General features: G+C 44.4%; 1 protein-coding gene across 1 annotated transcript; it reads right to left on the reverse strand.

Annotated features, from left to right (window-relative positions):
• Nucleotides 1-3,421: 3,421 nt before the first annotated feature.
• Nucleotides 3,422-84,583, reverse strand: LOC136621778 (tenascin-N-like). Its single transcript, XM_066597496.1, has 15 exons — nt 84,470-84,583; nt 77,853-78,222; nt 65,572-66,039; nt 60,742-61,116; nt 58,136-58,399; nt 55,712-55,897; nt 47,449-47,538; nt 37,843-38,106; nt 34,508-34,638; nt 33,116-33,248; nt 31,577-31,728; nt 31,386-31,482; nt 30,270-30,434; nt 29,894-30,057; nt 3,422-5,789 (listed from the first exon to the last, which is right to left on the reverse strand). The coding sequence occupies exons 2-15, from the start codon at nt 78,199-78,201 to the stop codon at nt 5,703-5,705; spliced, it is 2,925 nt and encodes a 974-aa protein (XP_066453593.1). The 5' UTR covers nt 78,202-78,222; nt 84,470-84,583; the 3' UTR covers nt 3,422-5,702.
• Between the last annotated feature and the right edge of the window lie 59,596 nt (nt 84,584-144,179).

The following is a 144,179-nucleotide window of genomic DNA, read 5'->3' on the forward strand; positions in this document are numbered from 1 at the left end:
GGACACTTGCCCCTCTGGGACATTCAGAGTTTCTGTGCAATGTAATTAACTTTTTAATAGAAGATTGCCCTCTGTCAACGCAACAACTTGTGCCGTCTGATACCGCGGTTTTCAATAATGTACAGTCCCATAGGCCTATGTCCTCTACTCCATCATCTAGTATAGGCGGTTGTGTACAGTTACAAGTGAACCAGTTAAATATAATCCGCTGAGGGATTCAACACCACCACCCCTCGCTCCATCAAGAATCGTTCTACCTCATTGGTGGGTTTTTTTTTTCCTTCTTCTGGATCAACAGTGGAGGTAATAGGCTGAACTGGATGGACACGTGTCTTTTTTCAGCCTAACAGACCCAGAGGTATCCAGCAGTCACTTAATATGATTTATAATATTCATATTTGGCCTCCATTTATGGGGCAGTCAAGAGTAATAGCTGCCACCGAATGATTGTTCATACAGCAGCTATCACATATATATGAGCAGATGAATGAGTAAATCCAGTCCAAATTTCATCATCAATGGTTCTGAAAGTTTTTGTGCTTTTTCTTTCATGGTTTTTCTTCTTTTTTCTAACTTATGTTCTGCATTGTAGATTCATATTCAATGTCACGGTGTAGCTGTCGGTAGGTCGTGGGTCCGGGGGTGATATTGCCATGCCAGCCTCGGCCTGCTTGATTGGCCATGTCTGCATTTGTTCATTTTCTGTCAGTAGAGAGATTCCTTGCTGTTAGGGCTCCCACCCACTGGCGAAATTTTCTCCACTGCGATGCGATTCTAAAGTTAAAGTCTCGCATCGCAGTGCGCGAAAAAAATCGGCATGACGCCGGGATATCGGCATCACACCGACATGTCGCCAGTCCTTTCAATGGGGCCAGCGGCAGCAGCGCTAGCCCCATTAAAAAGAGATGGAGAATGCCGGGGACTTCTGCCACAGCTGTGACAACTCTGACAGCTCTGACCGCGGGGATGAAGAAACTCCTGCCACAGCTGTGACAGCTGTCACAGCTGTGGCAGAAGTCCCCGACATTCTATTCCATTGCTTTCAATGGGATCGGCACTGCTTCCGATCCCATTGAAAGCACTGCTTTCTGCCAAGCCCCGTGGAATGATTATCGGGGAAGGGCTTGAAATATAAGCCCTTCCCCGATAATCAGCAATAAGTGGTGAAAAAATAAAAAAATTTATTACTCACCTCTCCTGCACTCAGACGCGTCCTCCGGCTGGCTCCCCAAAACTGCTATGAAGCTCTTTCAGCAGTCGGGGATTTAAAAATCCCTGCCTCCTGAAAGGGCTGTGCAGATTGGCTGAGGGCTCAGCCAATAGCAGCTACTGCTTAGCTATTGGCTGAGCACTCAGCCAATCACACATAGCCCTTAGCTATTCATTAGCTATTACACCGGCCCCTTTCTTGCGCTGCGCGAGTTTTCTCGTGCTCTCGCAGCGCAAGAAAGAAAATATCGCCAGTGGGTGGGATTTGTACATAAGTGTGTGCTTTTAAGCAGTATTTACTCTCCATATACTAAATATAGTATTTCGCTCCATAAATACGCATAAAGATAGGACAAGACACTATTTTTTTTACGTGAACGAAATGCACTGCAAAAATATGCAAATGTGAATGAACCCTTTGGAATTACTGGATTCTGTCCACGGGTATTAGGCGTGTGAAAAAAAATGGAAAAATATATGGCGTATGTACGCTCGTGTGAGTAAGCCTATGGGGACTTCACATATAGCGGAAATGCTGTAGATTTTCCACATTTGAAAAAAAACTGAGTCAGGACGGTTTCAGAGGAGCGAGGTCGCAACTATGCGTTATTGTGCCTGGACGAGGGGAATTTCTTCTTGGGAAAACGCGGGAAGATAGGTGCCACCTGATCTTTCCTGCACACAGTATGTGCAGGAAAGATAGGGCAAGTCCTATCTTTTCTTGGCCGTACAATTATTGGGTGAGAATCCCGATAGTGAAAGCAAAACCACTGAAATCCATTGAAATCATTGGTTTCATTTTGTCTTGTTATGCGGCCGTGATAATCACGGCCGCATAAGGAGAGAAATACACCGTTGTCTGAATCTGCCCTCCGAATATGGATTTTGACTCGAACAGCTGATTTTGGCCTGCCGCTCCTCTCACCTCGCAATCGGCAGCCCTCACATCCCTCACCCAGCAACTGCTACTAAGTGCCGCGGCCACCAATCAGGTGGGCGCATCACCTGACCGGTTGGCACAGAGCTTAGTAGTGATTGCTGGGTGAGGGATGAGTGGGCAGCTGCATGCACTGCAGTGAGGGTTTGCTGATTTCAAGTCATAACCCGCACCGATTGGTTTTAATGCGAAACTGCTGTGGATTTTGTCACAGAATTTCCGGCTGCGGAAAATCCACAGCACTTCCACTACGGGTGAACGTATCCTTAAGTGGGTAATTGAGTGGCAGAGGTAGTTGGCTGCTCATCTCTCAGATAGTAGTGTTTGGTCATTTAGACCAACTCTTCTGAACAGAAGGTGCTGGTTATACTTTCTGCTTGCAGGCGTTTCTGGTCTTGTCTGCGGCTCCCGGGTTAGAACTATGTCTCTGTTAGGATAAATCTGCTTTTATCCTACTTATATATGGAGATGTTTCCATATCTTTACCCTGTCCTTGGGCTTATATATCTTTTAGAGTCATCTTACATTTGCCTTTAACAAGAACTAATATAATTCCATGCGAGATTCAACTCATCCCACCCCATCAGAAACCAGAAATCAACTTTTTGGACACTACCATAAAATTTTCAAACACATACTTAACGGAAAAAAATGTCTTCAGACAACTATTCGTGCGAATGTCTTTATTTCTCCATTTCAGCACAGACGTAGTTTGCAGTATACAGCTATATACATAGGCCCGGATGACAGTAAGGAGAGTAGTTAGATTGCCATCAAGAGAGACTTTGTAGCAATAGACTATTTACATATCCTGTCTGCTTCTCGGAGTGAAGACTCGGCCACAAGCACTCTCTGGGCTTAGGTAGCTGAAGAATGAACAAGAACATAACGAATATCCTTTAATGAAGTCATGCTGCAAGGATGGTGCATTAAATAAACAGGAAAAACTTGGAATTGGGTTAAATACTAACAATCGTGATGCATAAAATAAAAATACAACAAATATTGGAAGCTCCTGCAGGGTTAACTTGGACTGCTGCGGTCCATGTAACATAAACGGAAAAGTTTTAAGTATTCAAAGATGATCCCGGCACTCGCTTGACATCTGTTGAAATAAACTTTGTTGCATCAAAGGAATATATATATTATATTATATAATATAATATTATTTATATATATATATACACACACACACACACTATATATATATATGACTAGAGATGAGCGAGTATACTCGCTAAGGCACATTACTCGAGAAAGTAGTGCCTTAGCCGAGTATCTCCCCGCTCGTCTCTAAAGATTCGGTGACTGGCGTGGTTGTCAGGTGAGTTGCGGCGGGGAGCAGGGGGGAGAGAGAGAGAGAGAGATCTCCCCTCTCTTCCTCCCCGCTCTCCCCCGCCGCTCCCCGCCCCCCGCCGGCCCCCGAATCTTTAGAGACGAGCGGGGAGATACTCGGCTAAGGCACTACTTGCTCGAGTAATGTGCCTTAGCGAGTATACTCGCTCATCTCTATATATGACTCGTTTCGGCTCATTCAGCCTTTTTCAACGGCGGTGGAAAAAGGCTGAATTAGCCGAAACGCGTCCTCTATGTATATATTGCTTTGATGCGATAAAATCGATTTCAGTAGATGTCATACGAGTACCGGGATCATCTTTGAATACTAATTTGGGTTTATTCTTCTATGTGCACTGCAAGCATGTCAGAGGGCTGGTTACTGTGATTTGTATAAATAGAATAGAAGTAAAGCGGGCAATCAAAATCAATTACCCCCATCCTTGCTGTCAATGAATGGCAACACTTTTTTTTCATGTACAAGCTGCAAACCCATGCTGATGCAAAGCGAATACATGTGTATCCAATCTGGGCAATGCTCTGTGAGCTAAATAGATCATTAGAAGCTGCACAAAGCTCTTAGAAGTTGCTACAATATATCAGCAGTTCAGGGTTAGTTCACAGAGCATTGCCAAGACTGTATACTATTGTATCCACTTCTCAGCTGCTAGTACTGATAAGTCGATAGCTATGTACATGAGTGTTCTGACTCACTGACTGCAAACAACTGTCTAGCAATTGGCGAGGAATTGAAATGGAAAGTATATTAGAAAGTTGTAGAACTTTTCAACTGTATATTGATTAACTAGGTATTTCCAACACGCCTTTTCTAGCATATCCACAGGATATGGAATATATGTGTGATAGGGTGGTTTCACATCTGTGCTTGGGGTTCCGCTTTCCTGCTCCATTCGGGGGGGCAGGATAGGGAAATTCTCCCGTCCGAATGGCTCTATCACAGGATGGAACCAAAGAGCTCTGAGCAGACCCCATCGACTATAAGGTGGTTCGTTCAGTTTCTGCTCAGCTGGCCGGCTTTTGGACACAAGACAAAGTGCTGCATACAGGGCTCTTTCTTCCAGTATTTTGAGCCGGAGGTTCCAATGCAGATATGAAAGCGGCCATAATGCACCTATATGGAGAATGGGGGACTTCTGACTCACCTGCTGAGGTGGAGAATGAACAAAGAGGTGCTTGGTTTTTCAGAGAAGTGAATTAAGAGAGCCACGTGTGGCCACCTCTCCATTCCTCACTATGAGGGTTGAGGGAACCACATTCTCCAGATAGGTGTGGGTCCTAAAGGTAGAACCTGCATCTATCAGACATTTATGGCATACCCTATAGATGTGCTATAAGTGTCAGTGTTGGGAATATCCCTTTAAGCGTTAATTTATATAAAACGAGAAAACTCTTTTAAAGAGACTCTGTCAGCTACATTGAGTCCTATAAGCTAAGCTTATGGGCTCAAAGTAGCTGAGACACTGAGTCCGGGGATGTAAGTTTTATACTTACCTTCCCTGCTGTTACCCCACTGTCAGCTCTTAACCCTTTCCAATCCACTATCTGACATTTTCTACATTCTGATTGAAGCTTGTACAGCTCCATGCCAGAAGACGTCCAACAGGGTATTCTTACTGTCTATCACCAGCCACTCCGCTGTTGGAGCCTCTCTGAAGCGCACACACTGCCTGTAGCCAGCAGATGGCACCATTGTTTAACAGCAAAAAGAGAAAGCCTTTTAGGAAACTCTGAATCCAAAATTGGATTGGAAAGGGTTAAACCCACAGCTACAATGCATTCCGCAGACTACATAGGCGCGCAATAAATAGTCCTTTTATTCTATGGGTTCAATAGGGGGTTTGACAGTTGACACAGAAGGAACAGTGAGGAAGGAAAGTTTAAAATTTCCATCCACTGAATTTGAGTACATAAATTTAACTTATAGGGATCAGTGTAGCTGACAGATTCCCTTTAAAAACATTGTATGAGATTAGAACAACATGTCTGCTACCATCCAGAAAAAACACCACTCTTTTACATTGGCTGTGTAAGATATTGCAGCTCAAGCACTTTCATTCGAATGAAGCTGAGCTGCAATACCAGACACAGCCCATTGTCAAAAGTGGCGCTGTTTATCTAAGAACGCAAACATGTTTTTTCTAATCTTACACAACCTCCTTCGAAGATGGAATTTTGTACTGAATTTCCCTCAAGCTCTTAATCACGCAGCCGGGTCCAGAGGTCTCATCTTCATTTCTATAAATGGAATAGAGAATTCATGACCTTTCCAAGGCTCCCAGTTAACTCCCTGAAAAACAGAAAAGATTATTCAGAAACTTCAGCATGTGTAAAAGCAAGTGTACTGCAAAGTAATAAGTCACTTACAGGAACCTTAAACCAAAAGCATGTCTATTCTGCCAATATCAGATATTTTAGGACTGGAAGAGGTCGACCGCCTTGTTCTTCCATGAGACTGCAGATAAGTCCTGAGCGTGTGCTATTTGGCACATTAGAAAACATCTTTGGTTGAGATGTATTGCAATTCATGATAAAATGAGCACCCATAAACCTCTCCATCGGGCCACTGCAGGTCAACCAGACCAACTGTAGGTATGTAGGCTGAGAGATTCACAATGGCGCAAAGACATTTAGACAAATCTTAGTGGTTCTATCAAAACATGACTCCAGTAGCTTCAAGAAGGTCCATATTCTCAATTGGGAGAGAGACTTAAAGGTCTTATACTCCACGGCACAATGGTCCTGAGCATTTACATAGTAACATAGTATGTTAGGCCGAATGAAGACAATGTCCATCTAGTTCAGCCTGATTCAACCTCCTTGTTTATCCAGAGGAAGGCAAAAAATACGCCAAGAGGCAGAAGCCAATTATCCCTTCCAGGGAAAAAATTCCTTCCCGACTCCCTAATGGCACTCAGACTAATCCCTGGATCAACCCCTAATAGTTCATGGGCTCATAAAGCTACATTATGCGCTAGCCTATTAGAAGTACACTATAAAACTGTAACCAGATGGTATTCTTCACCATTCAAAACCGCCTCCCTTTTCTCAAATGGTACAATAGAGTGCTGGAGCTGCTGTGGGTGCCAAGGCACCCGTCTCCATATTTTTTGGAGTTGTGGCAAACTAAGGGCATTGTAGGTAAAAGTTTTCAAACTCATAAATAAAATGGCAGGGACTAAAATCTTCCCTAACCCTCAACTGGCTATCCTCCTATTGGGTATAGAAAGAGCTTATATCAAGTTGGTTTCTCCCATTCTCCTTTCGGACAAATATCCAATAGCTAAGAACTGGAAGTCGAATGAGCCGCCTTTATATCAAACGCTAACGGAAATGATCTCGCAACACAAAAAATATGAAACAATGTTTGCCCTTAAAAACAAGACATTCCCTGCCTTCATAGAGACTTGGAGACCGTGGTGGGACTGGGACCTATTTACAAAGTAGTCTGAACACAAAGGAAGTTTAATCTTCATACTTTCCTTAAAGCATCCTAACTTTTGCCTGTAAAAGGGATCAGAATTAGAGATGAGTGAGCACCCAAATGCTCGGGTCCCCGTTATTTGAGTCGAGCTTTTCGTAAAATTCGAGAGCTCTACTCGAGTAACGAACACCATTGACTACAATGGGAGACTCGAGCATTTTTGTATGTGGAACGCATGTTCCCAAGCTTTTGTTTAGTTTTTTTTGTGTGTGTCTCTCTCTCTCTCCCTCTCTCCCTCCCTCCCTCTCTCTCTCCCTCTCTCCCTCCCTCTCCCCTTCCCCCTCCCTCTCCCTGCCGGACCAAAAATTTTCAAATGACGCATGCTGCGTCGCAGCAGGGAGGGGCCAAAACAGGCACGTCACAGCAGGGAGGAGCCAAAAGCTGGGGTGGGGTCGCACGCGATTTGATGCTCGTTCGAGTAGCAAGCACCATCAAGTACGCTAATACTCGAGCGAGCATCAAGCTCGCCAGAGTATGTTCGCTCAACTCTAATCAGAATCTATGCATGGAAAAGGAGCAACAAGGAAAGACTATTCCTCGACCTATTTCCCACCCCACCCCAAGTTTCTTTTCCCAAGTTCCCCATTTATATAGAAATAAAAGGAACACGGTGTTATTGTACAGGAAATATTACATGACCAGTTAAAGACTACTATCAAGTTTTAAGTATATGAAAAATATCAAATTCAATGTGAACTTTAAGTGTATTTCAATAGAAATTTATTGGAAAAAAAAACATGACTCCAGTTAAAAACATGCATTTATTTCCATCTTAAAAGGTTAGCATCAGTAGGAAGCTTACACGTTTCAAGCTATGCCAAAACCTTAATCATAGCTGAGTTTATAAACTTAGATATTCACAATATATATGACTCCAGCACCACAAAAAGAGTTCATCTTATTCGCCAACTCGTGTCTTTGAAATGTATTTTGACAACTAGATTTAATATTTACATGTGGTAGCTTAGTTAGAGCACAATGCAGTCAGGATTAACAAACTTAAAGGGGTATTACCAAGATTTTTAGCTATCCCATAGCGATAAGTTATCCCTAATCTCAAAAACAGGCATCCTGTGTCCCTCTCTGCCTGTCATTGCCGGGGTTACTTCTTTTCTCGCAGTGACGTCAGAATGAATGGAGCACCGGCCGAACATGCATTCATTCAATGCCGCTTGGGAATATCGGCAATCCCATTCAAAGTGAACACCGTTCCAAGCACTTGCATGACCGGCGCTCCACATTCAGTCTTCTAATCCCTGCGTGGGGTGCAGTAGCCCCGCAGGGAGGAAGACAAGGGACTGTTACGTGTGCTGCTGCGACATGTTGTACTACTGTGTTTCCAGCAGCAGAGCACTCTCAGGGTTAATTGATTGAGCTGGCTGAGTGTGGTACTTCCTGCTAGCCATTCTCTTGGGTCTGGGCTCACATATAAACCCAGCTCCTGGTCAGTCTGAATCTGGTCTTGTACTGTTTGGATGTATCCGTGACATGTGTCCTGTTACCTGTGCTCTGTTCTGCTGCAGCTTGCTGTGTGATCTGTGCCTTGCGGTTCATGTCAGTTTGTATGTTTATTTTGTGTCAGCTTGATCTGCTGAGTTTGTTTGCTATGTCTTTGTTAGGTTGGCCCCTAGGGCCCTCTAGTAGATGTGTCTTGCTAGTGTAGGGACTGCAAGATACGTGGGGCCTTGCCGGGGCTTGCAGCTTAAGTTCATTGGCCAATGTACAAACTAACATCTCGCATTTATATTCAGCTTATCATCTGGTATTAGTGTTTGCATCCCTGTCATGTGGCATGTGAATGTGTCCTGTTCTGGTGTGTGGCTCCTAGGATCAGCTAGGGCCCAGATCCAAAGACCGCTGGGCTGCCCTTATTGGGACAATGTCCCCGCTTAGGTAGGGCCAGGTCAACCTCCCGGTAGCACAGGGTCAGTTGCTTGAAACCCGTGTGCATACCCTGTCCTCCCTTTGGTCACGATCACAGTGAGGCTAGTGAATGGAGCTCAGGTTATACGAGTGGCTGCTAATAAGTCTTTGGCTTTGTGTTCTTTTTTTGTTTCTATGGTAATGAATGTTACATCACATGAAAGCCTTTTGTGTCTAATATATGTTTTCAAAACTTTGTGTTCATAGCTTATGGCAGCAGTGATCTCGGCACGTGGGAAAACAATATGGCGGAGTCTAAGGCAATATTCACAGCAAATGAGAGCAGAGGAGTGATAAAATTCTTGTTTCTGCAAGGAAAGTCTGTGAAGGATATTCATGGTGATATGTCGCAGACATTGGGGGATCAATGCCCTTCATATTCTACAGTTAAGAACTGGGTGGCCAAATTTAAAAAGGGCCACTAGAGCACCAATGAGGAGGAACGTCCTGGATGACCGAGAGAGGTTGTTGTTCCGGAGATCGTCAATGCTGTGCACAACTTCATACTAGAGAATCGGTGAATTTCAGCTGCAGGAATAGCAGACATCATGGGGATTTCACGTGAAAAAGTTTTTGTCATTATCCATGAACATTTGAACATAAAGAAGCTATCTGCAAAGTGGGTCCCCAAATGTTTGACAACAGATCAGAAAAGCATAAGAGTGAAAACTGCCCGGTCCATTTGTCAGCATTTCCAGACTGATAAGAAGTTCCTGGATCGACTGGTCACTATGGATGAGACCTGGATTTATTTGTATGACTCTAAAACCAGGGAGCAGTCAAAAAAGTGGAGGCACAGTGGTTTTTCTCGCCCAAAGAAGTTCAGGGTGCAAAATTCAGCCACTAGGGTGATGGCATCTGTGTTCTGGGATAAGGATGGCGTGCTGCTAGTGGACTACCTTCAAAATGGTTCCACCATTAATGCAAGGTATTACATTGAACTTTTGGACCAATTGAAGGTGGCTCTGAAGGCCAAAAGGTGCGGCAAGCTGTCCAAAGGAATCTTGTTCCTGCAAGACAACGCCTCCACTCACACTGCACAAGCGACCACGGCAAAACTGGTGGAGCTAGGCTTCCAGCTGGTTGACCACCCACCTTATTCACCAGATCTAGCTCCCTCCGACTATTATCTGTTTCCAAACCTCAAGAAACACCTCAAGTACCAAATTTCACACCATTTCTGATGCCATGGCTGCTACGGACGACTGGTTTGAGGCACAACCGAAATCCTTCTTTTTGCAAGGCTTATAGAACTTGGAATACCGATGTAAGAAGTGTGTTGACATCAGTGGAGAGTATGCGGAATAAATGTAAAGTTTCATCTTTTCTGGGTAAAGCCAAAGACTTATCAGCAGTCCCTCGTATAAAGTCACCCATAAGGGCAAAGCACCCTGAGAAATTCTGAGACAAAGCAACATGAAAAATAAACACAAAAACATTTTAAAAAATTTAAAGTCCTGCCTACTGGTAAAATTCCTCATTATAGTCAAAAAGACCTGACTGAAATAGAGGTGAAAGAAGCAAATTTCCAATTGCACGCTACTAATCAAGTGCATTTCCCACCCTCAAGTAATTTTCAAGTGCCCAGTGAAGATGATTCCGCGTAGATGATTATTTGTTCAGTCGCATCCGACCTTTGGTCACTCTATGGATCAATGTTCCTGTCTTCCACCCCATCTTTCAGTTCGGCGATTGATATGTTCATGGTGGCCTTGATTGTATTTAGCCATCTTGTTCTTTGACGTCCTGATCTTCTCTTTCCACTGACCTTGCCAAGCATCAGTCCTGTTTCCAGTGAATTAGCGCATCACGTGCTCGAAAAGAGAGCCGCTGTTTGATGATTTTGCCTCTAGTGATATTTTCGGTTTGACGCGATCTAACTGTTACCATGCAGGGCGGCGCTGGGTCCCGCGGCCGGCGCGCGCCGCTTCGAGCTCGGCTTCGGCGTCCCGGAGCTGTGCTGTCAGGGATCTCCCGGCGGCGTGGAGCAGCCAGCGTGCAGCAGCGTGGAGCAGCCAGCGTGCTGCGGCGTGGGCGTGTCCGCCCGTAGGGTGCCGCCCGCTCTCATCCACCTCCCTTATGCAACAGGGGGAGAGTCGGCTCCTCCCACTCTCCGCCCCGGGGCGGAGGCTTTTAGTTAAAAGGCTGGCAGTGACCTGAACTCACTGCCAGTTATTGGTTCTGCTAGCCTCTAGTCAGGTCTATTCTAGTCTGTCCTAGTTGCTTGTCAGTTTCCTTTCGTTTGCCTGTGAGCTACACCTCCAGCCTTGTTTCACCGAGTAGTTTTGTTGGTCTGTTTCACCTGCCTCTTCTGTCGGCACTCTGTCCCCTGTTAGTAGTTCCATCCAGGTAGTCGCCAGGTCCCTAGCCAGTGCAGGGACTGCCGCCCAGTTGTCCGCCTGGGGTTAGCCAGGGCCGTGGCAAGTAGGCAGGGACAGTGGGGTGCAGGAGATCAGGGCACCCCAACTGGCGCTCGGGGGGCAGAGTGCCGTAACATAATAACTGGCCCTTTAAAACCGTTTTTGTCATGGAGGCGATCAGTTCCCTCACGAACCAGCTGCAGGCCCTGGTGCCTGTGATCCAGGATTTATCCGCCCGCATGGTGGCCCAGGAGCAGCGGGGGGGTGTCGCAGGAGTCGGACGCCTCAACCAGCCCCGAACCCAAGTGCCCTCTTCCCGAGGTGTTTTCTGGGGAGAGGAACAAGTTTTTTGTTTTCCGACAGGCGTGTCGCCTGTTTTTTTTGCATGCGTCCCCGTTCTTCCGGGTCGGAGGCTCAGAGGGTCGGGCTGATAATGTCCCTGCTGCGGGGCTCGGCACAGACATGGGCTTTCTCCATCCCCGAGGGTTCCTCCTGCCTGCAGTCCGTGGACTCCTTTTTTCAGGAACTCGGGGGTATCTTCGACGAACCGGACCGAGCGGGGTTGGCGGTTTCACGGTTGTTGGCGCTGCGGCAGGGGTTGTCGTGTGTGGAGGATTATTGCTCCAACTTCAGACGCTATGCGGGGGATACGACATGGAACGATAGCGCGCTGAAGGACGTTTTTCTGCAGAGCCTCTCGGACGCAGTTAAAGACCTGTTAATTTCCCATCCCGTTCCCGGGTCCTTAAGGGAGGCTATGGAGCTAGCGGTGAGAGCAGATAGGAGGCTCAGGTCTAGGAAGCAGGACAGGCAGACCCGTAGAGTCAGGGAGGTCAGTGGCCCTGGTACCTCCTCCTCCTTACCAGCCTCTGCGCCCGAGCCGATGGAGGTGGACCCGCTGGACCCCAAAGAGCGACGCCGGATCCGTTTGTTGCATCGTCTCTGCCTCTACTGCGGGAAAGCTGGACATCGGGTGATAACCTGCCCACTGAGGTCTCAAACGCCCGCAGCCGGAACCGGCGGAAAACTCCGAGTCCTAGGCGATTGCAGGGAGGATCGCCTAGGACTTCAGGTACTTCCTAAACTTTTGGTACCGTGTCATGTTAGATTCGGGGATTTTTCCCGATCAGGGCGGGCGTTTATTGATTCCGGAGCAGCCGCTAACTTGATAAGTCTGGGTTTTGTCCGTTCTCTGATGGCGGAATTTGTGGCGTTGAAGACGCCAATTCATTTTACCAGCATTGATGCTACCCCTCTCTCTACAGGCTTGGTACGATGGAGGACCCCAAGATTACAGTTCACGGTGGGGGTCCTCCACTCGGAAGAACTGTCTTTCTTGGTTATGGAAAAAATGTCGGTTGATGTGGTGCTTGGTATGCCCTGGTTGGCACTGCACAACCCCCAATTTGATTGGTCCACCCGGGAATTGACTCATTGGGGGTCATCGTGTCACAATCACCTGTCTACCATAGCTGTGTGCTCCGCAGATACGGTGCTCATTCCGGAGTATTTGTCAGACTTTCAGGATGTATTCTCCAAACGACTGTCTAAGGCCCTGCCCCCCCATAGGGAGTGGGACTGTGGTATCGACCTGATTCCCGACGGTCCCATCCCTAAGGGAGCCATTTTCAATCTGTCAGGTCGTGAGCATGAAGCCCTCAAGTCCTATGTCTCGGAAGCTCTGGCCAACCGACATATCCGGCCGTCCAGGTCCCCGGCCGGGGCAGGTCTCTTCTTTGTAGAGAAGAAGGACGGGACACTAAGGCCTTGTGTGGATTATCGGGCCTTGAATAAAATCACTGTGAAGAACCAGTGCTCCTTGCCCCTAATTCCTGACTTGTTGAATCAGGTGGTAGGGGCTCACTGGTTCTCCAAACTGGACTTAAGGGGGGCTTACAATTTAATTCGCATCAGAGAGGGAGATGAATGGAAGACAGCGTTCAACACCCCGTTAGGACATTTTGAATGTCTGGTCATGCCTTTTGGACTCTGTAATGCCCCCGCTGTGTTTCAGGGTTTTATGAACGCAGTCTTCCACGACTTCCTGGGGGTATTTCTGGTCATTTATCTGGACGACATCCTGGTGTACTCACCTGACTGGGATTCACATGTGCGGCACCTGAGGTTGGTCCTGACCCGTTTGCGCGAGTATCAACTTTTTGTCAAATTAGAGAAATGTACATTTGGCTCTAAACAAGTATCCTTCCTTGGTTATGTAATTTCCCCCACAGAGATTCAGATGGAGTCTGATAAAGTAGCAGCAATCTCCCAATGGGTCAGACCCGACAACCTCAAGGCTCTCCAGCGGTTCTTAGGTTTTGCAAATTTCTACCGCAAATTCATTAGAAATTACTCAGTTATTGCTCAACCTCTGACCGACCTGACTAAGAAGGGGGCTGACTTGGGTAAGTGGTCGCCTGCAGCCCTTGAGGCCTTTAGCCGTCTAAAAAAGGCATTCACGACTGCCCCGGTGCTAATACAGCCGGACGCACTACTACCCTTTTTTATTGAGGTAGACGCGTCGGAAGTGGGGACAGGAGCAGTATTGTCGCAGGAAGTCAGTGGGAGGTCTGGCTATAGCCCATGTGCGTTCTTTTCGCGAAAGTTCAATTCAGCAGAGCGCAACTACGACGTGGGTAACCGGGAATTGTTGGCTATCAAATGGGCTCTGGAAGAGTGGCGACACCATCTTGAGGGTGCCAGACACCCAATTACCGTATATACTGATCACAAGAATCTGGTATATCTCGCCAATGCGAAAAGACTCACTGCTCGTCAAGCCAGGTGGGCGTTGTTCTTCGCCAGGTTTAACTTCGTCGTGACATATATCCCCGGAGAGAAGAACGTGAAGGCGGATGCTCTGTCACGGAGTTTCGGGGTACCAGACAGTGGGACCATGACTCCCGAGAATATCTTAGCCCCCGGCGTGGTGGTGGCAGTGTTAGAGTCTAACTTCGTCCCTCAACTACAGGATGCTCAGCAGGACGCTCCGTCAGGGGTGCCAGAGGGCAGATGGTTTGTGCCAGAGACCCTACGCCCTAGAGTCATGGATGAGTCCCACTCGTCGGCTCTCGCCGGGCATCCAGGGTTCCAGGGGACCCTGGAGCTTTGCTCCCGATACTTCTGGTGGCCAGGCATGTCTCAGGAGATCCGCAACTTTGTGAGGGGTTGCTCGGTCTGTGCTCGCAATAAGAGTCGGCGGCGTCCTCCGGAGGGTCCTCTGAGACCACTACCGGTTCCTTCCAGTCCCTGGTCTCACTTATCAGTAGATTTCATCACTGACCTACCAGAATCCCAGAAATGCACCACTATCGTAGTGGTGGTCGACCGCTTCTCTAAGATGGCACATTTTGTGGCGTTAAAAAAGCTACCCTCGGCAAAAGAATTTGCCACGATTTTTGTAAAGGAAATAATTCGCCTACATGGGGTTCCCCAAAATATTGTATCTGATCGCGGGGTTCAGTTTGTGTCGCAGTTTTGGCGTGCCTTCTGCAGAAACCTGGGAACGTCGCTTTCCTTCTCGTCAGCGTTCCACCCGCAGACTAATGGTCAGACTGAGCGGAAGAACCAAGACTTAGTGCAATATTTACGGTTGTTTGCCAGCGAAAAGGCTTACCAGTGGGCAGAGTTCCTGCCGTTGGCAGAGTTTGCACTAAACAACCGCCTTTGTTCTTCTACTGGGGTGTCTCCATTTTTTAGTGTATACGGTCAGCATCCTCGCTTCCTTACAGCAATCCCTACTCCGTCGCTCTGTCCGGCAGCGGATGACGCCACAGATACGCTTCGGGGAGTATGGAAAGAGGTGCAGAGAAACTTGGAGGCAGCGGGGGCCCGTATGCAGTTGCGCAGTGGGAAGAGTCTGTCTGTGTCTGAACCTTACAGGGTGGGACAGAAGGTATACCTGTCTTCTAAAAATCTCAAATTGCGGGTCCCGTCCTTGAAGCTGGCGCCACGTTACGTGGGGCCGTTTGCCATCACACGTGTGGTGAACCCACTCGCCTACGAGCTGGGGTTGCCAACCACATGGAGGGTTCACAGGGTATTCCATAAGTCGCTGCTGAAACCTTTTGTCCCTTCGGTGATACCCACCTCCGGTCCCCCTCCGCCCACCCTGGTCCGGGATGAAGTCGAATACGAGGTCCAGGAGATACTGGACTCTCGTCGGTGTCGAGGAATCCTACAATACTTGGTGGCCTGGAAGGGTTTCCCACCAGAAGATCATTCCTGGGTGGCCGCATGTGATGTTCATGCTCCCGTGTTGGTACGGCGGTTCCACCGTCGTTTTCCAGATAAGCCTGGTCGAGTTTCCGGGGGCCCGGAGGTCCCCCGTCAGAGGGGGGGTAATGTTACCATGCAGGGCGGCGCTGGGTCCCGCGGCCGGCGCGCGCCGCTTCGAGCTCGGCTTCGGCGTCCCGGAGCTGTGCTGTCAGGGATCTCCCGGCGGCGTGGAGCAGCCAGCGTGCAGCAGCGTGGAGCAGCCAGCGTGCTGCGGCGTGGGCGTGTCCGCCCGTAGGGTGCCGCCCGCTCTCATCCACCTCCCTTATGCAACAGGGGGAGAGTCGGCTCCTCCCACTCTCCGCCCCGGGGCGGAGGCTTTTAGTTAAAAGGCTGGCAGTGACCTGAACTCACTGCCAGTTATTGGTTCTGCTAGCCTCTAGTCAGGTCTATTCTAGTCTGTCCTAGTTGCTTGTCAGTTTCCTTTCGTTTGCCTGTGAGCTACACCTCCAGCCTTGTTTCACCGAGTAGTTTTGTTGGTCTGTTTCACCTGCCTCTTCTGTCGGCACTCTGTCCCCTGTTAGTAGTTCCATCCAGGTAGTCGCCAGGTCCCTAGCCAGTGCAGGGACTGCCGCCCAGTTGTCCGCCTGGGGTTAGCCAGGGCCGTGGCAAGTAGGCAGGGACAGTGGGGTGCAGGAGATCAGGGCACCCCAACTGGCGCTCGGGGGGCAGAGTGCCGTAACACTAACACTACCTTGTTCATTGTCATGGAGGTCCTAGGTATCCGTAGCATTCTCCATAGTTCAAACACATCAATTTTCCTTCTGTCTGTTTTCCTGAGCGTCCCACTTTCGCAACCATACGTCATTATGGGAAAGACGATTGCATTGATCAGTTTGTTAGATCCAGGTCTAAAGCACCATGTATATAATGCACCTGCTCATCTCAATGATCCCAATCCTAACCACTGGAAAGAACAAATCCTACATTTGATCTTACATAAAAGGCCGATAATACGGTGTATATACAGTAAAGTTATTGTTACAATAGCCACAGTAATAAGCTTGTAGAGAGGGGTAACACTGCTTATGGTAAATAAGACTAAGCTAACCTAAGCAACCCCAGCTCCCTAGGAGTTCCAGGCGGTTCTCTTAGTACAGTGAAGAATACATCTAAAGGTCAGTAAAATGGCATAATTATGTATAAATGCAGTATTTGTGTGAATACTTCAGCTTATAGAGAGTACAATATTCTATTATCTCATTTCTCTACAGAAATTCTCGAGCAGCCAGAGATGTGGCACAAAGTGGAAAGCTTCTGAATTCATATGTCTTTAAACTAAAGTATATTATGTTAATGGCTTTGGCAGAGAGCCTGAAATAGCAGTGAAATTATGTAAATGTCTAATTTCCCATCAGTCTTCTCTACAGCAGCCTGAAATCAGCAGAACATCCATTGTCTCCAATGGAGATCAGATCCTACACCAACTGTTTTCAAGGCAGCAGAAGTGACAGCATATCTATTCTGAGCCATTTTCTAGAGTGATATACCATAACAAGGAGCCTCAAGTCTTTCCAGGGATGAATATCTTAAACAATAAGGAATATATTCTAGACAAACCATAAAATATACATGAGGTGGAAATTCTATGACAAAAAAACCCTGTTGGGTGTATAGTTTATTCTATCTGTAAACTCACCTAAATACATATTCAACAAATGCAATACACAACAAACCCAGATATAGGGGGATACTTACTAAGGCTGGCATTTCAGACACCAATTTTAAAAACAGGATGCATCAAATTTATTAAAAACATATCTGTCATGGTGCTTCAGGCACGACCGGTTCAGGGTGCTGGTCCGGTGTGATGCCATGCTGTCAGCGCCAGACCACATAATGCACTGGTCAGCACATGGACATCTTCCTGTTATTTTTGCACTGATTGGATAGCTGTAAAGTTATTTGCCTCAGTCAGCCTATCAGTGACCTTCTGGGGGTTTCTATTCCGGTTTCCTGATAAAGGACTCATACAGTTGTGTTTCTGGTGCTACTCTGTGCTGTATTGTGTTTACCCTATTTCCCAGAGTATTGTTTGCATCAATATTCTGTTGAGGTTCTCAGCTTTGTCTGTTTGCCCTGTTCTCTTAGTACTGTTGTTTTCTTTCTTGTATTATGCCGTTGTCAAGTGTATCGTGCATTCTGTGGGTCTGTCCTATTTGGTCCAGTCTCCCGTTATCCATATAGGGACATACAGGGAAACCCCCAGGTTCTTTTTGTGGGGTCACTTATTTCTGGCCAGATGCCTCATGTTGAAGGCAGGTTTGGCCACTTTAACATCAGGGATTGACCATAGTTCTTCTTTGTCTGTTGTCTAGCATGTCTTGCTCCTCTGTCTCACGTCGCCCAGCCTTTTCCTGTTCTTTGTCGTAATTTCTGTTTCGGCCTGGTCAGACATGACAGCATGTTTGCCCGTCTCTGTGCCAAAATCTAGAAACTGCACTGGCTAACAGCATTATCTAGACACAGGAGCATTTTTAAAATATGTTTTGACTAGAGATGAGCGAGCACCAAAATGCTCGGGTGCTCGTTACTCGGGACGAAATTATCGCGATGCTCGAGGGTTCGTTTCGAGTAACGAACCCCATTGAAGTCAATGGGCGACTCGAGCATTTTTGTATATCGCCGATGCTCGCTAAGGTTTCCATTTGTGAAAATCGGGGCAATTCAAGAAAGTGATGGGAACGACACAGCAACGGATAGGGCAGGCGAGGGGCTACATGTTGGGCTGCATCTCAAGTTCCCAGGTCCCACTATTAAGCCACAATAGCGGCAAGAGTGGCCCCCCCCCCAACAACTTTTACTTCTGAAAAGCCCTCATTAGCAATGCATACCTTAGCTAAACACCACACTACCTCCAACAAAGCACAATCACTGCCTGCATGACACTCCGCTGCCACTTCTCCTGGGTTACATGTTGCCCAACCCCCACCCCCTGCACGACCCAGTGTCCACAGCGCACACCAAATTGTCCCTGCGCAGCCTTCAGCTGCCCTCATGCCACGCCACACTCATGTCTATTTATAAGTGCGTCTGCCATGAGGAGGAACCGCAGGCACACACTGCAGAGGGTTGGCACGGCTAGGCAGCGACCCTCTTTAAAAGGGGCGGGGCGATAGTCCACAATGCTGTACGGAAGCAATGAGAAATATAATCCTGTGCCACCGCCATCAGGAGCTGCACACATGGGCATAGCAATGGGGAACCTATGTGCCACACACTATTCATTCTGTCAAGGTGTCTGCATGCCCCAGTCAGACCGCGCTTTTTAATAAATAGTCACAGGCAGGTACAACTCCGCAATGGGAATTCCGTGTGCACCCACAGCATGGGTGGCTCCATGGAACCCACCAGCTGTACATTAATGTATCCCATTGCAGTGCCCATCACAGCTGAGGTAACGTCTGATTAAATGCAGGTGGGCTTCGGCCCACACTGCATGCCCCAACCTGACCGGGCTTTTTAATTCATAGACACAGGCAGGTACAACTCCCTATTGTAAAGTCCCTGTGGACCGACAGCATGGGTGGGTGCCAGGAAGCCACCGGCGGCACATAAATATATCCCATAGCATTGCCCATCACAGCTGAGGTAATGTCATGTTAAATGCAGGTGGGCTTCGGCCCACACTGCATGCTCCAGTCAGACTGGGTTTCTTTAGAAGTGGACACATGTAGTTACAACTCCGTGTGGACCGACAGCATGGGTGGCTCCCTGGAACCCACCGGCGGTACATAAATATATCCCACTGCAGTGCCCAGCACAGCTGATGTAACGTCAGCTGTAATGCAGGTGGGCAAAAAATTTATTGGATTACACTGTAGGCGAGGGCCCCAAAAAATTGGTGTACCAACAGTACTAATGTACCTCAGAAAAATTGCCCATGCCCAACCAAGAGGGCAGGTGAAACCCATTAATCGCTTTGGTTAATGTAACTTAATTGGTAACTAGGCCTGGAGGCAGCCCAGTTAAAATAAAAATTGGTTCAGGTGCAAGTTTCAACGCTTTAATGAGCATTGAAACGTATAAAAATTGTTTACAAAAATTATATGACTGAGCCTTGTGGGCCTAAGAAAAATTGCCCGTTCGGCGTGATTACGTGAGGTTTCAGGAGGAGGAGCAGGAGGAGGAGGAGGAATATTATACACAGATGGATGAAGCTAAAAGGTCCACGTTTTTGATGGAGATAGAGAACAATGCTTCCATCCGTGGGTGCAGCTAACGTATTGTTTAGGTATCGCTGCTGTCCGCTGGTGGAGAAGAGAAGTCTGGGGAAATCCAGGCTTTGTTCATCTTGATGAGTGTAAGCCTGTCGGCACTGTCGGTTGACAGGTGGGTACGCTTATCCGTGATGATTCCCCCAGCCGCACTAAACACCCTCTCTGACAAGACGGTAGGCGCAGGACAAGCAAGCACCTCCAGGGCATACAGCGCGAGTTCAGGCCACGTGTCCAGCTTCGACACCCAGTAGTTGTAGGGGGCAGAGGCGTCACCGAGGACGGTCGTGTGATCGGCTACGTACTGCCTCACCATCCTTTTACAGTGCTCCCGCCAACTCAGCCTTGACTGGGGAGCGGTGACACAGTCTTGCTGGGGAGCCATAAAGCTGGCAAAGGCCTTGGAGAATGCTCCCCTGCCTGCGCTGTACATGCTGCCTGATCTCTGCGCCTCCCCTGCTACCTGGCCCTCGGAACTGCGCCTTCTGCTACTAGCGCTGTCGGATGGGAAGTTCACCATCAGTTTGTCCGCCAGGGTCCTGTGGTATAGCAACACTCTCGAACCCCTTTCCTCTTCGGGTATGAGAGTGGAAAGGTTCTCCTTATACCATGGGTCGAGCAGTGTGTACACCCAGTAATCCGTAGTGGCCACAATGCGTGTAACGCGAGGGTCATCCTAACATGAAGTCAGCCATGTGTGCCAGGGTACCTGTACGCAACACATGGCTGTCCTCACTAGGAAGATCACTTTCAGGATCCTCCTCCTCCGGCCATACACGCTGAAAGGATGACAGGCAAGCAGCATGTGTACCCTCAGCAGTGGGCCAAGCTGTCTCTTCCCCCTCCTCCTCATGCTCCTCCCCCTCCTCCTCCTCCTCAATGCGCTGAGATATAGACATGAGGGTGCTCTGACTATCCAGCGACATACTGTCTTCCCACGCCTCCGTTTCCAAGTGCAAAGCGTCTGCCTTTATGCTTTGCAGGGAACTTCTCAAGAGGCATAGCAGAGGAATGGTGACGCTAATGATTGCAGCATTCCCGCTCACCATCTGGGTAGACTCCTCAAAGTTTCCAAGGACCTAGCAGATGTCTGCCAACAAGGCCCACTCTTCTGTAAAGAATTGAGGAGGCTGACTCCCACTACGCCGCCCATGTTGAAGTTGGTATTCCACTATGGCTCTACGCTGCTCATAGAGCCTGGCCAACATGTGGAGTGTAGAGTTCCACCGTGTGGGCACGTCGCACAGCAGTCGGTGCACTGGCAGATAAACCGATGTTGCAGGGTCCGCAGGGTGGCAGCGTCCGTCTTGGAGTTGCGGAAATGTGCGCTGACCCGGCGCACCTTTCCGAGCAGGTATGACAAGTGTGGGTAGCTTTTCAGAAAGCGCTGAACCACCAAATTAAAGACATGGGCCAGGCATGGCATGTGCGTGAGGCTGCCGAGCTGCAGAGCCGCAACCAGGTTACGGCCGTTGTCACACACGACCATGCCCGGTTGGAGGCTCAGCGGCGCAAGCCAGCGGTCGGTCTGCTTTGTCAGACCCTGCAGCAGTTCGTGGGCCGTGTGCCTCTTCTCTCCTAAGCTGAGTAGTTTCAGCACGGCCTGCTGACGCTTGCCCACCGCTGTGCTGCCACGCCGCGCGACACCGACTGCTGGCGACGTGCTGCTGCTGCTGACACATCTTGATTGCGAGACAGAGGTTGCGTTGGAGGAGAAGGAGGAGGAGGGTGGTTTAGTGGAGGAAGCATACACCGCCGCAGATACCACCACCGAGCTGGGGCCCGCAATTCTGGGGGTGGGTAGGACGTGAGCGGTCCCAGGCTCTGACTCTGTCCCAGCCTCCACTAAATTCACCCAATGTGCCGTCAGGGAGATATAGTGGCCCTGCCCGCCTGTGCTTGTCCACGTGTCCGTTGTTAAGTGGACCTTGGCAGTAACCGCGTTGGTGAGGGCGCGTACAATGTTGCGGGAGACGTGGTCGTGCAGGGCTGGTACGGCACATCGGGAAAAGTAGTGGCAACTGGGAACCGAGTAGCACTGGGCCGCCGCCGTCATCATGCTTTTGAAAGCCTCCGTTTCCACAAGCCTATACGGCAGCATCTCCAGGCTGATCAATTTGGCAATGTGCACGTTTAACGCTTGAGCGTGCGGGTGCGTGGCGGCGTACTTGCGCTTGCGCTCAAACAGTGGCGCTAGCGACGTCTGGACGCTGCGCTGAGAGACATTGCTGGATGGGGCCGAGGACAGCGGAGGTGAGGGTGTGGGTGCAGGCCAGGAGACGGTAGTGCCTGTGTCCTCAGAGGGGGGTTGGATCTCAGTGGCAGGTTGGGGCACAGGGGGAGAGGCAGTGGTGCAAACCGGAGGCGGTGAATGGCCTTCGTCCCACCTTGTGGGGTGCTTGGCCATCATATGCCTGCGCATGCTGGTGGTGGTGGCTCCCCAGCTGATCTTTGCGCGACAAAGGTTGCACACCACTGTTCGTCGGTTGTCAGGCGTCTCTGTGAAAAACTGCCACACCGTAGAGCACCTTGACCTCTGCAGGGTGGCATGGCACGAGAGGGCACTTTGGGAAACAGTTGGTGGATTATTCGGTCTGGCCCTGCCTCTACCCCTGGCCACCGCACTGGCTCGGCCTGTGCCCACACCCTGACTTGAGCCTCCGCGTCCTCGCCCGCGTCCACGTCCTCTAGGCCTACCCCTACCCCTCAGCATGCTGTATTACCAGTAGTGCAGAAACAGAACGCTGTAATTAAATGTGCCGCTTATTGGCCTGTGGTTGGAGGCTCACTTCGCTTACCGAACGCACAGCAGAGCCAGGAAATAATTTTGCGCAAGCCTGCTGTAACACTTAGCTGGCTGCGTATGAATTAGGAGGACAACTACACCCAGCACAGACCCAGTACACTGAGGACAGTCACAGGCAGCCCAAATAGATTTTTTTTCCAAAATGTTTTTGGAAAGGCCCACTGCCTATATTCAATAAATATATGTCTTCTGTCCCTGCCTCACAATATATGTGTTCTGTCCCTGCCTCACAATATATGTCTTCTGTCCCTGCCTCACCACCACTACTGGCCCTGGACTATGTATAATTACTGCAGGGCGCAATGTTCTGCACGGCCGATATACAAAAAAAAAAAATAGTGCAACACTGCAAAAAGCAGCCTCCACACTACTGCACACGGTTAGATGTGGCCCTAAGAAGGACCGTTGGGGTTCTTGAAGCCTAAAATACTCCTAACGCTCTCCCTATAGCAGCTCCGGCACCAGCAGCACTGTCCCTGATCTCTGTCAGAATAAATCTGTGGCGAGCCGCGGGAGGGGCCGATTTATATACTCGGGTGACACCTGATCTCGCCAGCCACTCACTGCAGGGGGGTGGTATAGGGCTTGAACGTCGCAGGGGGAAGTTGTAATGCCTTCCCTGTCTTTCTATTGGCCAGAAAAGCGCGCTAACGTCTCAGAGATGAAAGTGAAAGTAACTCGAACATCGCGTGGTACTCGTCACGAGTAACGAGCATCTCGAACACGCTAATACTCGAACGAGTATCAAGCTCGGACGAGTACATTCGCTCATCTCTAGTTTTGACTGATCTAAAAGAGTAAATTAAAGTAGTTATCTAACTTTTGGAAACTTTTTAGAAACATCTGCAAAGATTGCCAAGTCAAGATGTGCGATACTGATAGACACCTTCCCAAAAAGACTAAATGCTGTTATATATTCAAAGGGTGCCTCAACAAAGTATTAGTTTTAGGGTGTGTATATTTATGCAACCACATTATTTTAGTTCTTTTCTTTTAATTTTTTCCACCCTTAAAGATTTCAGTTTGTTTTTCAATGGAATTGTACAGATAACGGGTCACATTGGAGGTGGAACTAAATCTGAACTGATCCATCTTTGTTGGATCATTTCAAATGGCATTTTATTAGTGGTATGTAGACTTTTTATATCTATTGTATATGCAGAGGGGTGCTCCTGTCAGTGCCCTGCACCAAAATGACAGTGAGCATCCATTGAGTAAGTCACAAATGCCGGGGTTGACGCATGAAGTCGCCCTGGTCCTGTTCCTAAGTTTCAGCCAGCACTCCGTGACACTGGGAAAAAGAACTAGTGAGCAGTAATTTTATTGTTTCGAAACGATTGTAGCCTTTTATTTAAAAAATTCTGAAAGTTCAACAGCCCCTTTAAGTGTTCTCCTGTCTAGATTTCTACCTTTAGCTCCATACCTTTGCCATGAGCTGTTCAGCACAAGTGTATCCCAACTTTACTACGAGTCATAAAGAGTTCAGTTTCTCCTTGTGGGCACCACTAGAAGGTGTGAGGAGACTTAAAATGCCACGCAATGCTCCTCTGGGAAATTTGATATGCAAATGACAGATGTTACAATGCCTTGGCAGAGCCACCTATTAGAAGGTAGCTTTCAAGGAGAAACTGTATCACTCCCGATCCACACCTGCCTGCCAGAAACATACTGTACATTGGTAAAGAAACACCCTCAAACTGTCTGCACATGGATATCTTTTCCTTCTGAAGAAGACTCTGGCTTTGGCTTAGATTACCAGTAGAGATGAGCGAGTATACTCGCTAAAGGCAATTGCTCGAGCAAGCATTGCCTTTAGCGAGTATCTCCCCGTTCGAGACGGAAGGTTCGGGTGCCGCCAGCGGGTAGGGAGCTGCGGGGGAGAGCGGGGCAGAACGGAGGGGAGATCTCTCTCTCCCCCCCGCTCCCTCCTGCTGACAGCCGCTACTCACCGCTCCCCGCGCCGGCACCCGAACCTTTCGTCTCGAGCGGGCAGGTACTCGCTAAAGGCAATGCTCGCTCGAGCAATTGCCTTTAGCGAGTATACTTGCTCATCTCTAATTACCAGTCATGCTATACAGCCTACTGAAAGATCAAACATTGACTTCTAGGAAAACTACCTTCTTTTAGGTGGCATTTCTGAGGCATTGTACCATCTCTAATTTGCATACCAACTATAACACAACTACTGTCCCAAATCCAATTGTAGTCTGCCCTACTGGCCCAGTAGCTAATGGTATGCATACCATGGAGGCACACCACCCAGCTACTGTGAGGCCTTTGGTGAAAGGAACCCAGCTCCTTACTACTGAGTGAGGAAAACTTGAGCAGGACTCGCAAAGGAACTGAATTGTTAACAAGAAAAGGGATGATTGGCCCAAGGGTTATGAAAAGGGTGTGTTTGGGAAGGGGGGGGGGGGAATAAACACTAGGGCCTACTACCCAGGGTGTCAAAACCCAACACCATAATGAGGAGCCCATTCTCAATTATATGGTAAATGCACACGTGATGGACATGCCAGAGTACCCTGCAAATTTTTGCCAATTGCCTGCGGAAATTTCTCTGCAGCAAATCCACCCCATGTACTCTTACCCTTACTCTGTCTTCTAAGTACACCCTTACCTGAAGCCAAGACAGACAGTAAAAGTAAGATTAATTGAACACATCATGACAAAACCATAAGGAACATTTAGTCTGTACTCGCCCAAACTCCCTCAAGATTTCTAGGTCCATTCTTTTCTATAAGGACCCACCATATGTCATCTCCCTATCAACACGTTGAGGGACCATTTGGACCTAGGAAAGTATCATATTGATACCCTACACCAGTGGTGGCGAACCTATGGCACACGTGCCAGAGGCGGCACTCAGAGCCTTCCCAGCTGGCACTCTCCGCCGTCAGCCGCTCACCACATTAGTAAATACCGGCAGTGGTGCCGCAGCTCCCCTGCTGGTATTCACTCAGCAGCGCTGCTAGAGGCGCTGATCCCGGCGCACACTGTAATGTCAGTGTGCAGCAGGGATCCTCCTCCCCCCTCCTCTGACATCTCCTACTTGGTTCCGCGAGAGCAGGGGAGGGGAGAAGGTGTCCGGCAGCACGTCACAGTGTGCTCCTGGGATCACTGGCAGCAACAGCGCCAAGCAGATGAGGGGGCGGGGGGGTATTTGGGTCTCAGACGGGGGTGAGGGGGGGCTATTACTACAGGGGCCACTGTGGGATGTCGCTATTACTATTGGGGGCCACTGTGGGATGTCACTATTAATACTGGCTACTGTGGGATGTCACTATTACTACTGGGGACGCTGTGAAGTGTGACTATTACTACTGGGGACCACTGTGGGGTGTCACTATTACCACTGGGGCGGCTGTGGGATGTCACTATTACTACTGGGGGGGCCACTGTGGGATGTTACTATTACGACTGGGACCACGGTGCGGTGCCACTATTACCACTGGGGCTGCTGTGCGGGGTCACTATAACCACTAAAGCCGCTCTGGGGGGGGTGTCACTATTAGCACTGGGGCTGCTCTGGGGGGGGGGGTCACCCTTACTGCTAGGGCCGCTCTGGGGGGGGGGGGGGGGTCAATATCACTGCTGGGATATGTTTACATGAGGTGGAAATGCTGCAGAATGTCCTCAGCAGAAATTTCCGTGGCAAATTCCATAGCATTTCCGCATCCAAAAGAAGTCAAAATCTATACCAGGTCTATTTTGAAACAGCCTTGTCCTTTTAAGAACGACGGGGGTAAAATCATAAGTCGTGATAAGCCCCGCCCCCTGACATGTTGGCACTTTACAATAAATAAGTGGGTTTTGAGTTGCAGTTTGGGCACTTGGTCTCTAAAAGGTTCGCCATCACTGCCCTACACTGATGAGAAACCATTGTATAACTATGTACATATACAAACTGAAAATGTATTCACTTTGCTAGGCACCTAAGACCCCCTGCTTCTGCTTTCAGACTCCCTTACTATGTCTGCATACGGGTCTGTTTATATATGCCCAATCTTGCCTAAACTTGTGTAAGACCTTGGCCAATGAACAATGCCAACAGCTGAGAAAGAAGCCAGGTGTTGAGCGAATACTATAAAAGTAATTAATGAGCAAGAAGTGTGAATTGGATTCCTTTGTGTGCTAATTAATGTATAATTATGCTCCCGAGAAGGTACACTATACATCTGTTGGCTTGGTATATCATCACATACACATCCTCCGCAGGCTGCTATACTGTACAGTCATAGGAGTGGTTTTTATGTCTGTTATGAAATTCTTTTGGCTGATAATAAAGGATTTGTTTGACTTTCAGGGATCTAAATATCTGAGCTCAGACGCCGGCCTCTGTTGGTGGCTTTAAGAATTTTTATAAAGTTAATTTAAAGGGATTGTTTGGTTTAAAGAACCCATTTTCCTATATGCTATTAGGGAATTCAGAGTTAATAGAGGGAGAAAACTGAACACTTAGGCCTCATGTCCACAGGGAAAAGATTATTTAAACTCCGCAGCGCTTTTCCCGCACGCGGATCCGCGCCCCATAGGGATGCATTGGACACCCGAAGGTAGTTAAATACCTGCGGATGTCACTTTTCCCTTCAGGTGCGGATCTGCGTGCGTGAAAAAAACCGCGACATGCTCCATTTTAGTGCGGGTCTCCCGTGGGGACAGCTCCTGCAGGCTTCTATTGAAGCCTATGGAAGCCGTCCGGATCCGCGGAACACCCGTACCAGAATTAAAACTCACCTCTCCGGATGCTGCGTATCTTCCCTTCGTCGCGGCCGGATCTTCTTTCTTCGGCCCGGCGGATGTGCCAGGCGCATGTGCGCGGCATGCTTCCGGCGTGCCGAGCACATCCGCCGGGCAGAAGAAAGAAGATCCGGCCGTGACGGAGAGAAGATCAGGCCGCGAAGAAGGGAAGATCCGCAGTGTCCGGAACAGGTGAGTTTATTCTTATTTTCAGCCTCATGTCCGCGGGGCAGGAGGGACCGCTGCGAGATTCAGCATGGAGAATCCGCGGCGGGCCTGATTTACCCCGTGGACATGAGGCCTTACTGTCAGGTTTCCCCAAAGATTACAGTTGTTCATTGGAGGCTCCTGCAAGCAAACCCTTTGTGATCTGCTTATTGACTTCTGAGCCCGCACCATCCCGCAGTGGAAACCAGTTGTGATTAACAGCCGACCTGCTGATGCAACAGCAGGGATCGATGAGAACACCAATCACTGCTGTTAACCCCTGACACGTTGTAATAAGTGTAGATTGCGGCATGTAAAAAGTTCACAGAGGGAACTCACTCCCTCTCTGATGTCATCATCCCTCCGTTATGTAGTAACTATGTATAACACCAGATAGCAATAGTGCATGGCAGAACAGAACAGATGAGCAAGAATACTTGTTAAGACAATTTGCTCGAGAGAGCATCGCCTTTTTCGAGTACCTGCTGGCTCGTCCCTGAAGATTCGGGGGGGCCGCAGGGGTGAGCGGGGGGTTGCAGAGGGGATTGGGAGGGGGAAAGAGAGAGCTCTCTCTCACTCTCCACCCCGCTCCCCTCCGCTGCCCCGCGCTGCCCGCCACTCCCTGCAGCCCCCCCCCCCCCCCCGAATCTTCAGAGACGAGCCAGCAGGTACTCGAAAAAGGCGATGCTCTCTGGAGTAAATCGCCTTAACGAGTATGCTCACTAATCTCTAACTATAATGCATTATCATAGCTTTTCTGGTTTAAGTCTCCTACATGGACATAAAACATGGAAAATAAATTTAAATTAGTAATAAAAATCACATAAAAACTAGTCACAATAAGCCCTCTTTTTGCACATCTTCCCTTCTTTACATGAATTAAAAAAAAAACATATTTGGTATCATTGTATCTGTAACAACCTGTACAATAAATTGAATACACTATTTATCCTGCATAGCAAAAACTATTTTACAAAATGCTTATTTTGTTCATTTTGCCTCCCAAAAAAGCGCAATGAAAGTGTTTAAAAAAGCCACAGGTGCCCCAATATGGGATCAATAAAAACTACAGCTTGTCACACAAAAAACAAGCCCTCAAAGAGCTCCGTCCATGGAAAAATAAAAATGTTATGGGACTTTGAATGCGACGATGCAGGAAATGTAATAATTTCATTTTTAAAAAAGGTTTGTATTGTGCAAAGTGGAAAATGATCATGTCATTTATACTGTATGAATAACTCTATAAAAAAAAATACATTTTATACACCCAAAAAAATGCAGTTCGACACTCAAAAAACAAGCCTTCATATGGCCATGTCGATGGCAAAATAAAAAAGTTATAGCTTTTGAAAAGATAAAAATTCTGGTGTAAATTGCACCTTTTTTGGTGTAATCAATTTAGACAGATTTACTGTTGATTTACGCCAAAAAGAACAAATGTTACATCTCTCACTCCACTTCTCAAAAGTGTCTAGAACAGGCGGGGTGCCATGCTGCTTGGCCAGAAACATTGAGGAAGTTATGACATTCAACTTTTTAAAAAGTTGCAAAATGTGTCACAATCTTAAAGGGGTTGTCCCGCGCCGAAACGGGGTTTTTTTTTTTTTAAACCCCCCCCCCCCGTTCGGCGCGAGACAACCCCGATGCAGGGGTTAAAAAAACCACCCGCACAGCGCTTACCTGAATCCCGGCGGTCCGGCGTCTTCATACTCACCTGCTGAAGATGGCCGCCGGGATCCTCTGTCTCCATGGACCGCAGGGCTTCTGTGCGGTCCATTGCCGATTCCAGCCTCCTGATTGGCTGGAATCGGCACGTGACGGGGCGGAGCTACACGGAGCTACACGGAGCCCCATTCAGAAAAGAAGAAGACCCGGACTGCGCAAGCGCGGCTAATTTGGCCATCGGAGGGCGAAAATTAGTCGGCACCATGGAGACGAGGACGCCAGCAACGGAGCAGGTAAGTATAAAACTTTTTATAACTTCTGTATGGCTCATAATTAATGCACAATGTACATTACAAAGTGCATTATTATGGCCATGCAGAAGTGTATAGATCCACTTGCTGCCTCGGGACAACCCCTTTAATCCAGTAGGTGGGTGGTGCACAAAGTGACGCCACATCTCTAGATATATTCAAAGATGTGCCAAATTTATCAACATCATGTGACATTTGATACATTTGTCACATTTTAAACTGGAGAAGGGAACCAAAGTGTGCCAAAAAAGTAGCATCAGAAACTGCTCTGATGATGAAATCCACCCCTCTGTTCTAATCACCCCTTCAGACGAGGAAAGTTCTGACACCACAAAAAAAACCCTATAACTGCCCAATAATACATGCATTTCTTACTTCAATAATGCCAAATGTTTTGTTTTCATACCTGACTGTGAGTGTTATCACCATACTGCCCATTAGGATTGGCGAGGTGGCAGTTCCTGTACCAGAAGGCAGCACGATGTGACAGGGCACAATTAGTGAGTGCAAGGTCATTATCCTTATCCCACGTAGTGAATTTTAATCCACTATGATATTTAAGAGCATCACCTAAAATGAGAGCATTGTACAAAAAAATAAAAAAATGATCAAAAAAACTGTATCTCAGAATACCCATAAATTCAAATTATTCCCACAAATGACATTCTGATTGAGTATTTTCTGTGACATGCCGAAGAAGTCAGCGTCTTGTAATACCTGTAACACATTGCTGAAGACTTTGTAGGATCTTAAAGAATGAGATTCAGAAGTGACAGTTTTACCTGCTGTACCGGAGTAACCATCAACTGTCAGCTTGTATCGGTCTCTAGAAGAACCCACATTGAAGGTGCGGTAAACGGCGTAGGCAGACTCATCTCCAACCCGGAGGTCCACACGTAACTCATAGCGCACTTGAGTAGATACAAGTTTATGAATCCACTCTAGACCTGCACAGACACACAAAAATAGTTGATATTACTCAAGATCGGCCACCTTTCCAGAACATTCGACCTGTTACCTCAATGTGCTGATCCAGTGGATGTAGAGAGAAATTCCTATTAGTGTAAGCGTTAAAGGGTTGTCCCACTTTGGACATTTGCCCATTAAATTCAATGAGCATGAAAACTTTACAGCCATTTTCTAGATCTTCAGATCTGAGACACGGGCATGTAACTTGGATCCTCCATGATTTGGGGACTTCGGGTGATGTCCCGTACATCAACTTCATTCAATTGTTCCGGCCAGGGCAATGTACACTGCAATGACATAATGTTGACTGCCCTGGCCGGATGCTCTGCTCAGCGCCGCATAATCCTCAAGGCATGGGCAATCTAGAAAGCAACCAGCGCATAAGCACCAACCTATCATGCCATCCCACTAAGCCTGTGCCCTATCAGATGCCAGCGCTACCACGAGAGTTGCACTTTGATGGATCCAAAAATGAAAGCGTCAAGAAGCTAAGGATGAAAAACAAACTGGCTGTTTACCGGAACTAGCTGAACTGCCATGATGGGTGAGATTAAATGTTTTTGGTATAGTAATGAAAAGTTAAAGGGGTTTTCCCGGACTTAAAAAAAATAATGAAAAGGACTTAAAATTAATAAAAATGTAATATTCACCTATCTCAGACACTCCCTGTACAGCGTTGCAGCACAGAATCCGGTAGAAACAGTGGGTGGTCACATGGTGTTCATTGTGCACACGCCATACATTGTGCATATGACCGCTCAGCCACTCAAAGGCTTCAGCAATGATTTTTCCATGGCCGCTAAAGCCTGTGAGTGGCTGAGGGATCACATGCACAATGTACGGCACATGACCGCCCAGCCAAGATATAGTCCCAATTCTCTGGGCATACATTTATATTCACACTGTAATATCTCCACATTTTCACGTACCAAGCCAGAATTCATCATTGGGATCTCCAAATCCATCTAGATATGCCCTCCAGCGCTGGTAAAAGTCCTGCTTTCCACTATTCCTTCTCTGGAATACCTACAAAGTGAACATGAAGAATATAATGACGGAACTATGTAGATGAAGCCGAAACATAAAACTCAACCCAGGTGATAAATCATAGATCACTTACAGTCCATCCACCTCCATCTGTGATCTGGTCACAATACACTTTGACACCTGGTGTGTTGTCTCCTCCGGGGTAGATGGTATATACACCACTTTCTTTGTTGCCGGAAAGTCGGACTTGGGCACAATCCACAGGGAATGCGATTAAGAATGCCACTGGTAGAGAAATTAGACAATGGGACTTAAAGGTCCATGTACACTGAAAGATGATTCAAAATTCGCTCAAAACGGCAGTTTGAGTGACAGTTTTAAGCGATCACTTTGCATAAACTCTTAAGTAGCTAATTAGCTACTTAAGAGTTCATTAGCGTGTAAATGAAGGCTCCTGCTTTATGCAGAGGACAGCAGGAGCGCTGTTATTTGCAAACAGCTGCTTTGTCCTCAGAGCTGTCAGCGGTATTCCGCTGAGAACTCTGAGCGGGATAACAGCTGAGAGAATACTATGAGCACTATCCCGCTAAGAATTCAGCATGCGGCGCTGATAAGGCTCATCGCTGACATCAGGCTGGCTTGAAGTCAGAGATGAACGAATAGTGCACGAAAAGTGCAGGATGGGCAGGAATTTAGACATAGCGATTATGCTCAAAAGATGGCTTTTGTGCGCATTTTGAGCGATAATCGTTTTGTCTAAATGGGCCTTAAGGCTCCTTCAGATATGCCGATTCTCGTTTGAACGTCAAGTTATGTAATCATTAGTTTGTTCGCTCTTGTGCAGCCTATTTAAATAGGCAGATGCATTGTTTGCTCGTTCAAAAGAGAATCATGCAGAATCGTTCAGTCTTTCACACTCGCTATATAAGTGAATGAGAGGGACTATCCCTCGCTGGTTGGACCTTCAACAGAACACTCAGTGTTGCAGCGTGTGTTCACTCGAAGACCGCTTGCACGTGTTTATGTGCATGCAATGAAGTCAGCAACCAATGAGTGTGCTTGCGGAAGGGTCAAAACTTCAAATACATGCCCACCGAAGAACCTCACACACCCTAACTATTCAATATTAACCCTTTCCAATCCAATTTTGGATTGAGGGTCTCCTAAAAGGCTTTCTCTTTTTGCTGTTATACAACGGTGCCATCTGCTGGCTAAAGCCAGTGTGTGTGCGCCAGAGAGGCTCCGACAGGGGAGTGGCTGGCAATAGATGGTAAGAATACCCTGTCGGACGTCTTCTAAAAATTGGAGCTGTACAAGCTTCAATCAGAATGTAGGATGATGTCAGACAGTAGATTGGAAAGGGTTAATGCTCCCAACAATTCATTCAGCGATTGTGAAATTGAACAACAATCGCTCTGTTTAAAAGCTCACTGTCAGTCATACACTCTAGCAATTTTTTCAAGGGACTACTCAGATGATGGTTGTCCTATGTAAACCACTGTTCTATGTACATTCAACAGGGTTTCAGTAAAACAGCTTTCTCACCAAGTGGTGAAAATTGGTAGTACATAATTTTAAAAAGAAACATTCTTTGACTCGAAAGACTTCCAAGCACCAGAGAAAAACTTTAAAGAGCGTTCAATACATAACATTCATCCTTTTAAACCCTTACCAGTGAGGAACGTGGTGGTGACTTGTCTGCTCTTTCGTTCTCCTTTGTAAGCTCTCAAGAACACATTGTACTGGTTTCCTTTCTTAAGACCTTTCAACTCAAAACTCTTGCTTGCAGCATCGAGTTTCATCTCCTGTAATTGACAGATCAACCATCTCTTTCTAGACTACTGCAAACCCAACAACTATTACAGAGCCAACATGATAATGCTAGAGACGAAGAACAAAATGGTGTTGGAGGATGAACATTAACTTCTTATCTAGGCACATAGCTGGTCATGAAATGCTACATAATGGGATCACTTAAAAGCTGCTCCACGTGCTCGTAGTTTACGATCATGCAAACATCGAAATACAAAGAAAGAGACCACAAAAAGCAGCTTTAATACTATTAAATCTCAATGATATCTCTCAATGTAGAGCCCCCCCCCCCCCAACTTACGACATCATTAAGTAGATATTAAAGCCTTACTAAACAAACCAAGCTCGTATTCCTCCATCTGGCATCAGGCTAATTACCTTTACTGTGGCATTTTAGATGCGCTGTAGCTTGTTTTTGCTCAATCATATTTTTTATGTTACTGTACATAAACCAGGCTTTAGATTCGGAAAATGAAACATTTGGGAGTTAAGTGCAACTCAAAATTATTTGCTTATGTCCATTGGTTTGTGCACTGTGGTTCTCCAGATGGTGCTAAAATCTCAGTGGTTGCTGTAATGGTGACTAATTCATTAAGCATACATGGCCTCCAATGGTGTGTCATTTCGAAATAGGGTGGAAAAGGTTAAGGTCACACCCCACTCCATGTGTTTGGGTGGATCATAGGCCTATATGATGTACAAGCAAATGGCAGCACTACCTAGCAAAAAAATGATCACAATCAGCTGCCGGTCTCCGTTTTTTGAATCAAGCCCAATGGTTTATGCCTTTTCCATACTAGCATGGGCCATTTAGAACATGAGCTGCACTAGGCAATATGTGAATATGTTCTGCATACTTCTGCATTGATTAAAACTGATGTCTTGTATTGCTGGTGCCACATTCGGTTCCAAGTAATCAGATATCAGTAAGTTCAGATCCACTCACAATACTAATGTCCGGCAATTTTAAAGGTACTTGAAAGCTGACAGCTTCTTTAAATCACTATTCATAACCACACAATGTTGATTAACGGGCTAGCAGGCTGGTCCTCGTCCTTGCAGACTGTTAATTTACATGATGAGTTTATGGCAAAGGGCTGTCACAAAAAGAACTGTATTTTTTTCCCTACTTCTGACCATTTTCCCCTAAAAAAGACCCACAAAATTCATTCATGTCCACTCTAATTTTAAATGATCAGAAAGTAGACCGGTAGGCCTAAAGCAGCCTAGTCATAAAGGGTTAACGCTTTACCTGACGGCTGCCATCTGCATCCTCGTAGGTGAGTATATAGCCATCTATCTGAGCTACAGGAGGAGTCCAAGTCAAGGTGGTTTCTGTCTGTGTTATTTCAGAGGCCTGCAGATTTTTGGGGGCGTCAATGTCTAGAGTAGAGAACATAAACTATTGTAGTGAAAGAAAAGCCATTTAGAGATTAACGCTTTAATTCAAAACTGAAAATTCAGGTATTGGGTTATCACATGCTTTCCCTACTTTCCCAGGATATCTGGGAGACTACCAGAGAATTACGAGTCCTCCATGTCTCCTAAAACTGAAGGGATTTTTTCCTACTAGTTTGAACCAGTCTGTTTGCTTTATAATCTGTTACCTGTCAATTCTATACAGGTGTTAGGTTGTACTGCTGGGACCTGTAGTGCTAGGAGGTTCCAGGAGCATGCCTTCTCAGCTGTGGAACCATTGAGCTGGCTTGGTGCTAAGTTCTCCAGCCAGCCAATTTGTACTGGTCTGCTGCATATATATACACTTTGCTAGAGGAAGGAGGTTTCCCAACACCCTGGTTTTGCTCCATGCATGGTGTTTGTGTTAACAGTGACGTGTTTTGTGGGTCTGTGCAGGTGGCCAGACATGAGCTGTGAACAGTCCTGTTCTGTGTGTAGGTGTGAACAGTGATGTGTTCCTTGGGTCTGTGCAGGTGGCCAGACTAGGTGTATGAACAGTCCTGTTCTGTCTTGTGTGTAGATCCCTGGTAGGTTGGTGTGAACTGCGTTCTGTCCTGCTGTGGATTGTTTGCCATCTAGGGTGAGATAGGTCCTTAGGTTCCAGCGTGGGGCCGTCCCTGTTGAGATGATCGCCCTGCATGCAGGCAGGTTTCATGTGAGAGTTGTCTCATTAGAGTAGGGACCCATGAGACAAAGAGGACTCTTGAAGTGGGCTTGCGGGCTTAAGTATCTTGGCCAAAATATGAACTAATACTTCATACATTCTATAGTTATTCCATCTGGCTATGTGTGCAGGTATGCAGGTGAGTGTTTTGAGCATTTGTCAGTCTTTGTCTTATGTCTGTCCAGACACACTTCTTGCCTTGGGTGTTCCAGTGTACATTTGGGTAGAATCTTAAGTCTCCAACTAGTGAGTCCTGTCTGGACGCGATACCACCTAGTGTCAGTGCTGAGCTGTGGTGCGCCATGTGTGCGTGACAACAGGGTTATTATAAATGATCTTCCCAATGTGAACCCCCCCTCCAAAAGTCATGTTTAATGACACTCAGATACAGAGAATTTGATATCAATGGAAACAGAAATTCAAAATGTTTTACTGTACAACATTAAAAATGTTTTCCACACCAAAGGTGATCACTTTGTGAGCCCCCTTTGTCACTCTACACACATCAAGCCTGTAGTCAAGTTCCTGCCATATGTTGTAGCGTATCACGACTGACTGATGCAATGGCTTCTGTGATGCCACAGACCATGCATGGTGGGTGGTAAGGGGGGCATGTGGACTCTTAACAATCCTCCAGAGGAAAAAAAAAAATAAAAATCACAACATAATGTCCGGGGAACGTGGAGGCCAAGGAAGAAGTTTACTGTCGTCACCACCTGCACAGCCGATCCAGTTGTTTGGTAATCGCCTATACAGCTCTCTTCTGAGGTCATTGTGAAAATAGGGAGGGAGGGTGGATGCCATCCTCTTGGAAGATGGAATCTTGGATTTCCTGTTCCGGCTGTGACAGAAGCCATGTCTGTAGCATCCAGGTACGAAACGCCTGGGATTATTTCCTCATGGAAAAGGAAGGGTCCGTACACTTTCGTACAGGTTATAGCGCAAAACACATTCGCCTTGGAAGACTCGCGCATACACTCCACGTAGACAGGTGAGTTTTCCCTACCCCAGATTCTGACATTACGTTTGTTGCCAAAAAGGTAGACGGCGGCTTCATTACTAAACAATAAAGACTCCATGAAGCCATCGCTTTCCATTACAGTTTGCAGAAAGAACGTTATCCGATTTCAGGGCAAGTAATAATTGTAATCGGTAGGGATGACATCACAAACATTTACTCTGAATCTTCCACACAGTCGGCTGCAAAACGTCCAATTCTCTACTCGCTCGGATGATAGATTTCTGAAGACTTTGTGTAAAATTTGTCTGGACGTGTTTGGCTGTTTTCACACTTACTGGTAGACGGCCGAATGATTTTTGCTTACAGATGCAACCTTTTTCCTTAAAATTGGAGCACCGCTTCCATATTGTGCGCCCGCTGGGTGGGTCTTCAACAAAGTTTGTTCAAAAATGACATTGCACACTGGTAACAGACTGGTGGACATGAAAATCAAGGACACAAAACGCATTGCTGTCTTCGCTGGCAGTCATTTTGTCTCATATCCCCCAAGCGACGACTGTGGCAGAATAAAACTTTTTAGGCTTCATTAGCACAACTGTCTAACACTAAGACGGTCCTTGTTTCTATTGCAACCAATCACATCGCAGCTTTCATTTTACATCAGCAACTTGAGAAATAAAAGCTGCGCTGTGATTGGTGGTTACGGGCAACAAGGATGTCTTACTGTTAGAAAGTTTTGCTAAATGAAAATGTTTGAGTTTTTGTTTCCCTTGATATCAAATTTCTGTATCTGAGTGTCTTTAAACCTCAGTTATGAGGGGTTCAAATTGGAAAGATCATTTGTAATAACCCTGTATTATAGCCCTGAGAGTCGGAGGAAAGGAAACAAGCAGCAATGTCCATGAGTTAAGATAGCTTTACACAGGATGACTATGGGACCAATAATTGCTCCAAAGTGTGAATGCAAACAATAGTAAATGTGGCCATCAACAGGGTGACAGCCTACCTCAAAGATAGCCGCTGGTTGGTTGGACATATTTGAGACTCCCCTATGAACACTATGTTGGCAAACAACTAATGAACACGCATCCCTCTGTGTAAATGCAAAAGAACGACTGTTGTTTGTACACTTTAACGACTTTTCGGATTGACTATCTGAACGACCATTCTTAAGTGGCTGCCTGGTCTGTGTTCTTGGGTCTGCTATGAAGAAGTCCGGAATCTGAAGGGTACTATAATATGAAGGGTGCTGGAGCCTGAACGGTGCAGATCAGATCATGTAGATTACGCATAATTCAAAGACAGTTGGGTGGGTTTTGGTGACATCACTAATATACAAAAAGGCAAAACTTACGCCTAAAAAATACTGACAGTCATACAATGTAATGTTGATCATATGTAGTTTCGACTGACTCAAAGGTGTAGTATTAGGTAGCTGTAACCCAATCCTATAGTCAACTAGAAGTCAATTAAATATTACCATTTGGAACACATGCAGTCTCACCTGTCTCGGCTGTAATGGTGGCTCTCTTACTCTTCTTGTTTCCTTTTTCTGCCCATATGTTGAATACGTATTCCATACCAGGAGTGAGGCCGGTCAAGAATGAGTTGGTCTTCTCCTTGCCTACAGCCATCTCCTCCCGGTGTCCATCGGGTGATGCGTATGTTAATATATAGCGATCTATCTGAGCTCGGGCAGCTTCCCATGACAAACTGGCTGTGTCTTCAGCCATATCGGCGGCCATCAGGTTTTTAGGACCATCGATCCCTAAAGATATTGTCCCTTTAGTTATATACTACATTATACATTTTTACTATACGTAAAAGACGAAAGTCTGATCAGTAACATCATTCCAGTCTCCGGCTACGCTGAGGACAGAATATTACTGCTTCGTTCTAGTCATAAATGTGTTCCTAAATATTATTTCAGTGCCTTTCATACGCCTTTTTCCACCGCATCAGCCTTTATACCTGAATTACCACCATGAATACTGATTAAAGCTTTCATTTTCCACATTTTGTCGTATGAGTTATGTTTTATGCATCGGACAAGTCTACAATATATAACAAGCCACATACTGTATATACCTGCACTATGACTTTAGTGCATATGACTAGTCATTCACTTACGTATATGATTTCCTTGTAATATACAGTAACTTTAAAAATATATCTGGGCACCATTAAAACGAACTTCTCATACTTCAATCAACTTAAGGACTCGAAACAAAGAAAAAGCAGAGAGGGCAATGGCGCAGATCTAAATGTAGCATTCCCATAAATGGAAAGGAGTAAAAGGAGTTTTTGTTCCTCTCACCTGAACTAATTGTGCTTGACTGGGAACAATTCCAACGACTGTCTGATGCCAGGGTTATCATTTCTGATCGATTCCCCCAGCTACAAGCCATGGCAAACACCTCAACCAACTTGGTAAAGATGAAAACGGGTAGAACACCAACAATTTCGTGGCTGTATGAGGAACCAATATTGGAAATGCCCAATACCATCCAAGGAGGTACTGACCTTTTATTCATGGTGTATTTTTAATAGGCAAGACAGTTTATAGTCATAGTCTTGGGGGTACTTGACTTAGAATGTCCATACACCTTCAATACCCATTGGCCAAGCACTCACTCAACTGATAGCCATTTCCCCGACTTTCGCATACAGATGAATACTTTGTTCAGCAGGACACCCATGTGCTTTCCATAGAGACTGTGGTGTCTGCTTATCTCCAGGGGGAACAAGGGGATCAGGCATTGAAATTCAACATTCCTGATCCTTCTTTCTACCAACAGATGGAAGTTATAAGATCCCCCATACACACATTAGGTAGTCATCCTATCGCACCGAAATTGGCGAGTTTGAATGACTATTCACTAATGCGTATGGGGCCTATAGGAACACTGGTTTAAATAATATAGCACGGCTGTGTGACGTTGGGTGAGTTGAAGAGTGTGCAGTGCTGTCTTTAGGTTAGATAGCACCCTGTGCGGATTTTCCCCCCTACCCCAGTCATAGGAAAAAAACAATATATATATATATATATATATATATATTGCACTCATAGGTAGACTGCCTGTATTTTGCTCATGCAGAAAGCAGCAGGATGGCAGCATACTCACATCAGAACAGCTAAGTGTATAAATACTGTACCAGAACCAAGATCATAAAATAAATACAGCACTAGAACCAAGCTCAGTTTATAAATACAGCCCCAGAACCGAGCTCATAACATAAATACTAAAGATGAGCGAGCGTACTCGCTAAGGCAAATTACTCGAGCGAGTATTGCCTTTTTCAAGTACATGCCCGCTCGTCTCAAAAGATTCGGGTGCTGGGGGGGGGGGGCAGGGAGCGGCGGGGGAGAGCGGGAAGGAACGGGGAGGAGATCTCTCTCTCCCCCCTGCTACCCCCTGCTCACTCCCGCAACTCACCGCTCACCCCCGCCGGCACCCGAATCTTTTGAGACGAGCGGGCAGGTACTCGAATACTCGCTCGAGTAATTTGCCTTAGCGAGAACGCACGCTCATCTCTAATAAATACCACGCCAGAACCAAGGCCCTAACATAAATATAGCATCATAACTAAGCTCATTACATAAATACAGCACCAGAACATAGCTTATAACAAACACAGCACCAGAACCAAGCTCATGACATAAATACAGCACCAGAACAGAGCTTATAACATAAATACAGCACCAGAACCAAACTCATTACATTAATACAGCACCAGAACATAGCTTATAACATGAATACAGCACCAGAATGAAAGTCCTAACATAAATATAGTGCCAGAACCTAGCTCATTAGAGAAATACAGCATGAACCAAGCTCACTACATAAATACAGCACCAGAACAAAGCTCGTAACATAAATATAGTAGCAGAACTAAGCAATTATGTTCCAAGAACATCAAAGTGTAACAGACAGAGCCAGAAGCGGGAGGATTCGTGTAGCTCCACAAGACACTGCCACATTTAAGAAAATCCTCATCTGGCCAGGTGGACCTAAGAGGGATGATCACCTCCAGCTTACATCCATCTGATCTCCTCCTACACGTTATTGGCCGGTACACTGACCAACTGCATGGGTTGTATGTAGTTAAGGCCAGCTATAAGAGTGCGGGATAGACATGGGACCAACTCTGACTCCGAAAGCCACGTTACTTAGAGAGCTGGCAGTAATGGGCTGCCTAGATGGGCCAACCAACCTTCCTACCATAACCACCATACAATACTACCACATTGCAGGGAATGAATAAGCACAGCCCAGAACACAATTACCCTTCTCAATGTTCCTTTTATCTATCCCTCTCCCACGTGGACCAGTAGATGTAAGTACCGCAAGTCTTTTATTCTCTTCACTCTTTAAACGTCTGCTTCTTGACAAAAGAATACAATAAGAAGTCGTCACGAAGGTGACAGATCCTTTTTGAGCAATTTCCACGCTTTATCGAAAAACAGCTCAGACTCGCATCTCGCCCGCCTCTACAGCTTCCTGACTGTTATAATTTACTTGTTTTATTATGCACCAGTTTTCTTAATTAAATTAATCAGAGAGACTATATTTACACGGCTGCCTGGAGTATATAAAAGAAAATAATTAGGATTGTTTAGTGCCGCCGAGAAATCGTAGAATAAACTATCGCTTCGCAAACGGGGTTAAAAGATACATAATTTACACTTTTATGGATGGAGGTTGATGCCAGAGATGGGAAAACACAAATAATGAAATCGTACAAGACTGCGGAATAAGCGATATTTATCTGAGTGATGTACAGGGCGGCCCGCCGCTGATATATGCGCTACGATACCCATGAGCACTTGTGTGCCTTGAGATAGATATTGCAAATAAGGCATTTTCATGTGGTGCTTGCTGGGTAAATAGTACTATTTAATGAAGAATCAGAGAGAAGTCGAAAATCACAGCTCTCAACAGATCCCATCTAAATTTACATGAAGGGAGATAAAAATAAAATGTATGTCCGTGTAGCGGCTGCGCAATAATTTGTACACGAAGGAATGTAAATGTCATATTTAACGTCTTACGGTACGCTCATGTAATATTCATCGGTGACACTTGCTCAGAGAGTGTGTGACAGGTCGTAATATAAATATCCATCCAGTGAGGATACTGATTAGACCGGCGAATATATTCAGGGACGACTGTCAATGGCGAGAAGGATTGCTTGTGTGATGAAGCGGTTGTTTGATCAACTGATTGAATGAACATTTGTGTCATTTAGTGATTGCACAAATAAATCATGGATGAAGTCTGCAAATGATTGTGTGAGTGAGAAATGATTCAGTAATTACTGGAGGTGGTCAGGTGCAATGTAAGGGAGTCAGAGACGACTTCGCTCTGGTCATTCCGTAAGATGCAATGTAGCAGAAAGGTCATTTCTCATCCTATAGGAAAAGTGCGGAGTGCTACATGCTGTTCAAGAGGAACTGAATGGGTAATATATGATAATGGCTCTCCAACTTGTAAAGTAAATTATAGCACTGGTATCCACTTAGATGGAAAGCCATAGGGCCACCTCAGGCACCGGGTCCCTGGTCTCTGCTGCTCATATACTTATGCCACTAAAGATGCACATAGTGATGTCACTGCACAGGATTAATTCTTAGAGTTATATCACAGCCAATGGATAATGTACATTGTGATGTTACAGATCCTGCATAATGCACACAGTGATGTCACAGCTGCGGGATAATGTACATTGTGATGTTAAAGATTCTGCATAATGCACTTGGTCATGTCACAGATTCTGGGCAGTGCACACAGTGTTGTCACAGATCCTGCATAATGCACATGGTCATGTCACAGATCTTGGACAGTGCATACTGTGATGTTACAGATCCTGCATAATGCACACAGTGATGTCACAGATCCTGGATAATGCACACAGTGATGTCACAGATCCTGCATACTGTGCATGGTCATGTCACAGCTCCTGGATACTGTGCATGGTCATGTCACAGCTTCTGGATACCGTGCATGGTCATGTCACAGCTTCTGGATAATGCACATGGTCATGTCACAGCTCCTGGATAATGCACACTGTGATGTCACAGCTCCTGGATAATGCACACTGTGATGCCACAGACCTTGAATAATGCACATGGTGATGTCCCTTTAAGGAATTGCTGTATATGCAATTTCCTTATGTAAAAAAGCAGATCTTGGGGTTAGTTTTTTCTGCTTGTTTAGTAACAAAAAAGAACATCAAGATTAAAAGCGAAAATTGAGAAGAGATTGAAAAAAAAGCCCAGCCCTAGCAGACAGTGATGTCACAGTGCAGGGATGATGTATACAATGATGTCACAGTATAGTGATCATGGGCTCATTGTATCACTTGTGGCAAGGGGGTTTACTCTCCTCTGGATTGCCGGCCTCTCCGTCAAGGAATGGGCACAACACATGTAGATAGATGGCTCCAGAGACAGGATTCCTTTTTTAAAATGCTTCCACCAGCATTTATTTTCAGCACATAGCATACAAAAGTCCAGGATTCACCAACCCACAGGGACCCCGTCACTAACCCCGCCCGGGGCGTCTAGAGGGCGTGCTGGGGTGACTGTGCAGCATACCATAGGGTGACCCCAGACACAGGGCATACGTTGAGGAGCAGGAAGGGTAAGATGCTGACTTGTCACGGCGGCACTTACCACGCTACCTCCTGGAGGTAGCCATGGGCAGAGCAGCACTGGGCCTCTTCCGGACACACGTGGAAAGGGACCGGAATGACCATCGGCAGGGAATAAGTAAGCCACAGACAGATATAACGTACCTCAGGTCCCTGGGAACGTTCAGGGCCTGGAACAAATTTAGGCCTTGGTCAGACGGGCGTTTTTTTTGCGCGATTTGCGGATCGCATAACGGATGCGCATCCGCAAATCGCGTGACTGGGGCTGACGATTCGCTGAAAAATCTGCACCTAGCAGCGTTTTCAGCGAAACGGGCCCGATCAAAGGAGTGCTGTCCGCTGTTCGCCCATTGAATTCAATGGAGCTGGCAATACAGCCGACTCCATTGAAAGCAATGGGCTACCGGCGAGCGCTGGATGAATTTTCGGGAAGGGCTTAAAAATATAAGCCCTTCCCTGAAAAGCATCCTGAAAATGTGTAAAAATAAAAAAAAAATTATACTCACCTTTTCCCTGCAGCCGGAGTTCAGCCACGGCCGGCCAGCAGTTCTCCCGAACTGCTCTGTGTAGTATTCAGCAGGCGGGGATTTAAAATCCCCGCCTGCCGAATGGGCTGCCTCTGATTGGTCACAGCCCTCACCAATCAGAGGCAGCTCTCACTCACCCATTCAAGAATTCATGAATGGGTGAGTGAGTGCTGCCTCTGATTGGCTGAGCGCAGGGACCAATCAGGGGCAGCTCTCAGCTGTCATGATCTTTATAGTATATGTTCTCAATTGGGTCGGCGCTGCTGCCGCCGGTCCCATTGAGCGCATATATAGAACACAAGGAATCGCAGAACGCAGATAGGTGCGTTCTGCGAATCGTTGTGTCCTATAATTTATCGCATATCCGCATAAAAAGCGGACATGTGACCGATCCCATTGCAAAGCAATGGTTCTATATATACGCAGATCGCATGCGCAAATCGCGCGAAAAAACACCCGTCTGACCAAGGCCTTACTTAAACAAACTCCAGCAGTACAAGGCAAAGTAGACAATCTTCCACATGCAGGTATTATACAGACTTGACTAGGAGTACCTCTAAATGGCGATCCCAGGCTTCAGGACGCTTGTGTGTGAACATTTGAAGATGTGTACCTCCACCCAGCGGTCCCAGACTTCAGGACACTTAGGACGTGAACAATTGATAAAGAGTACCTCCACCCAGCGGTCCCAGACTTCAGGATGCTCGGGTGTGAACAATTGATAAGAGTGCCTCTGCACTGGGCCTTGGGGAAAACTCCACTTCTCTCTCACGCTCTCTCTCTCCAATCGGGGCTCACTCCTCTCTCATGCTAGGGAACCTCTCCTCCTCTTCTATTCTTTACTACACGAGGGTTAAAGGTACCCCTATGTAGCTGGCATTCTTTATCAGGAACCCATAAGACATGGACCTCTTCCTGCTCTCAAACATTCCTATGTATACTCTCACTCATACCATGTGACAGGACATAAATTTATACATTCACAGGCAATCTGCAGGCTCTTGCAAACACTTAAAGGGGTTGTCCCGTGCCGAAACGGGTTTTTTTTTTTTCAAACCCCCCCCCCGTTCGGCGCGAGACAACCCCGATGCAGGGACTTAAAAAAAAAAACGCACAGCGCTTACCTGAATCCCCGCGCTCCGGTGACTTCTTACTTACTGGTTGAAGATGGCCGCCGGATTCTTCTCCCTCGGTGGACCGCAGGGCTTCTGTGCGGTCCATTGCCGATTCCAGCCTCCTGATTGGCTGGAATCGGCACGTGACGGGGCGGAGCTACACAGAGCCCCATTGAGAAAAGAAGAAGACCCGGACTGCGCAAGCGCGGCTAATTTGGCCATTAGACGCCGAAAATTAGTCGGCTCCATGGAAACGAGGACGCTAGCAACAGAGCAGGTAAGTGAAAAACTTCTTATAACTTCTGTATGGCTCATAATTAATGCACAATGTACATTACAAAGTGCATTAATATGGCCATACAGAAGTGTATAGACCCACTTGCTGCCGCGGGACAACCCCTTTAACCTCTCATCTGCTGCAGCTGTGCAATACACATAACAGAATGACAAGACAGTTTTGTACAGAGCATGTAAATAAGACATACATGTATGACATTATGGAGGGGGCCAGGAAAGCATGTACTGGGCGACAACAACTGTCCCCAAGCTGGCCGGCACCAGACCTCAGGCTTCCAGTTCCTGACATGGCTTCTATCACTGACTCTCTAAGTATCAGCCAGCTTTCTCAGCTCCATTGGTCTGTGCCAGACCTCAGGCTCCCAGTTCCTGACGCGGCATCACACCACCTCTACTCTGGCTCTCTCCCTCTTGAGTGTGACAGGAACAGACTTTTATGTTACTTCCTGCAACACCCAGTGCATCTTTTAACCCTTTCTTTTAGTGCTAAAAGTCCTGTTTACAGCCCTCTACAGGCCCTTTTATGTACTGCACTGCCACACACTATATAGGATAATGCTCAACGTTATGTCAAACATTTGGGCTGGCTTCACATGGCTTCACAAAATTTGCATGAGCAATACGCAGTGAATAGAAATCAATGGGTTCATACACATTTGCATCTTTTGTGTGTGCTTTCGGTCACGTAAAAAAAATAGAACGTGCTCTATTTTTCTGCGTATTTGCGCACCAAAGCTCCCCATAAAAATTAATTTTGGGGGTGCAAATGCACACGCAATACGCAAGGAGTACAGAGATAATGTAGCGATGTCACAGCACAGGAGTTATAAACGCAGTATTATAATACAAGTACAATGCACATAGTGATATCATACGAGCAGCCACATAACGTGAAGCTGCTTGACACCAATGCAAAATTTGTAACAGAGTCTCCCCCAACTATAATGCTTTATTCATAATACTGTGCTCCTTATATAAGGAAGAGACTTTATAGTCCCTCTAAGGCTCTACAGGCCGGGGTATAACTATATTTCTGCATCGACTGTAATAGTTCCCTGCAAAGCAGTATCATCTGTGCAGCACCCCCTATCATGGGCATAGCTAACGGCTCATGGGCCCGGGTGCAAACGTTTATCTTGGGGCTCCCAACACAGAGGCGTAACTTGAAGCTCCCGGGCCCCAATGCAAAACCTGTAACAGGGCCCCCAACTATAATGCTTTATTCATAGTACTGGGCTCCCTACATGAAGAAGAGAAGTCTTATGGATCCCTTAAGGCTCCTGGGCCCGGGTGCAACTGCATCCCTTGCATCCCCTATAGTTACGCCAGTGCCCCCTACCACTACACCAATGAGGTTGCAATTATCATACTACACCATGTAATCCTAACTACACAACAGTCTTGGCCGCAGCCAGTCATGTGACCATTGCAGATCACATATTAGTATACAGTATTTGCATATGGTTTCTACCAGCCTGCGTGCGAACTTATTACTATGTTAACAGCCTCCTATTTGTCCCCAGTGCAGAATACCAATGGGATAGCAAGAAATAGAAAACTGCAAATTTGATGTGCTATCCATGAGACTTTTGGGCTGAGCAGTGGCAGGATAGATGTAGGGTAACATAAACCGGTGCTGTATATATTTAAATATAATTGAACGCTGCAGTTTTCCTTTCATTAGTGGATTATGAATAATTCTCACGGTTTTTTTAGTTTCGCCTGTCAGCACTTTTTAGTTGCAGAAGTTAACAAGAGTTTTTTTCGTTAACATTTAATATGTAGGAGTACCAATTATACTGCGTCGTATTATTATATGGAGGAGAAGGGAGGTTTTTGTCATAGTCTCTCTTATGTAACTTTCTCGTGCCTCCACTGACCCTCATAGAAACACGTAATAGATTTTGTTACACGTTTCCTAATGTACTAACCCCCTCTATTTTAGAGTAGTGGTCTGTGCAATTAATCATCTAGAGTAGGGATGCACAAACTTTTCCAAGGCCACACTGTCGTATTGGACTAATCGAAAGGGACGTAATTCCCATCGTACACACTTAGGCCGAAAACAGATGGCCAAAGGCGCAACTACGCTCGCCGGCATTGAGCGTAGTTGCGCACGGAGGAGGGAAATTTCTTTTCCTCCGCACCAGGGCGCAGGAGTTTGAAAAAGACCGCGGGAAGATAGGTGCTGCACGATCTTCCCCGCACGCAGTATTCATAGCGCAGTGTACCTATAAATCCAGCCAAAGCCAGATAAAATACTATGAGCTGCATCAGCATGTCCGTATAATTCTCCCTGCCTTTGTCTCCCTCCAGCAGCACCCTCACCCTTCTGCTTCTCTCTCCATAGACTTCAATGGGTAGCATGACAAAGCTGCAAATAAAGATCCCCCGTATGGACCCCATCCTCCCCCATTTCCCAACAGTGAAGTTTCTTTCTAGTGACAAGTACCTTTCCTCAAGGCCAAATGAAGTGTTTCTATAATACTGTACCATACATGACACACAACTGCTTACCTGTTATGCCCACTACATATGAGGCTTTTCCTTCTTGTCCTCCTCTCACAAACTTGACACTGATATCGTACGTTGTACTGGGCTGTAGACCTGGGGAATAAAAAGTAAACGCACAAGTTTAATACCCTGTTTCCCTGAAAATAAGACATACCCTGCAAATAAGACATAGCATGATTTTCCAGAATTTTTGGGGGTTGCAAAATGATTTTTCAGGCTTTTTGAGGATGCTTGAAATATAAGCCCCACTCCAAAATTAAGCCCTGCTAACAGTTAATTAAAAAAGTCAATTTAAATAGTGTCCAGGCAGCTATACATGTAAAAAAGTTAAACCTTTTTGAACAAAAATTAATATAAGACACTGTCTTATTTTCGGGGAAATGCGGTAGGCGTTTCAATGACTTATTTTGCTAAAATAAATATATTATATATTATATTGCTGTGCAATACTGATACAGCAGCAAAAAACTGGTGACACAGTGCAACCTCCTAAAGGCAACTAGAAGACGAGGGGGTGAAATCCAACTTCTCTTTTATTTCAGCAGCCTTCAGTAATCGTGTTTCGCAGCCTAGAACCCCTTCTTCAGTTTAGCTGGGATAGATACAGTTAAAATTCAAGATTGGGTTTGGTTGTACTTGCAGGGGATAAATGACTAGGGGCACCAATCTGTAGGGTATGTGTGCCATTCAGCCATGTGGAAAGGCCTGATGGGTGGCACACATACCTAACACATTGGTGCTTCCAACATTTAGCCCCTACAGGTAATGCCAAACTAATCTTGGATTTTTACTGCACCTATCCCAGCTAAACTGAAGAAGAGGTTCTATGTTGCAAAACACGACTACAGCTGGTTGTTGAAATAAAGGATAAGTTGGATTTCACTCCTCATCGTCATCTTTGGAAGGTTGCGCCACGTCACAATTCTTTTTTTATTATTGTATCTGTTTCTGCTTACGTCCACTCAGTGGGGCGTTCCATACATCTGATATCTATTGACTCCTCACCCTTCTCATTAGTTTAGGCTTTACTTGTATTCCAGTTTTGCTCCACCTATTTTTCTTCTGCACCTACATACTGAGCTGGAAATACTGGTAGCTAGCATACAAACGTCATTTTTAGAATTGCTCAAACACAGGCTATTATGATGAGCTGTGTTTCTTGCAGTGGGTGATGATGTACAACAAAACACTTAAGCCATCCTGTTCAGTAATTGACAGCTATCTCAGTATACACAGTCATACCTGCAGGCTATCAATCACTGATAGGACCGCCCACTGGACTCCTAATCCCAGAATAGTCAAAGACTTAAATGAGTATAAGACCCCATTTACACTGACAGATGATCGCTCGAAAGTCGCTCAAAGGACAGTTTGAGTGATAGTTTTGAGCGATCATCTTTGCATAGTCTATAGTAGTTAATTAGCTACTAAAGAGCTATGCAGGCAGAGAGGGACACCGCCGCTATTGCTCGGCGAACAATACAGCTGTTCTGTATAAGCAAACAGCTGTATTGTTTTTGGCGATTACAGCCGGCATCCCGCTGTGAACTATCAGCGAGACACGGGCTGTCAGAATCTTATCAATGCTGCTGACTGTGATAGTTCATCGCTCAATTCAAGAAAACTAGAATTGAACGGTGAACGTCTCGTGCACGAAAATTGCATGATGTTCGTGCATTTAGACCCAACGGTATCGCTCAAAAGATGGCTTTGAGCGAGAATCGTTGGGTCTAAATGGGCCTTAATACAAGTCATACTGAGTCTTTTCCCATACAATTATATATCAAACTTCTAAGCTCCGCTTGCTCTATAACATACTGCCAGCAGATAGGACTGTATTTTCAATGTGATTGGTTCCTTTAACTCAATGCTGCTCCTTTGCACAAATCTATTCTTTAACCCTTTCCAATCCACTGTCTGACGTCTTCAGACATTCTGATTGAAGGCTGTACAGCTCCGATGTCGGAAGACGTCCAGCAGGTTATTCTTACTGTATATTACTGACCGCTCTGTTGTCGGGGGGCCTCTCTAGCATGTCCCATACCGCAGTACTGTCTCTAGCCAGCAGATGGCGCCATTGTATAAATGGCAGAAAGAGCAAAAACCCCTAGGAAACCCTGAATCCAAAATTGGATTGCAAAGGGGTAAGATGATCTTTAAAAGGCAATTGAATAGACTTTCGCTTCATTAATCCACTGTGCAAAGAAATCATTGCCCATTAATTGTAGTGTGTACCCCTTTAAATCAGATGAGTCACATTTCATCATGTTTTACAGGAGAATATATAAGTAAATACAAAAGCAGCAAGTTCTATAAATGATATCTTTATAACGATCTCCCTCTTCTTCCCGTTACATACAACAGGCAGCGGTTTTATATTCCCATTGAAAAATAGAGGTCAGGTTATTGCCGAAAACTCCAACTAATTTCTATTGTGTTGAGTAAATTTATTTTGCGGCTCTCATATGTTAGAAGAACAAATCCTTGATGAATAGCCTAATTTATACTTATCTAAGTAGAATTTCATCTTTCCCAGATGTATCTCACTGTGGCTGCATTTATCTACAGCTTGTACATACATTTTTTATGGCCTCATCACATTGGATAAATTGTACATTTTACAGCTATATATTTCAACTTGATAATGCCCAGAAATAACTTAGATAATGGAAGAGATTTTCTCATTCTGTGCCCAAAAACGGAAAAACAGGTTTCTTAAAAGCTTGTAAAAAGTTTTGAAAAGTGATTTTTAAAAAGAAAAAAAGTTTACAATGTGTCTCTATATTCCCTATTCGCTACTGCAGTGGATAGAGAAACCCCAAACTAACATTTTATTGGGGTTCTACTCTGTAGTCGTCTCACGACACGACACACACCCTATCTGAATGACCCAGTGACTGTTTGCACCGTCCCTTCTGTGACTAGTTGCTTCCCTTTATTTTTGAATATACTGTAATAACCCAGCATTGGCACTACTGAGTCATGTGTACTTGCTGCATGCTCATGAGCGAGTGATGCGCGTGCGGCACGCCGGCAAACACAGTCATGTGAGCCCAGCCTAAGGGAGACTGTGTCACAAATTCATGCATTGTACTGTATTTGATTATATACCGTGTTTCCCCCAAAATAAGACCCTGTCTTATATTCATTTTTGCCCCAAAAGAGGCGCTCGGGCTTATTTTCAGGGATGTCTGATTATACTTACCTAGCAGGCTCTGTCCAGGTCCCTCCCAGAGCTCTGACGCACTGAGATGTGGCATTGATTGCCTAATTCATAAATCCTGCCTCCACAATGCAATGGATGTGATTGGTTCTTCTACCGCTGCATAGTCAATCAATGCAGCGCTCCATGAACCAATCACAGCCATCGCAGTGCTGAATTGATTGGCTGAGAAACGTTTGAGAACCAATCAGAGCCATCGCTTCTTGGAGGTGGGATTTAGGAATCCCGTAACCAGGAAGTGATCTTTTATGGGTGAACGAGTACTGCAGGATGTACGGCGAAGCTCCAGAGAACAGCAGTAGGGCTTATTTTTGGGGTAGGGTATATATTTTAAGCCTCCACGAAAATCCAGGTAGGGCTTATTTTCAGGGAAACAGGGTATCTGTATCTCCTGTATCTCTTCCTAGCCTTAGAAACTTGGGAATCGCCTACAGTTAGTCAGCCCCTCCGTGTTACCTCAGCACTGATTGGCAGAGTGGTTCATCCAGAAGATTCTAGAAGGAGAGGTAATATAAGACCCTTTTTGGGTCAGTTGAAGCAGAGTTTGTGATGTGGAGTTGGAGCAGAGCAGAGAGTGTAGTGAATTACTGCGCTCATGCAGCGTACAGCACCCAAATCTGCAGGATTGTTTCCAGCCCAGAAAGGAGCCTCAGCCTGTTTGTGAGTTCATCAGCAGTAAAGTATGCCTGGACTGAACCCCAAGGCTTGGATAATGTACTAGCTCTATTGTGAGAGGATACAGGCAGGTGGAAGCCGCAAGAGAGAAGCTGGAACCACCTAAAGTAAGTCATTTTGATTAAGCTACTGATATACAGTATATACAGAAAATCTCCCTGGAATAATGCAGACACTGGAGATTCAGTGGATTTTACAAGTACTGTCATTATTGTGGTGGTGGTAAAATTGGCTGTAACCTGCTGCTAAATCTTCAATAAACTTCTAGTTGCTGTTTTCACAAGTTACATAGTAACATAGTATGTTGGGCTGAAAGAAGACAATGTCCATCTAGTTCAGCCTGTTTCCACCCCCACTTGTTGATCCAGAGGAAGGCAAAAAAAAAAAAACAATGAGGCAAAAGCCAATTTAATTCCCAGTCTCTGACTTGATTGACCTGTACTGAACATCTCGGTCAGGTTACATCATACCTGACAGAGTGTGTGGATTCTGCAATGACAGTGCCCATGGGGAGGTGTAGCCTTGCTTAAAGGGGTTGTCCAGCTTTAAAGCAACCCTCCAGTCCTGGACAAACTCAGATGGTTGCACTGCTTTTTGGACTGCGTGATGCACAATGCGCATTAGTATGCATCATTAGTCTAAGACAGTGATGGCGAACCTTTTGGAGACCAAGTGCCCAAACTGCAACCCAAAACCCACTTTTTTATTGTAAAGTGCCAACACGTCAGGGGGCGGGGCTTATCACAACTTATGATTTTTACCTCTGTCGCTCTTAAAAGGACAAGGCTGTTTCAAAATAGACAGCGTGCAGATTTTGACTTCTTTTGGATGCGGAAATGCTGTGGAATTTGCCACGGAAATTTCCGCTGAGGACATTCTGCAGCATTTCCACCTCGTGTAAACATATTCCAGCAGTGATATTGCCCCCCCCCTCCCCCCCCCAGAGTGGCCCCAGCAGTAAGGATGACCGCCCCCAGAGCAGCCCCAGCGCTAATAGTGACCCACCCCAGAGTGGCTTTAGTGGTTATAGTGACCCCGCACAGAGACCCCAGCAGTCATAGTGACACCGCACCGTGGCCCCAGTCGCAATAGTGACATCCCACAGTGGCCCCCCAGTAGTAATACGGACACCACACAGTGGTCTCAGTGGTAATAGTGACATCCCACAGTGGCCCCAGTAGTAACAGTGACATCCCATAGTGGCCCCTGTAGTAATAGCACCCCCCTCTGAGACCCAAATTCCCCCCCCCCCCCCCACCTCTGCTTGGCGCTGTTGCTTCCACTGATCCAAGGAGCACGATGTGACGTGCTGCCGGACACCTTCTCCCCTCCCCTGCTCTCGCAGAACCAAGTAGGAGGCATCAGCAATAGTGGTAACCCCCTCAGTAGTAATAGTTCCCCTCCAACCCATATACCGTAAGATGCACCCCCTGCTTCCAACCCAAAATTCTGGAAAAAAAATTTACGCAAAAAAACCCTAACTACACTACACTACACGTAAAAACACAAACTTGAATACTCACCTACTGCTGGTGTTCTGGTGCACTTGCGGGTCCCCATCTCTCCTGCAGGCAGCCATGATGTCCTCCGTGTCAACAGAGCATTTCTTTCTGGAAGCGGGGCTTGAATTCCCCGCCTACAGCAAAGATAATGCTCTTATTGGCTAGCCAGCGCCGGCGTCAGCCAATGAAAGTCAGCACTGGGTTAACCAATCACAGCCATTCAATGACGTCATTGAATGGCTGTGATTGGTTAACCCAGTGCGGCCTTTTAATTAGACCCCCCTCAGTGTGATTACCAGCGGGGAGCTGCGGCACCCCAGTTTTAAATCACTGAGAATACCAGCCTCGGTGTCAGATGGGTGGTCAGGGCTGGTATTCAAAAATACCGGCCTGTAATATGGCCGGTAAAAAAAACTACCATCACCGGCCTGGTGGGCAAAATACTGGCCAGGCCGGTAAATTACCAGCTGGGTGGCAACCCTAACTATAAACAAGAGGAGCCACACTAAGGGCACTATATAAATGAGTAAAGCCACAGAGGAGGCATTAGTACTAAGTGGGGCCATAGGGGCACTAGTACTATGAGGGCGTTATTAAGAGGTTCATCTGGAGCAGCAGCAGGATGAGGAGATTGTCCAGAGATAAGTTGTGGCTGGAAGTAGTCTTTATGGCGGCCTGGGCCCAGATAGAGGAGAAAAACTAAGATGAACGACTCCATTCTAAGATAAAGCCACCTATGATCACTGGATATAGCTGCTCTAAGAGGCATTATTACAGTGAGGGGATCACTAAGGGGCCCTATTACAGTGAAGGGATGCAAAGGACATGGCTTAATGTAAAAGGGAAATGGCCTAACAAAAAATAAAATGCATGTGCGTGGCAATCACCCCGATCAACAAGTCAAAGGCCCAATGCAAACTTTATGGGAACAAAAAATTGTTAATATGATCATGTGGGACCCATACAGTTTGTATATTGTTGGTAGCGTATCCCCTGCCTACACATGGAGATGTGCTGCCGACAAACGATATGGGTATGTTCACACGTAGCGGAAAATTGTATGAATCCGCAGCAAAATCGAAATCAAAGCCACAACAAAAAATGTGTCAAAATCTGCACCATTGGGAGGGGATTACAAATTTTCATTAAGCCCCACACAAGTATGGCGCCAGTATCTCTCCCCCATGTAATGTGCACCAGATTTACCAAAAGGAGGCACACATTTTCAAAATGAGTATTCACTTTTTATCATCATCACTCGGGGCTGTCTATCCTTTTTTATGGAGACACACAGTTATTATTTACAGCAATTGATTATATAGTATAAATCCAAATTGTGGCATTTATTGGTAGCTGGAAGAAGAACTGCGTCCGCTGCTATAACCATATTACATGCCTCTTATCTCCGCTGTTGCCTTGGGGGCCAACACTACACTGGCAGCCTCTACAAGATGTTCAGTGCAGCCTGTGAACATATGGAGCCAGTTAAATTAAACTGCTACTGACAGCCGTTACCCGACCTGCCCGTATCTGTGTGAAACTTCATCAGTGTCCGAAGTCACGGCAAATAGAACTAATCAACCCGTCACATGAAAGTGCTTTATAACTGATATCCAGATTACCAGACATAAGACAAACAAGGAATTATATGAAACTTTACGGAATTAATTTAACCGTAAATATTCTGAATTTGTGAGTTTATAAAGTCAAAAAAGTTAAAAAAAATCAACTTATATTGGACTCATATACATAGCACCAATATGATGTATTCAATGTGTTTGTATTGGTCCTTGTCCGCAGTGGGGACATAAAGAGGGGACCAGACACTGAACTATTTTTTTGCTTTTTGGCCACAACCACCACTAGGGGGTGCTCTCTGCATAGTGAGTTATGCAACTCCTATTGAATTTAATAGCAGCAGTATAAATCCACATGCATTGAGCCTCCACCTAGTGGTGACTGCAGGAAGCCGGAATTTTGTCATTCACTATGTGAAGTAGGGAATCTCGAGCTCCAACCTCTATAACAGTGTGTTATGAAATTAATATTACTGAAAAAAGTAGTACAGTTGTGAAAGTATTCAAGAGGGTAGATCTAAGGCTAGTCTTTGATATGGGGCAAAGTTAAACAATCCCTTAAAGTGTACCAGACTTCAAATGAGCTGCTATGTGTATACAGGAGGAGTAACACTATATATGTCCATTATATGACTTGTGTCCTGCATTTATCACCAGCGTAGGAGGTGTGTCTAATTCTTCATTGTCTCTTTTTTTGATGGGTGGAGTCTTGGCTGTTCTGCTGTGTTCTATACACTATATGTAGAGAAGACTGCAGATTCTGCTCTCTGTGCTACACACACATATATAACTGCATCAGGAAGGACACTAAAGAGGCACTGAGCAGTGGAGATGTAACTTCAGTAGCTGTGGGACGGAAATAACTCACCATTAGCTCCAGCAGCACATATGTGTGAGTCTTGCTCTCTCCAGCAACTACTTCCCTTTACCTCTCTGTAGACTTCTATGGGAAGCAGACCCCCTAGTGGCCAACACTTTAGAGGGATTTTTAGACAAAGTGAAGAACAATTCTGCCAATTATCACACAAGCTAAATTTTAGGGAAAAGCTAGAGTCTATATAAGGCTGTCCACATTTGGTCCAACCCAATGTGATGTCAGGATGTGTTATATGTGGATTTCCTACAGGACTACAAGTCAACTTATTGAGTTATCCGAAATCAGTGAGCTATTATGGTCCCCAAGAAAATGCTTAAACAAAATGTACAGAATCCTTTTCCTAAGATATTGCACTGCAAATAAGTGGTGAAACATTACAGGAAGTGTATGAAGAGCCCCTTCAATTGCCTACCTGTAATGAGGTATCTGGTCTTGGCGTCATTGCTTTGGGACACCTGAACGTCTGTCTCTGCTCCTGCAGGTTGGGCAGCATACTTCAGTAGAAAGTAGTCCACTCTGATATCAGGGTTCTCCCACTCCACTTCCAAGGAATCCTCTGTTTCTTCAGTCACCCACAGAATTCCAAGAGCAGAATCATCTGGAAATGGAGAATAAAGCTGACATTTTATATTGAAAGAAATCAAATTTAATGTAGAGAAGTCGCTGTGTCCATACATCATATCAGAGAAAAACGTGAGCAGACACACCAAACCGGTCTTGGTAAAGAAGCTGAAAAGTCAAAATGAGATTGTTCTTAGGCTCTAATTATCAATGGAACTAATAGGATACTTGTTGTCTCTTTTCGTTGACAAATGGAAAAATTTCCTTGTGTAGGGGGGCTACCCTGTTGGGACGTGTTAAAAAATTCACAAGTAATAACTATAGCTGACAAATGTATAAAAATTAAGGTAAAAGTGGATGTTACATCAGCATCTTATGGCCGAATCGTGTAATAACACCTCTGGATCACTTTACTCTGCACAATTATCTGATTGGAAATCTTCAGGTCACCTGACAAAGAAGGAATGAAGTAGTTGTTGTGAAGTAGCTAAGGAGGGATAAGCCTTAGTCTTCCAAGTCTACCCTTCTCATAGAAAGAGATAGCTACCTGAGTTGAGAGGAAGCTGCTAAGAGCATGGAAGAAATACTCAGTAGGAGAGCTTAGAGCAGCTTAGAGCAGTAGGTTGACTGTGTTTTCGGAGGGAATGGGTCAGTGCTGCTGAATAGAAAACAAGCAGTGATGCCATATAGTACATCACCTCCAGGAACCTGCAAACACTATTGAGAACTCCAATGACAGTTATGCAGCAGCTGAACTTAAAGAAGTGTAAGTAGAGACCGGTCTCTAGGGTGAGACTATGGTGTGCACACTTAAAGGGGTTGTCCCGCGGCAGCAAGTGGGTCTATACACTTCTGTATGGCCATATTAATGCACTTTGTAATGTACATTGTGCATTAATTATGAGCCATACAGAAGTTATAAAAAGTTTTTTACTTACCTGCTCCGTTGCTGGCGTCCTCGTCTCCATGGTGCCGACTAATTTTCGCCCTCCGATGGCCAAATTAGCCGCGCTTGCGCAGTCCTGGTCTTCTGCTCTCTTCAATGGAGCCGCTCGTGCAGAATGCAGGCTCCGTGTAGCTCCGCCCCGTCACGTGCCGATTCCAGCCAATCAGGAGGCTGGAATCGGCAATGGACCGCACAGAAGAGCTGCGGTCCACGGGGGGAGCAGACCCCGGCGGCCATCTTCACAGGTAAGTATAGAAGTCACCGGAGCGCGGGGATTAAGGTAAGCGCTCCGGTAAGCTTTCTGTACGTCCCTGCATCGGGGTTGTCTCGCGCCGAATGGGGGGGGGGTTGAAAAAAAAAAAAACCCGTTTCGGCGCGGGACAACCCCTTTAAGAACTTAAAAACAACTAAGACATATCTTTAACTTCCAGGTGGTTGACCACTGCCCTTTTGAGCTTGGAACTATGACTGCCTTCATTTTCTCCTTCTGTGTATGGAAAATGCTCCCCAAGCCATGTGGGGCACCTGAACCACAAAGACAGGCTATATTACTTGACTCTAAATATTCGAGGAACTCAGATTGGTTCACACTGTTAACATTGATATAAACAGACTGATCAAAGAAAGCTTACTGTCCCGAATCGAGCACTGTACTGTTAAGTTCTTATAATTACTAGAAGGTAGTGTGTGTCCATGTTTAAGACATATTTTGGCTGTGATGACATTAGAGATAGGCGAGCGTACTCGCTAAGGCAAATTACTCGAGCGAGTATTGCCATCTTCGAGTGCATGCCCGCTCGTCCCAAAAGATTTGAGGGCCGGCGGGGGAGAGCAGGGAGGAACAGGGGGGAGATCTCTCTCCCCCCCCCCCCCCCCCCGCTCCCCAATGCTCACTCCCGCAACTCACCCCCGCCGGCCAAGTCTTTTGGCACAAGCGGGCATGTACTCGAAAATGGCAATACTCGCTTGAGTAATTTGCCTTAGCGAGTACGCTCGCTCATCTCTAGATGACATCCAAGTTTCATAACTTACTGTTAAATCACACTATTTACACCTTGTCAAAATCCTGTCCCAAATCTATCTATCACTAAACCAGAAATACTACGCAATACTACTGTGCCTTCATACCTCCAGTTTCTCTATTGTATTCTGAACCCTTGTATAATATCAAGTTATACTTCATATACTATATATCATTGATCAGGATGTCACAGTAGAGAAATAGACGGATGGATACAGAGTCTGACTTCTACCAGTATGACAGTAGTAAGAGTCTGTATGTTACAAGTCATAGCTGTGTACATATAATGTTATCTGGCCCCTCCTCACCAGTTCGACCTTCAAGCTCGGCTGGATTGCTGGTCACCCCATTCTTCACTTGGTACATCAGCATTTTGTACAAAGTGCTGGAGCTCAGGTCTCCAATCTGGTAATAGTCTTGGTCTGCGGAAACTTTAATCTGCCGTTTCTGGCTTTCATCTCCATACGGATAATAACTAATATAATAATAATCCACTTCCACCAGCAGATCCCAGGCGATGTTCAGAGAGTCCTCTGTTGTGCTGACGAGACGTAAGTTCTGCACGACCATCACTGTCATAACACAAAAATAGGGAAATTACGTCTAATACCCACTGATACTGAAAGAGTGGGCGACTTACTTGTCTTTGTACTTGCATCTGCTTTTATCAGACGAGGAAATGTTTACAATGATGAAGATGAAAACCTGCATGCCAAATCTACCTCTGCACCCCCAAACATCATTTCAAGACTGAATACTTTTTCCTGAAAACTACTATGTATATATTCATATACTAGGGCTGATCATTGCCTGTGTATCTTTGGAATAGTCTTAGAGTGACTTTATATTGGACGACTATTGACCGAATAGACTGAAAGTAAGCAATAATTGTTCTGTGTAAACACTGGCCACCAACCGGGTGACGAGAGAGAATTTATTCACTGGTCACTTTATTCCAGCTCACCTAAAAATAGTCGCTGGTTGATCAGTTATTGTCTGGTGTAAACAAGTAATCATTGTCTTTCAACAACTGGCCTACAACTTTGCAGGGAGGTGTGCGCTTGTTCAGCATGCAACTCCCAGCAAATGCTGTTTGGCTCCCGCCAATTTTTGAATATTTTTCCCTCCCACTTAACACTCATTGGTTCCTGAAAACACATAATTAGGTGCAAGTGATCTTCAATTGAACAGTCCCTGCTAGTCTTCGAAAGAAGACACAGCACATGTGAAAAAGACTTGGGTATACTAATAGATCATAGACTGAACATGAGTCAACAATGTGATGCAGCAGCCAAAAAGGCAAACACAATTCTGGGATGTATTAAGAGAAGCATAGAGTCTAGATCATGTGAGGTCATCATCCCCCTCTACTCTTCCTTGGTCAGACCTCATCTGGAATACTGTGTCTGGGCACCCCACTTTGAAAAAGACATAGACAAACTGGAGCAAGTTCAGAGAAGAGTTACCAAGATGGTGAGCGGTCTGCAAATCCTGTCATATGAGGAACGGTTAGAGGATCTGGGAATGTTTAGCTTGCAAAAAAGAAGGCTGAGAGGAGACGTAATAGCTGTCTACAAATATCTGAGGGACTGTCGCAGTGCAGAGGGATCAGCCCTATTCTCATCTGTACAAGGAAAGAATAGAAGCAATGGGATGAAACTAAAAGGGAGGAGACACAAATTAGATATTAGACAGTGAGGGTGATCAATGAGTGGAACAGGTTGCCACTGGAGGTGGTGAGTTCTCTTTCAATGGAAGTCTTCAAACAAAGGCTGGACACATATCTGTCTGGGATGATTTAGTGATCCTGCATAGAGCAGTGGGTTGGACCCGATGACCCTGGAGGTTCTTTCCAACTCTACCATTCTAGGATTCTAGAACACTTGCTGCTATGGTCATTGACCGGTTTTGGACTTCAAAAAGATAAATGCGCTGCAGCAGCAACTGTTCAGTTGAACCAGTAAGAGACCGCAGCAGCAAGTCTCCACATGAAAACAGCTTGCACGTATTTATGGGCGTTCAGTGGAATCTGCAACCAACAAGCATGTGTTGGGGAGGTGTCGAAATATACACAAGCCTGCCAAAAACCTCACAACCCCTAACTAGTTGACAAATAGTATTGCAGTCCAACAATTTGCTGGGCAATCACAAAATGGAACAAGTGAACAATCGCCCTGTATAAGGCTGCCTGCACACGGGCAGATTTGCTCTGCAAAATCTGGAGCGGGATTCTACCCATGAGCGTAAATTAATTGCGATTTTTCCGCTGGGGGTGGGAGAAATTGCAAAATACTGTGATTTTGTGTGGGCTATGCACGGCGAGCTTCCATTGAAGTCAATGAAGCCATCCATCCCGCAGCCATTCTGCAATCATCATTGTAAAATGGCCGCAGGAGCTGCATCATTGCCATACCGACTGTGCGGTGTCCTCTCAACTGCGCATGTGCCACCCGGCAGAGAAGTAAGCTGGGGTTACGGGCCAGGCAGCGGTATGAACTCCACTTTAATACTACAATATCATACATAGACTTGTCAAGTTTGGCAAAGCAAGAGTCACTCGTTGTGGGTGGCGTATTAGAGGTAGTCATGAGCCGGGGACCTCTCTATGACATCTTATATGGCCCAAAGTGCTAACGCAGCAGAATTGCAGTCCTAAGCTCTCGCTCATGACCTGAAGGTTGTGAGTTCAATCCCCACATGATTCAAGTAGCCGGCTCAAGATCAACTCATCCTTCCAAGGTCAGTAAAATGAGTACCCAGCTCGGTGGGGGGTAATAAATTACTTAAAAGCACTGTGGAATAAGTTGGCGCTATACAAATAACAAGATTTATTTTTTATTTCTATCCATATGCCTAGATAGTGTTTAAGGAAATGGGATTCTCTTCATGAGAAGGTCCTGAAATACTATCTTACCTTCCGAGCAACTGTCACCAAAGAATCCCTCCTCACAGTAGCACTGGCCACCATCGCAGCGGCCGTTTTCACCACAGTTGACGGCACAGTCCACCTCTCTGCAGGTCGGTCCGGTGAATCCCACGTTACATTGGCAGGCACCATTGACACACTTGCCATTTTCGCCACAGTCCAAAAGGCACTCTTTCTGACTGCAGTCTGGGCCTGTGAAACCACTTGCACACTGGCAAACGCCATTAACGCAAACACCATTATTAGCGCAGCTGTTGGGGCAGCTTTTCTGAGAGCAGTCCGGTCCTTCCCAGCCGTCATCACACACACATGTACCAGTTGTAGGTTCATATCTGCCATTATAACTGCAAAGGCTGGCCATCTCTGAAGAAAAGAGAAAGATTATAGGAGATTTGCTCTTCAGCTACTAAGCATCAAAGGGTTTTCATGGTTTTAAAAATATATTTGCTGATAAATATGAAAGGTGGCTGTAAGGCACTGGCGAGTGCAGTGTAAATAGGCTGTAAGGCACTGGCGAGTGCAGTGAGCTCTTTGCTGTATAGCTTGCACAGCGCTGTACATTTCATAGTGGTAACACCTGGTATTACAGCTCAATTCCATTCAGATGAATGAGACTGAGCTGCAGAAAGGCCATTGTGTATCTCCTGTCTTTATAAATGGATGATGAAAAATCATAGGGTTGCAGTGATCAAATGTAAAGTTGCCCGTCAGAGATCTATGCAAGGGAAAGGCAGGAGAGGCACAGAGCTTGTATTCTCTGCTCCTATCGGTTACAGTTTACGGGAGCAGGCGCCGACTTACCTCTTCTGACAGTTGCAGAAGGCATGCAGTTCTCCTCCTTAGTAGATGTCTTGCTCCGGCATCTGCTTATTGACTGACAGTGGCCCGGGGGTCATGCACATACACTCAGCCACGCTCTTAAGGGGCCAGTGCGCACCTAAAAAATTCCTCCACTGCCAATTATCTGCTATCTCTTGCTTTATGAGGCATCCTCTCATTATGGTGGGGGGGGGCCTGAATTTGTGGTCTTTTGGTTCTATTTAAGGAGCTACTTCACATTTATGCAGACTCTCTGGTTCCTTGATTCTTGACTTTGGGTATTCCTGACTATGTTCCCGTTTCTGCTCCTGACCCTGGCTTCTTATACTGACTACACATCTGTCTCCTGCCTGTCCTGACCTCTGGGCTGCTGAACCATAATCAACTTGTTCTATGTGTCTTGACCTCTGGCTTGTTCCTGATACTGAAGTTGTGTTGCTTGCCTCGACTCGGATTGTCTGACTACGCTCCTGTTCACACCCTCAGGTATTGCACCTTGCTCTATAGTGGCGCTAGCAGCCACATGACTGGGACCACTTCCAAACCAACAGCCTGAGGACCCCACAGTGAAGCCCACATCCTGATTGGTGGGATTAAAGGGTAAATACTGGGTAACCACAGGTGTCACCTCTGGATTTGGCCCTACACCAAACCAGTGGATCAATGTCCGCTGATCATGACAGTATCCCAAAAGTCTATAGTAATAGATATCTTATGAAACCAGTATGTCACTATGCATTGACAAGTGGAGCACTGTATTTTGTACATTAGGCCAGTTTCACACGGCAAGAAAATCATGCAAGATTTGTGCATTGCGAGATGCACCAATCTTGCGCAAATAGGAACCCCATTCTTTTGAATGGGATTATATACATGAGCAATTTTTTTTTCCCGCATCGCGGTGCAGTAAATAATTGTTGTATGTTCTATCTTTGGACGTTCCATTGGAACACCTTGCATCACATCTCCCATTGTTTTTAAAGGGGCCGGCGCAGCATTGCATGGCATGCGAGGTGCACGCGAGTGCGATGTGATGCGAGGATTACCCATTGAAAACAATAGGAAACACTCCACGATCCTCCGCCACGGCTTTTAGGATCGCTACTTCCCTAAAGTGATGCCAGGCAGCTTTAACACAAAAAACACCTTGCATCTGCGAGTTTCACAGCCCGATAACGCACTCGCCCGTGTGAAATTAGCCTAAGTGACGTCTCATTAGTGATCCTTGCATATAACTTCTGTGTGATTTCATTGCAGTCTTGCAGTTGGAAGCAATTTTATTTGGTTTTTGTGGGAAAGAAGACTAATTTTTCCGTGCCGCAGTTTCCATAAATCATCTTGTTGTTGACATTTCAGACAATATTGCTTTAAATGTCAAAATTAAAGCACATTTTTCCTGCTAGGTTACCAGAAGCTTGGAAATAAGCAAAACAAAGTGCATAAGCGCGTCCTGTGTTTACCTACATGTCAGCCCGTATCCAAATACACGAAGGCAGAGACAAAGCGTGACATCAATTCGCATTTTATAATGAAAAAGAAAACTAAAAGCTGTTGTTTTTGCTCTCCTAAAAAATGCTGTTCTGGCAGAAAAATGAAACGCTTGAGGATAAGCAGGAGAATTCTGTGCAGGTATTTACACACCGAAGGGGAGAAAACCATTATATGGGCTATAACAATATTTATATTACACTTTTAAATGGGTTGACCAACATAAATTATCTTAAAAGCAGGTAACATAAGGAGCCATCAACATACTCACTCCTCCTGATTCGAATGCTGAGGCCTGTAATTGGCTGCAGCTGCTTGTGACGTTCTGTAAACACGCTGCTGCAGCTTGTAAGCATGACATCACAAGCGAGACTGCCAGTGCAAGAGATATGGGTAGCCGGAAGAGTTGAGTATGTGACTGTTTGTTATGTTATGGCATGAGGGACCTGTTTTTAATATATTAATTTATGTCAGACAACGCCTTTAACTTTAGTCACAAACTTCAACAAAGTTTCATCTATAACTTCCAAAAAATGTATTTACTTTGGGTCCTTAAAGAGGTTGTCTGAGACTTTTACTATTGATGATCTATCTTCAGCATAAGTCATCAATAGTTGATTGGTGGGGCTCTGCTGCTTGGGAGCCCCACTAATCAGTTGATCTTCTGGTTCATTGTCAGTGATCTCAAAACATTATTTATTTAGGGTCCCTAAAGGGGTTGTATGGGACTTTTACTATTGATGATCTATCCTAAGGATAAGCCATCAGTAGTTGATCGGCGGGGGTACACCACTGATGATTTCCACCAATCAGCTGATCTCCAAATCTGCTTACAGTGTGCACAGTACGGGAAACACATTGCACTGTCTGTACTGCAGTGGCCAGGTTTGGAACTACAGGCATAGCTCCCACTAAATTTAATGGGAACTGTGCCCGTAATATTAAACTAGGCTGCTGCAATATTGACAGTACTATCTGTTTCCAGCAATGCCCACACTGACAGTGGTCTGGGCGATCAGCTGATCTCTGGGATTTAAAGCAGTGGCCCCCAGCTTATCAACTATTGACAACCTATCTAGAGGATAAATAATCAATAGTAAAAGTCCCAGACAACACCTTTAAAGATCCCAAATAATAAAAGTTTTAGCATCACTGACAGTGGCAATCCGGTTATCTGTGGGGAGCTCCAGCGACGGAACCCGACAGATCAACTATTGATAACTTATGCTGAGGATAGGTTATCAATAGTAAAACTCCTGGACAACCCCTTTAAAACTGAAGATGATGGTAACTTCACCACCTGCCTGCAAATTGCATCTATGATGAATGGTTTTGCACTAATGGCGAATAATTAATTGTGAAAATATGTGCTGCATGATATTGTGAGATTATAAACTAGATGTCTATGTGAACAACACACTAAGGGTGCATTCAGACGACCGTATATCGGCCGGGTATTCACGCTGGTCGATATACGGCATCTCTCTCTGCAGGGGGGAAAGGCTGGAAGAGCCGGGAGCAGTGCTCTGAGCTCCCGCCCCCTCCCTGCCTCCTCTCCACCCACCTGCACTATTTGCAATGAGAGGAGGTGAAATGGGGGCGGGCTAAGTTCCGTGAATTAGCTCTACCCCTGCCCCGCCTCTCCTCATTGAAAATAGTACAGAGGGGTGGAAAGGGGGCGGGACCTCAGTGCACTGCTCCCGGCTCTTCCAGCCTCCTCCCCCTGCAGAGAGAGACACTGTATATCGGCTAGGCGTGAAAACCCAGCCGATTTACGGTCGTGTGAATGCACCCTAAAGCCTCATGAAACACTGGAGTAATTGGCCCACAATCCGTTATTGCCAGTTTTGTCATTTTTTTAAGGTGCACCAGATTGTGCAATAGAATTGTGCAATTTTTGCAACTTCTATCTTCACCTACTATATTTAATATGGCACATTTACAAAGAGGAACGAAGAGTAGGGCAAATTTATGTCTGTTCATAGCAGCTGTAAAAATATATTGTGACCACCGGATATTTCAAAATTCACCGATTTTATTTAAAAATGGGCGCCATAGTTTGGTTAATACTGTAGGTCTACATCAAGACTGACTACTCAACAGAACACATTGAACTGGTGATGGGCCCTACACCAGGAGTGTAGCTGGTGGGAGCTGCTGCTGGGGCATGTGCCCCGGGTGCAGAAAAGACAAAGTGGAGGGAGGAACCACACAGCAACACTATCAGTAGTTCCTGAGGACAGAAAACGATATAAGTGAAGAAATAGACTACTTGAGGACTTTGTATATGATTACAGTGCTGTGCATGAATAAAGTGCAGAACTAACAAGATAGGATAATTAATTATTTACCCGAGTGAAGGAAGGCTTAGCTGCACCTCTGCCCTACACAGCTGCAGGGGTCATTTGTATGGTACATATCCAATATACCATCATCATGCATGAAGCTCCAATAATTCACAGGAGACATGCAGTTAGTCAGCAAAATATTTGGCGTGTGCAAGTTTCTTACCTATGGAACAGTCAGCGCCCATGAAGCCTTCATCGCAGACACATTCCCCATTAACACAACGACCATTGGGGTGACAGTCGACAGCACATTTCTTCTCTCTGCAGTCCACACCGGTGTATCCCTCTGCACATACACAGGTGCCGTCGACACATTTCCCAAATTCCCCACAATCAACTGGGCATTTCTTTATTCCGCATGCCGGGCCTGTGTATCCCTCCGCACACTGACAAACGCCGTCAATGCAGGTGCCGAACTCGCCACAATCATAGGGACATTTCTTCACACTGCAGTTGTCACCTGTGAAGCCTTCCGCACATTGACAAACACCATTAACACATACTCCATTGCCAGCACAGTTACCAGGACATTTCTTTATGGAACAGTCAGGTCCTTCCCAGCCATCATCACACTGACAGTAGCCTAATGCCGGGACGTAATTTCCATTGCCGTTACAGTTACCATGTAGGCCTGAAAAAAAGAGGTTAAAAGGGATATCAATGTAAATTATGGAGTTTGTTACACAACATTATTATGCCGGGCTGAGATCATAGGAAGCCTATTTGGTCAAAGAAGACCTACAATCGCCAGACCTTATTTGTAGAGGTAAAATGTGATTGTTCCCAGCAAGAGAAGCCAAGTAATCTTGTAGATATGATACCTTTTAATGGCTTACAAAAACACATAAAATGATTGATGGTGGGGGGTGGGGGGAGGGTGTTGTTACAGATTTTGCAATGGTACCAGGAGCTTCAAGTTACAGCTGTGTATCCTGTATACCGTATATACTGTAGCCCCCCTTGGCCTACACTCGAGTAAACACTCAGCTAGTATCCAGCTGAGCGCTCCGATCAGGGTATGCAGAACACAGCTGGAGCGCTGTCTTCTGCATACTCCTGCTGTGTTCACGGAGTGCTCAGCTGGTATGCAGATGAGCACTCCAAGCGGGGTATGCAGAAGACAAGCGGGGCTGCTTGTCTTCTGTATTTAGCTGACGTCTTCTCGGAGTGCACAGGCGGTATGCAGCTGAGTGCTCCGAGGAGGGTATGCAGAACACAGCTGGAGCGCTGTCCTCTGCATACTCCTGCTGTGTTCACGGAGTGCTCAGCTGGTATGCAGATGAGCACTCCAAGCGGGGTATGCAGAAGACAAGCGGGGCTGCTTGTCTTCTGTATTTAGCTGACGGCTTCTCGGAGTGCACAGCCGGTATGCAGCTGAGTGCTCCAAGGAGGGTATGCAGAACACGGCTGGAGCGCTGTCTTCTGCATACTCCTGCTGTGTTCACGGAGCACTCAGCTGATATGCAGCTGAGCGCTTCAAGCGGGGTATGCAAAAGACAGCTGGAGCGTTGTCTTCTGCATACTTCTGCTGTGTTCACGGAGCGCTCAGCTGGTATCCAGCTGAGCGCTCCAAGCGGGGTATGCAGAACACAGCTGGTTCTCCTAGTGCGATACCAGCTGCAAACAGTCATGTCATCACATCAATAGGCTTATACTCGAGTCTATAAGTTTTCCCAATTTTTTGTGGTAAAATTAGGTGCTTATATTCGGGTCGGCTTATACTCGAGTATATACAGTAAAGCTTGTTTTTGGTCACTGAAACCCTATTTAGTGGCATTTCCAGCTATCATCTGAAGCTCTTTATCCAGAGTTTTACCTCTTTCACGTATTTTTTGTTAACCTTTTTGCACTAACTTAAACAATACGCTTTTTCTTTTCTTTCACAAACTTTACATCTAAAAACAAGTCCTCATTATTCTCAGCCATTAGGGACATAATTTCTTTGAAATTCAAAATTTGCCAGCAGGTTAACTATGGTAACTGTGAGATAATCATGAGAATGAAAGGGAATAAGTATAGATAATTAAGAAGTATCGCTAACACCTGTAATTTAAACAGATCCCAGAATCCTTTGCAGCGATATAATATCCCAGCAGGAGCCTCAATTAAGATGGTATTAAATTGCATCAATTTAGAGCCTTAGAACTACATGAAGCATTCAGCTGAACCAGGGGCCGACTCAGTGCAGACGGCCCCTGTGCGAGGAGTGTGACTATTCCCCCCTAAAAGTAATTACAGATAAGATACAGATGCAGCAGTACAGCAGCGCAGCTCTAGTATACCTCTACATAATTCATTCACTGAATAATAGCTTACACAGTGATAGTGATGACTGTGCTGTTACTTCAGTGACTTCATCCCTGATTGGTGACATCTGTTTTAGTTTTTTATTATCTGGACCCAGACCACCATGAAGACTTCTTCCAGCCAGGCTCATCTCTGCACACTCTGTCTCCTTCTACTAATATCTCTGATGCCACTCTCAGTAGTCCACCATAGCAATAATACCTCCTCTTTGACCCCTCACCAGTAATAATGCCCTCCTCTGTGGCCCCACTAATAATGCTGCCCCCTGACTCATTAATTACAGCACCCACTACCCACCCTGCCGCTATTGGAAAATAATTATTTTCTCCGCTCACTAAGGTATAGAGAATTCTGGTACCTAGATTAGGCACAATCCAATTTTTTATATTTTTTTTCATTTCATTCCAATTAGAATTTTTTCAAAGTTTTTCAGTACATTATATGGTACACTAAATAGAACTATTGAAAAACACAACTTGTCCTGTAAAAGCAAGCCCTCAGACAGCTAAGTTGCTGGAAAAATAAAAAAAAGTTCTGACTTCTTGAAAGGGGGAGGAGAAAGCAAAAATGAAAAAATAAATTGCTGTCATCAAGGGGTTAATTGTGCAAGCCTCCCTTCTAAACATTAAAAACCAATTGCCCCCAGTGCTTCTTCCCATACTCTATCCCTACTATGTTGAAAGGGTGTCAAGTGGGGCCCTGTTTACAGGCTGCTCTACCAACCCCATTTCGTTAAAGGGGTTGTTTGGTTGTGAACTATTGATGATCTATTCTCAGGATAAGTCCTCAATAGTAGATTGGTGGGTGTCTACTGCTTGGGTGGCCCCACCAATCAGTTGATCGCCTGGTTTACTGTCAGTGATCCCAAAATATTACTTTCCATGGCCTCTTGCCAACTACGGTAGCTGTTTGTCAGGCTGGTGCATTTGTGCAGGAACTGAATTCTGCAGGAAGCAAACAGCTCTGTCCTTTCTGTAGTGGCCAGGCTTGGTATTGCAGGATGAGTTCCAAAAAATACAATACAACGGCAAATGGATTAGATTTTTCCCTATAATTGGAAAGCCTTACGAGGCAGAAAAAAGCAGATATAATATTTGAATTCAGCGCATGAAAGTTTCTATAAGCCACCTATCTGCTTATCTGTTACAAAAATTGTGTTGCGCAGTGTAATCATTCTCTTTTCGCTCATCATTCATTTTATGCAGGCACAAAACCAATCATTGGATCGTCCACTTATTGCTTGGTTTAAACAGCGCTCATTCAGTCCTTCTCATTCATGTATACGGCGAACGATTTCTTGTTTGAATGAGCCAATGATGTATCTGCCTGTAAAAACAGGCTGCACGAGTGAACGATGACGTCACTCGCTCATTCAAATGATCAATTGGCCCATCTAAAAGGGCCCTATGTCTGAACGTCTCGTATTCCTTCCACTTCGCAGCGCTGCTGTTCACGGATCTTCCTAAAGGTCTAGGCTCCTCCACTTCATTACATGGTGCCGACAAAGTGCATTAACACTATCAGACTGCCCACTTCAAGGCATAAATCCTTATAAGTTTCCGTAACGTCAGTATAACTAGACATAGTAAAGAGTTGCTGCCTCACCCCCTTACACCTCTACACGGGGTGAGTGTTGCCCAAATCATTGCTGGAAGCAGACCACCATCCAAATTGGCTTTCTGTGCACACGGAGCCACCAATAGGGCACAGAGTGAGAAATTGCCAACTTATCAGAATCATTTAGTTTTTTGCTCACCCAAAGATCAAGCGACTATCGGCCCGTGTAACCAGGCAGACCATCATCTAGGAGCGATAGTCTGTAGGGCGGATGTCGGGCACTTATGCGCCACACTGTCGTCCCATGTAAAAGTACCTTAAATTCAAAGACTCTTGCGCATTTACCTTCCTCTCTATAACTTGGCATGAGATTATTACCCTGGTTTATTTGTGCAGCATTGATGGTTGCACAAATTAAGAAATTTTATGGCAAATAACGCTGGATTTACAAGGTCTATGCGGGATTTCAGGGGAGTTACTTTTTAATTTACGGAGTCATTTTTTATATATATCGCCAATACAGTATATTTTCTTTTGGTGCAAGGCGCCATCTAGTGGAGTGTTTATGAATTGCATGATATAGCGTGGACTTCACCTCCTCTTTTTTAATCCACTGCTTTAATCACTGTAAGAGGCATCTGATATTAATTAGGCGGAAAAGTCAACTAACCCCAGGTCAGCCCCGAGATAATGATCAGGTCTTGGCTCCTCTACAGCTTTTTTTTTCTTCCTTACCAACGCTTCAGTAATAGAGGGTATTAATAAAAACCTGAACTAAATTGTTATCTTGCCATCTCCGGTACTTACTCTGACATGTTTGATTGCGGTTCTCAGCCTTTGAAAAATCTTATAAAGAGCAACGGCAGCAGACGGATGGTAGCAGAAACAAATGGCGCTGTCGCTTTCATTTCGCTTGTTTTTTTTCTGACTGATGTCGAAGGATTGCAATTACATAAGTCAAAAACTGCGGTAGGAAAGAATGTCACACTTCCACTATATAGCTAGGTGTACGTGGCAATGTTTGGGGACATAGGGGAGGACTGTTTGTATTCTACTACTTAGAGGCAGAACTTGGGTAAAAGTGCACCATCTTTGTGAGTCACTTGGAACTTTAAATGTGGATTGGAGTCACTATCAAGTACAAAAAGTCAACATGTTGACCCATTAAGGACCAAGCATTGTAAATTCATGGCACTTGGTCCTGGGCTTTAATCCTGACTGATAATAAAAATTTGGGCATAGGATTTAAAGGGGTTGTTCCGCGAAAGCAAGTGGGGTTAAGCACTTCTGTATGGCCATATTAATGCACTTTGTAATGTACATCGTGCATTAAATATGAGCCATACAGAAGTTATTCACTTACCTGTTCCGTTGCTAGCGTCCTCGTCTCCATGGTGCCGTCTAATTTTCAGCGTCTAATCTCCCGATTAGACGCGCTTGCGCAGTCCGGTCTTCTCTGTGTTGAATGGGGCGCTCGTGCTGGAGAGCTGCTCCTCGTAGCTCCGCCCCGTTACGTGTGCCGATTCCAGCCAATCAGGAGGCTGGAATCGGCAATGGAACGCACAGAAGACCTGCGGTCCACCGAGGGTGAAGATCCCGGCGGCCATCTTCACAAGGTAAGTAAGAAGTCACCGGAGCGCGGGGATTCGGGTAAGTACTACCCGTTTTTTTTTTTTTAGCCCTGCATCGGGTTTATCTCGCGCCGAACGGGGGGGCTATTGAAAAAAAAAACCCGTTTCGGCGCGGGACAACCCCTTTAAGTTCCTGCTACTGCAATGTAGAAAGAGCAAGTCAGTTCCTCGGCTGTCAGTGATAGCCCAGGTCCCGGAGGAGAAGCCTAAAGCGATTTTTAACCACTTCTGACTTTTTCCTTGCAGGCAGGGGCGTAACTATAGAGGATGCAGGGGATGCGGTTGCACCCAGACCCAGGAGCCTTAGGGGGCCCATAAGGCCTCTCTTCTCCATATAGGAAGCCCGGTACTATGAATAAAGCATTATAGTTGGGGGCCCCATTCCAGGTTTTGCATTGGGGCCGAGGAGCTTCAAGTTACACCTCTGCTTGAAGGCTACATAGTACTCAATGACCACTATATAGGGGAGAGAGAAAGCGGAAGTGTTACTTCCACTATTCGACCCAGCGATCACATGATTGCCAGGTGCCCCCTGCCAAGGCAGAGATGCAGGGTCTTAGCAGAACCAGATAAGCTCTGTTAGTGATTACTGTCACAACAAGGGAATGTTTTCCCCTGTAACTGTGGCTCCTATGGATGCAGCTCCTACGGATGCCCCAGCCGTTGGTGTTTTTATGTTCACCCGCTGGCGACGTAAAAACGCGTGAATGAGTGTGCATATCTAACGTTTGTGTGCCAGTCCAGATAGCCCGGGCCGGTTGCATATACACCAAGCTCGGGGTGCTCGTTAGGCGGGGGGAGATAGGTTAGCTATGCTTTCTGCAAGGGAAGGGGTGGGCGGGAACTAGTGTGCTAAGCTCCCACCCCTCTCCGCCCCTTATCGGCAGCCAGCAATGGTAGGGGGTGGGAGCTTAGCAACTAACTCCACCCCCATCCCGCACCCTCCCATTGCAAACAGCCAGCCAGGGGCGGAGAGGAGGTGAGATTTATATAGTTTTTTCATTTGTAAAATGAAATATCTTTAAAAAGTAACTTTCTTTCTCCTCTAACATTGGCTCCCATAGGAGTCTACGGCTGCGGCCGCATTCTGGCCAGGAAAGATAGTTCTATTCTCTGTGTATTGCACAAGCTAATTTTGTGTGCGCAATGCGTGGTGATACGTTTGTCTGAAGAAGCCCTGAAGGAGTGCATGTGCTGCCAGATTTCCCCAGCGGAAAACTCTCAGCAGATACGCCTGAGGCTCCATTTATACGGGGAGGTTTGGTTGGAATAAAAACCGCACAAAAAAGTACATTGATGAACCCATATATACACAGATAATAGAACCCATTGATTCCAATGAGAGCCATGCTTGCAGTTACAAGTGCCGGCCACTGCGACTTGTGTGTATTTGCAGCGCTGACAGCATGTGCCCGCTCAGCTGATTGGTCGGGGTCCCCAGCGATGGACCCCAGTGAATCAACTATTGATGACCTATCCTGATGATAGGTCATCAGTAGTATTCTCCCTGGAAAACACCTTTAAGGCTTTTAATTTTGGAGTCCCAATTCCAGAATGGTGAAATAGGGGAGGGCCGTTTGTCTGCAGACCATCAATATTGAAAGTGACAAATAATGCTCCACAGGTCCACAGCGCTTCTTGAGGGAAGTGTAAACTAGATCCAACAACAGTTGAGTGGAAGGGGGACATATTGAATTTGTTTTAATTTTGAGACCCCATCATCTATGTACACCCCACACACATATATATACAGATATTACCCTACTTATGAACAGGTTCCGTTCCAGAAGCCTGTTCGTAATTGCATTTGCTCGTATGTCCGTACTGGGGTGTGTGTGGAGGGGGATCAGTGGTTGATCCTGCTCCATACAACGCAGGAGCTGGCTGTTTCTTACAGCCGACACCCGCCTACAACAGCTCCGATAAGCCGTGCCGCTCATTGGAGCTGTTAACCCTTTAAATGCCCCGACCGATGTTCGGAGGTCCTGCACTGCCTTCCGTGATAAGATCACGGGTTGCTATGCAGTTGCCATGGTCACAGGGACCCTTTTGAAAGGGCCCAGGGCTGCCATTACTGAGTACCTATCAAGCTGTGCCTATGGCCTGGCTTGATAGAATGCCCGTCTATATGAATGTCATATATATATATATATATGACAATATAGGGATGTAAAGCAGCTTAACATCTCCCTTATTATATCAGTTCTGAGACATCCGTCCTCAGGAAGGGACATAACATTGAATGGCGGACTTCAATTATACTAATTTAACCAACTATCTGTTTGAAAATGCCATAAACCGTTATCTCCCGGGACACTTCATCTAGAGATATATCATCAAAGATTAAAGCAAAGATTTAAGATTCATGTCAGGTTTTAATTATTAATCTCGTAACTGGGATCTCTGTGTATTAATAGACGTTGGAGGGACAGATGACACAATGACCAGCGTCCTTGACCAAAGCTTATTCACAGTAAATGTAGCATATTCGGAACTCATTTGTATCACCGAGCAGCTTCATCTGTGGATATTTAATAAGAAGCTGTGAATATTAACCCTTAGGTCTCCTTCACACAGGATGATGACGATTTGAGCCCTTCAAAACTGCATCACGTAAATATACAGCATGCAGTTGCAAAGGGTATATGCAGTGGGCTGTTTTTGACAGCTGACAGCCACCAGCGACTGCCGCAATTGGAGTTAGCTTCTAACACAACAGTTAACTACTTAGATGCCACGGTCAAAACTGACTGCACATCTAAACAGCCAGCCAGGGGTTAACCAGCTCCTCTTTAGCCCTCCCAGGATGCAATCGCAAAGTGCATATGGGTTAGCTTGGCAGTCCAGAGCCCAGTGAAAGAGCCTTTAGCAGCCCTTGAAAAGCAATACTGAAAATTACTATATACTGCACTGCTGACATAATAATAATGATCTTTATTTACATAACGCCAACATATTCCGCAGCGCTTACCATATAGGGTAACGCCACCAGCAGATAAAAGACGACAGCACACGCCAAACCTCTATATGGAGAGGGAGGAGACCACTGGGCAAGAAACTGCGCGCTTCTTTACCAGTCCTGGATCCACTCGGACCGGAGAGTGATAAGAGCCAATATGATTGAAGAGAAGCAGCATCCACGGATATTTATCTCAACACTTTAATTCATCCAGCATAAAACAACGTTTCAACCATGATATGGACTTTGTCATGGTTGAAACGTTGTTTTATGCTGGATGAATTAAAGTGTTGAGATAAATATCCGTGGATGCTGCTTCTCTTCAATCATATTGGCTCTTACCATATAGGGTAAAACAATCAAAACCACGGTTACATGTAGTAATCAGTTGATGGAAACAGTAGGGGTGAGGGTCCTGCTCCAATGAGCTTACATACTACAAATAATGGGGTGATACAGAAGGTAAAGGGGCTGGAGATGGGCACGGTATGGCGAGGTGGAGAGTGAGGAATGCTATATACACAGACATTGGTCAGGCCTTACAGTGGCTAAATCGTTATGACTGCAGGTGCCGGTTGATTACAGCCACCAGGAATTGCAGTTGGTAGGTCAGGGAGCATGTTATCAGGCGGAGTACAGAGGGGTTTGGTTTAGGGGATGTGGTATGCCTCCCTGAAAAGGTGCGTTTTTAGAGCACGCCAGATAGTTTGGGGTAGCGCGTTCCAGAGGACTGGTACTGCTGTGGAGAAGTCTTGGAGGCGGGAATGAGAGCTTCGAATTAAAGGGATGCTTAGTCTGAATTCGTTAGCAGAGCAGAGAACACAGGCTGAGTGATGGATTGAGATGAGGGAGGCGATGTAGGGCAGCGCAGTGCTATGGAGAGCTTTCTGGATGAGAGTGGTGAGTTTAAATTGAATTCTGTATTTGACAGGTAGCCAATGCAGTGACTGGCACAGGGCAGAGGCATCCGTATAGCGGCTGGACATGTAGATGAGCCTGGTGGCAGCATTAAGGATTGATTAGAGAGGGGAGAGTCTGGCGCGGGGGAGGCTGATCAGCAGTGAGTTGCAATAATCCAGCTGAGAGTGGATGAGTGCAACAGTGAGCATTTTTAGCGTGTCCACTGTGAGAAAGGGGCGGATTCTTGCGATGTTCTTGAGGTGCAGGTGGCACGTTTGGGCCAGAGATTGTATGTAGGGGGTAAAGGAGAGATCAGAGTCGAATATAACCCCAAGGCAGCGGGCATGCTGTCTGGGAGTTATGGTAGCGCCACACACTAAGATGGAGATGTCAGAATGAGGTCGGTTAGTAGAGGGTGGAAACACAAGTAGGTCAGTTTTTTGAGAGGTTTAGTTTTAGGTGGAGAGAGAACATAGTATTAGAGACAGCGGACAGACAGTTGGTGGTGTTCTAGAGGAACGGTGCTGTGATATCACAGGAAGAGGTGTATAACTGAGTGTCGTCAGCATAGAGATGGTACTGAAAGCCAGATCTCCTGATGGTTTGTCCAATAGGGACTGTGTAGATGCGGAAGAGGAGGGGGCTGAGGACCGAGCCCTGGGGGACCCCAACAGCAAGGGAAAGAGGAGGGGAGATAAAGCCAGCAAAGGATACACTGAATGAGCAGTCAGATAGGTAGGAGGAGAACCAGGAGAGAGCAGTGTCCTTTAGTCCGATGGAGCGAAGCATACTGAGGAGGAGTTTGTGGTCAACAGTGTCAAACGCTACAGAGAGGTCAAGGAGAATCAGTAGGGAGTAGTCACCTCTCGACTTGGCCATCAGGTGGTCGTTTGACCCTTAAGTCAGGGCAGTTTCTGTCAAGTGCAGAGGGTGGAAACCAGACTCTAGTGGGTCAAGAAGAAAGTTTTCTGAGACACAGCTTATAAGGTGGGAGTAAACCAGGCGTTCTAATACTTTGGAGATGAAGGGGAGATTTGAGATGGGTCGGTATTTGGCAGCATCGGTCGAGTCAAGAGTCGGTTTCTTTAGCAGTGGGGATATGATAGCATGTCTGAATGAGGAGGGGAAGATGCCAGAGGTCAGAGAGAGGTTGAATATAGTAGTAAGGTGGGAGATGACAACTGGGGAAAGGCACCGGTGTAGATATGAGGGGAGAGGGTCGCTAGCGCAGGTGGTGGGGCGAGCAGAGGAAAGCAATCTGGAGACTTCTCCCTGTCATTGGTCTGAGTACAGACAGTGAGCAGGAACTAGATACAGTACTGCAAAGGGTCGGGGGTAGTCTGGGATTGCGAGGTTATTTCTCACGGGATGTCGTCAATTTTAGTTTTGAAATAAGTAGCCAGCTCTTTGGCACTGAGATCCATTATGGGGGGCTGCAATTTGGGACTGAGGAGAGAGTAAAAAAGTGTCAAAGAGTCTTTTAGGGTTGTGAGATAGTGAGGAGACCAGAGCGGTGAAGTAGACTTGTTTGGCATGGTGGAGGGCGAGGTTGTAGGTTCTGAGCATGAATTTGTAGGTGAAAAATCTGCAGACTTTGTGCCATTCAGCACAACTAGAGCACCGCCAGATGAAGCGCATTTGAGGCATGAGCCAGGGTTGCCACGGTCTGCATCGGATGGCAGTCACAGGGTGTGTCACTTCATTTAAAGAATGTTTGAGAACGGTGTTGTAATGTGCGGCAGCCAGGTTGGGGCAAGACAGGAAAGAGATAGGGGACAGAGAGGACTATAGGGACTCAGCAACATTTTGGGTGTGAACGGCTTGAAGTTTCCTGTACGTACGTACAGTAGGAGGGTCTGTGGAGATGCTAGGGAGAGAAAGTGAGGAGGTTATTGTCCAAGAGTGGCAGAGGAGAAATGGTGAAGTGAGAAACAGAGCAGAGACGGAGGAAGACCAGAGCAAGAGTATTGCCATCTTTGTGAGTGAGAGAGACTGTGAGTTGTGAGAGACCAGGGGAGGAGGTAAGCATTAGAACCTGAGATGAGGAGATGGGGTCATTGGTAGGGATCTTAAAGTCACCTACAATGAGGGTTGGAATTTCGTAGGATAGGAAGTGGGGGAGCCAGGCGACAAAATGATCCAGAACAGGTGGGGGGACCTGGGGGTCGGTAAATAACTGCTACTCGCATGGACAGCGGACAGAAGAGTCATAGGGTATGTACATCGAACAATGGGAAAGTGAGTGAGGGTACCACGGGGATGACCTGGAGAGAGAAGAATACCTACTTCTCCACCAAGTCTATTTTCTGGTCTTGGGGTATGGGAGAACTGGAGACCATTGTAAGACAATGCAGAAGGGAAGGCAGTGTAAGAAACTGTGATATCCGCGTTTCTGTGAGAGCTAGCAGGTTTAGAGATGTAGCAGTGAAAAGTTGTGGATGGAGGGAAATCTGTTGCAGGCTGACTGGCAGTTCCAGAATGTACATAGAAAGGAGACAGGGGAGGGTATGCATAGACTAGTAGTTGGGCTTAAAGGGTGTCTCAGTAGGGCAGGTGGGGGAGGGTTTATAGTTAGGAGCAATAGAGGGTAGGCCAGGATTTGAAGAAATATCCCCCATTGCTAGTAGCAGCAGGGTAGTGCGGGTGAGCAGGTGGTTAACAGATTAGTGAGGGCGGCTGTTGTGTTTCTCAGTGGCTTCAGGGGGATTGAAGCATTTTAAGAAAGTAAAGAGTGCGTGTGAACTGTGCATGGGCGAAGAAAGGAAAGAAGGGCTGATATGAATAAAATGCAGTAGAGGTGGGCGTGGGAAGTAGGTTTTTAAGCTTACAGTAAAGATGAGACTGGAATTTGCAGTAGTGAACCAAAAGCCTATAATAAGAACAAATTACAATCCAGGCAGAATGCATACCATATACAAAAACAGTTTAAAAAGGCAGTGAGGTATCAATGGTGTAGATAATGTATCTCTGCCCTACTTTCATTTACACAAAAAAAACCAAATAGTTGTGATCTGCCCTTGCAGTAAAAATTAAGAGTTTAGTAATATTGATCATGCCCAGAATGATCTACATTTCCATCAGGTTAATTACCTGCTTCACAGCATCCTTCATACTGCTCCTTCATTTCCTCCATCCCTGATTCTAATGCTTGCAGCCTGGCAAGGAGGTCATCTAGAAGTGCATTCCTCTCGCAATCTGCAGCAGGGCTCTGGAGCCGCAGTTGGTGCTGGAACACCAGCTTATTATCATCTGACTCCACAGTTTGTAGCTCTTCACCGTCATGGCCAGGTGCGCTGTAGATATGGGTGATAGTGAGCGCCTTTGCGCTGCTGCAGTTTTTAGTTTCTCTGCGTCTGAGGGCCGCTGCAGAAGTTAGAAGGTCATAGGGACAGTAGAGGAGGAGCCCAGCCAGAACTCTCCAGAATATTAGGTGGTCCATTGTGAGTCCTCACCAGGCGGACTGCATGTTTAGAGAAAGACAAATGAATACAGAAATGTCACTGCAGTAGATTGGTTTTCATATAAACTATAAGATTAATTTTAATTAAGAATAAATTAGATGGCACACATTGCTTAAAGGCTATGTACACTTTTGCACTCCATTTTTTAAACAATGTAGAAAGAACATGCTGTGAAGAAAGTGGCACATTACACAGCAAGGGATTTGTGAGAAACTACCATTCAGGGACTTTCTGCAGTGGGAGGAAAAAATCAGCACATTGCAATTTGTAAGCTCACGTGAGTCTTCCACATAGGGAAGTGCAGTCTATGGAAAGCTTATATGTAATTGTTTATTACAGTCACTCCAAGTCATAAGTAGTAAAAGAGGGTAAAAACTGTGATACATCCGGAGGAAGAAACCTTATTACAGAGGTATGGCAGTGTTGGATGATATTGATCAGCTCACTAGCCTATATACCCTAGCATGCTGCACCTTCTAGTACTGTTTTGTTATGCTCTATAATAGCACTTTCAGACAGAATGAGAATCTCACAATTCACGTTTGCCCAAGCTCGTTAGTGCTCAGGAAGCCTGTTTAGACTGCACGACTCTCGTCCTGCAGCAAGATCTCTGCTTTCCTGCAGTGCCACCACAGGGGAAATTAAGTATTACACAGTTTTAATTTAAAATTGACTTTCTGTGTTATCCCCATGCATGTGGAGTCCTGGAGAGTGAGGCTGTTTGTAGCCAGTCCAAGTGTGAATATCAACCCCTGAAAGATCACCCCTCTTTTTCCTATTCATGTTTTTTCTCCCCACTCTGAAAATATCATAATTCTTTTACTTATCCATCGATGTAGATGTCTGAGGACTTGCTTTTTGCCAGACAAGTTGTATTTTTCTAAGTACAATTAAATGTACCATATAATGTTCAGAAAAAAATAGTGAAATAAAAAAACACAATTCTGTCATCTTTGGGTAGGTCTTGTTTTTACGGTGTACATACTGCTGCAAAAATGTTGTGATAAGTTTATTCTGTGGGTCAGTATGATTATCATGATACTAGATTTATATATATATATGTATATCCCCCGTTTCCCTGAAAATAAGACCTAGCCTAATTTTCAGAAAGGCTTGAAATATAAGCCCTACCCCAAAAATAAGCCTTAGTTACACTACATTAAAAAGAAGAATGCATTACCTAGCAGGCTCGGTCCTCAGACGCTCGTACAACATCACTTCCTGGTTACGGGATTCATAAGCTTCACCTCCAGGAAGCAATGGCTGTAATTGGTTTCAGCCATCGCATTGGTTCATCCAGCGCTGCATTGATTGGCTGAGCAGCGGTCAAAGAACCAATCACAGCCATCACTTATTGGAGGCAGGATTCATGAATCCCGTAACCAGGAAGTGATGTTGTATGAGTGGCCGAGACCTGCGGGAAGCACGTTGGAGCTGTGGAGAGCGGCGGGAGGGACCTGGACTGAGCCTGCTAGGTAAGTATAATAAGACATCCCCAAAAAATAAGACCTAGTGCCTCTTTTGGAGCAAAAATTAAAATAAGACAGGGTCTTATTTTGGGGGAAACACGGTGTGTGCGTATTTATATATATATATATATATATATATACACTTTTTTTTTCACTGTACTACTTTTAAAAAACAGAGTAACTTCTTTATTTTTCCATCGACATAGCTGTGCAAGGGCTCATTTTGTCCTGTAATTTCCAGTTTTACCATTTTGGAGCACATACGACTTTTTGATCGCTTTTTAGTTAATTTTTCTTGGGAGTTGAGGTGACCAAAAAAGTGTAATTCTGGTGTTATGTATTTTTTTGCTCTGACGATGTTTGCCATGGAAACAAGTATTGCATTATTTTGATAGTTTGGACTTTTACAGATGCAGCGATACCGAACATCTGTCTGTTTCGTTCTTTTTTTAAATAAATATGGGAAAAGGAGAGGTTTAAACTTTTACTTTCTTTTATTTTTTTACTAATTTTCACATTTTTCTTAGTCCTTGCAGGGGACTTGAACTTGCGATCATTTGATCGCTCATGTGATCTGACAAACATTCTACCAAGCCACACCACAGGCATGGCTTGATGGACAATCACACATGGCAGAGCTGGAGGCCTTCAAATAACCCCAGGCTGCCATGAAAACCAAACCGCACCTCATGATCGTATGGAGTTGGAGCAGTTCTGGACCCCCAAACTTAAATTAGGGAATTTAAATGCCGCTGTCAAAGCTAAGAGCAGCAAATAATTAGTTAAAGGAGATGTCCCGCGCCGAAACGGGTTTTTTTTTTTTTAAACCCCCCCCCCGTTCGGCGCGAGACAACCCCGATGCAGGGGTTAAAAAAACCACCCGCACAGCGCTTACCTGAATCCCGGCGCTCCGGTGACTTCTCTACTCACCGCTGAAGATGGCCTCTTCCTCCGTGGACCGCAGCTCTTCTGTGCGGTCCACTGCCGATTCCAGCCTCCTGATTGGCTGGAATCGGCACGTGACGGGGCGGAGCTACACGGAGCTACACGGAGCCCCATAGAGAACAGCAGAAGACCCGGACTGCGCAAGCGCGGCTAATTTGGCCATCGGAGGCCAAAAATTAGTCGGCACCATGGAGACCAGGACGCTAGCAACGGAGCAGGTAAGTAAAAAACTTTTTATAACTTCTGTATGGCTCATAATTAATGCACAATGTATATTACAAAGTGCATTATTATGGCCATACAGAAGTGTATAACCCCACTTGCTGCCTCGGGACATCTCCTTTAACAGCCGCAATCAGCATTCACGCTGATCATGGCTGTTGTCAGCAGTTTCAGCTGTAAGACCCAGCCCACCTCCATACAAACCCTGAATGCTCAGGACATAACTGTACATCCTGTGTTGTTAAGGGATCAAAGGGGTTGCCCATTTACCGCACTACTTTGCCGCTATAGCTCCAACTGTGTTAAAATAACAAAAAGAGTGGCATTTACCTGTCCTTTGCCATAGTGATCCAGCACTGCAGCCCCACCATGGTCCTGATGTTTGCTGCTGATGACATCATCGGAAATCACCTGACCACTGCAGCCAATCAGAGGTTGCAGCATCACTGCCCATTCTCCTGGCATCAATGCTTGTATCATGGGTGCCATGATGCCAGGAGTTGAAAATAGTGATGCTGCAGCCTTTAATTAGCTGCAGCGGTCAGATGACTTCCGATGACATCATCAGCAACAACAAACAGTGGAACCACAGTGCTGGAGCTGTAGGGGCAATGTTGCCCGGTAACCTCACAACCGGGGTGCCGGTTATGTGATCCGTTGTGCTTCTAAATCAATGTAACTGAACTAGATTTAAGGGCTTCACCTGAGGGTTCCTGGGGTTTTTACCCCACCATTTGGGATCTGTTTTTGGCTGCTGGGGACTCCAGACCATTAAGCCAGAAAGAGTCTGAGTTAAGAAGCAGCTGATGCAACTTGGTCAGGTTTACTGCAACACAGTACCAGAAGGTGCAGACAGCGACGTGGTCATGGAACAAAGCTGAGGTCAGGAAAAGCAGAAAGCTTTTGTAATGATGGATCAGGACAAGGAAATAGAATATTCATGGTTAATTAACAAGCCGAGCTCCAGAGAGGAGAAGTCGGGAAAGTTAAAGGGAACAGACAGGGATCAAAACCAAGCAAACAGACAGAACATTCTAACACTTCTGCACCTCAGGATACTAATTGTTCAGGCATCTAGTAGTGATGAAGGGTGAGATAAATAGCCAAAGGCTTGGGCCAGGAATGTAAAAGCTTGGTGCACGCACTGGCCCATTAAAATATGGACTGGCCACACACACATATCCTATGGGGACCAGGCAATTAAGAAGAAATGTGGCTTCTGCTGCAGAAAAAAACAGAGAACATGATGCTGGCCATGACCAATGGCAGGAGAAGGTAGGGACACTGTCTGCCATGACCAGCAGCCGTAAACCCACATTAAAGTGGCCATATGTGCCCAAGAATCTCTGGTACAACTCACAATGAACATCACACCCATCTATGTGCTGTCCAGTCATGATATGGACCAGTATAGGGCATGTAGCTTTTTGTTCCATTCGGACCATAAGTCTACGTGAAAAGTTGCCTATGTGAATTGCCTCATGGGCTAAAATAGGTCTCTCTACTGTCCATGTAATACACAGACCTAAAATTTGGTGGTCTAAATAAGGCCTTACACACGTATAATTTCCCATGGGGCATTTGATTCAATTGTCTTGCTCACCAACTTGGAGAATTCCTTAGTATCTGACTATCATGTTTCTCAGTCTAGGGGTGAGAGGTTAACAAACCCAATTGACCCTTATAGGATGTATAAATCCCCAACAGTACAGTTAAGACATCAATACATTTTCTTTAACACAAGGAAGACAGATAGCACAAAGGAATACCAAGAAGAGAATTTTTTGGTACAAACAGACAGAATCATGAATGGGAAGATGGGGCATGCAGAAAGCTGTGCACTGAGGAAGTACTGTGAAGAAGAACAAATGTTAGTACATGGGCTCTGTACTTGAATAGAAGTATGGCAAGATGATGCTACTGGTAACAGAGCTGGGGGTTAATGAGCACAGAATTTTATACTTCAAAGATCTGATGACAAAGAATGGAAATTCACTTTAACCATTAGGCTATGGCTACACACTCTGACTTTTTGCGATTGTCACCTGTGACCGGCTGTGTTGCAGTAAAGACCCAATTTTACAGCAACTTGTTAGTGACCAAATTTTCAGTGTAACCTTACCCTAAGGGTATGTTCCGACATAGCAGAAAATGTTGCAGAATGTCCGTGATGGACATTCCGCACACAATTCTGTACCATAACCATGATGGAAAACATGTCAGAAGTTGCGCCATAGGTGTGGATTTTGATGTGGCTTTTGCTGTGGATCCACAGCAGATTTCACCGTCTCAATTGACTTTGGAGCATTTGATCCTTGACAGCAGAATTTAAAGGGCTAACAGCCACGATCTGTGATTGTTGCAGCCACGTGTTGCAATGACCAACACAGGCCGTGTATGTAGCAGGCTCGTCTCCCAAGCCAGCTCCATACACAGATACCTGCCGTGCATGTAAGGCGCACGTCGGGAAGGAGTTAATAAAACTCATTTATTGTTCATACCGATATTATCCAGGGCTGCTGATATAATGTTGCATAGTGGGGCAGATTAACTAATCCCATCTGTTAGAGTAAACTTAGACCGGGCAATCTAAAAATATGTCAAATGTATCACAGTGGATAATGCTGGGTGCTAAATTTGGCGCATCTATAGATACTTTTGGGTATTGTTATACTACCCATTTGTTGGCTTAGTTTGAGCCAAGATTTGTGGACAGAAGAATATTCATATTCAAGAATGATCTCTTATTCGTCTACCAGCCGAGAAGCTCAAGCATGCCAATCTATCTCTAGCCAATGACGGTCTATGATCATTCGCCTAAAAGAATCATTCATTGTTAAATTTAGCCTAACAAGCGATTGTTTTAGGCTGAATCATCCAATTCAAACACCTTAAATCTAATGCCTATAGCAGTGTTTCCAAACTCCAGTCCTCAAGGCACCCCAGCAGGTCATGTTTTCAGGATATCCTAAATTAAGAACACCTGAGGCAATGTCTGAGGCACTGACAATAATTACATCACCTGTGCAACACTGAGGAAATCCAGAAAACATGACCTGTTGAGGTGCCTTCAGGACCGCAGTTGGTAAAACACTGGTCTATAGGGACCTTTAATCATTCATATCACATAAGCTGACAATAGACATTGTAAAAGATAATAATTTGTATCATTGCTGAAAATTGAGGATCACATTCTATTACATCCAATGAACACGTCAGATCCATGTTGCAATGTCCAACGATCCAACAAATCCGATCCTTAGGAAACCATAGGTATGAGTCTTAATACTAATCACAATAATATGAGACCAGAGTTTGTCATTGGCCGTACTGGGTGAAAAAAAAATCTCAAGTGAGGTCACGTCAACTTTTATAAAAAATGTCATTGAAAAACTGTTAATAGCTGTTATAAGGTTGCAGTAAAGTGATGTATACCATCAAGGTAATACATGCAGTATTTCGTAGGAGCCACGTCATAGCCCTGTTTCTATTGCAAACCTGAAAAATGCAAAACCTACAAAATCGGCGTAAACACAGACGGCACAGTATAGCGACATGTAGCATTGGTAATTACAACATTGGGTACCACAGCTCAGTGCAAGCACCTTACCTCGCTCCGATGACTTGGACTCTGCTCACTTCTTGTTCTTTCAGCAAGTTTAAGTCTTGTTTAGACCCCACAGAAGAGACCAATCGTCAATGCAGGGGAGTTGCTCTCATGCCACTAAGTGTCTAGGACCCCTGTAATCCCTTTATCCCAGCCTCTTTCTGTAGTACATTCTTTCTTAGCGTTTCCTAAAGCACATCTGCCTATGTGAAGACCCCCCTTTCCCCCATTGCTTCACTTCAAAGCCCACAAAACTCTTTGTAAAAGACAGTGAACAAATGTTTGCAGGTACTTTATACATTATATATATATATGAAATTCTCGTCTAGTCATAAGTGTACAGTCGCTCCTGCTAGGGAAATTTGTAATGATGAGCATCAGATTGTGATTATTAGAGCGCAGCACACATGAGAAAAACTTATGATACAGCAGATACTTTCTTGAAAATCTGAGATGAAAAGCCCTTTGCAGAATATTTATGCTCCCCCCCCCATCTAACAAGAATAAAACAATAATCACTCATTGTCAAAAACATATCAAGCACCTAGAAGTAGTTGATGTTTTGTTGCAAATCTTGGCACAGAGTTACATGTCAGGCAGATACGGATATGATTAGAGTTGTGGCGTGAACAGTCTTGCCACCTGAGGTCCTTAATGTGGTTCCACCAATGACCTATAAAAATGCTCTCGGAGGCTCCTTATGTGTAGTGGCCTCTTCTTCCACTTGTGTAGAACTTGTTGACCACTAGTAACCTCTATGACGCAATCAGAGAGATTTCACCCAGCTAACAAAGCTTGAGAGAGGGCTCATTATTGGAATGCGAGCAGCTGGTTAGTCATATTGAGGAATTACTCACCAACTGGGCCATTCCGACCAGACTGTTAGGAGGTGTTGGGACCAGTGGATGTGTGAGGGCACACAAGGTGATCGGGTTCAGGACACTCTTGACAGACCATCAGTAGAGAAGATCGTCTGATTGTCGGAAAAGCACCGAGCAGCTACAAATGTTTTGTTGTCCACCTTCTAGAAACAGGTGGCATCATTGTTACACACCTTTGTATGTTGAAATCATTTACATTACATGTACTGCCATTGACACTCACTGCCGCCTCCATTTGCAGTGATGTAATGTACAACGAAATGTAACTGCTATAAAGTGGACCCGGGTTGTCTTCAGTGACGAATCCAGGTTTAGTTTGGGTGCTGACGATGGCCGTGTTCGTGTCTGGAGACCTCTTGGTGAGTGCCTCAATCCTGCCTTTGCTGTAGAGCGGCACACTGCCCCCTGCTGGTGTGATGGTCTGGGGGTCATCACATATGATAGTTGGTCACCCCTAGTCGTGGTATGAGGGACAAAGACAGCTCAGCGATATGTTCAGGACATGCAGCAGCCACATGTGTTCCTCTCATGGCGGCTTCCAAGAGGCAGCAGGTAAATGCTCAGCCGTACACACAAGGGGGTCACAGGAAGCCCCCACGACATTGTCACACTTCTGTGGCTGCTCAGTCACCAGATTTATTGCCAACAGAACATGTATGGGACCATCTGGGATGCCAACTTCAACAGCCTATGAGTTTGCATGATCTAGAGGCTCAGTTACAGCAAAAGTGGCTCGATATGCTGCAGGATACCGTACGGAACCTGTATGACTTCATGCCCGTCCGTATCACACCTTGTATCCAAGTTAGAGGTGGTACAAAAGGGTACTAGAGTCTCCATGCCCGCCCGTATAACACCTTGTATCCAAGCTAGAGGCGGTACAACAGGGTACTAGAGTCTCCATGCCTGCCTGTATCACACCTTGTATCCAAGCTAGAAGCAGTACAACAGGGTACTAGAGCCTCCAATCAAGTCAGTTTTTACCAATAGTGTAAACATTTGCTCTGATATTGTAATCACTTACTTATGTCAATGTTACAATCACACAGAGAAATTTTATTTCCATTCCGACAACTCCTTCTAGGGGATGGATTGTTCTTTGAAAATGAGTGTATATTGCCCTGATATGTCATCTGCCTGCATTCTGCTTGTTGTACTGAAAGCAGCAAGGTAGCAGCCTACCAACACCAGACTTAAGTAATAAATAATGAACTAGAACCATGCTCATAATATAAAAAACTAAGCCTATAACATAAATACAGCACCAAAACCAAGCTCAGTATAGAATCATAGAATGGTAGAGTTGGAAGGGACCTCTGGGGTCATCGGGTCCAACCCTCTGCTCAGTGCAGGATTCACTATATTATCCCAGACAGATGTCTGTCCAGCCTTTGTTTGAACACTTCTATTGAAGGAGAACTCACCACCTCCCGTGGTAACCTGTTCCACTCATTGATCACCCTCACTGTCAGAAAGTTTTTTCTAATATCTAATTCGTGTTTCCTCCCTTTCAGTTTCATCCCATTGCTTCTAGTCGGTATTATTGTAACTTGACGCCACCAGAAGCTAGGGGTTGGACAGGTGTTCCACCCCTGCCACCCCCCCTAGCTCCCGATTGGGAGAATACCTTAAGGTCCTACAAGCTGCTGGAATCTATGTGTGGCTGAAGCGCCGTGGAATGTTAGTGAGGTGGGCTGCCTCTGTCTTACCCACCGATATTAAGTTTCCATCCACTACTATCAAATCAGGGCCATCCTGGATATCTTGAGGAGGTGTGAGAATTTTTCTCCCCTTCTACCCGCTAAATGAGTCCATATGTTTATTATTCAATTGCCAATTACCTCCAACAATCAAATATCTGTTCCTGAGAGGCCAATTTTTCTCTCATTACCTTTCTTGCATTCCATACAATCATTGTTTTGAAATCATGGCTAGAGGCCACTGAACCCGAGAGGGAGGAGGTGCATTCTTTTGGTGGACTGACATTTGCAGTCCAAATCATTGTTTGATCGGATCTGGTTTGGCGTCAATGGGTGCCACATACTCCAGTGGTCTTCTCCTGATCTCTAGCGCCTGAAAAGGATTTTTGTTTTTTAATCTTATGGTCTTGCAACACGACTAGGAATGAAATCTGAACCAGAATACCCACGTATAGACAGCTGTTTCAGGGTTCTTGGCCCACAATAGTGCACAAATATATAATGATAATTGCGTAATGTTTACTATGGGGCAGTAACTTTATTTGAGCAACTGGCACAGGTCATAGACGAGACAAGAAAATCAAATAGTGAGTGAAGAGGGTCTACAGAGAGTGTGAAATGGGACCAGAAAGCTAAGTTGGCCCTAGACAGAGAAACCAGAAAGGGGCCGGCTGTGAGGAAGAAGGAGAAGGAGCGCTATTGTCCAGACAGCTGGAGAGCTATGGTAGCCAGCACCAGCAAAAGAGAGGAGCAGAGAGGATCACTCCAGACCCCCCAGACAACTCTGTGGGATCGCTGGGGGTTGCTGGAAGCTGCAATCCCCTGAATACTGACTTGTATGTGAGACCGGCATCAACTGAAAATTTTGGTGTGCACACTTATACGGACAAGTAACAATTACCCAACAGGACTGATAGAGGGATTTTAGGGAAAGAGACTGGACTGTAAGGGACATTGGGGGAGTATTGACCTTTTCTAATTTCAGATATTTTGCAAGGGGTAATATAATGTAGAAATAGTAATACTGTACACTTTGGTTACTCCGTCGCCTGCATCGTATCCTGAATCCTGTGCTGCTACACCTCCAACCGCGATACTGGTATATCATGGAAGAATAACAATATAGAGAACACAAGTTGAGATTTTTACTCTATTCCCACCCCTCTATTCTCTTTTTAGAGTACTTCTCCATGAAATTTATGTCCAGATGCTAGTAAAATGCATATTTATAGGTAGTGACAGGTGGACAGAGGGGTTGTCATCACTGTGTCATTGCCATATGGTGGAAGCATCTGGTTAGTGGTGATTAGTCCTGATGTCCCATGATCCAGGCTATCTCTATGGTATGAAAAATCTACTAACAGAAGCATGTCCGTAACAGGAGGGCCACACGGTACTACTTATTCTAAACTAAAAAGTATAGAAAAAATTAAAACCCACTTTTTATGCCTCAGCTGTGGCTGTTGCCTACTTCATCTAAGGAGGACAATCACAGATGGCACAAGGATGAGACTACAGAAGTACGTAAGGCTAATAGACATGTATAAAATGACTAGTTATTAGTGTTATTTATAGTACCAGTGTTTCTGGTGGCGCAATGTGCCATTTATAATATAATATACTGAATGACAGCATCACATGTAACTCATTGAAGGGCCTGTGATGACAGGGTTGGTCAAAATATTGAAGGACCTGTGATGACGTCACCGTCATGTGATCTGGGGCGGAGCTCAGAGCTCAGGTGATTCAGCTGCTTGCTAAGGTGAAATTGTGGCTGGGATTAAGAAGCTGTGATGACATCACTGTCATGTGATCAGGGGTGGGGCATGTAACTCACTCATTAAGTCACTCACAGACAAGTGGTCATTAGTACTTTGACTAGTGGTTAGGTGTTGATAATACCAGTGTTTCTTATAATACAATATCAGGGGCAGAGCATGTAACTCACTCACAGACAGGTACAGTTGGAGTTGCTTAAAATACAAAATATTGAAGGACCTGTGATAACGTCACCATCATGTAATCAGGGGCGGAGCATGTAAGTCACTCACTGATTGATAGGTGGTCGTTAGTAGGACCTGTGATGATGACGGTTGGAGTTGGTCAAAATATTCAAGGACCTGTGATGATGTCACCGTTATGCGATCAGGGGCGGAGCTTGTAAATCCTTCACATAGTCACTCACTCATGGACAGGTGGTCATTAGTACTTTGATAGGAGGGAGCAGAGAACAGGGAAGTGTCTACTTGTAAGCAGATTGGGTGACAAGGCAGCGCTCCATAGCTCCAAAAATGGCTGACAGGTTGCTACCACAACACTGACACTCTTTCTTAAAACAGTTTGTATGTGTAATACCCAATATATACAGATTATGGGGTCAGTCTGACATCTTGACATGAGTCAAGAAGATTCGCAAGTGGTGGTAGTGATTATCTATTCAGCCAAGGCCGACTTTTGGTCACTTTATAGATCATCATTCTGCATGCTTTGTTCGGCTGAGATCCATAAAGTATTTTGGCAGAAATAGTGGAATAGTTTGCCATTGCTTTCTCCACCCCTCCCCAATTGACCGGGCTTGGGACCGGCATGTAGCTAGCTAAACGGCTGGGTTAATTGTAAAGTACAAGCTAATAAAAGTAACCCAAAATTTAATTCTCAGAGCATAAAACAGTTTTTAGTTGCAGCAACCCTGGAAGATGTTTCTTTGTCAAGATAGTTGATTTATACCTTTGGGGAGGGAGGGGCCCAAGTACTTGGAAAAACGCGGGAAAGTTAGGTGCTAGCCCCTACATCACCATAGACCACCAAGGATACTAGATATTAAAAGGATTGTGCCACTTCTAGCTATTAATAGCCTATCCTTAGGATAAGTCACCGATAGCAAATCGGTGATGGTCCACCAGCTAGGAGCCCCAGGAATCAGTTGTTTCCCCAGGCTGGTGTCTATGTGTACTGAGCTGTTTTGCTGCCAGAATCAGATAGCTCTGTACATTGTGCAATGGCCAAGATTGGTACTGCAGGCTAAGTCCTATTAAAATAAATGGGACTCAGCCTGTAATACCAATCCAGGCCAGTTCACAAAGGCAGCAGACCCTTGCCGATCTGCTATTAATCACCTATCAGTGGGACAACCCCTTTAACTCATAACTACCCTTACACGGCAGTGGATAATGTATATCATCAATAACCCCTTCCTTGCCCTAAACCACCAAAGATACTGACTTTTACCCACGTATCCACTTTGATAAAACCAGAACATGCAGGAACATTGTCCTTATTATTGGGTCTGAAATGATAAAATCATGAACATCTCATCGCCTTACCATTGTCACCGCCCCCCCCCCCCCCCCCTCCCATCCTTGCTCTACCATGTGTGGTAATGATGATATGGGAAAACATATAAAAGGGACATTAAATAGTAGTCTTAAAACCTGAAAGCAAATAGCAAATGTTTAGACAATGAGATGAAATGTTAAGTGCAGTCGTTTTATGACAAAGAGAGGATGTAGACAGCGAGAACAGTAGTGCGGCAGATACTCAGAGCCATGCGAGATCTATAAAGCTGCCTGTTTATGAGCAGTTCTAGATAACATAAATGAAAGTGTTTATGAGGTTCCTGCAGGGGTCCATCAGCATGTGTTTCATATAAAGCCATAAAGAAAATAAATCCCAGCATTCCAAGGGTCAAACAGCAGAATCAGAGTAGAAGCAGAACAGTATAAAATAGAGAGAACTTACTTTTTAGGGGGACTACAAGTGAGAAGACCCAAAAAATCCAAGTGTGCCAAACTACAATCTCAAAGCTGCGTCTTAGGATCCAGGCCCACAGAGGTTAGGTAAAACTATTTATTAAAAGGGCTTATAAAAGCATGCATTCCAAATGCTAGAACATCAGAGACACACCCCTGACAGGCACTTCCGGCGGATGGCAACTTTCAATTCGGCAAAGGCGGGAACATCAACCACACCTCTCCCACTGACACCCATACATATGTATGGAAATAGAGGTAATATCTTTTTGTATTCTTTTTTGAAAAGGAGGCTCCCTGTCCTCCAAAACGCGTTGTGCCCATGCTTTTAAATAAATGGTTTTACCTAGCTTCTGACGGCCTGGATCCTAAGACTCGGCTTTGAGATTGTAGTATGACATACTTGAATTTAGGTGGGTTTTCTCATTTGGAGACCCTTTACAAAGTATGTTTTTTTCTATTTTTTATCTTTTTGTTTGACCCTTGAAGCCCAGGAATTTATTTTCTTTATGGTTTTTACGACCGAGGTGGCTTCTCCTTCAGATACCCTGTTGATGCTTTCCTTTATTGGATGTCCTGAGTGACAAGGGGTCCATTTGGTGGATTTATTGTGTGGAGCAAACTTGAACTGAGTCCTATTGAAGTGAATTGCAGTACCAATCCAAGCCAGGAGACAAAGACCCTGGCCCAGAGGAACAGCTGGTTGCCTGCATTTTACGGGTAAACTGGTCACACCAGGTGAATCCCCTCCAGTTTGGAGAATTTTGATTTTATTTATATTTTGGCCTTGGAGCGCTGTCCTTGTTTTAATAGCATGTGCGTCATGGCACTGGGGTAGCAGAAATGGTCTATAATTTAGGAGCAGGCTTCATTTCTTAATTGTCTCTGAAGAAATCGTAATTATTTGTAAAAAAAAAATAAAAATCCAAACAATTAAAACAATAAATACATTTTAAAGGACAGACTACCGTGTTTCCCCGAAAATAAGACAGTGTCTTATATTAATTTTTGTTCAAAAAGGTTTAACTTTTTTATATGTATAACTGCCTGGACACTATTTATATTGACTTTTTTAATTAACTGTTAGCAGGGCTTAATTTTGGAGTAGGGCTTATATTTCAAGCATCCTCAAAAAGCCTGAAAAATTATTTTGCATCCTCAAAAATTCTGGCAAATCCTGCTATGTCTTATTTTCAGGGTGTGTCTTATTTTCAGGGAAACAGGGTATTTGTAAGACCGGAGACCAGATAATGATTTCTGGTCTATAGCAATCAGTGAAGAATGTGTCGCTGTGAACTGTCTCTAACTTCCAGCAGGACTCACATGTTTTAGCAATTAGCCCCTTATGGTAAATTCACATGTTATTAGTGCGGCTGAAAGATACATCACTACTGCAACAGAAAAACGTACAAAGAACAAAGACACAAAAAAAATAAAAATTCTAATAAAAGTACTTAAACTTTGTGCTTCTAAATTACAATTTCACTAGTTCACAAGTGCACTGCATGAATGGAATGTTTATAAAAATTCCACTGACTACATTGTGAGTGACTTTGATTTTTTTTATTTGTAAAGGCTACGATCATTTTAGATAATACCTAAACTTTCAACTAGGGAGATTAAAATAGGTATTCAACCTACATTGCAATAAAGGTTACAGCAAGTCCTGTATGGGGACCATTTTGCTTGTAATGTAGGGTTCTCTAATGATTCCCTGTTAAAAGAGGACTATAACAGAGCAAGTTCAGTTCTAATAATTTAACTTTGCTTAACTTTTCTTTGCATGCAATTGCACAGAAAGCTTGTTGGTTTCAACACTAAACGTAGACACACATTCTTGATGGTGACAATTTACCCAAGCTAGCTCTGTTTTATAATGTTCCAGAACACAAACCAAACAGAATATAACACTGAATGAATGTGTCAATCTACGTTTGTATCCCTGTTAACTTCACACAGGAGCCCTTCTCTAGGGTCGTATTACTTCACATAGGCCTCTACGTAGGATTCATTTCTCACTACAAGACAGAAGGGAAGTCTCTGCTCCTCAGGCCATACTCCCAAGATCCCCACTATACCACCCTTCTTACTAACAACGAAGCTCAGTCCACGGCTCTTCTGGCCACACTACATCCTGAACAGGCCACACTACAAGCCACAGGGCAACTAGATTTCCATGGCAACTATTAGCTTGGACTGTTATTTTCCACAGCCCCAAACGGACCTAGCTACAGCCTTCCTTGGCTATGGCCTCAGCACCGCTCACCCTCTCTAGTTTCCTCCATGTTGATAGTCCCAGCAGACTCTCTCAGAGCTAACTCCATCCAGGCTGACAATAAACTCAGCCAATACTATTTAAGCAGAGGCCTATGTAGACCATTGCAAACCACTCCCTTCTGCGGCAAGGCTTTCTAAGTCCCCGACTAACCAGCAGTTTCCCTTTAAGCTCATATCTGCTCCCCATGACACTTCTTCCAGTCCTCACCAAATGAAGCAGCCATAAATCAGAGCAGCTTCCACTGCAGTGAACTCAATACGTCCATGTATTACTGTCCCCTGGCTTACCTGCTGTTGGATACTTGGTCGGGCACCATGGCTGGTACTCTGGCTGTAGGGTGTGTGCATACTCCTAACAGGTTCCCAACAACCACCATCCAGTTCCTGCTATATCAGCCCGATGCGCAGCCCATGCAGGAATCCTAAGCAATTGGTCTCATCTAGCCATTTTGACAAAGCACCCATTTGTGTTTACTCCGGTTCTGACTCCTGCTTGACTCCTGAAAATTCTGACTTCTGTGTTCCCTGACCTTGGCTTTGTATATTGTACTTCATTATTGCCTGTAGCTTGCCCTAACATTCAACTTGGACCTTGTTATTGCACCTGTGCCACTAGTTCTGACAATAGCAAGTCTTTTAGATATGTACCTGTTGACACCATCAGGTACCATTCCTTGGCCCAGTGCAGTGTCAGCTGCCACACTACTGGGACTATCTATGTGAGTAGCAGCTTGGAGACCCTGCAGCATAGACTGCATCCCGCTTGGCGGGATCAGTGGTAAAAAGTAGAGTTTTCCAGGTGCTGCTTCCACAGATAGCCCAAAGCCAAACCAGTATATGGCAAGGTGGGTTCACATCAGAGGCGTAACTTGAAGCTTCTGGGCCCCAATGCAAAACCTGTAACAGGGCCCCCAACTGTAATGCTTTATTCATAGTACTGGGCTCCCTATATGGAGAAGAGAGGCCTTATGGGCCCCCTAAGGCTCCTGGGCCCGGGTGCAACCGCATCCCCTGCATCCTCTATAGTTACGCCCCTGGGTTCCTATCCATCTGCCTGACAATTACATTCACCCACATGTACAAAATAAGCTCTTTACCAGGGGTGTCAGGAGCACAGCGCTGACTCTCAAATTAAAGGACTTGTCAGTGATAAGCCGATCCTTTAAAATTGTATGTTTAATATTAGGAGAGTGTAGATTTTTTATTTAGTATTCATGTGAATATTTGATCTATTGGCAACTTAATCATTTTTATTATTATTATCATCTAGAATTGTTGCAGGTTTATTTCCCACTCCTTTTTTGTTTCTTTAAACTCTATTAATTAACATAATCCACCTCTTGTTTTCCTTATTTTTGAGAACTAGCCTCTGCAAGGTAAATTCCTATGTGTTTTTATGATGCCCCCTGTAGGTAGGCACAGGGCAAAGGCTCTTTTTGGCCATTTATTAAAACAACCCTGGCACAGCTGTGGCTTATTTTGGCCATCAGAAAAGTTGGAAGCTTTGCTGTTTCAGTAAATCACCTAGGAGAATGGGGCCTACACTCATTCAATCACATTTGGATAATAATAGTGGTACTAGATTGAGATCGCTGTGTCTCAATAGTAAATAAAGCCAGAGCCAAAGCTCCTAACACTCAGACAAGACATGATGTCATAAAGCATCGGCAGTCAGCCAGCCCTACCGGACTCTAAAGCCATGCTGGGAGACTTGATAAATATATGACTGATGGGGCAAAGTTCAGGCTCTCAACCACAGGATACCTAATATCCCTACCGTCATGTGGAGTGGGATTTCACTGACCATTTTGTGATCATAGTTTATGTCAAGAAGGTGGCACTTAACATTATGAATATGTTGAAACAGAATTTGGATTTGTGGGACTACAGGCAATAAATACATTATGCAACATTGATCCAATAGTCACCTAAAAAAGGGGGGGCCTACTTCTATATGTATAAAGTCAAAAGCCCTCACTAACTGACTGACTCACCCCTAATTCTCTAACTTCCCGATGTTGTACAAACATGAAATTTGGCACGAGCATTCTTTAGGCCCTAAATAGGAAAAGTAAAGGGTTCACAACTTGATTATTCAATTCTAAGTGCAAAAGTAAGTGACCCCCTATGTAATGTAACTAATAACGCACATCTGTACCGCACAAACGTGAAATATGGCACAACCATTCTTTAAGTTGTAAATAGGAAATGTAAAGGGGTCACAACTTGTTTATTCAATTCTAAGCGCAAAAGTTAGTGAACCCCTATGTAATGTACCTGATCTAAATCTTTAACTTTCCGGTGTCATATAAACTTGAAATTTAGCACAATCATTCTTTAGATCCTAAATAGGAAATGTAAAGCTGTCACGACTTGATTACTCAATTCTTAGCGCAAAAGTAAGTGATTCCCTATTTATTGTAACTAATAACGCACATCTGTACCACACAAACATGAAATTTGCCACAACCATTCTTTATGTCCTAAATAGGAAAAGGGTCCACAACTTCAATATTCAATTCGATGTGTGAAAAACTGAAAATCCGTGATACATAACACAGTTCGTCTCTCAGAAACCATAAAGTCTAGGGAAATGATTTGTATACTGAGGAGAATCTACCTCACCTCTACGTGTATATACTGAGGAGAATCAATCTACACATCTATGTGTATATACTAAGGAGAATCTACCTCACCTCTATGTGTATATACTGAGAAGAATCTAATGCTTCTCTATGTGTATATACTGAGGAGAATCTAATGCTCCTCTATGTGTATATACTGAGGAGAATCTACCTCCCAACTATGTGAAAATACCGAGGAAAATTTACCTTACCTCTATGTATATATACTGAGAAGAATCTAACACTCCTCTATGTGTATATACAGAGGAGAATCTAATGCTCCTCTATGTGTATATACTAAGAAGAATCTACCTCACCTCTATGTGTATATACTGAGGAGAATCTACCTCACCTCTATGTGTATATACTAAAGAGAATCTACCTCATCTCTATGTGTATATACTGAGGAGAATCTACCTCACCTCTATGTGTATATGCCAAGGAGAATCTACCTCATCTCTATGTGTATATATCGAGGAGAATCTACCTTACCTCTATGTGTATATACTGAGGAGAATTTACCGCACCTCTATGTGTATATATCGAGGAGAGTCTACCTCACCTCTATGTGTATATACTGAGGAGAATCTACCTCACCTCTATGTGTATATACCAAGGAGAATCTACCTTACCTCTATGTGTATATATTGAGGAGAATCTAACGCTTCTCTATGTATGTATACTGAGGAGAATATAACTGACCTCTATGTATATATACTGAAGAGTATCTACCTCACCTCTGTGTGTATATACTGAAGAGAATCTAACTGACCTCTGTGTGCATATACTAAAAGGCTGAAAAGCACATAAGGAAGTGGCCATGAACTCCAGGGATGGAGCATGCCTTTATAGCTAAGAAGGGGCTGCAACCTCCAGTCTGGGGGTAAATTTGAATAAGAGTGTCGTTACCGCTAAGGGTAAAAAGTGAGGAGAGTGGGAGGGGTGGCATATTCTGCAGAAGGACATCAGTACATGCAGCCTGAGGAAAATCTAACATTCCTCTATGTATAAACATATTTTATTCCTCGGTTCCTCTAAAGTAACCACAGCTTCATAAAATGTTCTGTGCGAACAACAGGTAAACACTTGTACCAAATAAACTCGGGTACAGCCGGGTATATCAGCTAGTTCTAAACATATATGCAGCTCAATCTATAGTTGTCTCAAAAAAGACCTCAAAGCTCAATGATAATGTTCTAAAATTCAAGGCATAGTCCAGTTTCACATGGCAACATTTCAGGATCCATATTTGAACTGCAACAGTTCCCCTGCCTTAGATCACAATGGGGTTCTAGAATGACCTCAGTTTAGTTCAGTAGAACTTCAGGGAGTCCCGGTACTAAAATATTCACACTGGTGTCTTTTTGCTGGATACATCAAATTATCTCTTAATTTTTGGTGTGGCTTTGGTTCTACTTTTGGGCCCCAAAGATCTTGCATTTCTTCTACGGTTGTGCATTATAGTATAATTCACTTGGGTTCTTGGCAGCAGCTATATCTGAGACCTCCACCTAACCACTGAAGACTTGATATGTTGCTTTGTATGATTACACAATGCTTTATAGAAACTAGATCAGGTCTACTCAACTGGTGGACCATACTCCAGATCTGGACTGTTGATGCCAGCTGTTCGGACCCTCCAGACCTGTCTTACATCCAGGGTCTGTGCTTGCATACAGCTCCAACCAAAGACCACCAAACTGAGAGTATTATAAAATAAAAATTGTGAATAATCTTCAACCTCTTTTACTCTGAGGCCTGGGCTGTGGATAACATTTTGCCTGAAATTACCACTGGTATCCAAAGCACATGGCCTCTCCCACTCAACATTCTGCACATACCTATAAGAACTATATCAGCCACCGTGACTACGTTCTTTATGCAGTCCCTATACCCAGGAACATCTGAAACTAGCTGAATTTGCCATCTTAAACTCCCCAGCTAAGGGCAAACGCTCTTCATTCTGATCCCAGCAGGTGGGATCCTCTGCATCTAGTTGCATTAGCCAACTTGGACTCCATATTTAAAGACACAGGTTTAGAGATGAGCGAGCATGCTCGGATAAAGCAGTTACTCGAGTGAGCATCGCTCTTCTCGAGCAACTTCTTACCGGTCCGAGCAGGCTCGGGAGGGTGGCGGGTGTGAGCGGTGGGTGGCAGGTGTTAGCGAGCCTGCTTGGACCAATAAGCAGTTACTCGAGAAGAGTGATGCTCGTTCGAGTAACTGCTTTATCCGAGCATGCTCGCTTATCTCTACACAGGTTGTCTGAGAAGCCGCTCAGCCTCACATGAACAGTGCTGTCCATTCCATTGGCTTATGCAGTTTCGCTCAGACTCGCGTGTAACAGTTGCGGAAGAAAAATTGTTCTATTTTACCGCGGATTCTGTCGTTTGGCCATGGAAGTAGCCATGGCTTTTGAGACGGGCAGATTCATTGCTCTCATGCAGAACTTTCCTGTGATCTGGGACACCAATCAGAGCGACTATCAGGAAAGGATTGTAAAGGACAGGGCCTGGGATGAGCTGGCATCCCAGGCCTACGGAGAGCAATGGACCTCAGCCTCCTAAAGGATTTATGCGAGCATTCTTTTTCCCCTAATTTTTTACAAATGTTTTTGATGATCTTTGTGCTCAGTAAATTTAATGTTTGCAGTACCGTTTTTTTTGTATTGTGTATTTTTGGAGCAGAGACGGTAAAAAAAGCGGAAACAATTTCTTATTATCACATCTTTACATTAGAGAATGGTTAAATTATAGTTACTTTCGTTCTGTTCACTTGTGTGTACCAAAAACAAATATCACAGGATGCTGCACAATTATCTATCCTCACAGAAATAGCAAAGGGAGTCTGCTCTTTGTTGTACAGACAATAGATTCTTGCTGTGAAATAGAAAACAAATTGTTTACGTATTCTTATATTTTGCATTTTTCTGCAATCACAATAGAAAAGGCCAGTTGTAGGCTAACGTAAATGTAAACAGAGCCTGATGTGAATAAAGCAAGAAAGCATTAAAAATAATCGTGTATCTGATTTTCTATTGCACCCCCATGACCCAAGCCGTCCAACACAGACCACGACAACCTTGGCCCACACTCCAAACACGCTTCATCCGGCGATGCACTAGGTGTGCTGAACGCCTGTGGCACAAATAGAAACAGCCTGCAGACTTCACCCACTTCAAATTTATGCTCAAAACCTACAGCCTCACCCTTCACCACGCCAAACAAGTTTATTTAACCTCCCTCGTCTCCTCACTATCCCACAACCCCAAATGACTCTTCAATATGTTCCACTTCCTCCTCAGCCCCAAAGAACAGGCTCCCATGATGGATCTCAGTGCTGGAAAGCTAGCCGCTACTTCAAAGAAAAACTCGAAAATATCTCCGAACATTACACGGCTAGCCCTGATCTCAGTCTCTTTAGCACTGCATCCATCACCCACTCACTATCTAGACTAGAACCAACAACAGAGGAAGAAGTCTCAAAACTGCTCTCCACTGCTCACCCCATCACCTGCGCTAGCAAACCTCTTCCCCTACACCTCCTCTGGTCCCTTTTCCCGGCTGTCATTACCCACCTCACCACCATCTTCAACCTCCCCCTGACCTCTGGCATCTTCCTCTCCTCATTCAAACACTCCATCATATCCCTCCTGCTAAAGAAATCAACCCTTGACCCAACCGACTGCTCCCAATTACCAACCCATCTCAAACCTCCCCTTCCTCTCCAAACTATTTGAATGCCTGGACTATTCCCATCTCACATGCTTTCTCTCTGATGCCTCATTCCTTGAATCCCTCCAGTCCAGCTTTCGCCCCCTACATTCGACCACTAATACGAACCTCACAGGCACACCTCCAGGACTTCTCTAGAGCATCACTGATCCTCTGGAACGCTCTACCCCAAAACATCCAGACAATCCCTGACACACTGAACTTCTGATGTGCCTTAAAGACGCACCTCTTCAAAGAAGCATACCAAACCACCTGATCTAGTCCCTCAACCCCACAATATGCCCCCTGACCCTCCCTTTGGCTTTTCACTTTTGCCTATTATGTACACTTCCTGCCCCAAACACAGCTTAGAAAGTCCAGATCCCAGTCTTCGTGGATAACGTCTCCCTGAGGAGTCAGGAAGTAGTAGGTCTCTAACTTGAACTCCAGATGATGTTGTGCACACGTTCTTGGGTTCCATCTGAGTGGTGCTCAGGAAAACTCACCACTTATTGGTAAGAATCCCAAAGGCTCATTCGACAAAACACAGAGCCCGTATGAGACGGTAATTAAATACCCATTTCTGGTGTCCAACCCTGTGCGCGGAAATGGTCACAGAATGTGGGTTGACAGGCCAAAGCCCTCATCTGTAACAATAACGAGTGGGGCTGGTGGACTTGAAGTACCAGGAAGCAGTCATAGCTCTGGCAGGGCCAGCTGGTTGGAAAGAAGCCACTGCCCCATTCTGGAAGCCCTGAAAATATAAGCATCCGCAGTACTTCCAAAGGGCCTGGCTATAGTCAACAAAACTATGGAAAAATACTATTTTTATTTGCAAAATCGTGACCCTGAGTGCGGCTGCTTCTTCTCACGGATGTGCTTGCCATCCGGGGCCCCAATGTGGTTCGGAAACTGCGCAGCAGCTTGAAATCCCTTGGCGATGTCCAGCTAGTCATGCAGAGAGGGTCGTGATATCAAAGATGGCTTCAGATGCTTCCAGCAGGTCCTCCTGATGATCCCACAGATGGTGGAGTCACCCAACAGGAACTCAAAATGCAGTTATGCAAATGAGTTCCCGGTGGCAAGAAATCTGAAATGACAAGACAGATACTTGGACTGTCCATATGCTGTACATATGCAGAGATTTGCGCACAAAAACGAATGCATACATGACCATACGCAATTTGCTTTGGCAGTCATATACAGGTCATACGCTGTGGATATACACTTGCGGAATACCTGCAAAATACAACCTGGTTGTGTGAGCCCAGCCTATGTTTTAGAGAGGGGGAGGGAAGTAGAGTTTCATGTGTAATCTTGGACTATTTTCCAAAATGAGGGCAGAAGAATGAGGTGTGCAAGCTGACCGCTGTGTGAGGAAACTCCCTGTACTACGAAGATATAGAGCCATATGGGCAAGAGTGTCAATGTACTGCTTCACTAAAACCCTACAGACATAATCATTACCTGTTGCCTCTTCACAAAATTGGAACTGGCTGCTGTGCCTGTCTCTTCTGCCTTAGCTCTATGAGCGTTACGAAGTACTGTGCCTCTTACTAGTAGGACTTACTGTGTGAAGACCTGCACTTGAGATGGTCCATGCCTGGTCCTGCATCGACAATAAGACTGTGCAAGGGTCCTTTTAGACGAGCGGATTTATTGTTTGAAAGAGAAAGTGATGTCATCACTAGCTCATTCGCTCTCATGTATCCTATTTATACAGACAGACACATCGTTGGCTTGTTCCAACAAGAAATCGTAAAGAATAATTTAGTCTTTCACATTCGCTGTATAAGTGAATGAAAGGGAATGAACTAAATGAAAACCGAATGAGCCAGGGATTATTTTTATGCCTGCATAAAAAGAACTACAAGTGAATGATTATCATTCATTGTTCAGTCGTTATACCGCCTTTAGACCATTCACTTTCTCTTGTTTGAATGATTCTTTGAACAATAATCGTTCAGTCTAAAAGCACCTTAAGACATATTGCCGTGGTGGGTAGGGATAATCCTTGGCCAGATCACCGCTGCCTTTCCAAATCCTAGAGGCCAAAATACACAGTAGTCTAAGGAGCACTCTGGCCAGGTTGGGGAAAAGAAGAGGGGCTTGTGAATTGGTGGATCAATAACACAATCACTAAAAAGGAGAACACCAGGTAAATTTACTAAACATTCCCTTGATAATGTCACATTTTTAAATCAGACTTGAGGGTTGCTTTAAATATACAGTATATTACCATAAAACCTCAAATATACTGTATGATCATCTTGCATATAATGCATCTCGCAATAGTCTTGTATTCTAGGTGACAAAGGGCATGTACTCCCCACACCACCCTTGCCTTCCCCCAAATTCAAGGTTGCAACCTCTTCAACCCCTATTGCTATGCCATCGTTTTTAGCATAGTCACCATTGATATCACTATGTATTGGGACAATGCTATTGCAATAATGGAGACTTTCCAGATATAATAACTATGAATCATGGGACTGGTGTTCAGTTACTTCAAATACTGGAAATTCTTTTTGCTGACTTTGTTCCCAGCATTAAAAGCTTAACTTTGGGAACTAGCATGACTATATGATTATATATAATAATAACCATCACAGTTTTAGAGCCTCAATAAAACATGAATTCATCAATTCAATATTTATTACTCCCATTCAAAAACCTCTTTCTGCTACTTGAAATACTCTATAAAAGTTTAAACTTGTACTGCGGCTACAAATGACCAGAAATTCAGTTTTGCACCTCAGAGCTGCAAGCTGCATCCTCCCAGCTGCTCAGAAACTTCAACATCCAGCAAGTCCTAACTGCCTATTTCTGAGTTTGACCTCTTGAAAGACCAAATCTCCTCTCCCTCTTACTGTTGGGGCAAGTTAAATAGTTTTCTCACAATATATTTTTATGGTATATCAACTCAGGTCTTGGGGTGAAACCAATGGCATTCAGAACTTGTACCCCAGGACCCAGGCTTTTTGACAAACTCAAATAAAAATCAGCCCCCAAACAGTTAGCGGACTTCCCTAGCTTATCGATTGACTATAGTGCTCCTGGCTGATCATAGAGAAGATTGCCTGATGGTAAAACCACAACCTCATAGTCCTCTCTATCTTCTTCAGCCCAGGAAGAGGAAGCTGATCACGATCAGCCTAATATAGGTTGACTGTACTCTGCTTCTTATATTCAGAGCCTCATAGTATGGCTGCCCTTAGGTATGTGCCAGCCATGTGGTCACACAGGGTACCGACTACAGGCCTTTAGGGGGCACCAGATAAATTTAGGTTGGGGGTAATCGCTGCTCTTGAGTCCACCTAGCCAGATCATCTTTTTCCTCCGTGTGACAACTTCTTGTGGAGCTACTTGCAATATTGTTCTCCTGGCACTTTCTCCTCCACTCTAATGTTCTGAGGCACCACCGTTAGCCCATCAGCGCCCCCACAACACAATCACTTAGTTCTGCTATTGTATTTATGTTCTGGATTTTGTTCTCGGCATGGATTTATGTTATGAGTAGAGATGAGCAAGTATACTCGCTAAGGCACATTACTCGAGCGAGTAGTGCCTTAGCCGAGTATCTCCCCGCTCGTCTCTAAAGATCCGGGGGCCGGCACGGGTGACAGGTGAGTTGCAACAGGGAGAGAGAGAGAGGGAGAGAGAGATCTCCCCCCACATTCCTCCCCGCTCTCCTCCGCCGCTCCCCACCCCCCGCCAGCCCCTGAATCTTTAGAGACGAGCGGGGAGATACTCGGCTAAGGCACTACTCGTCGAGTAATGTGCCTTAGCGAGTATACTCGCTCATCTCTAGTTATGAGCTATTTTCTGGTACTTTATTTATCTTATAACCTTGTTTCTGGTGCTGTATTCATGTTATGAGCTTGGTTCTGGTGCTTTATTTATGTACTGAGCTTGGTTCTGGGTCTATGTTTATGTTAAAAATGTGGTTCTGGTTCAGTATTTATTCACTGAGCTGTTCTGCTATCCTGCAGCATTCTACACAAGCAGAATACAAGCAAATTGCCTATCAGCACTATATATATATGTATTTCTTATGATTGGGGTACCAAAAGATATTGTGCAAAGCATGCCATCTAACCTAAGGTCGGCACTGCATAAACAAATAAATTACCGACTGGACATCAGGTAAATAACCAATCTTAAAAAGGGGAAATGACCCGTTTAGGCTAGTTTCACACAAAGCGGATTTGCCGTGGAAATTCCGTGCGGAATTTAGTTACAGCAAATCAGCCTGCGGCCGCTAATCTCGGTGTTAGCAAGCCATGCCGACGAGATTTGTCAAAAATCATGTCCTCACAGGACGACCAATCCGTTGCAGCAAAGCCAACAGAAGCCGGCGCTGCAGTGCAGATTCCCCGGCCGCAGCATGTCTATTTTTTTTTTCATTGCGGCCTCGTTCCTCTCTATGGGAGCGCTGTCTGCAATGGAAAAGCATGCGGCCAAGCTGCTCCAAAACCCGCGGCTAAGGCTGGGTTCACACAGGGCGAATTTGCCATGGTTTTGCCGCAGCAGATCCGCCCGCGGCCGCTAATCCCGGGATTAGCCAGCCATGTGGACGAGGTTTCTCAGAAACCTCGTCCACACGGGACGGCTAATCTGCAGCCGTAAATCCGGCTGAAACCGCGGCTGCCTCGGCCGCAGCCGCGGTTTCCGAAGATTGAGCATGTCTGTTTACTTTCATTTTTTTGTTTATTTATGTCACGGCCGCGCTCTCCTCTATGGGAGAGCCGGCCGCAATGGAAAAGCAAGCGGCCGGGCCGCTTCAAAGCCCGGCAGAAATCTCGCGTTTTTTGCTGCGGCCAAACCGCGAGATTTCCGACGGGAATACGCCTCGTGTGAACCCAGCCTAAGTGTCGCAGGTTTTGAAGCTCCGCTTTCCCGGCGGAAATCTCACATTTTTTTGCTGCGGCAAAACCGCGAGATTTCCCCCAAGAATATGACCCATGTGTTACTTACTATACAAAAACACCAAGGAAATAAATTCTCAGTATTCTATCCATAGCACTTTCAATACTTATCACAGTCAATCCTCTAATTCAATTACATCCCCAGCTGCACAAATCTCTTCCCTGTCCTGATTTACAACAGTGTAGCATTGTAGGTGAAATGTATCGATGTTTGCATAGAATTTCTTAGAGTGGATATAACTGTAGCAAACTCTTAAGTTGTAAGAAGTAGTATGTCTGTTGCCACCTATTCTCATTCACAGACAGCAAGCAGAAAAAATACCAAATATACAGAAAGTATATAACAAAATGTTATAATAAAGAATAATATCCGGCCTCCATTGTCAGTATTTCATCTCTCTTATCTCCAATTCTGAAAACCCATGTATGTATATATGCGTGAATTGTATTTAAAATCAGTTTGTCCTTTTTTGTTTGTTTAAGCGGCCCCTAAAGTAATAACAGAGGCTTAGCTCCGACCATTAGGGTGGTTTCAGACGGCCGTATGCACAACTACACTCGTCATAGCACAGAAGTATGAAAAAAATAGCAGGAAGATAAGTCCTTCCGTATTTTTCCCTCACATAGTTAATACTGAAGTACATGTTATCCCTATCTTTTCTCGCCCGTACTACCGTGTTTCCCCGAAAATAAGACAGTGTCTTATATTAATTTTTGTTCAAAAAGGTTTAACTTTTTTACATGTATAGCTGGCTGGACACTATTTAAATTGACTTTTTAAATTAACTGTTAGCAGGGCTTAATTTTGGAGTAGGGCTTATATTTCAAGCATCCTCAAAAAGCCTGAAAAATCATTTTGCATACTCAAAAATTCTGGAAAATCATGCTATGACTTATTTTCAGGGTATGTCTTATTTTCGGGGGAAACAGGGTATTAACGGCCAAGAATCCTGATAGTAAAAACGAAACCATTCAAATCAGTGGTTTTGTTTTGTCCCGTTATGCAGCCGTGATTATCACATCCACCTAACGGGACTACAACACGTTCATGTGTTTAAGCCCTCGCTGACAGTCTGCTGCATGCAGAGTCTTTTCTGTAGATCACTTATTCAGACAGTACAGAGTTTCACATTACTGGTAGTGAACAGAAGCTAAACCCCAAATTCCATCAGTCGATGTAACGATAGCAACGCATATTTCTATATAAAATACACAAAACCCCTGGAAACCTTTTGTACCGGCATCCATCACCACCGGGCCAAGGTTATTAGGTAAATACGTACAGTGCTAAAACATATGTATCATCAAGGGAAGGGTAGAACTAGGCGAAGGAAAACATAAAGTCAGAGGTCAGTACTTTTATACTGCAGTTCATCTAAGATAATTCAGCACATTAAGCCATTAAATAAAATAAGTACATTTTATTAGCAGCATCTCCCATATCTATCTATCTATATTTCTATTATCACCTATGCTTGAGGATCAAGTGAGAGGGGTCTGGAGATAAAGTAACAAAGTTGTGCAAATATCCCATTCCCAGCAGTTACCCTTAGCAGAGTCATAGCTAAACTGAGGCCAAATATTCAGTTTGCTGCCCTAACCCCGTCTCTGAACACTCTGGGAACAACCCCACCAGTGGCAAACCCCCTCCACTTAAACCAAAATACACACAGAGAACCCTAAAGCCAAGATGTGGTGTCCTTAAGGGGTTAAATGTAAAATCAGAACCACAAAGAACAAAACAGATTTGATTTTTGCTGCTTTATTTGTTTATACAAGTTGTTTGTTTATTTATACAAATTGCATTTTCTTTTTCTTGTTTTCTTTCTTTTTTTTGAATAATTATTGATTTATTGAAATTATTTACAAATAATTAACTTATCAAAACAAACTTGGGAGGTAACAAATCATGCAATACTTCCGCTGTGCTCATAGATGTTTTTCATGCTGCGGAATTCCGCAGTAGAGTTCCACAGCGTGAACATTCAAAGGCAGAATAGAACCTAAGAGCTGCGGAATAATGCTGCAGATTTCTCCCGTGTGAAACGCGGCAGAAATCCGTCAGTGGAAATCAGGCCTAAAACAAAGACTTTGGTAGACATATCACAATATGGTAACAGCAGGCGTTACATAGAGTATGTACATAGAAAATAATTGCATGAGTGTAGAAAAAGATGGATCCATTAAGTATTTTGGTGGTATATAGTGGAGTAGGTCACCTCACTTTTCTCCACCCATCGCCAATTTTTCCAGGCTTGGGACTGGCACGTAGCTGTGTTTAGTTGATAACACTGGAGTGGTCAGCGGCAAAAGAAGACCTGGCCAACAAAGAACCCACTGGGTTGATGCTATCAAATCTGACACCAACATGCAAATGATGGAACTGAAAGAAGCCATACAAAACAGAATCGCGTGCCAAGAGCGGAGCCATAAAGTGTACAAGAGTCGGACCCGACTTAACTCAAATGGCTAATGTGTACATTATGGGGGAGTTTTCGGCCAAATATTCCATCCTAGGTGGCCCAAGAAAGAAATGAGGAGGTTTTACAAACCTATCAATAGGAATATAGTTCCTCCAAATGTTACATAAGAGTAATGGAATTAATAACTTCGTTTAAAGAAGATGCATCTTAAGATTTCCATTTCTTAGCAATTGACAGGCAAGCAGGACCACCAGATATGGAAGTAGGTATCCTTGAAGCTACATCCTCTGCAAGATGTTTTCAGGGTAGTATTGTTCATTTTGGCGAGTCCAGCAAGAGTTAGATACCAACGTATTAATATTTTTTGAAAGGACTCTGCAATTACTGAACCCTTTAAGTCCAAGACAGACCCGTCCTCCATTCCTCCAGTTGGAATTGATGTTTAAAGTCTTGTTCCCATAGTTGCGTAGTAAGATATTTGCTTTGAGAAGCTAGGGGGAAAAAAGTTTTTTCTTCTTTGTTTGGTAGATTCAGGGTTAAATTGACTAACCTGAGGAGCAGGAAAGTAGTTGTGCTTTTGACTTCTGTTTTAGTGCGACAGCACTAGCCTATAAATAAGGACCATATGTTTGATCTGAAACACGTAGGCATCCCGTCTGATTCTGGTTTTGGGTGGAAGTGTATTCTTAGGATGTGCATAATAAAAGTCATGTTTTTTATAAAAAGAAGAGACGAGCGCTTGATTCAAGTATAGTGTTTCAAGGCCAGGATACTGTTCGCAGCCGACGCGGTTCGCCCTGTTACCCCCTCGCACTGTCATGGTTATGGAGAATGAAGATATCGACTGGCGGTGAGCTGGCAAAATACTTTTAACTTTCTTACAAAGCACAAACCCCGTTTTTAAAAATAATGCATGGAAATACTCGTTGACATCACCATGTCCGACTTGCAATTCCATCAGAGGAGCTGAAAAACAGAAAAAAACATTTTGTTTTGAGTCTCAGTGATTTCAGCGGGATTCTCTGAGCTACGGTTATGCTCGGCTCAATTCCATTTAGATTGATTTCTGTTTTCTAAATAAAAATAATAGCACACCGAATGGAAACATTTCCGTTTGGTTCCATTTTTGATGTCCGTTTAACGAATATGTTTTTAAATGAGCATGTTCAAAAAATAGGGCGGTTTCACACCTGAGCTCAGGGTTTGACTTTCTTGCTCTGATGGGCAAAACCTATGGCTGAGCGGCTCCATCTAACAACGGAACTGAACCACTTCCAAGAAACCCCATTGACTATAAGGGGGTCTGTTCGGTTTCCGCTCAGCGCCAGGCTTTTGGATGGAAGAAAAAGTGCTGCAGTGCTTTTTTTTTTTTACCGGCATTTTGAGATGGATCTGCGATGGAACCTCAGAGCGGAGGTTCCAACAGAGATATGAAGTCAGCCTTTGAAAGACAAAAGAAGACGAGTACGATATCGGTCCAAGAAACTTGGACAAAAATCGCACTTGCAAATCAGTGTGAAAAATCGTGCATCGCTCTGCCGCCTGCGATTTTATCGCGCAAAAGTAATGTTAAAAATGCGTTGTATGAAAATTGCAAGTTCATGCATTGCAATGCGATAAAAAGGAGGCTCCATAGGGAAACATTGGCTAGAAAAAAAGTCGCAATGCAGAAAGATAGGACATACTGTGATTTTTTTACCCACGCCACATCGCATGAGTGAAAACATCGCAAATGTGACCAAAAACCATTGAAAATGATTGGTTTCAGTATTCTGCGTTTTCACTCACTTTCGCATCATGCAAAAATCACGCCGTTTTATCGCCCGTGTGAAAATGGCCTCACAGAAAGCTCCTTCCAAAAATAATGAAGGCAGATAGCTATAAATAAAGAGATAAAAAGAGTGCTACAATGTGCCCAAAGAATACTATAATACATAAATATGCACACTCCCAAAATGTGTACAATAAAAGATGTGAATATGTAATAATATGTTATTGTACCAAGGAACAAAAAAAAACATATTCAAGAAAACAAAAATATAAAAAACATTTAAAAATAGTACAACAGTTAGAGGATCACATAAGTATTGTGACCGGCCTCCATACAGCGCAAAGCCTGTATATAATAACAGAGAATGTCACTAGCGGCAGGGTTTTGGCATCCTGTGCTGTCATATATAAATCTATCCTATCATAGGTTTCGCACTGTATTGAGGGTCACAATATTTATGTGATCCCCTGATTTTTGTACTGTTTTTAAATGTTTTTATATTGCTTTCTTGATGTTGTTCTGTTCCTTGGTACAGTGAAATATTATATATATTACATATTTTTGAAGTGCACATACTTTATTTTTTATGTTGCTTTATGCATGTACTCTAGTATTGTTCGGGCATATGTGTAGCATCCCTTTTTTTCTTTTTAGCTATGCCCCCCATCATTATTTTTGGAAGGAGCTTACTGCAACTCATCACAATGAAAAGAAAGCATTTTTTAAAAACAATCTTTACATTTTATTGAAAGAGGGCAATTAAATTCTATAACATGTGAGTAGAAGCATATTGAGCTATTACATTCAGTTGTATGTTAATTGGCACATACTGTAAGTTACATAGAAAGAGACGTCATATTTGTCTCAGTATAAGTATAAACTCCATTATACTTTCGCACAATAACTAAAAGGAGTACAAATGTATAAAAATAAAGAATTGAAAGGCATTGAAAGTAGAATGCTGAAAAGAATTACCATATTCTTGGGTTACATAGATTGCTTAAAATATTTTCCACGCAGAAGGAAAATCAGGGATTAGAGAATTGTCAATTTACAGCGTATTATAATATTATTTACTATATTTGTGTGTATTAATAGATTGTATTTACATATATTTTATATAATATACACTCATTGTCAAAAACATCCATCCCCTAGAAGGAGTTGTCGGAATGGGATAAAACTATCTCTGTGTGACTGTAACATTGATCTAAAGAAGTGATTACAATATCAGAGCAAAAGGAGAATTTATTGCGGAAAACTGAATCCTTGAAGGGAGGCTCTAGTACCCTGTTGTACCCCCTCTAGCTTGTATACAAGATGTGATATGGGTGCGCATGGAGACTCTATTACCCTGTTGTACCACCTCTAGCTTGTATACAAGATGTGATATGGGTGCGCATGGAGACTCTATTACCCTGTTGTACCACCTCTAGCTTGGATACAAGATATGATATGGGCGGTCATGGAGGCTCTAGTACCTTGTTGTAACGCCTCTAGCTTGGATACAGGATATGATACGGGTGGGCATGGAGGCTCTAGTACCCTGTTGCACAGCCTCTAGCTTGGATACAAGATATGATATGGGTGGGCATGGAGGCTCTAGTACCATTGTACCACCTCTAGCTTGGATACAAGATGTGATACGGGTGGGCATGGAGGGTCTAGTACCCTGTTGCACCGCCTCTAGCTTGGATACAAGATATGATATGGGTGGGCATGGAGGCCCTAGTACCATTGTACCACCTCTAGCTTGGATACAAGATGTGATACGGGTGGGCATAGAGGCTCTAGTACCCTGTTGTAACGCCTCTAGCTTGGATACAGGATATGATACGGGTGGGCATGGAGGCTCTAGTACCCTGTTGCACCGCCTCTAGCTTGGATACAAGATGTGATACGGGTGGGCATGAAGGCTCTGGTACGTTGTTGTACCACCTCTAGATTGGATACAAGATGTAATACAGGTGCTCATGGAGACTTTAGTACCCTGTTGTACCGCGTCTAGCTTGGATACAAGATGTGATACAGGCACTCATGGAGGCTTTAGTACTCTGTTGTACCACCTCTAGTTTGGATACAAGATGTCATGCGAGTGGGCATGGAAACTCTAGTACCCTGTTGGGCTGCCTCTAACTTGGATGCAAGATGTGATACGGGCGGGCATGGAGGCTCTAGCACCCTGTTGGGCCACCCCTAAGTAGGATGTAAGATGTGATATGGGTGGACATGAAGGCATACAACTTCTGTATGGTATACTTCAAAATATCACTTCACATTTGTTGTAACTGACCCTCTAGATTGTGCAGACTCATAGGCTGTCAAAGGTGGCATCCCATATTGTCCCATACATGTTCTATTGGCAATAAATCTGGCAAATGGGCAGTCATGGAAGTGTGACAATTATCCGGAGACATTTCTGTGACACCCTTGCTGGAAAATGCCTCTTTAAATCCCTGCCATGAGAGGAACAGATGTGGCTGCAGGATGTCTTGAACATATTGCTGAGCTGTCATTGTCCCTCGTATCACTACTAGGGGTGACCAACTGCCATATGCAATGGCCCCCCAAACCTCCCCACCAGCAATGGGGGCAGCATGCTACTCCACGGCAAAGCTAGTATTGAGGTGGTCGCCTCTAGGTCTTAAGCCAAGTGCCTGAAAATGGTTCCAACAGACACAGGGGTGTAACGATGGTGCCACCTGTCTCTGGATGGCGGAAAACAAAACAGTTGGAGTTGCTCATGCTTGTCAGAAGATCAGATGATCCTCTCTACTAGTGGTCTGTCAAGGGAGTCCTGAGCCCAGTCGCCTGTTGTACGTGTCCTCATGCATCCACCGGTCCCAACACCTCCTAACAGTCTGGTAAGAATGGCTCAGGTGGCAGCAATTCATCAATACGACCATCCAGCTTCTAATATTTTAATGCTCCCCCTCTCAAACTGTGTTCAGTGGACGAACTCTCTTCGTAGAGGTGTCTAGTGGTCAACAAGTTCTACACAAGTGAAAAAAAAGAGATCACTACACACAAGGAGCCTCTGAGAGCCTTTTTATAGGCCAAGGAACCACTTTTAGGGCCTCAGGTGACAAGACCGTTCATTTAATCACGCCACAACTCTAATCATTAACATATGCCTGAGATGGAACTGCATGCCGAGTTTTGCAGTAAAACGATAACTTCTTCTAGGTCCATGATTTTTTTTTACAATGATTGTATATAATATATTTTATTATAAATCGCACAAAACCAAGGATTCTATCATTTAAAAAAAGCATAAGTGACCCTATTCTAAAATCTGGTACAGATGGGAGGTTTTTAGGAATCTTAACCAAATGTGTAACAAGCTCAATGGGACTTAAAGGGGTTGTCTGGTTTTAATATATTCATGGCCTATCCTTAGGATAGGTGAGCAATACAAGATTGGTAGCGGTCTGATTCCAAGCACCGACACCAATCGGCTTGTGTAAGCGCTGCAACTTCTACATTGTATACCAAGCTCAGCACTTCACGTTGTGTCACGGCAATGCCTGGTACTGTAGCTCAAGCCCATTGACTTGAATTGAACTGAGCTGCTTATAGGCCATGTGACCTATGGACATCTTCAAGCAGCAACTTCAAACAGCTGGTCAGCAGGGTTGCCGGGAGTTGATCCCTCACCTATCTCATATTGATGGTCTAGCCTAAGAATAGATCAGCAATATTTTAGTCCTAGAAACCCCATTAATTGTGGACTACTGTTTTGGAGTAGGTTCAGGTATAGAACCAAGCTCTTAAACTTTAGTAGGTTCCCTACTCTAGGCCTTAGTTCTGAAAGTAGCTTAGTAATACAAGATATGGAATCCCACCCAAAAAAAACCTGTAAATGCCACCATATTAAATTGCGGTACAATATGGTCCCATAGACTTCTATAGGTGCCATATCATGTCTCCCTACAGCTTGGAGCATGTATGGATCTGTAATGTGGCCAAGTGTATGAATCCTTTCACTGCATAACAGCCCAGCTGTTGATACCAGACTCAATGTAATCTTTCTTGTTTGACTAAGATATGTTGTATTGCTTGTGCTGTGAGGGCTTCTGTTTTTTCGCCTTATGGCAACTGTCTAATACGGCATCTGTTTACCAGGAATGGCGCACATCCAGATGAGCTGGTGGCTAACCCTTAGGTCAGATGCACCTGTGCCTTCATATGTAGCCCTTGCCTTACTGGTGGGTCTGTTTCATTGCAGAGCTCTGGACGTCTGCCAGTTCTTCGCTGCTCTATAAGAATTCCTACGATCGTCAAGTAATATGTCTAATTTAATGAATGTATTAAAATGCAACTCAACAATGGTCGAACCATCTCCGGCACGTAATGGCCATTATTAAAGGATAATGACAGTTTAAGCAAATAGCTCAGTCCTTAGTGAATAAATAATGCACTGAATAAGACATTTCAAGTGCAGCCCTGGGAAATGTGATATAACAGAAAGTTAGAAAAGTCATCAATCGTTCTGCGTTTGAGCTATGATACTCCTTTGATGCGGGATTTAAAAATGGATATCGTAATAACGGATGGCTTCGAGTGTAACACAATGCAGCTGCACAGAGTTACCACTTCTCTGAATTTTACCCCCTAGAGTTCTAGAAAAGGAAGAATTCGAGTTTAATTTACTTACGGCACATTTGAAGCAACAGGGTGCTTCCATGAAAGAGGGTACATCAAGAGGTGCTCACCCACCCAGAGGCACATGGCTGGTCCTGATCAAATGCCCATTATCAGCTTGGAAGCACACAAGGCGCCCAGATCTTTAACTCCATGAGAACGGTTAATGATCCCCAGCCCAAACCTCACAAATGTCCTGATAAATCCCTTTCAAGTGATATTTAGGAAGCAGATGCTTTGAAATCACATGTCACTTGTGGCGAGAAGTATCTGTCCGGCGTGTTAGGCATGCAACCCATGAATGAATGAGTCTTTTATAGGCATTGGGTTACTACTCAACAATCAAGGGGGCAAAATTCAGATAGTAGACCTCTTTCGTTATCTAGATGAGGTGAAGGCTAGTTTCACACAAGTGTTTTATCGTGGTGATTTTGCCGCCATAAAATGCTGGTCGGAAATCACGATTATCTGAATCATTGGATTCCTTTGTAGTTGTTCAGATGAGCGACTTTTTGATGCCGCCTGGCCGGAAAAGACAGCACATACGGAGTGCATTCAGGCTGGAAAAGATAGGTCTTGTCCTATCTTTGCCCGGAATACGCCGGCGTTCCCATAGACTCCTAACGGTGCCTATGGGAGCTGTCAGGAAAAGTAAAGGGGAGGGAGTTTAGCAGTGGCTCGTGTTGCTAAAGTCCCTCCCTCTCTTCTTGCTGGCAGCTCTCATAGGCTGGGGAAGGAGGGAAGGGAATTTAGCCCAACTAACTTTTTCTAAGCTCCCGCTCCATCCTGCCCCCGTCCCGCCATCCTGCCCCTGTCCCAGCGGATAGGGGGAGGGAGTTTAGCACACTAGCTCTGCTATTCTCCCGCCCCCTCCCTGTGCCAGCAGCTGGCAAGGGACAGAGAGGGGGAGGGAGTTGAACACACTAGCGCTGCTAAACTCTCACCCCTCCATTTGCCAGCAGCTGCCAAGGGGCGGAGAGGGGGAGAGAGTTTAGCAGAGCTGAATTCTCTCCCCCTGGCCAACGATATTCCGGGCTGTGGCGTATACACACTGCACATGGCCGTCTGAATGGGCAACTTGGTTGTGGCTGCCTCTCATTCATGCGATTTTCAGTCCCGATTTGGACGTCCGAAAATCTCAGTGCCCATGTGAAAGAGGCGTAATATTGATGGCAGTATTCTTCTAGGCCCGTGACACCCCTATGTTGTCAGTGGTTTTTAAATTAATTTAATAAAAGTTATATTTTAGGCTAGCCTGTTCAGTGATCCCCGCTTAACTTAAAATTCATTGGTGGTCATATTGGAGAAGACTATATTATATTGTAGGTGCATATTAGTAAATTACATATCTATAGTTTTTGTCCATTACTTTTAAACATGAAGGCCTTATATACACGACCGTATATACACAGCTATTTACCTGCGTGAAGAAAAATCGTAAAGAAATCCCGCTGGAAAAAATAGCACATCGGCGACCGTTTTCAGTCGCCAATTTTATACACTGCGTCAAAAGATAGGTCTTGCCCTATCTTTTGCCAAGATACACCGGAAGCTCCCATAAACTACTATGAAAGCTGGGAAAAAAAGAGAGGGGGAGGGAGTTTAGCTGCGTCCAACGCTGGGAAAAAAAGACCGCTAACCCTTTATAAGCATTAGCAGTCATTTTCGAGGATTTCTGCTGACTGAGAGATTTCCGCGCTGCAGCGTATTTTTTGCTGATACGCAGCAGACGCCCGTGTGAACAGCAGAAAATACGGAGATAAACTTCGGAACGCGATTGCGGCAATCCTTCATTCATGCGATTTTACGGCACAAACGGGCGACCATAAAAACACATATGGTCGTGTGAAATAGGCCTAACTCATGCAAATATACTTACAACCTCAATCCCCTTAAGTGCATTTTTAACCCTCTAGTGACATAACTAATGTAAGCCTTAAGAACAAGTAAATCATGTACCGTTTCGCGTATCGGCAGTCATAACTTTTTTGCTTTTTCTTTAGTGTAGCTCTATGAGACTTTGTATTTTGTGGGACAAGTTCTAGTTTTTATGAAAACTAATTTTCAGGATGACTTATACATTTGATTGGTACCATTTAAGGTATGCACGACTTTTAGAGATGAGCGAGCATACTCGTCCGAGCTTGATACTCGTTCGAGTATTAGGGTGTTCGAGATGCTCGTTACTCGTGACGAGTACCACGCGATGTTCGGGTTACTTTCACTTTCCTCTCTGAGACGTTAGCGCGCTTTTCTGGCCAATAGAAAGACAGGGAAGGCATTACAACTTCCCCCTGCGACGTTCAAGCCCTATACCACCCCCCTGCTGTGAGTGGCTGGCGAGATTAGGTGTCACCCGAGTATTAAAATCTGCCCTCCCGCGGCTCGCCACAGATGCCTTCTGACATAAATCAGGGAAAGTGCTGCTGCTATAGGGAGAGCGTTAGGAGTTATTTTAGGCTTCAAAAACCCCAACGGTCCTTCTTAGGCCATAGAAATCGCAGATCGCACCTATCTGCGATCTGCGATTCCTGTTCTCTTCTCTATATGCGCTCAATGGGGCCGGCGGCAGCAGCGCCGACCCCATTGAGAACATATAGAAGACAAATCATTCTTCTCTGCCACAGCTGTAACAGCTGTGGCAGAGAAGAACGATGTTTGCCCATTGAATTCAATGGAACCAGCAATACAGCAGGTTCCACTGAAAGCAATGGGCTGCCGGCGTGCGCGGGATGAATTGTCGGGAAGGGGTTAAATATATAAGCCCTTCCCTGCAATTCATCCAGAAATGTGTTACAATAAAAATATATACCGGCGTATAAGGCGACGGGGCGTATAAGACGACCCCCCAACTGTCACCTTATACGCCGGTAATACAGTGGAGCAAAGAATAAAAATCATTACTCACTTCTTCTGACGTTCTGCGGTGCTGCTGCAGGCTGTCGCTCCCTCCTGGTCCACGGCAGAGCATTGCTTTCTCTACGAAGGGCTTTAAATCCCCGCCTCCAGAAACACACGTGCCTTCAGCCAATCACAGCCATTCAATGACATCATTATACGCCGGTATATATTTTTATTGTAACACATTTCTGGATGAATTGCAGGGAAGGGCTTATATATTTAAGCCCTTCCCGACAATCCATCCTGCAATTGCCGGCAGCCCATTGCTTTCAGTGGAACCTGCTGTATTGCTGGCTCCATTGAATTCAATGGGCAAACATCGTTCTCCTCTGCCACAGCTGTTACAGCTATGGCAGAGGAGAACGATCTTTATGCTGACAGTGCGGGGGGGGGGGCCCACTCTTGCTGCTATTGTGGCTTAATAGTGGGACCTGTGAACTTGAGATGCAGCCCAACATGTAGCCCCTCGCCTGCCCTATCCGTTGCTGTGTCGTTCCCATCACTTTCTTGAATTGCCCAGATTTTCACAAACGAAAACCTTAGCGAGCATCGGCGAAATACAAAAATGCTCGGGTCGCCCATTGACTTCAATGGAGTTCGTTACTCGAAACGAACCCTCGAGCATTGTGAAAAGTTCGTCCCGAGTAACGAGCACCCGAGCATTTTGGTGCTCGCTCATCTCTAACGACTTTTTGATTATTTTTTAAGATGAAATGAAAAACAGCTATTTATGTAAGTTTTTTTTTTTTTTTGCTGTATCACTTTTAAAAAATGAAATATCTTTGGAAAAATATAAAATTACTTCCTGCCGCCATCTTCTGACAGCCATAAGGCTTATTTGCACAAGCGAATCTGTCCACTCTATCCCACCCACTCCCATTGCTGGCTATGGACAAATGGCGGAGAGGGGGCGGGAGCTTAACTCCACCCCGTCCCACCCACTCCCATTGCTAACCGCTCGGAGGGGAGGAGAGAGGCAGAGAGTCGGTGAGGGGGAGGGAAGGGGGGGAACTGCTCAGATGGAAGCGTATATCGGCCGGCCGTGAAAACGCCGCCCGATATACGCACACGTAAATAAGCCCATAGCGTTTTTATTTTTCCCTCAACACAGTTGTGTGAGGGCTTATTTTTTGCAGGACATGCAGTAGTTTTTATTGGTGCCATTTTGGAGTACATATAACTTTTTGATTGCTTTTTATTACTTTTTTTCTTGGAGACGGGGTGACCAAAAAAAAGGCGCAATTTAGGTGTTGTTTATTTTTTTTCTGACAACGTTTACTGTGTGGGGTAAATAATTAGTTGCTTTGATAAATCAGACTTTTATCAACGCAGCGATACCAAATATGTTTTGGGCTTTTTAATTTTTTTATTACAAATATAACACAAGATTTAAAGATTTCTACTCTTATTACCTTTGTTTGTTTTTTTTTAAAATTAATAAAACTTTTTAAAACTGATTTTTACATTTTTTTAAATTCCCCACAGGGTACATGAACTTGTGATGATTTGATCGCTCCTGCAGTAAGATGTAATACCATATTATTACATTATACCATGATCTGACAGGCAATCTATCAAGCCACGCCACAGGCATGCCTTGATATGCAATCTGCAATGACAGCCCTGGGGGATTTCAGAAGGCTCCTGGCTGCCATGGCAATCAAATGGCACCCCGCAATCTCATTGCGGTCGACTTTTGGAGCCCTCAAACTCCGATCGGCAGTCAGAATTGACTGATGCATTTAAAGGGTTAACAGCTGAGATCAGAGCTGCCAAATTGTTAAAACTTTTTGCATTACATTTATGCTACATTTTACTTATTTTTTCTTTACTAGTTGTTTATTTATAGGGAATGTTGATGAAAAGCTGTGATGGGTGACACCATTATTTTGGCCCAAGTGTTCCATAAATATCATCTAAAAGTCTTGGATAACTAGTAGTTGAAACAGAAAGACAAAAAGAACCCCCCTCCCAAAAAAAAAAAAATACCAGTCTTTGATTTCCTTCCATTGGTGATATAGGAGTACTATTACATTTGATGTATAACTGCATCCTTGGCTTCCTGTGAAAGATGCTATAGTTCATTATAAGTCCCTTTCATAGTGCTTCTATATCAGGATGGGTAAGCTACAGACCCCTTGCATTGGCCGTAATACACAGGTTTGTAATATAACCGTCATAATGCACTTGTCCTACCAACAACTCTTGTATAATAATTCAAACAGGAAAGTAACATTGTTGCAGCGGCATTTCCTTTTTTGATGTTGCTGCTTTGATGTTTTCCTCTCATCCTTTTAACTGTGCCATTTCTGTATATTAACCAGTACACGTGTGTTGTACAATAGTATATACATAGCCAAAAGACGCACTGAAGTCCCTTGGCGTTAAATGCACCAAATTTGCTGAAAGCTGCATGCCGCTTAATACATTTGGCATATTTTATGGCTGTCTTGAAGCTAAAATTTGAAATCTATGCCTGATATGAGCAGATGCAAATTTGCGCTGCTTTTTAGGGCTTTTTTTTGCCTTTTAACTTACTTTTTGGAACTTCAATGCTTAATGACTGTTTTTTAGGCTAGATCATCAATACATGGTTGATGAGGGTCCACCACCCAAGACCCCTACTGATCAGCTGTTTGAAGATAGTGCAATGGCTTCTTCAATGTATACCAGGCACAGTACAGAACATTTCATAGTAGTTGTGACTGGTATAGCAGCTCACAACTACTATTAACTCCAATGGGACTGAGTTCTTCTGAGGCTACATGAAGAATGAACATGGCATTTCTGTCTGAGAAGAAGCCGTGGTGCTTACCCAAGCGTTGTGGTCTCTCCTAACAGCTGATCAGCAGGGGTCCTGTGTGGCGGGCCCCCACTGCTGGGATATTGATGACCTTTCCTAAGACTAGGTCATTAATATTGGAGTTCCAGAAACCCCCTTTAATAAGTTTTGTTGGCCATTCTCCCACCGCTAAACCCCACCCACTTTGGTCACCACTTGAGAAAAGTCTCAAATTTTAGTACAAGTATTAGATATGACTTAGATAACAATTAGACCACATTTTATTAGTAATTAATGCAAAATTCCAGGTTATTCCAAAGGGGTTCACTTACTTTATATTGCAACTGTATTGCAAAGTTGCTTCTTTTTTTGGACCCTTTCAGCTTTAAACAAAGCAAACTAATTGAAGGGATACTATAACTAAAATCTACTGGAGACACCAAAACACTCCATGCTGTATTGAGATGAGACCCTTACGAGTAGACATAGAGGTCTATGGCTAAGTATGCTGCTATATAAGGGCATCATGAAATAAGAAGGGGTAACATAGAGATTCATGGAATCTATGCGGCATACATGGGACATAAACATCTGGATGACATTTTTTCATGTTCCTTGTGGCCAACATTGTTTCCCTCCTGGGGGGGTAAGCAAGGACATTCAGCCAGCCAATCACAGACTGGACCAATTATTTTATATAGGGCAGTACAGTACTTATACCAAATTAACATTTTATCATTTACCAATTGCACCATTTTTGCTGACAAATTTAATATACATTATTTTTCCAGTTATGGAGAGCCCTTTAAGTCATATATTTTAACCCAATGTTTGCCAGGCAAATTTAGCTACTGGCAAAAGAAAGACCAAGAATGTCTCATCCATCAGCTGGAAATGATAGCATGCCTGCGCTGCGATAGATACGGTATGTTTCATGTTTTCAAAAGTATGTAAAACCTTTTTGGAGACATCACAAGCGATATGCTGACATCAAAGTGATGCTGTCAGTCAAAAGCAAGAGAATTTCCAAACTCTAGACAGGCGGCCGGCTGTGTAAATTGCAGGTTTGCTGTAGTGCGGCCCCGGCAGCGTGCTTGAAGTAGAGATTACAGTCATCATTTTACTAGGATTATCTGACAGTCTAACAAATTCTGCAGACCCTCCTTATGATTGAAGCCACATGCTCCGAGATGCTACAGATGAAATCTGCAGACACAGATGTAGAGGAGAACATAGTTATCATGGAAATGCAGATTGTCGTAAAACAGCCCAAGAAAAAAGTGCATGATGCCTTCTAGTTAATCTTCCTTTATTGCAGACCAATCCTTTCTTCTTGGCCACCTCCTTAATCTTCATGTGTTATTCGCTGCCATGAGGGATGGGAATAATTCATCAAAGAAATACTTTAAATGACTATGCATGGGCTCCATTGATCATGATTGGCATAGCTTCAGGCTTCCTCTCTGCATGGCTGCATGCAAAAATATAGAGCTTAGTTACCGGATGGTTCAGATCTCCATTGCTCCAATGCCCTGACTCCTGTGATTTCCCATCAGCCTTGTGCAGCACTGCGATAACATACCTGTAGGGGGGGATGCGAAAAGTTAACCCAAAGTAGATAAAAGTTATTGTAGATAGAGCATATTCATAGAGATGACAGAGTTTAGCTAGAGAAGTAATGTAAATGCTAATATTTAGCGGGGAAAGTAATTAAAACAATGATACATATGTGGGAAAGTGATACTAATGTTATATTGAATGGGCAAAATGCTACTGAGATACTCTATATTGTGTCAAAGCTATAATAGTAATGGGTATTGCATAGGTTTGCTAAAAGGAAGGCCTGCAGCGGATTCCGGCTATGAGCCCATCCGGCAACGGTGCGTACCTGCCAGGGGTGTAACTAAAGGCTCAGGGGCCCGAGTGCAAAAGTTCAGCTTAGATATACTCAGATATACATCCCCTTGTATATAGTGATATGGAGTATGCTGGTATAACCTGGGTATCTACTGTATATATGTACAGCTAGTAAAAGTTATACATCCCCCTGTATATAGTGATATACCAGCATGATCTATATCACTGCATACAGGATGTATAGCTTATACCAGTAGCACATATCATTATATACAGGACATATCCAGGTTATACCAGCATGCTCCATATCACTATATACAAGAGATATACATCCTCCTGTATATAGTGACATGGAGCATGCTGGTATAACCTGGATATGTCCTGTATATAAATATGTACAGCTGGTATATGTTATACCAGCTATACATACATGATTACAAGTGGTACATATGTGGTTGTACCGCATGGCCGGCATTGCACTGATAGGCTGCAGTTGTGACCAATCACAACTGTAGTCTCTCAGTACAAGGGAGAGCCACGCGCCGGGGGAGTCTGCAGCCTGTAATTGGCTTCTGGCACCCCGGGTAATGGTTTAGTGTCTGTGGAGGTATACGAGTAGGGTGTGATGGGTGAGTTAAGGTTGTGTTTCCCATGGTGGTGAAGTGCACAAAAGTGTGTATAAGGTCTGAGCAGAGGTTGGGTGCATCCTGTAGTTGTAGACAGCTGTCAATTTATTCATAACTTTCTAGGAGAGATAATAGAGGAACGGCACAAGACAGCATTCTAAGAAAAGAGTCTCCAGAATTGGTATTTCATGAAGAATACAACAATTTACTAAAATATAGATGTCAGGAGAGCTGACAAGTCCTGTTCAACACCGCAAGCCTCAGGGTGTATTGTAATGCAAAGGGCAAAATCTGCCATTGAATTCATAGAATCGTAGAATGGTAGCATTGGAAGGGACCTCCAGGGTCATCTGGTCCAACCCCCTGATCAGTGCAGGATCACTAAATCATCCCAGACAGATGTCTGTCCAGCCTTTGTTTGAACACTTCCATTAATGGAAAATTCACCACCTCCTGTGGCAATCTGTTCCACTCATTGATCACCCTCATGGCAAAATCCACAATGGACTTTTTCTGATATGTGCAAACGTAACCTAAAGACTCCCATTTCATGATTATAAGCAGAGAACTTGAAGATCCTTACAAATAATATTGTTGAAACCATAATATCCCTTCACAAGTCAGAAAAAGGTGATTGTTCCCAGCAAGAGAAACCAAGTAATCTTGTAGATATGATACCTTTTAATGGCTAACAAAAATACATGATGTTATAGCAAGCTTTCAAACCTCTCAGGATTCTTCCTCAGGCAAAAAGGGGGAAACAGATACATTTAGCAACATTCAGTCTGAACACAATTCTTTTAAATGTTCAGCTGAATTGGTAAAGGCGCCCCATCCCGTCATAGAAGCAGAATAGATAGGTTGATAGAGAGCGCTGCATGAACATCATACTTGGGTGGAAACATGGAATATCAATTGGGGACTTGTGAGTTATACTGACAATAGCTTTATCAGATAGTTATGCCTTTTCTCTCTGTCTATCTGACTTTATTTTATGGTCGGCGGTAAAATGAGTACCCAGCTTGGTGGGGGGTAATAAATAAATTACATGAAAGTGCTGCGGAATAAGTTGGCGCTATACAAATAACGAGATTTTTTTTTTTTTTTTTCCTTTATTTGACTTCATTATATTGCTGTATATCTTAAATAACACTGTTTCGCTCTGATCAGTTGGCAATTGATAAAAGTATCTGTCAAATTCTTCTTTGATTTATTTCTAATTTTGGCAATTGACTCTTATACTTCTGATACACCCACTTACTTTGTGGGGAAAACGCATCAGAACTTCATGTATTTGAAGGTTATATAGTTAGAACCCAATGATTTGGGGGTCTCATTATTCTCTATAACAACAATAATTTACCTGGCACCTCAGATTGTATCTGTGTTGATTGGAGAACTGACGTTGAAATAGGAGTTCTGAATTATAGCCAGGACTTTTTTCTATGATTGTCATCTTATATCTCGTAGCGGATGGCTGCCACCATATAGGTTCTAGACTCTATTTTAAAGATCATTAATGCTCTAAATCAGGCTTCCTGCACCATTTCTCATCAAGTATTTTTAATCCCATAGTCAATCCTTAGGCCTCAGTCACACGGGCGTTTTTTTTGCGCGATTTGCGGATCGCATAACGGATGCGCATCCGCAAATCGTGTGACCGGGGCCGACGATTCGCTGAAAAATCTGCACCTAGCAGCGTTTTCAGCAAAAGGGCCGAGCGCTGTCCACTATCCGCTGTGGCAGAGGAGAACGATGTTAGCCCATTGGTCCCTGCTTTTGACTCAGCAGGGACCAATCAGAGGTAGCTCTCAGCTGTCAATCAACAGCTGAGAGCTGCCTCTGATTGGTCACAGCCCTCAGCCAATCAGAGGCAGCACTCACTCACCCATTCATGAATTCATGAATGGGTGAGTGAGAGCTGCCTCTGATTGGTGAGGGCTGTGACCAATCAGAGGCAGCCCATTCAGCAGACGGGGATTTTAAATCCCCGCCTGCTGAATACTACACAAAGCAGTTCAGGAGAACTGCCGGCCGGACGCGGCTGAACTCCGGCTGCAGGAAAAAGGTGAGTATACTTTTTTTTTTATTTTTACACATTTTCAGGATGGTTTTCAGGGAAGGGCTTATATTTTAAGCCCTTCCCAAAAAATTCATACAGCGCTTGCCGGCAGCCCATTGCTGTATTGCCAGCTCCATTGACTTCAATGGGAGAACATACGTTCTGCGAATCGGTGTGTCATATAATTATCGGCACATCCGCATAAAAAACGGACATGTGACCGATCCCATTGGGATACATTGGGTCTATATATCTGCAGATCGCAAGCGTGTATGCAAATCGGACCCAAAAACGCCCGTGTGACTGAGGCCTTAGTGTAGAAGGTACTAGAGAAAGGTTGGTGAACGGGGTTGTTCTAATCAGGGCGGTTGCTCTCTATGGCATTGTACATATTAGGGTGAATTTAAGTCATTTTCCTTAATATAGTATTTTATGCTAATAAAAGTTAAATTGTAACTAATGAAGATGGGCAAATGTTTAACTTTAGACTTGTTAACAAAAACAGTTTATGTTGTGTTAAGAAAACAATAGCTTTTAAATGTCTTAAGATAGCATTTTTCTAAAATGTTACCACCCTCAAGTTAAACTTCGCTACATCTGTACTTACAGTACATCTAAAAATATTTTTAGATTACCCAATATAATACACCACAGTGTCACCCCGACCTTGTGAGCCTTTCTTCTTGCAGGAGATGTTAGCCTCTTGAGCAGAGCTTACATTGTTGTCCCTCTCTACAGAAAGCTGCTGCGTGACAACTAAATACAGAAGCTCTCATTTCTGAAGTGTAACACTTTGTGCCTCTACGATGTGACTTGGCAGCCGCCGATGAAAAATGTTCTACTTGTTCATTTTAACAAAAAAAAAACCCCTTCTATATTGTTTTCCTCCCAGCTGCACCCTCGACAAACTGCTGCTTGGTTACCGGCCTTGATCCTGAGCCAGCTTCGCCCTTCTTCCCTAGCCGTTAAATGAAGCTGAAGATTGAAATCTCTGCTCGTACTGAGTTGATTTAAAATGAGAAAAAGCGAATATTTGTCTATTTCCTCCTTTCTGTCCATTATTACCCACGGGGTAGATAACAGGTCACATGTAAAGACCTCGTCAGCAGTTTTAAGAGCTGAAATTCTATGCCTGTCATTCCCAATGCTTTCTAGAAGAAGTTCTTGTCTGTGATACATAGTAATTAACTTTGCATCAGAAACGACCTTACTGAAATTATGCTGAGGAGCTCCTATTGTTCTGCGGTTCTTCGCATCCAAGTCCGTAGCTTACAAAACGCTTTCCCTGTTGGGGTCTACACAACAGTACCCTCAGCAATGAATAGTAATGGAGACAGTATTTTACAGAAAAGCGAAGAGCAATTTAAAAAGATAGATGACAAAGGTGTCTATGATGTATTGGTTGGTCCTTAAACCTTTGCAATCCAATTTTGGATTCAGGGTTTCCTAGGGGGTTTTCTCTTTCTGCCATTATACAATGGCGCCACCTACTGGCTAGAGCCAGTACTGTGGTATTGGACATGCCGGAGAGGCTCCCCGACAACAGAGCGGCCAGTAATATACAGTTAGAATACCCTGCTGGACGTCTTCCAACATCGGAAACTGTATAGCTTTCAATCAGAATGTCTTTAGATGTCAGACAGTGGATTGGAAAGGGTTAAACATCTTCATACAAAATTCTCAATAGCAAAAAGAAACAAGTGACCGCCACATAAATCTTTTGTAATGCGGTGACTTGGATGACCGCTGACAGCCAGGCTCCTGATCTAACAGCCAGGAGCAAAGAAACCTCAAATCCTTCCCATGCAATAATCAATAGCAACTGCACAATGTTAGCAGATGACAGGGTTAAGGGTCCCTTTCTGTCACCCATCGGCACCCCGCAGTGCGATTGCATGATACCAAAGGGTTCTCATGGCAGTCAGAAGCTTGACAAAGGCTTCTACGTCTGCCGTGTAACTCAGCCTATTAGACCCCCCACCTCCCACAGAGTCTAATAATCTGATGTCATCAGCTCAGTAGAATGCACTACTTAAAGGGGTTGTCCCGCGCCGAAACGGGTTTTTTTTTTTTTTCAACCCCCCCCCCCCCCGTTCGGCGCGAGACAACCCCGATGCAGGGACGTACAGAAAGCTCACCGGAGCGCTTACCTTAATCCCCGCGCTCCGGTGACTTCTATACTTACCTGTGAAGATGGCCGCCGGGATCCTCTGCCTCCGTGGACCGCAGCTCTTCTGTGCGGTCCACTGCCGATTCCAGCCTCCTGATTGGCTGGAATCGGCACGTGACGGGGCGGAGCTACACGGAGCCCCATAGAGAACAGGAGAAGACCTGGACTGCGCAAGCGCGGCTAATTTGGCCATCGGAGGGCGAAAATTAGTCGGCACCATGGAGACGAGGACGCTAGCAACGGAGCAGGTAAGTATAAAACTTTTTATAACTTCTGTATGGCTCATAATTAATGCACAATGTATATTACAAAGTGCATTATTATGGCCATACAGAAGTGTATAGACCCACTTGCTGCCGCGGGACAACCCCTTTAAGTAATGCAGTGTACTATACTAGTGATTGAATGATCGCAACATTAAAGTCCCCTAAAAAAAGTGTCAAAAACAGTTCAGTAAAGTTTAAATGAAAGGAAAAAAATCCAGTTTAAAAAAATAAATTATACATTTTTACCCACAGAAAACTTTTTTGTATTGATAAAATACAAAAAAGGTAAAAAAGCAATATAGTAGCATTCCTGTGTTTGTAACGATCCAGACAATGAATATATTTTGTTATTCAACTCAAATGGTGAACGCTATTATTTTCAACTCGCATTGTGAATATGTTTTAAATGGTCAGAGTTGTTATTTTTTTTGTTCTCCTCTCAAAAAACTAAGTAAAAAGCAATCTGAAAGTCACATGTACCTCAAAAAGGTAGCAATAAAAACTTCAACTCTTCCTGCAAAAAAAAATAAGATCTCACATAGCATCTTAGCCAGAAAAATAAAAAAGTTATGGGTCTTAGAATGCGGCGATGTGGATACAATTGTTTTTCTTTGTGCAAAAGTAGTAAATACATTTTTAAAAATCTACATTAACTTGGGATCGCAGCAATCGTGCTGACCCTGATAAGAGAGTTATCATGTTATTTTTTCCAAAAGATGAACACAAAAATAACGGTGGAATTTCTAGATAATTTTCCCAGACCTCCAAAAAATGGAATAATAATAATAATCCGCCCCCCCCCCCCCCCCCAATGTCCCATTGATTTCAATGAGAGCTGAGCCTGCAGTTACAAGTGCCAGCCTTTACACAGGGGTCAGAGCAGTGGCTTCTACTCCAACCCCAGTATTTCCTGGCTGGCGCTGCCTAGATAAAGCCTCTATTGACCCCTTAGTAACCACCCCATTGTCTTTTTACATCCTGGCTTTGTGTGCTGTAATTCTCAGGGCCGTAAAAACACGCTCGCCCTGAGGATTAGAGTCACGGGGCCTGTGGACGTGACTGCTCCCTTCTGTTGGCTGCTGGAGGTAGTCGACAACCTGGAGCTGTCATGGAGGGCCGCAGGGGCCGATGGATAATGGCGAATGCATAAAAGTGTAAAAAAAAGTTAAATAAAGTTAAAGATTCATCTCCCCTCATGGATCGGATCTATGGGGGGGGAGCTGAGAGTACTCACCTCCGTCCTCCGCGATATCCCACAATGTTCTGGTCTTTCGAGAACAGGCACGTGCACAGAAGGGCTCACGGCCCAGGAGATTTAAAATCTCTTTGCTCCCAGCTAGAGCAGAGAGATATCACAGGGGACTGTTGTATGCTGTTTAGAGATGAGCGAGCACCCAAATGCTCGGGTCCGCGTTATTCGAGTCGAGCTATTCGTAAAATTCGAGAACTCTACTTATGTAATGAACCCTACTGACTACAATGGGAGACTCGAGCATTTTTGTATGTGGAACGCCAGGTGCCGAGCTTTTTTTCTTTCTTCTTAGTTCGTGTTCTCTCTCTCTCTCTCTCTCTCTCTCTCTCCCCTGCCTGCCAGACAAAACATTTTCCAATGATGCGTGCTGCGTCGCGGCGGGGAGCGGCCAAAACAGGCACGTCAGAGCAGGGAGGAACCAAAAGCAGGGGCGGGGTCGAACACAATTTGATGCTCGTTCGAGTAACAAGTACGCTAATACTCGAACGAGCATCAAGCTCAGCAGAGTATGTTCGCTCAACTCTAATGCTGTTTCAAAGTTACATGATCACCATTATCCCCATAAGGGGCGGTAAAATTACTTACCTAAGACCTCCAGCGATGTCCCCTGATGGGATCTTTATCCACAGACCTTACTCAAACTTCGGCACATGCACCCGTTGGCAATATGGCGGACCTAATCGCAGAAGCTGGGGAGGGACCAGGAAATGTAAATTCTCCTTGCTCCTGGCTACCAAAGGTAGCTGAGAGACTGGAGCAGTGACCGAGGGCCGCAGTGAGCGGTCTCCAGTCATGTTATCGCCATTATGCAATGGATAATGGCAATCACGTAAAAGTTTTTTTAAAAGTTGACGTTTAATGCTCCTTTTGGTTTGGGCCCCGTTGTGCATACAGACACAATATTAGGGCCACAATGGGTATGTCTCTGAACACAGGACAAACAGGGGAATCCATTTTGGGGTGAAAGTCTTCATTCATATGTGTGCTGTACAAAAAAAACTGTTTTTAAAATGACACAATTGCCCCAAAAAATGAAAATCTTATTTTTCCTTCTGCTTTGCTTAGATTCATTCAAAAGCTGTTGGGTCAAAAACACAGTACACCCCTAGATGAATGCGTTAAGGGGTCTAGTTTTCAAAATTGGGTGCTTTGTGGGGGTTCTCTGTCGTTTTGGCAGCTCAAGGGTTCTACAAGTGTGCTATGGAGCCTAAATCACCTTCAATCAAAATGTCTGATCTAAAAGCCACTGGCTGCTCTATTCGGTTTGGGCCGCGTTGTGCAAATCAACATAAGATTAGGGCCACAACGGGTATGTTTCTGAACACAAGACAAACAGGGGTATCCATTTTGGGGTGCAAATTCTCATTTTAATGTGCACTATAGAAAAAAAACTGTCTTTAAAATGACATATTTGCAAAAAAAATGAAATTTTATTTTTTCTCCTCTAAATTGCATTAACTCCTGAAAATAAACTGTGGGGTCAAAATACTTATGACACTCCTCAGTGAATACATTAAGGGGTGTAGTTTTAAAATGTGGTCATTTGTGGGGGTATCCATCATTGTGATACCTATGAGCTTTTGCAATCTTGGCTTGGTGCAGGAAAACAAAATCCTCGAAATGTTAATAAATGTTACATTTGTACGTCTCCTAAATGGTAAAAAAAAACTACAGTTTTTCTAATGTGCTTCCAGAATAAAGTATACAGATGGAAATATATATATCTTATCAAAAATGTGTACAGTATGTTAAGATATTGCAGTTGAAGATGTAAAAAAATGACAACTTTTTCAAAATTTTCGCAATTTTGGCACTTTTAATAAATTTACACGGTCTATTTTTAACACCTAAATGAAGTGCAACATGTAGCGAAAAAGCAATGTCAGAATCACTTGGATATGCAAAACCTTTACGGAGTTATTCTATGCTAAGGTGACACATGTCAGATTTCCAAAATTTGGCTTCGTCATTAAGGTGCAAACAGGCTTCGCACCTAAGGGGTTAAGCATGGCCGGTGGGCCGTGCAAGATTCGATCTGCTGGCCTTGTGTGTTGACATCTGTGGCTTAATAGGATAAGTAAATGTGTGATGGTATTTTATGGCATGTGCTTTGGGCTGCAAGATAATTGCCTTTAGAAGATCTCCATTTGAAATTATTTCACTGGAAAAAACATTTCTATAATTAATGAAACAATTGCAAGAAAAAGTAAGTGAACCCTTTGGATTTTTGCATTGATTACTAATAAAGTGCGGTTTAATTGTTATCCAAGTCACAATTCTAGACAATCACAATCTAACTAATAACACACAAAGAGCCATATAGTTCATGTTTTTATTGACAACATTGAGGGAGAAATACTTAATGAACCCTTGAATTTAATAACTACGAATGTGTTTCAGTTCATCAATATTTCTGGGATGCCTTGCATTCACAGAATTCTTCCAGTCAAGGCAACAGCATTGTGATAAGGCTTGGGTCAGGGCTCTGACTTGGTCATTCCAAAGTACAAATCTTTTTTTTCAACAATATTTAGCTGATATACTTATGTGCTTTATGTCATTGTCTTGTTGCATTAAATCCAGGTTATTCCAAAAGGGTTCATTATCTTGCATCTCTAGAACAAATAGCAGGCTTGCTTGTACCACCATCATTCCCTATAATGAAGTGTCTTCAGTCCCCTGTGTGAAATATCCAAGAATTCTAGAACCCCTCCATCTTCTATCTGTTGTTGCTTCCATGTCTATGTAGGTGCTGAGGACCAGCAGGCACTTTCTCCTGCTGCAGGTAGTGTTGGAGCTGCTCGTGGTGGAGTCATTTCACTCTATCAGTATCTCTATTAGGCTATGTTTATATTTGAGCCGAACAGATCTCATCGGCATCCAACAGATCGTATTGACTTATAATGGGTCCTGTCAGGTTTCTTTGCATGCAGTACTATTCTACCTGCCAAATCCAATGGAATTTGCAACGTTGCTCAGCCAAGAATCCCCATCCCAAATAAATTTAAAGGAGTTATCGTGGGTCCGTTTTTTTCTCCAAAACCTGCTCTGCCTGCTGTACCAACATAAACTTAGTCATACTCACCACCCCCAAAATTCCTGTTACCTTGGTGCATGGATGGTCTCCTGCTGGTCTTTGCAATGGGCTACCCTAAAGGGTTTAAATGTTGCCAAAACAGTATGTTGGAACTGAGCATGTTTAGTAGAAACATTCTAGAGACTGGAAACCTGGTTATAAAAGGGACCTTTCTGTGCTGAGCCACAGTGGAGAAACAGTGCTGAGCAGAAAGAGCTGGAGGTACTGCTGATGCTGGGCCTGAGAGAGCTGAGGAGCTGCTGCCTGTTAGGGGAAACTGAAAAAGGACAGTGGAGCCAAGAGAGAGATAGCATTGTGTCTCCAGACCAGCCCGACACCTGGACAGTGACAAGGATATGCAGAAATGGTGGAGGAGGAGCTCCAGACCGTGAACTAGCCTGGGTCAGTCAAGTATTCCCATGCTACATATTGTAAGTGAGCCTAGCCTCAATCTGACAATAGGCGTGCACACTGACGAAAGAGTTAAAGACGATGTGTTAGCAAACTAGCTTTAGGACACAAGGCTCAGATTGCAGACTCTAACATCATTCAAGTTTCTGATACTAAAAACTGGGTTATGGACATTGTTATTTAAAGGGACATTATACGTGAATATGGGAACCAGCTTTTCTAAGAAACTGTATTGGAGTGTTATTCCCTATGGAGAAGTAGTGTTGTTGTGCCATATATTCCATAACCAGACATGGTGTGAAACAGTGCTGATAATAGTCAAGTTCTTGATATTGTTCTTCCAGAATAATTTCCTATTGTGAGCAAAGTATTATCCTTAGGATCTAGTAAGTTGTAGTTAGTGACAAGTGATTGTAAGTAAAAAGCTTTAATTGTGTGAGTATTATGGCTGTACTATTATTCTTCATTTCCGTTTCAGCATTTATCAATAAATATTGTAAACTTTGGTTACTTTATCTGCTGCATCATATCCTGAATCCTATGTCGCACCACCACTTGTGACATCTTCACTTCGAAGGTCCGTGGAGCCAGCAAGGAAGTCGCCGACAGCCGGTGATTTGCTGCAATGGTCACAAGTTCCTCTTTCCGTACATTGTCACTCTGGAGCCAGAATTGAATACTGGCGGGGACTGAGGATCTAGCGGAACAGGAGTGAAGGAGCAGGGGAGGCAAATATGTCATCTTTTAGGTTTGTATAGCATGTTCAGCAGCTTTTTGAAAAAAATGTCCCAGGGTAACTTCTTCAAAGTACCCCTGTGACTATGATCATACAGTAAGCTGCATCTACTAAACACATGTCATGAGGACAGTGCAAGTACCAACCTAAAACATGCACCATGGCATGTAGCCCCTTGGAGAGAACCAAGGGCATAGCTATAGGGGGTGCAGAGGTAGCAGTTTCTACCGGGCTCTGGAGCCATAGTGGGCCCAATGGCACGTGGTTGGGAGGCCATGTTACAGATTTTGCATTGGGCCCCCTACATTTAGCCTCTGCCTAATCTTTTCAGGTTCTAGCAGTGTCCCCACTGCATGTGTTACATTGATGGGCTTCTTAAAAGACCCAATGACGTAGAGGAAAGTTGTGGGTGGGGGCCCCATGCTGAACCTTTGCATTTGGGCCCGGGCTACACCTATCGGAAGTACCTAGGCTTTTCCAGAGGAGAATTTGGTACCACATAGAGTCCATGTATCTGTAATCTCTATGTGCATGAGCTCTTATATAGATATCACAATTAAACTGATTAGAAGGGAATAATGAACCTACATGACAAAGCCCAGAATCTTTATAGCCACTGCATATTCCCTATAGAAACATAATTCCTCTTTCCCAAGTACATAATAAATAAGAAAAGGTGTTTATGCCCTTAAAATGACTGCATTACCCCCAGTATATTGTAAATTTATTGTAGAATAATGGCCATAATAAATGTCTCCAGCGCAGTCTATGTAACACTATATCTATCAGTCGGACATCTAGATATATGGGAGTTTTATATCCTCATTCTAGATGTCCTATGGGTTAATCTAGAGTTATCTACAGTATAAGATCCAGGAAATAATCCGTCCTCATTGCATAATAAATAATACACATTGCAGCCCTGCACTCCTCCATACCTATACATGCATGCTATGCACTTACCATAAACCTGTCAGAATCCATCTCACATATCATAATTACACAGTAACCACTCAAAGCAGCTTTATGTTGATTTAGTTCTATCATTTAGCCTGGATACATTTATATTCAAGTATCTGTCACTCTTATGTAACCCTTTGCTGAACTTTACAGCTCGCAGTCTTCTGTAGCACTTTGAAACCATTTTAAATCACTGAGTCATTCAAAACATTTTATCAGGACTATTCAGACTATGACTTTCACCTTTACCTAGTAGTAATAAGTAAAAGCCAACACTTGTGTACTGTCGAATTCATGGCCGCATTTACAGACTTTGAAATATAGTAGCACGCCTACTTCAGGCCTCTCCTCTGCAATCCACAACCGGCTGCAGGCTTCAGAGCCAGGAGTGGGAAATGGAGAGCAGAAGTTGAGCCGTTACCATCACCATCACCAACATTGACATCTACCCCATATTCTACCATGTCCCAGGTCAGCAGACAACCGTTCATCCCCAACTATGGGAATGTAAGAAAAAATACCACCCCAACCAGCACAGAGGCTGAACGCTAGCATTGCACAGCTGCCGGCGAGTGAAATGCTACATTTCAGGCTAGTGGATACAGATGCCTTCCGCAATGTGATGCTCCATGCTAACCCACAGTACCAGATGCGCAGCTGCCACTTCTTTGCCCAAAAAGCCACTTCTGTCCTGCACCGCTATGTGAGTAATAACACCCATGGTGTTGCAGAATGCTGTCAGCGGCAATGTGCACTTGACCACGAACACGTGGCCCAGCAAGCATGGCCAGAGGGGTTGCATATCCTAAACAGCGCACTGGGTCAATGTCCTAGGGATGGGGCATGAAGCCGAAAGGGGTGACCCACATTTCATGGTGCACTTAAAACCTGCAGGTCATTTATCCATATCTGTCTCCTCCCCCTTTTTCTCATCTCTTCCTATCACCTTTTAACACCCTTCACATCAGCACAGATGTCCATATGTGACACAACCCGGCTTCCATGCTGTGCCGCATGCGGAAAACGTCATCATGCTGAGCTAATACTCATATGTCCAGTGCAGTGCAGCCATATGGCTGAAGAGCTGTGGCTCTACAGCTGTTCCTTGGAGAAGGGCCATACTTGGGCGTTCTGTTCATCTGGTAGAATTTGTCCTTTGAAAAATCTATGCCATTGCTTTTAAAACAAGCAGCAAACCTGCTGTGTTGAGTAGCTTAACTTTTCATTTAGGAGACCTTATGTCTGGAGGAAAACAACGTTCCCCAGATGTGTGGCTGTATTCCCATGCAATTTGGGAGCCTTTGGCTGCTTTGGGACCATATGAATGGCAAATTAATGAACTCGATTTTTAAACCTGTTGACTTTAATGGGAGTTGGAATCTGCCATCCCGAATCATGATGATTTTGGGGAAATCAGTCTGATTCTGACCCAAACTGGTTATTCCATAAACCACTTATCTCTATATGTAACTAAACTTACAACAATATAACACCCTGGATCCTGGGTGCAGACTCTTAGACAAGTCAAAGACGGGTATAAAGCTGAGCAAGCATTAGACTTGGACTCCCACATAGAAATTACTATATAGTGCTCTGTACTGTATAGGGTAGGGCTTTGAAGGTGCCCATAGACCTTTAAAGGGGATTTGTCATTAGAAAAAAAAAAATCTATACTTACCTATTCCTCCTCAGGCAGTCTTCTTACCGCATCTTCTACTCACCTATCTTCTCCTGGCTCCTCCAGTCCCCCAGGTCACGTCACCACAAGCCAGCCGGATCATCTTCTTCTTGTTTTGGAGTGTCCATTAGCTGCAGTTGACTTCTTGCAGGGCAGTGAGTGCTCCGAGTGACGTAGCATTCACTGCCTAGCAGGGAATGCCGAATCCTCTGCAGCCTGCTTTAGCGCATGTGCACAATATCTCACCGCTAGTGTTTTATATAGTATATGAAACACTAGCGGCAAGATACAACACATGCGCAGTCACACTAAAGCAGGTTGCCGAGGATTCGGAATTCCCTGCTAGGCAGTGAACGCTACATCACTAGTGACTGGGTACACTGACCTGCAGGAAGCAGAATGCCGTCAATGTACGCTTCGTCACAGGAAGAAGAGGATCAGGCCGGCTGGAGGTGACGTAACTCGGGGGACCAGAGGAGCCAGGAGAAAATCAGCAAGGTGAAGATCTAGTAAGAAGACTGTGTGGGGAGGAATAGGTAAGTATAGAATTATTTTTTTTTAAGACAAAGCCCCTTTAATAGCTGTTGGTCGAATGCCTGATCTGACAACAGCTATTTCTCTTGGCTGTCCATGAATTGTTCTGTTGAGCATCCATATGTTTTAAATGGGCAGAGGGGAGCAAGCTGCTGCAAGACACCTCTGATGGTGGTTTAACTCCAGTGAGAACAAAAGGATCCGGCATTAAAACTCGGGACTCAAGTCTACATAAAACTACAGTATACCACCCAGCATGATATTACAGCCCCACATTGTCAGAGCATGGTTGGAGTTGAGGTTTGCACAGCTGGAGAGTTGCCGCCATAGACCATAGGATGGGAAAATGGAAAATATTTTGTTCAGCTAATTTCCTGTGCAAGGTACTGTATCTACATCATGAAGGGGTGACATTTTTATCATAGGCTTCCCCATCCACATAGGAGCAGGTACATTCTGCGAATGCTTTCAGTGCACAATCTGTAAGGAAACTAGAATGATCCTGGAACGTGCAGGTAAATATAGAGCTAGATCCCTACATATGAAATCTGCTTGGTGGACAAACAATAGACGAAAAATGTATCACTATGTGAAGTTTCATGGCTCCTAAGTATGTGTTAACCACATCCATGCAGCTTTCCTTGTTTACTGCAGACCCTCTAAGCAGTCTGCGCTGTGTATTCAATGGAACATACTGTTCTGCAACAAACATTCCTATAAAATCCCCAAAAAAACACATTTGGGATGCATTTCCTCATTCTCTATCAATTGATAAAAACCGCCTTTGAACCACATCTGTAGATGACTTTTCAAGCATTCTTTTTAATGTTTATTGTTCGTTCCTACATCTACCCCTCAGCTACATTAAAGTGAGGAAGCGGTTCCAATTGTAGATGAGGATGGGACAGTTTGGACATCAGTCTGTTTGATCTAAAGGATGTCTTGCTCTAGATAGTCTCCCGGTATACACCGGGTCATCAAAGACTCACAGAAATGGAGCACTTGAGATAAATTAGTTCCTCCATTTCTTTCCATTTGTTATTTGGTGCAGAAAATATCTCTTAAGTCTTCTTCTGCTTTGATTGAGAAATGAAAGAACGGGAAACATAGTCCCAACATTCTCGAATGCTTGTTCTGGGTGACTAAAGCTCATTTATTTGGAGAGATCATAGAAGAGATCAAGGGAGAGTTAAGTATTTCCAAAACATATGCTAAAATGTCATTGCCCTTTGTAATATATTGCTAACAATGGAATCACTACTACGGCATGTGTGAACAATCTGAAAATATAGCGACCCTCTGGACCTGGATAAACAAAGATGGCCGCACCAGCTTCTCTGACTACCTGGTGCATACTGTGCATTAGTATGCATCATTAGTCTGACACTACACCTACTAGGATTAACCTGTTAGAGCAGGATATTGTGTCTTAGACTACCTATGCATGCTAATGTACAGTGTGCATCAGGTAGTTTGTCCAAGTTTGGAGGGTCGTTTAAAGTCTTTTGTCTTTACAGGGCTTGTGGAAGATCCATTATGATTGGTTTGATGGTTCAGCTACGATCCATTGGGATTAGAGATGAGCGAGAACGCTTGGATAAAGCAGTTACTCGAGCAAGCATTGCTCTTCTCGAGTAACTGCTTACTGGTCCAAGCAGGCTCGAGGGGGTGGCGGGGGGGTAGCGGAGGTAAGAGACAGACCAGTAAGCAGTTATGATACCTGTTAATGGCTAACAAAAATACATGATGCTATAGTGAGCTTTCAAACCTACTCAGGGTTCTTCCTCAGGCAGAATTGTATATTATTCAAGATAAGACTGTCTGTGATTACTTTATCTGGGGTGTAGTTAGATCTTATCCCTGTGCATTTATAGCTTTTACATTTGTATTCCATCTAACCTTTTCCACATTCCTTGTTTCCATCTAGCGAAAGTCAGGGTCACCCCAAGTTCCTGAAGTGGGGTCATCCTTATTGGCAGGGCTCTCCTCCAATCAGTAGGTTAGGGTCAGACTTTCTTTTTTCCCCGTTTTTGTTTTGTTACTTTTTAGATTTTTTTTGTCCATGTTAGTATATTGTGTGTATATCCGTTCAGTTAGGTCATTATTTTTAATGCATTTGGGGTCCAAATTCTTATTTAGAGGTAAGCTGAGCTCAGAAGATTACCGTCAAATCACACAGCATGGGATGTGATCCAAAGTAATCTATTTATTGATTGGCAGGCAATAGTTTTTATAGGGGCATGATTCAATTACCATAATTCAAATCTATTATAATTCATTTATTGTCATTGGTCAAAGAAACAAACAAAATATGAATATGCAAGATAAGGAATTTAACATCTAAAATGCCAGGCAAACGCAATGCAGGCACAGAAACAATCATATGTTATTAACTTCTTAGAATACAAAAGTACAGTAAGTATAAACAATACGTTGTTTGGAGAGAATGTTTGAGAACATATATGAAGAGCTAGAAACATGTCACTTTGACCTGCGGCGAATCTAAATGCCACATAGCTGTCTTCTGGAGCTTAGTGATTCACTCAAGGCTTAATTGAATAACTATTTAATATTCATGAATCCATGAATAAAGTGAAAAGAGGCACAGAAGATGGCTACCTGCTTACAAAATGGCTACGCATAGGATAGAACATGGAGTCATATTAATTTAAGTGACACTCTGTCCACTCTGCCGGGCCCTGATTGCTTAAGTTACGGACATCTCCAATAAAAATAAATCAAATTTGCATGCTGCATTCAACATTTAGGAGCGTATATAGAGATTCTCAACCCCATCTTACACAATATGACTAGTGGATGTAAGGGGGTGACTACTGGGGCCCTCATTTCATATGTGTTTTATTGTCATTATTTGGTTGCTGTAATGTTTAAGTATTGTAGTGCCCTCAGGATTTGGGCACAGGCAGCTGATTGGATGCCACCAACAGGGGAAGGTGGGTTAAGGTACTGCCATGCAATGCCCTTTGAGAGAAAATAAAAAGTGCTGTGAAGTTCTGGAGGTCAGTTTCTGTGTAAGCTAGGTAAAATAAGACTGGGTTCTGTCCTCACAGGCATGGCAAAATAAAGCTATAACAGGCAAGTTTCGAGTCTTGCAGCTGTGAGTTATTTGCCCTTCCAGGGTGGTGATGAAGGCTGCTAGACTGTGGCGGCATCTGACCCCACTTTTGCTTTGGTCCTTAGAGCAAAGAAAGTCCATCTGGTGAAAACAAATAGTTTCGTAGCATCGCACTAGAGTGTGACTGAAAACAACAAGGCCTCCAGAAACACTGAGACCAATGCTATGCTCAGAGCTTCTCAGTAGACATGAACACCATACTGGCCACGAGTACTGTTGCCCAGGAATCGGTGAGTACTCTAGGTCCACTGAAAAGACTCTAGAGTGCTGAGATCCGACCCTGCATCTACATCCATCTGCCTGGTGCCCATCACATGGACACCAACTTTAATCAATGCAGAGTACATCTGGCAAAGCTCTAAGTGAAGGTTGGAGCTCATTCTGAATTTTGGTGTTAAACCCTATGGTTTTTGTGTGCATCCTCAGTGCCAGAGGCATATCTAAAGGCTCAGGGGCCCAGGTACAAAAGTTCAGCTCGGATAGATAGATATGCAGACAGACACATACTTACATACACACATACATGCACACTTACACATACCCCGAGCCCGGACCACTTCTCCACGTGAGGAGAGAGGCAGGGCAGGCAGACATGTGATTGGTGCGGCGGACCAATCGGTAATGCATTGAATGTGCATATGTATATGGCTGAGGACAGCCTCTGGGCCCCCTCACCACAGGAGCCCGGTCCCTGACGGTACGCCTATGCTCAGTGTTCTCTATAACCAAAACACTCCATCTCCAAGTTCAACATTTGGGCTCCTTTTAGACAAGCTGATTCTTATTTGCATGAGCGAACAAGCCGATGACATCACTGTTAGCTCGTTCGCTGTCAAGCAGCCTGCTAATACAGGCAGATTTAGGGTTGACTTGTTCCACCAGAATCGTTTAGTAACCCCTTAGGGTCATGGCATTTTTTTTCCCCCATTTCCTTTTTTTTCTCTCCTCTTTTTAAAAAATCATAACTCTTTTATTTAACTATGGAGCCCTTCACACGGGCGGAAATTCTGCAGCGGAATTTCCCACAGAATTTCTGCAAAACGCAATCCTATTCACACAGCCGCAATTTGTCCGTGTGAAAACACCTGCAGAAAACAAATCACGGCATGTTCTATTTCTGTGCAGGTCTCGCAGAGGCCCGCACAGAAATGTCAGTAGTGACGGGCCTCCACTCTGCGCATGCGCCAGCTGGCCGGCAGCCGAAGCATAGCAGGAGACGAAAGACACTGGGAGCATGTGAGCCGCAGGCCTCTGCATGGGCATGGGACCGCATCCCGCTGTGAGAATTTTCGCAGCAGAATCTGACCCGGCCGTCTGCAGGCGGCCTATCGACGTATCTGTATGAGGGCTTGTTTTTTGTGGGTTGAGTTGTATTTTTCAATAGTGCTTTTTATTGTACCCTATAATGTACTGAAAAACTTTTAAAGGAAAAAACAAGAAATTACGACATCTTTGGGTGCGTCTTGTTTTTACGGTGTACACACTGCAACATAAATCACATAACTTTATTCTATGGGTCAGTACGACTACTACAATAGCAAATTTATATAGTTTTTTCTTTTGCTGTACTACTTTTATTTTTTTTCCAAAGATATTAAATTTTTTAAGATTATTTTCTGCCGCCATCTTCTGACAGCCACAAATAGTTTTTTGTTTTGTCGACATAGTTGTGTGAGGGCTCATTTCTTGCGGGACATCCCGTAGTTTCTATTGGTATCATTTTGGAGCAAAATCAACTTTTGATAGCTTTTTATTACATTTTTTCTTGGGGACAGGGTGACCAAAAAAGTGCAATTCTCGTGGGGGGGGGGGTTCTGACGATGATCAGACTTTCGCAGATGCAGCAATACCAAACATGCTTTTTTGTTTTATCATTTAGATTCTTTTTATTATAAATATGGGGGAAAATGTAGTTTTTTTTACTTTTAGCATGTTTTTTTTAACAAATAACATTTTTTTTATACTAATTTTTACAGTTTTTTTAGTCCCTAGAGGGGACAGGAACTTGCGATGTTTTTATTGCTCCTGCAGTAGGATGTAATGCCGTCTAATCATTCCATCTTAGCAACCTTATTAGCCTGGATGTTGATTTTTGACCCCATCTCTCCTCTACCAATCACCACTATCTTATCGTTTAGTACTATCATTGAGACGCTCTACTTCCACCACCTGGGTATGAGTAACCCCCACCTACCCCAGGAGCCGGCTCCTCATCTCAAGAAGGATGGTACAGATGATAATGAGTATCAGGATATAACACCCCTTCAGGTATCTTCAGATGATACTTTATTAGAAGCATCATTCATGGCCAACAGACATAAATATAGTATTATGATTAAAAATTGGATCTTCAGATGCCAGACAAATATCTCAGATTTCAGCACCAATAGGCAGCAGCGCCAGGCTGTTCATCTTATTACTGATTTCCATCTACAGTCACAGAACATAAAGCAGCCTTCATATCCTCTCTGTACACTTCATTTCATAGACAACAACCTTATCGGCAAACTTTACATTTCCAGCTTCACTCTGCACATTCATTTCATGCAACATCAGCTATTACATTATATCTATAAACCATCGTATTTCCATGACAGCTTCCAAACACAAACACACAGTGTGTTCGATAAAATACAGACCGCACTAACTCCGCGCTAGTGTATACAAGCCGCTCTCGACTCATTAGATCGATGAATGTAAATTAGCCTTCCAATCATCTCTTCGGAGTGTTTGTGAAATCTAACTTTTAATGAAAAATATACATCATTTTAATATTAGCTCTATTAGAATTAAAAGGGTTGTCTCACAAAGACGACCCCTTTTTAAATAGAAGTCCATTATATTCCCTAAATCGAGATGACTAGTTGTTACTGCTGGAGGAAGCCGATTGTGGCTACACATGGACTAAAGGGGCATAAGGCTGCTGCAACATATCTTTAGAACTACATGGCAGCCATTCAGATGAATAGTCTATGTAATGCAAGGAGGGACCATGTTTCTTCCAAAAACAGTGCCACACCTGTCCTCAGGCTGCATGTAGTATTACAGCTCAGCCCCATTCACTTCTATGCAGCTGAGCTGCAATACTAGCTGGGTACAGCCCACAGACAGGTGCGGCACTGTTTTTGGAAGATAGAACCATGATTATCTAATCATGTAGAACCCATTTAAAGCAGTTTGTTACATGTTCTAAAAGCTTCCATACACATGAGGTCATAGTCGTCCAAACCAGCCAATAGCAGTGGGATCAGCTTACTATCTCAGGGGCAGATTAAGGCTACCATGATCATATAAAGGGAGCTCTCACCTCCACGCCAGGTACATGCTTCCTCCTGTATCTCCTTTGCCGCAATCGTTTTTATTCAGACATGGAAGTGTTCCTCAGTCCACCGCCACTCGATCCAACTGGCCTTTTGTCTCAGAAGAAGAAATAATCTCTAGGAGTTTGGACTTAGTGAAAAACAGCTTCCATACTTTATTATAAAATGTGATCAAGATCTCAAATTGAGATCGAAACGCGTACTCCGTGAGCACCTAGTAGCCATGATGTACTGAGCACATTATATAATAAAGCATGGAAGCTGTTTTTTACTAGGTCCAAGGTCCTAGAGATTATTTCTTCTTCTAAGGCTACCATGGGTAGTTGGGGCACTCCTCCAGCCCAGCATATACAAAATTGTTAAAGTAAGTATATTACCGTGTTTCCCCAAAAATAAGACCCTGTCTTATAATAATTTTTGCTCTAAAAGAGGCACTAGGTCTTATTTCTGTCTTATTCTACTTACCTAGCAGGCTCGGTCCCGGATCTTTCCGCTGCTCTCTGGATCTCCAGCGCGTTTGCTTCAGTCCTTGGCCGCCGACAGTATATTCATAAATCTCGCCTCCAGGAAGCGATGGCTCTGATTGGCTGAGCAGACCTTGAGAACCAATCAATGCCACGCTCGATAAACTAATGTGGTAGCTGTGATTGGTTTATCGAGCACTGCATTGATTGGCTGAGCAGCGGTTGAAGAACAAATTACAGCCATCACGTTGTGGAGGCGGGATTTATGAATTAGCCAATCACTGCCGCAGCTCAGCCAATTCATAAATTCTGCATCCACAATGCGATGGTTGTGATTGGTTTTTCGACCGCTGCTCTGCCAATTAATACAGCGGTTGAAGAACCAATCACAGTCATCGTATTGTGGAGGCCGGGATTTATGAATTGGCCAATCAATGCTGCGGCTCAGCCAATTCAAAAATCCCGCCTCCACAACGCAATGGCAGTGATTGGTTCTCAAGTGCTGCTCAGCCAATGAACCAATCACAGCCATCACATTGGTTCATCAAGCACTGCTGTAATTGGCTGAGCAGCGCTTGAGAACTAACCAGAGTCATTGCTTCCTATAACCAGGAAGCGATCTTCTGTCAGCGGACAAGGACTGCAAGCAAGCGCACTGGAGTTCCGGAGAGCAGCAGGAGGACCTGGATCGTGCCTGCTAGGTACACTATTTTCTTTTCCCTTCAACTACCAAAATTATTTTTGCTGCCTATGTATTCTGTGACATATAGGGCTATTTTTTTTATATGTTTTTCACTGACTTTTTTACGTTTTTTAGTTTTATTGGGGGTAAAAAGATAAAACATTATTTTTTTAACATTTATAGTTATTTTTTTTAATTTGTATATTTATGTTAAAATAAAGTATGGGAACAGGCTCCTCATTTTGTTTTGGACGCTTTGATATATAATATGTATGCTTTCGGATTACAAGTTGCATATGGCGGCGGTTTTGGTGGGCCTGGGATTTGGGTTATTTTCTCTTTTTTGTGTATATTTTTATTTTATTCTGTAATTTTGTTTCACTTATTTATGTAATTTTGTTTTTTACTATCTATGTCCCCCATGACATCATATAACGTCATATATCGAAAATAAAAAAAATTATGGTAGGGCTTATTTTTAGGGAAACACGGTACATATGTATGATGCCAGAACCAAGCTTACTACATACGGCAACAGTACTTAATGCATAGATACAACACCAGAACCAAGTTAACTACATAGATATGATACCAGAACCAAGTGTAGTACTTAGATACAGTAAGCTAACTTACTGCATAAATACAATACTAGAACCAAGCTTACTACATAGATACAATACCAGCACCAAACTTACTACATAAATATGACATGTAGCTAAAGTACCAGAACGTACTGCATAGATATGATACCAGATCCAAGCTTACTACACAAATAAGATATCAGAACCAAGATTATAAGAGTTTTCCAAGTTGCAGATGAATCTTGGAAAAAACCTTTAAGGCTCCTTCACACAAGCTTATTTGCATGTTTTTTGGTATGTAGAATTTACACATACAATACGCAGTGAATAGAGCCTATTGATTTTAATGGGTTCATTCTTATTTCCTTTTTTTGCACATGCATTTCTCGGGTGTGCAAAAAAATAGGACATGCTCTATCTTCCTGTGCCTTTGAGCACCGAGGGGTCCTCATAGAAGTCTATGGGACACATCTATGCTGCACAAGTCCGTGAAAAAAAGAACACATCTGGAACTCATTAGGCTAAATAGCCATTTAAATCGGGGCGTGTTCATCTGCCACGTGCAAATGAACATGGAATGCACACATATACATGCTCACTACACACATGGATAAACTTAGGGCAGCTTCAAACTAGCAGTAGCACAAAAATGCATGTGATAGCATGACTTTTGCGCTGTGAAGGCCATGCTATCACGCACGTATCTGTGCTTTTCACTGTACTCATCTCTGTATGACACACCGGCACCTTGATTAAAGAGGCTGTGCAGCCTAATTAGTTCCCGGTATTTTTGATTTCCCCATGAAATTGTGCAGTTCCATGGACTCCTATGGTGCCTTTGGTGTGCGAATGCACAGCAAAATAGAGCATGCCGCTGGCTTTTTGTCGCGCACTCAAAATGCACACACAAAAGCAGAAGTGAGGATGAACCCATTGAAAACAATGGGTGCTAGAGTATTCACAATGCGCTCATTCATCATTTAGGGGGGCTTCCCAAGAGCGTATGCCCAAAACATCCACAATAGTGCAACGTTCTTGCGGTGTGAATGTCGTGGTATTGCACACGTATCTGTGCATTTTACTGTACTGCACTGACTGGGACCGTTCACATGGGTACGGGACATAGCCTCTTATCGAAATACCGAAATGCGGGTGACAGGTGAGTTGCGGCGGTGAGCAGGGGGGAGCGGGGAGGAGAGAGGAGAGAGAGATCTCCCCTCTGTTCCTCCCTGCTCTCCCCCGCTGCTCCCCGCCCCCTGCCGGCACCCAAATCTTTAGAGACGAGCGGGCAGGTACTCGAATAAGGCACTACTCTCTCTTGAGTAGTTTGCCTTATCGAGTATACTCGCTCATCTCTACTTATAATGTGTTATCCGCTGGTGCTGCATCTCACTGGCTCAGCAATAACTGGCAATTGACATGTCTGTCAGTAAGTCTTTGTCTTCAGAGCAGTAAATTAGCTACTCACACTACTATGATCCTCTGCTCCGGGGAAGAGAATGAGCCAAA

This window comes from Eleutherodactylus coqui, chromosome 3 (assembly GCF_035609145.1).
Source record: "Eleutherodactylus coqui strain aEleCoq1 chromosome 3, aEleCoq1.hap1, whole genome shotgun sequence".
NCBI lineage: Eukaryota > Metazoa > Chordata > Amphibia > Anura > Eleutherodactylidae > Eleutherodactylus > Eleutherodactylus coqui.

Excerpts from the sequence above, each read along its gene's own strand:
- LOC136621778 (XM_066597496.1), bottom strand. The coding sequence starts at position 78,201 with ATGGACCACCTAATATTCTGGAGAGTTCTGGCTGGGCTCCTCCTCTAC. Across the intron at positions 38,107-47,448 it reads ATATGTAGTGGGCATAACAG|GGATCGATGGTCCTAAAAAC; the intron begins GTAAGCAGTTGT and ends CAATATCTTTAG. Across the intron at positions 34,639-37,842 it reads CACCATTACAGCCGAGACAG|ACATTGACGCCCCCAAAAAT; the intron begins GTGAGACTGCAT and ends TCTCTACTCTAG.